Source organism: Rosa chinensis, chromosome 1, assembly GCF_002994745.2.
Source record: "Rosa chinensis cultivar Old Blush chromosome 1, RchiOBHm-V2, whole genome shotgun sequence".
NCBI lineage: Eukaryota > Viridiplantae > Streptophyta > Magnoliopsida > Rosales > Rosaceae > Rosa > Rosa chinensis.
This window is the reverse complement of record NC_037088.1, coordinates 50546213-50665334: the sequence shown is the minus strand read 5'-3', so window position 1 is coordinate 50665334 and position 119122 is coordinate 50546213. Positions and strand designations below refer to the sequence as shown.

The 119122-nt window shown below is 38.0% G+C and overlaps 4 protein-coding genes and 3 long non-coding RNA genes across 9 annotated transcripts; all 7 read right to left on the bottom strand.

The window, feature by feature from the left end:
• Positions 1-13488: 13488 nt before the first annotated feature.
• LOC112169137 (uncharacterized protein At2g29880-like) lies at positions 13489-15592 on the bottom strand. Its single transcript, XM_040507362.1, has 6 exons — positions 15401-15592; positions 14763-15312; positions 14351-14577; positions 13920-13992; positions 13761-13835; positions 13489-13658 (listed from the first exon to the last, which is right to left on the bottom strand). Exons 1-6 carry the CDS (start codon positions 15590-15592, stop codon positions 13489-13491), a joined length of 1287 nt encoding a protein of 428 aa, XP_040363296.1.
• An 8477-nt stretch (positions 15593-24069) lies between these two features.
• On the bottom strand, positions 24070-25211 carry LOC121051050. Its single transcript, XR_005804938.1, has 2 exons — positions 24760-25211; positions 24070-24308 (listed from the first exon to the last, which is right to left on the bottom strand). It is a non-coding gene; the product is annotated as an uncharacterized LOC121051050 (long non-coding RNA).
• Positions 25212-40651: 15440 nt separating this feature from the next.
• Positions 40652-41498, bottom strand: LOC121051805. The gene is made up of 3 exons (XR_005807044.1): positions 41433-41498; positions 41127-41253; positions 40652-40956 (listed from the first exon to the last, which is right to left on the bottom strand). It is a non-coding gene; the product is annotated as an uncharacterized LOC121051805 (long non-coding RNA).
• Positions 41499-53592: 12094 nt separating this feature from the next.
• On the bottom strand, positions 53593-57292 carry LOC112182221 (uncharacterized protein At5g41620). The gene is made up of 3 exons (XM_024320668.2): positions 56749-57292; positions 55913-56038; positions 53593-55255 (listed from the first exon to the last, which is right to left on the bottom strand). Exons 1-3 carry the CDS (start codon positions 57109-57111, stop codon positions 53837-53839), a joined length of 1908 nt encoding a protein of 635 aa, XP_024176436.1. The 5' UTR covers positions 57112-57292; the 3' UTR covers positions 53593-53836.
• Positions 57293-60349: 3057 nt separating this feature from the next.
• Positions 60350-73239, bottom strand: LOC112169131 (phosphatidylinositol 4-phosphate 5-kinase 10). Of its 3 annotated transcripts, none has more exons than XM_040509086.1 (9): positions 73042-73239; positions 64837-65002; positions 64180-64345; positions 63696-63806; positions 63142-63329; positions 62523-62614; positions 61779-61896; positions 61073-61399; positions 60350-60741 (listed from the first exon to the last, which is right to left on the bottom strand). In XM_040509086.1, exons 2-9 carry the CDS (start codon positions 64980-64982, stop codon positions 60675-60677), a joined length of 1215 nt encoding a protein of 404 aa, XP_040365020.1. In that variant the 5' UTR covers positions 64983-65002; positions 73042-73239; the 3' UTR covers positions 60350-60674. The 3 variants fall into 3 exon arrangements, with proteins under 3 accessions (XP_040365020.1, XP_040364780.1, XP_040365205.1); XM_040508846.1 differs by having other exon boundaries at positions 64837-64991; XM_040509271.1 differs by having other exon boundaries at positions 61779-61890; positions 64837-64991.
• Positions 73240-84581: 11342 nt separating this feature from the next.
• LOC121051075 lies at positions 84582-86568 on the bottom strand. Its single transcript, XR_005805047.1, has 3 exons — positions 86290-86568; positions 85794-85859; positions 84582-84853 (listed from the first exon to the last, which is right to left on the bottom strand). It is a non-coding gene; the product is annotated as an uncharacterized LOC121051075 (long non-coding RNA).
• Positions 86569-96830: 10262 nt separating this feature from the next.
• Positions 96831-99970, bottom strand: LOC112181863 (F-box/kelch-repeat protein At3g61590). The gene is made up of 2 exons (XM_040512850.1): positions 99536-99970; positions 96831-98356 (listed from the first exon to the last, which is right to left on the bottom strand). The coding sequence occupies exon 2, from the start codon at positions 98329-98331 to the stop codon at positions 97114-97116; it is 1218 nt and encodes a 405-aa protein (XP_040368784.1). The 5' UTR covers positions 98332-98356; positions 99536-99970; the 3' UTR covers positions 96831-97113.
• Between the last annotated feature and the right edge of the window lie 19152 nt (positions 99971-119122).

Sequence of the window (119122 nt, the reverse complement as noted above, 5' to 3'; positions counted from 1 at the left end):
TCTCTCATCCAAGAGGGTATCAAAAACGTTTTTCTTGTTGGATCCTTCAGAGAAATTGCCAATGAACTGTTGTTACTATAATAAGGGCTTACTAGAGGTAAGAAAATAAAAAGATGATACAGATTTATATAACAGAAGATCCGTTGAGTCAGTTAAATCACCCCTGTCAATTAAACATAGAGCACCATTTCTAGAAGGAACAAGTAAATTATTACTGTAATGAGGTTCTCTTCCAATTTCTAAAACAGGGTACTTTAACTCATCTTTCCACCCAGAAATGGCTAGATACTACTCTTTTCTATCATTGCAAGGATTCGATCAAATAGGGTTCTATAATATGAGACAGCAATATTTGAAGCCCAGTCTTGGTACATATAATATTTGAAGCTTTGAAGGGTCCAAGGGAGCCTTCCTGAAATGCAAATGGAGACTTTAAAATGAAACACGACCAAAAAAAGAATTAATAAAACTAAGGATTGATTTGATGCATCTTTTTTTAGTTTAAAGGCTAGGTTCAAATCCTCATTCCCTAATTTGAATTAACAATGCAATTTGGGCGGTCGGAACCGGTCGTTACACTTCTCCCGGGTCAAGTCTACCGAATCCGGCTGAGATATTGGCCTGGTCTACTTCCTGACCAAGAGAATGCTTCCATAGTAGATGCATGCAAAGGATTCTCTTTCTTTTTTCTTCTCCATCTTTGATTGTGGAAGAACATACCGACTTGTGTCACGGGTTTTGGGGACTTTCCATGCCACTTACTAGTCAATGTCCTATAGCTAACTTGTTAAGTGATAGTTAGGTACGTACCATCCATATATAAGACTCCGAATCCAAACCCGTATTTGTATTCCCGATCGGTGCCGTTCTCGGCTATCAAATCCCTAGCTCGAAGCCTAAATTAGTAAGTCAGTTGCTTAAGGAATGAAACATGTTCAATACCATACTGGCAGGTGCACATACGGAAGGGTTGGCGAAAAACTAAATTTTACGTCTTCATAACTCTTTGTTCAGACTTCTGATTTGAATCTATGATATACTGTCTTGAAGCTTATGAAGAGAATTACAAGCTTGTTTCCACCAATGTTGAGTATCGGCTATCAACATCTTGAATTCCCATTATTCTTTAAACTGGCCGGTCTTCTGACTTCTATGGAACATAGTAAATAGAAACAAAACAGGGTAATAGAATCAAACTCACATATATTTAATTTCAATACAATTTTGATACGAGAAATTTTTAAGAACAGTACATGCAGTATGGACCACTGAGAATTAAGGTGAATTTACTTTACAAAACATCACAATGGTGTCTGGATTGAAAATCCGACACACTTTGGTACCTGTCATCAATAACATCATTAACCCTTCTGCCATTATTCATTTTTCAAAAGGTAATTTAGTATTCTCTCTCTTCCCTTCCCTCCCCCCCCCCGTCCGACCCACAACCCAATCTCTCTCTCAATTTTTTGTGCCCGCTACCTCTTTTTCTCTCAAATCTTCCCCAATTCTTTTCTCAAATTTACACAAAAGTAAAACTCGACTGGATCCGAACAGATATTTCCAGCCACAGTAACAATGGAGCAAAATTGAAATGCCCAGATGAGATTTTGGGTTAAAATGCTTGAAGAATCAACTTTTAATCACCATTGCTCGCGATCTCGTCCTTCACCACTACTGAGAATCACGGTTTGGTCAATGGCAATGGCTGAGTAGTCTGCAAATGCACAGCAAGAGGAGCTTCTGATTCAGACAACAAAAGCATCCCAATTTCCAAAACGTTTCGAGAAATTCTCTCTTAAAAAAGGGCCTTGAGCACTTGCCGGAAAAAGTACTAGCCACCTTGTTTCCCCCCCCCCCCCAATTCAAACTCACACTTCAATCAAAACCCAAAATCATCAACCTCACCGCGCCATTTCTTCATACCAGAACCCTAGAAGTCCCTAAAACCTTCATAAAAAATCTTAACACCTAAAAACCCAGTCTTAGGAGACGAGATTATATTTATTTTTGATGCAAAACCCTAACAATTTTTATGTGTTTCAAAAAGAAAGATTGTTAGCCAAATAGCCACCCTCAAGTATAAGAGGCAAGTTATAGTGTAGGGATTATGAGTAGGGGATATCGTACACTTCAATCAAAACCCAAAATCATCAACCTCACCGCGCCATTTCTTCATACCAGAACCCTAGAAGTCCCTAAAACCTTCATAAAAAATCTTAACACCTAAAAACCCAGTCTTAGGAGACGAGATTATATTTATTTTTGATGCAAAACCCTAACAATTTTTATGTGTTTCAAAAAGAAAGATTGTTAGCCAAATAGCCACCCTCAAGTATAAGAGGCAAGTTATAGTGTAGGGATTATGAGTAGGGGATATCGTACCTAAGGGATTGGAAAACCCACTCTAGCTAGGGAAAACCTAAAGGGTGCTAAATGAATATGCAAATGTACAAATCATAAACAAGGGCTCATAAGTGAACCAAAGTTCATGGTGAATATATGCAAAATGGTGTAGTGATTTGATTTTGGCTTTGGAGATGGTTTCAACTCAAATTAACACAAAATAAAAACTTGAAATGTAAACTAGGCTATGTTAAACTAGATGTGATAAAATGGATGTAAGTTAGAGCTTTAGATTGTTCATCATAGCCTCCTTTGCATGCATTGATGTTCAAACTATAAGTAACGCAATCCCAAGTATCCAATTAAATGGATGGAAGTTAGAGCTTTAGGTTGTTCGTCATAGCCTCCCTTGCATGCATTGATGTTCAACCTAAAAGTAATGCAATCTCAAGTATCCAATTACCCTCTTAGCATCCAGATAAGACTACTAAGGCCTAAACTCCTCTGATTTTATCAATTTTCACTAGATAAGTTTGAAACTAGCTACCCAAGAATAAGTTATATTATCGGATAAGTATAATTCCTTGCTCCTAGATGCATAAAGATTTGAATTTAGATAATCAAGCAAGCAACCAAACTAATCTTAGGTCTAGGTGATTTTGACTCACTACCCTCACATACACACCTAGTGTGCTATCATGCTATTAATGTTCAAAGCTAGCTACTCTCTAAACAATGTTCATGTAATGGAAAATGCAAAGTATTCAAATTAGCTAGATTCAAATACAAGCATTCATTTCTTGATTTAGCATGTGAAGATGATTATGGAAATTGCATCAAATAAGATTCAAACATCAACTCATTACAAGTTTGGTTAGAGCTTTCAACTCTAGCCCCAACAATAGATTACTCATGCACACATATCTACATAAACTAGCATCAACATAATGAAAAATATTAAGCTATCAAAGAAAAGAGTTTAGAAATGACTAGGGATGATCACAAGTGAGGGATGATGAAGTGGTTGATCATGGAAACTTTGTCATGGAGATGATGTGTGGATCCTCTTATGCTCTAGCTTCTTCATTGAACTCCTTCTTCAAGACTTGAGATGATAATGCTTGATATATGTAAGATGTAATGAGTAGGGATGTAGTTGGAAAATGAAGTGGTGGAGATAGAGATTTTGTGGAGGAGATGGTAGTGGATTGTGTAGAGAAAAGAGATAGAAAAAGATGTAGTGGCTAAGTGTAGGTGATGCCTCTTCCTTGTGAAGAATAGGTGCTTAAATAGATGGAGAGAGATGTGAAAATGGTGTTGAGAAGTCAAGATAGCAGCTAGGCTCTTGAATTGAGCAAAGTGGTGGAGTATGAGAGTAGTAATAGATTCCAAAAACAAAAGAAAAGAGTATGAGAGTGATGATGTAGGTTAGAGTAGGAAATGATGAGTGAAGGATGATGATTAAGCCTAAAACATGATAGATATTGAAGTGATGATGATGTCCAGGGAGTGTATGGTTGAATTGGAACAAAAAAGTTTAGAATTTGGTTAAGATAGAATGATGCTGAATAAATGTAATGGAATAGATGTTATGGTACTCATCCTCTTTGCTCCTCCATGAATATGGCCAGAAAATACATGACACCACCATGAGTGGTGGTGCATGAAAAATTTGCCGAAATTTCACTTGTTTCTCCTCATGTCAAGATTTTCTATAAAACATGGAATATTTAGATTAATCAACATTAAATTAGACTTTAGAACAAGTAATTTTCATGCTTGAGGGCATAAATGTGTATATGAATTATGCTCCAACAAAGATGAAGATTGAATTTATATGTGATGGGTTTCCAATTTGATTGGTGGTCGGATAAGATGATTGAAGAATGGAATTGGAGAGGGTTTGGTGGTAGAGGAATAGAGAAAGCCGTGGGATTGGGCAGGTCTCCATTCTCAATTTTTTTTTCCTCTCCATTATAGTTGAAGAGACGGATTTGTCCTATAAATTGACGGAAGTCAAGTAGACTAATAGTCAAATTGACGGTATGTATTTATGTTGGGTGATCAGGTTTTGAACCCAAGGCACCATTCTGCAGTTTTGTAAAGTATACTAACCTTAATTCTCAATGGCCCATATTTCATGTAATGTTCTTAAAAGTTTCCCTTTTGATACAAATACCACAAAGTGGTCATATATATATTTGATTGAATTTAAGATTTCGATTCGAAGTAGAAGGCGTGGTCTGAATTCTTGACAACTCCTTAATCTTGTCTCTAGCAACCTTCACATTATATCCAAATTTAAATCTTGGGCAGATATTTTTTTTTTTTTTTTTTGAGTAAATGAAGATTTCATTGATAATCGCAAGCCAAAACAGCACTTACAAATTTCTCATAAACGAGAATCATACACCATTCACTTAAGACATCGAAGCTCACTTAATCAAGGAGCCTAACAAACTACAACATTACCCTACAAAGAGATAATTTTGTGTGAAAAATTTCTTTACCAATGCGCTCAATTGCGGCACTTTAGAAGCTTCCATTATTAAGATGTAAAAAGAAACATCATAATTTACAGGCTAAAAAACCACCTAACTACATCCGTTAGCTCTTGTTAAGGAACTAACAAGCATAGCTCCCCAAAAAAAAGGGAATTATTGGAAATAAATAGCAAAAAAATATTTAAAACCCTAGAAGCCAAAAGTAGCCCAAAAGCTACCCAAGGCCCCATAAAAACCCAGTGGCCCAAGCCCAAGTCTCAGGTTGCCCAGTCTATGACACCACCACCCTGCTTGCTCCTCCTGTGCCGTCTCACCACCATCAGCAGGGCCTCCTCCACCTACCTCACGCCGGCTAGACTCGCTGCTCTTCCCCAGAGAGAAACCAGACCACCCAAACCCACTCGGATCAATCAGAGCCGTCTCAAAAGTTTTGAAGGCCCTGTGCTAGATAGAAAATATGGCCCTCTTTACGAGATTATACATGAATATATCATTGAAAATTTTTGTTATATACAAACTAATATAATTAATTACTTTATGTTTTAGGGAAACTATATTTGAGAGAGAATTGCTGTGTGTTCTCATTGATAATAGAGGTCTCTTTATATAGAGGATTACAATGCATAGAATATGAATTGTACAAGGAAAAGTAATCATACAATGAATGGATATCTCTAAGATATTCTCCGAGATTCTCTTTAATTAAAACTCTATTACCACTAGGTCAAGTAACCTAGAGTTTGGGCCAGACACACAAATAGGGATTTACTTGAACACTCCCTCTTATGTCGCCCAAACGTGGTGCTCCTCTCGTTGCCTCATTAAAAACCTTGTAGAGTAACAAAAACCCAGTGGGACAAAAATAACCTCGGTCGAAGGGGAAAAAGAGCACAACACACCCTTCATGTTTCGAGACCATACATGTAGACACCTCCCCTTAATGTCTACATCTCCCCCTGACGACTACGGTTATTGGAGTTCGGATAACTTTCGCAAACGATGCTTCCAACATGTTTCTCGAAAGTGGAATTTAGGCAATGACTTAGTGAGCAAGTCTACCATACTGTCCTCAGATCGAACCTAGTTCACTTTGATCTTGAAGAGAGTTTGTTATTGATGATTATACTTGGTGTGGTCGTTTTTGATGTAGCCTTGCTTAAAAACAAGTAGCATTATCCTACATGCTCGTAGGCTCATCTGTGGTAGACTTCAAACCATAATTGTTAAAACATGCGTAACTATGGATCCAATCCATATACATTTACGAATCACTCCGTGAGGAGCAACATTCTATGCATTGTTCGAAAATATAGCAACTAGGGTCTATTTCTGTAGATCTCCAAGATATCACGGTCTTTACCCATGGTGAACACTTAACCAATTTGGGAATGACCTTTGTATGGGTAAGAGAGATACCCAATATCAGCAAAACCTTCAAAAACACATGTCGTTTTGGGATGGGGATGTTGGACGCAGGCCAGTGTTGGCGGCGGTCCTAGTGTATGATGGGTCCGAATCCATCATCTCTCTATACGGATAGAACAAGCCCACATCAATCGTACATCTCAAATACCGAAAGATATCTTTTACATCAATCCAATGACGTCGCGTTGATGCAAAACTATATTTAGCTAACAAGTTCATTGCAAATGAGATGTCCGGTCTTGTGCATTTAGCTAAGTATAATAATGCGCCTATTGTATTTAAGTAAGGCACTCTTGCCTCTAGCACATCTTTGTCATCATCCTTTGAACGAAGAAAATCCTTTTCAGGATCAAGACTACGGACGATCATGGGGGTGCTTGAAGATTTGACCTTGTCAAAATGCCTAAGCATCTATCAACACAATGCTCAAGTTCCAAACTGAGATATATCGTGTTCTCCCAAAATCCTTCATCTCAAACTCGGATTTCAAGTGTTCAGCGGTTTCTCTTAACTCTTTAAGGGCTTCTAATAAAGATCATGTCCAACCTGAACCGCGATAGAATCCGAAACTTGTTATGGAAACGCGTGGGCATATCTCTTCCCAATCAAGTAGTCATCTTAGTGAGCGTTTCAAACTTATTGCAAACGCGCTCCGTGGTTTAGAGCCACTTGACTTGGGTAAATGAAGTTCATCATGAACCTTCATGTATATTCCATATCTAGATCCCCATAGAGATACGTAGTGACCATATTTGTAAGCTGCATGATCAATTATTCGGAAACTACCAAACTGACAGGGTAGTGGAGTGCAATGACATTCATTACGAGAGAATATGTCTCATCGTAGTCGATTCCAGGGCGTTTTATGAGAAGCCTTGCTCCATAAGGCTAGATTACCATCTCTTTTTCTCACTACGCTTTCTAACGAAGACCCATTAGTCAACATGTTTTATGTTAGAAGGTGTTGGCATCATTGGCTCAAAAACCCTCCTCTTCGTTAGAGAATCCAACTTAACCTGAATCGCATCTTTCCATTTAGGCCAAATTTCTCTACGTTGGCATTCATTCATCAACGGAGCGTGGTTCGATATCATCAGACTTAACAAACTCATGCGCAACGAAATGCGCGACTACATCATCAATTATGATGGAGTTTCTATCCCACGTCTCATGTACACTAGTGTAATTTTCATAGAGCTCTATATTCTCAGGAATAGGTTCTGACGTTGAGGCGTCCCTCAACGGTAAGCTTAATCCGGAAGATACTCATGAGACGGATTTTGAGTGTCGATGATCAAATGATTGAAATGTGCCAAGTATCCTTCGAACCCACGGGCCTCCCACGCATCCTACCTGGGGCCATGGCCTATAACACCAGAGTGCCACTCTCTTTGGCGTTGGCGTCATGCCTATCTCCGTGTAGGGTGGCGCTACGTCCTCTAGTAGGGATGTCCTTCCTTGCAGGCTTGTTTGCAGCATATTTGTGTGATCTCGTCACTTTAATGGGGATCGAGATGAGACATAGTGGGGACAGACTATGACAATTCCTGTCGTTCCTGTTGAACATTCGTGTTCTTATCTTCCCCTAACGACGGGAATACTGTCTCATCAAAGTGACATCTGCAAATTTAGAGGTAAGAAGATCACCATCCAAGGGCATTAAGTGGCGAACGATTGTTGGAGTCTCAAATCCAACTGAGTTGCCCATTCGTCTATAAGGACCCATTATAGAGCGCTGTGGAGGCGCAATGGGCACATAAAGGGCTCACTCAAATGTGCGTAAGTGCAAAATACTTGTACCCAGTCACTAGCTGTAACGCAGATATACATTGAGTGGCGGTAGGTCGTAGATGAATTAGCATAGCTGCATGCGATATTGCATCACCCCAAGCGGATATAAGGAGATTCGTGCGCATTACTAATGTTCGGACTACCATCGTAGTCGTTTCCGCGAAACCATTTGGGTGTGTTCATGGGAATATGATGTCCAATATCAGTCCCAATGCAATAATCATTGAAAGTCTTCGATATAAACTCTCTAGCAATGCCAAATCCAATTGACTGAATAGGATGATCCGGGGGGTGAGCCTGTTGTCATATGGTATATGCTAGGAGTGTAGCATAAGCAACATTACAAGTGGACAATGGCATAACACGTGACCAACGTGTTTGCGTGTCAACCAACATTATGAGATATTTAAACGTCCGTAAGTTGGTTGAACTAGTCCACAGAATCCCTATGGATTCTATGTAAGAACAGAATGAGTATTGTCATATCCTTTGCATAGGACGGTCTCAATCTTAATTTCCCCAAGGAACGGGCTTTGTAAATCAAGTCATAAGCCTTAGAAGCAACCAATGAAGATTGTGGTGGGCCCTGAGCGTCTGAAACGTTATTTGAAGCCAGTTGGTGATTGCAACATCACCTGGGGCGCCATCACCATGATGTACGCCATCCATGTCATTTATGGATAGGGGCTGTGCCAGCCCTAGGCTGGTGGTGGACGGAGGCAGAGCCCTAGGCAGCAGCGTCAGTCACACATAGTCCATGAATCAACTTTTGATTCATGCTTCGTTTCGCTCGAAAGAAAAAATGTCCATGTGAAGTCTTTAGTAGACGGATCATAATATCATGACTAGGATGACCTATCCTGTCGTGAGAAAGCCAATATGTGTTTAAATCCAAGAGATATTCTCTCATAACTTCATTGGATTAATAGCTCGAATAGTGATATAGAGTCCACTAGAGAGACACATAAACTTTTCTAAGAGGCACTTTTGTTCGCAATCGTTAGAGATATCACAAAGGAACTCATTTCCGTTCTCTACATGCGTTTTCGCACGGAATCCGTTGGCTATTCATAGGTGCAATTTTCCCTAGGAGCATAGAGAGTTTCTGTGACAGTAATCAAGGTGCCATTTGGCAAGTAGAACTTTGGCTATTCCATGTCCTTGAATTAATATTGATGACCCAGCCATCGTAGTCACAAAGTAATATGCTCAGAAATAAAATGGAGTCATAATGAAAAGAACTCGAAATTTTATTCATAAACCAACGGAGTTACATCATCGTCTCTTTGACTAAAGAAAATCTAATCCAAAATGCTGGCTAATGCAAAACAATGGTAGTCGTCTAACTTCTTTAGGTAATTCTAAAATAAATGTGACCAGGTGAGTAGAGAGATGTCGGTGGAACAAAGCTCGCTTAAGTACTACTAATCTCAGAACATTCCTAGACATCACACTCACTTTGGGTGAGCCTACTTTGAAGAGAAACTAAATCATTGGCATTTACTATAAAAATATATGGTAATTGCCTATTACATATCTTGGAAAACTAAAGACTTAAATAGAATTGGCGATCTATTTATCCCAGCCAGATTTGTAGTCTTCAACCCTTCACGCTAGATCATCTTCTTGATCTTCTTGTTTCACATAGTGAGCTTCTCTTGGTTCACAATATGATTTGTAGGCAGTGACTAGTTCTTCACGAGCTCTACAAATGTGTGCCCAATGATCAGACACTCCACATCGAGAACATATATCTCTTTGCTCAAACTCCATTGATTGAGGCGCTTTGAAAGTGTCATTTAGATGGCTCTTAGTGTTGGTGGCGCCACCAACATGGCCAGAGGCGTTGCCTCCCTCTCTCTTTCCACATTGACCTCTTCGGTTCCATGTTCGCCTATTTTGGCGGTTACCTTCCCAAGTAGAGCGATTATATGGACCAGAACGTCGAAATGTATCCTTAAGATTAAGGTTTCGCTCTTGGCGCCCTCTCTTTGGGACACGACTATAATTGGATTCCGGAATATACTATGTTCCCACAGATCTTGAATTATAGTTCTTCACAAGGATGTTGTCATGTTTTTCAGTGACATTCATAACTCCAATTAGCTCATGAAACCTTGTGATCCGTCTTGCAGTAACATTGATTCGATAGTTCTTAGCAACCATCAATGCAGAGACGGGGAAGGTAGAGAGAGTTTTCTCAATCAACATCGCATTTGTGATCTCTTTACCACAGAATTTTATTAAGGATTTAATGCGAAGTGCTTCCGAATTGTAGTCAAGAACTGACTTGAAATCACAGAAGTAAAGGCTATGCCATCTCACTTCTAGGTCAGGAAGCAGGGAGTCACGGACGTTGCCAAATCTTTCTTCGAGTGAGACCCATAGTCTTCTGGGGTCTTCTTCATTCATACACTCGTACTGGAGCGAACCAACCATATGACGAGTCATTAGGATGATGGATCTCGCCTTATTTGCCTCTAAGGCTGCTCTATTTTCTTCCAAAGCTTGAGCTTGCTCAACAGTTAGCATGTCCTGGCTAGGCTCGAGAATCGTATCTAGAATTCTATCGGCCTTAAGATGCTGACGGATATCACGAACCCACCTGTGATATCCATAGCCATTTGTTCCCAATGGAGCAAAGTCCAATTTGTTCAGGTTACTCATCCTGAGAGAGAACTAGAAAAAATGGTTAGTTTCGGAGCGTAAAAGGCTACCACGAAAACATATAAAATTCCTGAGCGTAATCGCTTCCAAGAAATTAAATTCCAAGAGGTATTGGATTAGATAGAAACAATAACGTAAGTGGTCGATCATAAATTCTCTACAAACTTTAAGTTTAGAGATCGCAACAAGCTCTAAGCTTGGAGTGAGCATGAACCCCCACAGTTTGGCTTAATTTGGTCTCTCCTATGATGAAGAAAGGGGGGTAGAAGAAGGGAGGTTGCAAGTCCCCGAAAAAGAAGAGAAATTGAATTAAAAAAACTCTAAAAAAAGGGGAACGTTTAGTAAAAAATACCTCGAAATAGGTCGCCGAAAAATTTGACAGGAAAAACTTGCGGGAAAACTTGCAGGAAGTTGGCCGGAAAAAGTCGCCGGAAGTTGGCATGAAAGTGTCGCCGGCGGTGTTGACCGGATGCTGATGTGGCAGATATGCTGACGTGGCTGCTGACTCTGTTGCTAACGTAGCTGCTGATGGTGGTGTGGAGTCCGCTGCTGACGTGGTGTGGGATCAGCTACTGACGTGGTTGCATTAGTGGGCCGCGGCTTGGGTCGGCTTGGGCTGCGGCTTGGTCTCCTCCTTCCTCCTTTTTTTTTTCTTCCTTCTGCCAGTTTAGCTAGTTTTTTGGCAGGTTTTTGTGAGATTTCTTTTGGTTCTTGAATCGTCAGATTGAGATGTATCTACTGACAAAATTTGGTTGAAATTGGATGTCCGGAAGATGGTGAACCGGTGGAATATTTGCTGCGGGTTGTACCAAGCTTCCGGTGGCCGGTTCAGTAGGTTTTCGGCCGGTTCTTGGGGTGGTGCCGCCTGTTCTAGACTCCTGGGATTGAGTGTTTCAAGGTGTGAGGTGGAGGCAGAAAAGGCTTGAAGGTTTTGTATTTGGATTCAAGGTTTTTAGGGTGTGTCCTGTAACGTTTTGCAAAACAATTTTTTAAAAACTGTTTTATAAAATAAAAATGGGAAATTAAATTATGTATTTTCTGAATTTGAAAATGCGTTCGGTGGCTAAATTTCAAAATAGTTTTTTGAAAATGAAAAATAGAAAACGCGTCTGGTATATAAATTTTAGGGCTAAATACTGTTTAGTCCCTGAACTTTTGCTTAAAAAACACTTCAGTCCCTCACTTTTTAATTTGACAAGTTTACTCCTTGTTCTTTCAGTTTTACACCCAATAGGTCAATTCCGTTAAATTGTGCCATTAACTTCCTATTTTAAGGATAAAATTACTATCATAGCCCTGACTTTCTCTTTCTTTAATTTTTTTAATTGTTTTTATTCTTCTCTTTTATTTATTTTTTTGTTTCTTTAATTTTTTAATTATTTTTGTTCTTCTCTTTTATTTTTTTAATTATTTTTATTTTTCACTTTAATTGGACACTTTTACTTCTTATTTCTTCTATTATGACTAATTTTATGGGGTGTTTGGGTGAGCCGTAGAAGAAATTAATTTGCTGCTTGAGACCAATAAAATTAGTCATAACTTTTAATACGACTTTTATTAATTTTTTAAATTTTTTTTATTCTTCTCTTTTATTTTTTCTTCTGATTAGAACCAATAAAATTACAATTTTTTTTAATTGTTTTTATTCTTCTCTTTAATTTTTTCTTTTTGTTGGCACCAATAAAAGAGAAGAATAAAAACAACTAAAAAAAATTAGTAATTTTATTGATGCGAATCACAAGAATAAATAAAAGAGAAGAATAAAAACAATTTAAAAAATTAATAAAAGTCGTATTAAAAGTTATGAATAATTTTATTGGTGTCCAGCAACAAATTAATCTCTTCTCCGGCTCACCCAAACACCCAATAAAATTAGTTATAACAGAAGAAACAAGGGAGGGACTATAATAGTAATTTTTAATTTTTTATCCTTAAAAGAGAAGAAAAATAAAAGAGAAGAATAAAAACAATTAAAAAAATAAAAGAGAAGAATAAAAAAAATTAAAAAATTAGTAATTTTATTGGAATGAATCAGAAGAAAAAAAATAAAAGGGAAGAATAAAAAAATTAAAATATTAAAGAAAGAAAAAATAAAAGAGAAGAATAAAAACAATTAAAAAAATTAAAGAAATAGAAAGTCAGGGTTATAATAGTAATTTTATCCTTAAAATAGGAAGTTAACGGCACAATTTAATGTAGTGTAATGGGATGGACCTATTGGATGTAAAACTGAAAGAATAAGGAGTAAACGTGTCAAATTAGAGGACGAGGGACGGAAGTGTTTTTTCAGCAAAAGTTCAGGGACTAAACAGTATTTAGCCCAAAAAATGTGACAAATTTACTTTAAGAAATAAATGTAACTGATAAATTTAAAATTATTTCCTCAAAATCTTCAAAACAAAGTTGTCATATCACCATATCATCCCAACAAAAATTGCATTAAAAATCTACTATCACCAAACTTCTAAGGGTGAGGGATAAAGTCTTACCACAAGTCTTCTGCAATTTCATTTCTAACATTAGTCATTTGTGCAAGGTTCTCTTGTGACATATCTAAGTTCGTTGGTGTACTGTTTTCCTCCTCAAAAATCATATCTTCTACATCAAAAACTTCAAACAATCTGTCGCGACGAGCTTCCTTTCGAATAAAATTGTGTAAAACACAACATGCAATAGGGATACGTCATTGTCTTCTTGGAGGATAATTAGGCATATATTTTAAAATTGGAAAACATGCTTTCAGTACACCAAAACATCACTCAATCACATTTCGCAATGAAGAATGTCTGTAATTGAACAACTCCCTAGGGCCTCTTGGTGTACAACGAGGTCCTCTGTAATCACGCAAATGATACCTCTCACCTCGATAAGGAGCTAAGAATCCTGGCATGTTTGTATATCCAGCATCCACCACATAATAATATCCTGTTTTTTTTATAATTAATTTGTGCATGTCAAAATCAAAGTAAAGCATATGTATTTTCATTTAATTAGAAAGCTATAAAAAAAAGTAACGTAGTTTTATACCTTCATTTGGAAATTGAAAATTATTCTCTGGCCTGGTCACTGCATCTGCAAAGACCCTAGAATCATTCGCAGTCCCTTCCCATCCAGTATAAACAAAGGTGAACATCATGTCAAAGGAGCATGCACACATGACATTTTGGGTAACCAGGACCTACCTACCACGATATGAAGTTTGTTTCTGAGCCGGGGCCCATGCAGCGACATGTGTTCCATCAATTGCCCCAATACATTTCTGTCATAAGATAAATAAATATTAGAGAGAAATTTAAAGAAAAAAAAATTCATTCATAATAATTCCTTACCTCAAAATATGGATAAAACTTTGGATTGTTCAAAATTTCTGGAGGTGTTTCTCCTTGACTTTGAGGACGTATGATCTGTGGCAATAACTTACACAAGGCTGCTAACACACGCTTAAATTGTCGATGAATAGTATCTTTTAACCGTTGAAAGTGCTCAGCAGCCATTCTCATGCGCTTACTATGAGATACTATATATAAGAAAATAGCCACCGCCTCTTGAATGCCTACATGCTGATCATCTTTTAATAAATTTAAACTCTCAAGCGTGCAACACAACCTTTAAAATACATGTTTATCCATGCGCAATGAGTTATAAATTCTATCTGGATGTCCATTCAGCAACTCTTGCACATATTCAGCTCCAGTTAATATCGATGTATGGCAAGGAACCTTGTCTATGTATGAAGACCAATAATCATAGATGTTCATACATATTATCATATGTTGTGCCATTTCATCTAGTTCTGAAGAACTATTTGAGTCACCATCTTCCATGTCTATAATCATCTTATTACCTACTGAAAAAGATTCAAAAACATAGTTAATTCAGAATATCGCAATATATAACACAAAAGTTGTAAAATCAATGAATAACATCGATCATTTATTTGATATCAAATAAACATAAAACAAGAACCAAAAGTTTACCAAAGTAACAAAAATGAATAGGAAATAATATGATAGTTCATGCAACTAAGACAAGCAACAAGCAAGAGATTAGCTAGCCAAGCTCTCCTTCTTTCATTTGACATGGTAAGGAAAAGCCTCCTCCATTCAACAACTATAAGCTTATCCATCATTTTAATAAATGTGGCATGATCAATGTCTCCCAATGTTTCCACAATTTGCACACACTCTTCAATGGAGTACTTCTCCTTATTCTCTTCATCATTTTTTTCTTTTCTTTGTTGTAGCTTTTCTTTCATCACTTCACCACAAATTTCTAAGTAGGCTTCCATTTTGTCCCTTTTTTTTGTTCGACGCTCTGAAGGTGGAGCCTCTGTCATAGCTTTTCTTTTCCCTCTGATCTCATTTTGAGTATTATTAACATCGAAATCCTCATCAAGATTGATGTGAACTCCATTGTTAAGAAAGTTATTCTCTAACTCACGCTCATCATCTGAATTAGGAGGGAGCTGGCTAGAGGCATAATGTAGTTGACCCGTTGCAGTAGTAGTATTGAATATTTCCCCTAGAGTTTCATAATGTTCCAAGCCTTTCTTACGATAGGGCTTCACTCCCGGTACTCTCTGTAATGAAAAATGCCATATTACATATAGCAAAAAAATTATATATTGAAAGCTCAATAAACAAAAATTGGGTTGACACTAAATAAACCTTAATATAAGTAGCCCATACTTCCTCTGATGCAGTAACCGTGTTTGCAATAGGGTCCCATCCAAATCCGGTATGCTCAATCAAATCAGAAAATTCATGGTGTTTTTTGCGTAGTCTATTGAACTTAGACTTGAATTGTGCCACAGTGTATCTTTTCATAGTTTCAGCAAACAACTCATCACTTATTTCCATCCAAATTTTCTTTTTGAAAGTGGATGTTTGCATATCTCCTTTTTTCACATGCTCATGCAAAATATGAATAAATTTTCCTTCATTCTTAGCAGACCATTCAGCTTTATCATCAATCTCCACTTCATTAGAGGCCATTTTCCTTAAATGAAAATGAGATGAAAATAAACTGTAATGCTAACACTAATACTATTACTATTATTATTCTATATCAATATATATGATGCATCAGTTTGATTAAACGAATGAACAACCAATAAAGATTTTTCAATGAACAGAGTGTAATCTTATACAATCAATATGATGCATCTCCTTAGCTATATGATACAACCAATAAAGTGATAAGATATATCCTACTTAATATATAAACTGCAATTAGCCAAATCAGTGCTAAAATCTATTAGTTGGCACTAATGAGATAATATATAAACATCAAAAGGATGCCAAAGATATATATGCACCAGTAGCCAACAACAAATCAAATGTATCAAATGTACTTCAAAGTTCCAAGTTCCAACGAATCAAATGTACTTCCAAAGTTCCAGTAACCAACATATACATATATATGCACCATCAGTTTAAAGGATGCCAAAGATATATATGCACCAGTAGCCAACAGCAAATCAAATGAATCAAATGTACTTCAAAGTTCCAAGTTCCAACGAATCAAATGTACTTCCAAAGTTCCAGTAACCAACATATACATATATATGCACCATCAGTTTAAAGGATGCCAAAGATATCTTCTCCTATATCAACTCACCCATAAAAAAAAACTCAAATACAGACAGATATTAAGAGAATGTCATGCATAAGAAGAACAAAAGAGTACACATGTTGATTCTTAAACGGAAGCTATAAATAAATGAAGTTGCAGGTGCAATGAGAACATTGATTCCATCAACAATATCTAGTTGTTATCTATTCACAACACCTCTAATACGTCAACAGAACAAAAGAAACAGCCAAGAAAACTCTAGATTATGTTTCAAGCTATATAATAAAAAATAAAAAATAAAAGAAACCTAAACAAAAAGAAAAAGCATACCAGGAGCAGTAGTGTCAGAACCGATGCGGGCAGGAGAAGCCGCCTTTGCTTCTGTCTTGCTACCTAATTTTTGGTATTAACACAGGAGTAAATTCCAAGCAGTGACATAAAATCTAACATAAATCGACATGTTTTCTGACAGCAAAAGTATGAATCGATCATGGCCAGTTATTATGAAACAAGAATAGCAAAGAACAATTCAATATTTAGGGGAAAAATATCATACCTAGAGCAATAGATTCCAGATGAAGCTCTGTTTCCTGAAGAAGATGAACACGACTTAGATGGATTGGCAAAGAACAATGAATCAATAAATATATAGTCTTTGAGCCAAAAATTGCCGCGCTCTCATCCCGCGCCCGCTGCATTCTTTTATGGAAAAAAGATCCCGTTCTTCTCTTCCTCGCATCAGTATCCTGCGTTTCACAAATTTAGGATTATGTTTTCAGAAAAAGAAGGAAACGCTGATATATCGTTTTGGAAAAGATAGACTAAAATTGATTATGTATTTAAGATAGAGTTTTTATTGAATTAGGAATCTAATGCACCAAATGCAATCTTGGGCTTTTTTGAATTTGCAAAATAGAAAACAGTATTTAAAAACGATACAGAACGCACCCTTAGCTTCTTGAATCAGAGTTTGGCTATTTGTTTCTAGGTTAGGGCTTCATGCTGATAACGTGTTTTAGGGAAACGATATTTGAGAGAGAATTGTTGTGTGTTCTCATTGATAATATGGGTCTATTTATATAGAAGATTACAATGCATAGAATCTGAATTGTACAAGGAAATGTAATCATACAATGAATGGATATCTCTAAGATATTCTCCGAGATTCTCTCTAATTAAAACCCTATTACCACTAGGTCAAGTAACCTAGAGTTTGGGCCAGACACACAAATAGGGATTTACTTGAACACTTTATTCTTTTTTTTTTGGCCCTCTTATCTTATATTATTATTCCACTTCTTTAAAAACAAAAAGATTTAGAGAGAAACAGGACTAAACCTTGTTAACAAAAATCCATTTACAGACAAAATTACAATTGAATTATGAATTATTAACGAAGATAAATACAATACTATCCAAAAGACATTTAAGGATTAAGGATAAATGTACTATAAAAAGAAAATCACTTACAATGAGGAAAAGAGGCCCAAAAGAACAAGAAAATGGAGGCAGAAAAATGGGCCTAAAAAAAGAAGAAATAAAAAGCAAATCACCCGCAATGAGGAAAAGAGGCCCAAAAGAACGAGAAAATGGGGGTAGGAAAAGGGGCCCAAAAAAGAAATAAAAAGCAAATCAGCTACAATGAGAATCAAACTTATACTAAGTTGGAAAGAGAGCTAATTGCCAACTGAACTACAAAACTTTCAAGTGGTGAGGGCCCTTTCATAAATAATATAGTTGTACAAAGAAGTATATATGGCCCCAAAATTTGGGGGCCTTGTTCCATCGCACACTTTGAACAGCCTCAAAGTCGGCTTTGGGATCGATCTGAGCACAGTAAACCCCGATGTTGCCACTCCAAGCGAGCTCCGCTTCCAAGAGCCAGCAATCAGGTTGTTCATGCTTCTCTCTAGGTCCAGGCAGCACCAACCCATGCCATCATGCCATCTCGCTACTGCTCTTTCCCGTCAAAAACTCCAAGCTCCCAGGACGATGACGTCTTCAACCTGCAACCTTTACTCTGGCCAGACCACCCAATTCCAGACACACGGTCTCATCTGGCCAGTCTAACGCAGCCGCCGCAAGGGCGTGCTGTCGGACCGGGCATGCACCCTTGATAGAAAACTTTTGCCGCCGCTAGGGTTTTTTAAGAGAGAAGAAGTTTTCTCTCAGTATCTTGGGCGGAATATGGCTAGTATATATCCAAATATATCCAAAGTGTCCGGCTTTGAGCAAAATGTAGATTGTATTTTTCGATTTCGGAGAATAGATTATGCAAATATTTTGGGGTGTACAGTCAGAAAAGAGATGCAAGTACAAGAAAGCTGGCAAGTACCTCATACTATTCTTCACAACATTATCAATTGAAAGCATACATCCAACAAAGATCAAGTTATGGATAAAATTATTTCGAAGGCCACACACACACACATATAGTGGAGTTGCCTACATTTCAAGGGTAATTAAGAAATAAATTTTTACTTATTAAAAGATAACGTTCCCATTCAAGAATTTTTAATTTCGCCTCTGTGACTATATGACAGAATATGTGAGATTGAATGATGTATAGAGCAAGTCCATTTTGTTTAGCTCCTGAAATTCTATGAAGGCTAATCATATGGGGGACATATCACATATGATGGAGTTCTGATCAAATCTGGGTATTTCCTTTCATTGTGGAGCACTCCCTTTACGACACTCGTTTGTCTGAAATACACAGATGAGCCGAGGAAGAAGCATGTCCCAGCCAGAGAGTATGATCGAGGATGTAGCTGTTGCAGGGGCATGCTTCTTTCTCAGCTCATCACTTCCAAGTACACAAGTTCTTCCTTGTAAGCGTGATCCACAACGTACGTGACTGGGAAGAGCGCTACATCCATCGTCATCACGACCTCTACCAGAGTAAACTGGACTACTACTACATCATCATTGTTGGCCTGGAAGCTTTTGAATTTGGCCTATTCAATCTCTTTGCCAGGCGGAAGGTGTCGACTAGTAACAGCACTTCCGGGAGTGGCAGAGGGAGAGACAACTAGTCTACTAGAGAACCAGAATCTCCTGAATTAGAATCTTATTGTGCTACTAATTTGTAAAAATATGTGATTAGGATTCTGGGTATGAAATATCTAAATTGGAAATATCTAATTTGTAATCTACCATATTTGTTTTCTTCTTCTTTTGAGCTATAACTTTGTGCTTGTCTCTTAATTACAACAAACTCAAAACCGGTTGGAAATTTCTTCATATTGGCAATAATATCCATTCACAAATTTTCCACCCAAACAACCGCTGATGCGTACGTCTTAAATTTCCAAATTTTGGGAAGGCTCGTATGAAGGATAGAGCTAGATATGTACAGGTACAGCCACCAACGTAGGATCGGATAAGAAACCGTATATGAGTTATGAGTACTTGATCTACACACACGTACATAATACGTATTTTCACGTTCAAAGTTGGAGCTAGCTACTGTCTTTGAAATTCGCGTGAAGCTCAAATGGTAGATGTAGAAACACCCTTTGGATTTGCTTACATGCCTCTAAAAGTAAACTTTTCAGGTCATTCCCGCATCAATTAGTTTCCCATATATCCTGCAACTGCCAAACTCACAAAAACACATCACAGATTCGGAGGGTAAATAGATATTGACAAATTAAAAGTAAAGCAAAGACGCCCAGATAGTTAATCTCAAAACAGACAATCCAGATCCAAATAGTATACATATCAAGTGAGAGAGGTCAATAATAATGAGAGCTCCCTTCAATCCAATCAAGGAAAGGAGGAGGAAACCTCTGCTCCTATGTCATGCAAACCCCTAAGCTGCGCATTAGGTCTTCTTTATCCTGCGCAACCCAGAGGTATTCATGAATTAGGAGCAGTGTACGCCATCTCTACTCCTGCATTTGGATCGAAGGAAGCTCTCATCTCTCCATACCCCACATGACCTAAATAAAAGAGGGAAGAAGAAAGTGGGTTTTGCCCGAATGTGGTTGAGCAATGGGTCTGAAGGGAGGTACTTAAATAGGAAAAGAGCACCGAGTAGAAGAGGAAACCCTAGCTAGTAGGTGAGAAAGGATAAATGGGCTGGATTGAGAAATAAATATAGACATCAATGGGCAATGGCCATAATGCGAAGGGAAATCTGTTGGTTAGATTTTTCTCATAAAATTTTCTGACAAAAGCGTGAAGCATGGGGTTGGTTTTGGAAAGAGAGAACGATAATGGTAAACAATCTGACAGGGTAGCTAGGGCATCTCTCTTTTTGATAAAGGGTGAGAAATTGAGACAATTTTCTGGAAAAGCTAGATTTTCCTTTGGATTTGTCTGGATCATGGAGGCCATGTAAAAGAGAATCAACGGGTTCATAATTAAAGGAAATCCATTGTAACAAACCTCATAAAATTAGGGGGTGAAATTTGCACACCCCTTTTTACATTCTACACACTCTTTCTCTATTTTTAATATTTTTTATCAATCCACTATATTTCTCTTCCAAAACTACCCTTCTCTCTCTCCCTCTGATCCAAATCTCAGACTCTCCACCCTCCCTCCTGGTTTCCACTCGGGCAATCCACTCTTGGTTCCGGATGTCTCGCTTTCTCTCCCTACTCTCTCCCCCACCATTCCCAGATCAAACTGCGTCGTTCAGTCCGCGCTGCCTCTCACTCCGTCCAAGCCAATCAATCTCCGCTTCTGCGGTCTCTGGCGAGAGGCCTTCGGGTTCTCCTCGCTCAGCCAGTCCGACTCGCACCGCATCCGGCTCGTGGCGGCGTCGTCGTCCAAGAAGGTTTGGGCGCCTTGTCTGGTAATGGAAGCGCTCCGAAGTTGTTCAACTACAATTTGCTCATCATCGGCGCCGGCGTCGGCGGCCACGACGCTGCTCAAATTTCGTGGCTTTTTTTTGTTGGGTTTGAGTTTCGTGCAATTGGGTTTCATCGAAAATGGTTCTGACTTTATAGGGTTTTTGATCGAATTTTTTTTGGGTTTTCAATCTGTTTGGTTTCAATTCAGCTTGCGTTTTGTGAGTTTTGGGGTTTTGATTATAGGGTTTATTTCGCATGTGGGTTTTGGTTTAGGGGGGAATGGTGACTAATGGAGTTGTTTGGTTCTGGAGAATAATAAAGATTCAAAATTTCCTTATGCTTTTTGTGGCTTTGAGTCAATCGATTATTAGCTTAAACCTGATTGTAGTAGCTTGGATCTCTGTGATTTTGCTTGAGTAGACTGTGTTAGCAAGAAATGGTTAATTTCTGTCTGCTTCTGGTTCTGTGAGCTTTGTGTTCGATCAAATACATTTGTAGTTCATTGTCGCCGATCAGTCCAAGTTATTTGGCCTTCACCATTCGTTTTGATGATGAAAATTCAAGTAGTAAGCTTGAAGTGTGGGTTGCCCAAGTGGAAACCGGGAGGGAGGGAGAGGGGGGAGAGAGAAGGGTTGGATCAGAGAGAGAATGGTAGTTTTGGAAGAGGAATATAATGGATTGATAAGAAATATTAAAAAAAGGCAAAGGGTGTGTAGAATGTAAAAATGGGTGTGCAAATTTCACCCCCCTAAAATTAACAGTTTAGGAAAAGAGCGAACGATAATGGTAAACAATCTGACAGGGTAGCTAGGGCATCTCTCTTTTTGATAAAGGGGTGAGAAATTGAGACAATTTTCTGGAAAAAGCTAGATTTTCCTTTGGATTTGTCTGGATCATGGAGGCCATGTAAAAGAGAATCAACGGATTCATAATTAAAGGAAATCCATTGTAACAAACCTCATAAAATTAACAGTTTAGGAAATTGTAAAAGCACTTGTACGTTTGGTAATATTCTCGTTTTAGCGACCTTTCTTTCTTTCGGTTTTATTTCTTGAGCTGAAGTTTGCTGAGTTCTCTGTTCATCATTTCCTATCATATATGGCGTGATAGAGGAAAAACAAATTCTAAAATAGAAAACATGTTATTGAGTATATAATTTAGAGTTTTCTTAATTCTTTTTTCGAGACGAAATTTATCATGAGTTATAATTTTGTGCAACGACCCAAAAGATGGTATGAGATATGCCATTTACATTTTATAGTGTACCGGCAGGAATTAGGTGAGTGATAGCCCTTTGTTAACATATGGCTCTTTCTAATTTAACGATTTTTTTGAAGGAGTGTTTATATCAGTTTCTCCGAAATAAGTTTTTAATTAAAAGAGTGTTAATAAAAAAGAATAGAGAACCAGAGAAGTTGGTTTGAGAAAATTCAACAAAAACTTTGGTGTCACATTACCCTCATATATTAATTCATATGACGTACGTATCTAGGAACTAGGAAGAGTAAGCACATTATAAAAATTCCATAGAAATTGGGACAGATCTCTAAAATTCGTGTTTAATTACATTATGTAGTTCCACACGTCTTGGCTAGTACTATTTAGGTATTCAATTAACCTGGCAGGGAGGATGCAATTTCATTTATTTAGGTATCCAATCAATGAATGGCCCATTGCAAGGGACACATGCCATACACATGCATGTTCTAGTTTGATCTCGCATCCCTAAAAAGAAAAGGAAAGAAAAGAGAAAATGGCGTGTATACGTGTTTGGTGTGTAATGACTCGTGTTAATGTTTGTTTGGATTTTGGAATAATTGTGCCTTTGTCCAAAGATCACAAAGTAAAATCACACTAAGTGAAGTTATAATTCGATTAACGATAAACAAGAAGAAGAAATGACTCAACTCACAGCAAGAATATTGTTGACAAAATTCGATTACCTAGACTGACTAATTTTTTAAACCATTAGTCGATTATGATAACTCCACTAGTGAAAGCATTTAATCTCTCTAGCTGATCTCAATAGAACTTCTAATGTTGGAGTTGCATTCCTCACAATTTCTATCGCTTAGCTTAAACTTGAGAGAAAATTTCGAGCTCGTTCAAAGTTAAGTCATTACAGCAGTACAAAAGTAAGCTCTTTTTCACACCCAATCATCGTAGTACTTGAGTTAGCTAAGTAATTCATAAACTCTATAGCTTAACTCCTCTAGAAGTCATGAAATCGATCTCATTCCCACACTGCTAGTGTAACCTTCACTGTTATCCACCTAACTAGTGCACCAAGTTCCCCTTCATTTTGATCCGGCCTAGCCTCTTGATCTATCCCTTGATATTGCTCTTGAATTTTTTATTTATTTTTTTATTTTTAGAAGTGATAACTCTTATCTTTTGGCACATGTCTGTTTTCGAGCTGTGGTATTTACATTCACGAAGAATGTGCAAGTAAAATGGAATAACCCGAATAAAAAGTAAAGAAACTTTGGTGAATATTACTTGTCCTTTAAGATGCTCTAAAATTATATTTAAACATCTGCGACAGTCTCAATGCTTCATGAAGTGACAATTTCTACATTCTGAAATGAAAAATACGCAATTTCTACATTAGTGGTCAGAAAATGACAAGAAGTTCATTTTAAACGTAGGACATAGGGTAGCTAGAGAGCAGTAACATGGTGTTTTTAAATCTGAGCATCTGTATTAGTGGTACCTGTTAATTGATGTTTTATTTTTTTGGTTATTAGCTAGTGTTTGTACTACATATATATTCGAATCACATATATGTAGCTAGCTAAGTGGTTGGCTGTCCATCTTTATGGTCATGAGGCTCTGCCGTGCGTTTGGCAGAAAAGCTTGATTGGTGAATTTCTTATACTTACTCAGTGACTTGTAAAAAGAGAATATATGTTATAAAAGTGGAATGGTGACTCGAATAGATATTTTCTGCAGCCAGGACGTACGAATAAGATATCGACTATGATCATAATGAAAATGTTAACTTAAATCATAATGAAACTATTGGAGGATAGACCAGATCCAAGAATCTCAAATTTGCTACACTAAGTTTGAACTTAATTATCATCTACGAACTTGAGATTTTGGAGCTCGCAAATGAAGCCACCACAAAGGACCCGGTTATCTCGCTGAGTTTTTTTGAAGTTCGCACGTCTTACTTTTAGACCATATTTGTATCTTCCTGTATATGGAAAAGCAACGATCAAAATATCAGAATTCATGAAAATCTATATATATGAAAAAAAAATATTCGATGAAAATATCGAGAACAATCAGTACTTATAAAAACAGAAATTTTGAGAAAATATTGAAGATATTTTAGTGTTTTACTAAATCTGATAAGGCAAAAAAAAAAAATTAAAAGAAAGAGAAATGTTTAATTGCCCAAACAGAAAATTAATAGAGTTAAGGAAGACCAGTGGGAGCTCTCTTCACCACAATCCCAAAAGATCAAGGTATAGCCTTCGTCTCCTAGCTCATGCAAACCCTTAGAATGGCCACATGCCCATAGCTTTCGTGGGCACTCAAGGGTATTCATGAACCAGCAGCCGTGGTCTACCGTCACCTCCTTTTAGCGTTGCAGTGAAGAGGAGCCCCCAACTGGACCCGACTAATTGTTACCCCAAACCTACCATCGATCACCTGACCTCCTTTCAGATTTGGCTATGAGAAAATGTGCAGACTTTGGCTACGACAGATTGATACTCTCTTTAATGTGACGTATTAAAATGTGCTGTTATTTTGTTTATTAAAGTAACCAAACTGAAAATTAATAGAGTACGGAAGACCATTCAGAACTCACTTCACCACAAGGCAAAAAGATCAAGGTAGCTAGCCTCTGTTTCCTACCTCATGCAAACCCTTAGTATGCCGACATGGCCATAGCTGTCGTGTGCACCTAAGGGTATTCATGAACTAGCTGCCGTGGTCTACCATCACCTCCTTTTAGCCTTGCGGTGAAGACGAGCTCCGACTGGAACCGTGCTCATACTCTGAACCTACCATCACCGGCCTCCTTTCAGAGTTGGTTATGAGAGAATAGGCAGACTTGAGGGGTGTTTATATAGACCACGATTTGGGTTGAGATGATATCACGGTCTTTGCTTTTAACAGGCGTCATTAAAGAAAGAATCCAATTGTGATGGATTTTTCTTGTCCAATTTTAAAAGTTAAAAGTACAGCCAGGGAAATTAATGGATGCTGATACGCAACGGTTGCTTCTACTAGAAAATGAGAAGTGAGAGGGAGAGAGGTCAAGAAAAGGAAACTAACTGATCAAAAAAAAGAGAAGGAAACTAAATGTTGACAGTGGCTATTAAGAAGTTGCGGTTGGCTAATTTCTAATGAAGATGTTGGAAAACATAAATAATGGACTATACGGAGCTTAGGTCAGATCGAGAGAAGCTGTATCCCAAATATTTGTGGAAACAAGAAGGTAGTTCAAAGACCAATTTCCGTCCTGCAACAGAAAGATATAATAAATGTTTTGTAAACGAGATTCAAAGTTAGAATTTAGTATGGATAGTTGGACACGTATAAACAAGAAATCCCTACATAAATGGTTGTGGCCGGAAAACGTTTATTCATGGTCTGATCGGTCCATTTTTAGATTTTTTTTTTGGATATTAATAAAAGAATTATTGTACCTTTAAAAAAAATTATAAAATTTCAATCAAATCGAAAATTATTTAGTTATCTAATAAGTAACCGAATTGTTCCCAATAAGCATGCATATATGGCAATCTATTTTCTAGCTCTTTGTATGTGTTTGGTGAAAGGGTGGTTTCATCGGTATGTACTATTTCTGCCTCGATCGTGGGGACTAGATAGAAGTAAGATAGGGAGTAAGTGTTGGTGCAGACACATGAGAAGTATAGTAGTTCACTTTGTTAAGGATAATTGTTAGTACAATAGTAAAAATTTAGTATAGTCTTATTTGTTAGTTAGGAGACTTTTTTTACAGTTGTACTACATCTCTAGCTACAGGTATAAATAGATGCAACTGTACTCCTATTTCTGTAACAAGTTACAAAAATACTTGATACCAGTTTGTTGCTTCTTCAATTCTCTCTGCTTCTCTATTTCTTATGCTAAAGCTAACATGGTATCAAAGAGCCAGGTTCGATCAGGATTGAAATTTTTCACCGGCGACCTAGATTTCCTTCAAGAAATTCATCCTCTCTATTTCTGTTTGCTTATGATTAAAGCATTCAAGCTATTCAGATAAGTTCATCGTTCATTTTCGTAGATAGAGTTATGAAATTTCATCAAGATTGTTGACATTTGCTGTTGATTTCTTACATCGGAGCCTTGAAATTGTGTTCTATGCACTCTATTACTGATTGAAAAAGGTTATTCCTGGAGATTTGTTAAAAGATTGAAGAAAAGTGAAAACCCTAGATATGTTGAAGAAACGCATACTTTGATTCTATTACTTGTTGAACAATCTGATACTAGTTCATGTTCACTGCCTGAATCCTTACAAGATTATTGCTAGAATCGATTATATTTAAGGGAACTTTGATTGAAGCCCAGAACTTCCTTGAATTTTTGGGATAATTTTCTTTGGTTCTGTATATGGGTATTTCTGTATGAGAGGAGTATATGCTCATTTTGGGCTCCTATTGAAGAATGCTACTCAGTTATTACAAGTTTTCTGCCAATTATTGAAGTTTGTTGAGGTGTTCTCTCTGCCCTCAAATCGTGGCTGTATTGGTGTCTTGATAAGATTGGGTTGTGGTATAGCTTCGGGACTTCAAATCAAGATGTGAACCATTTGAGATAAGTTGGGTTTGCATTCAATGATTTCATACAAAGCTAAGAAGGGCTTCAGTACTAGTTAACAATTGGTCTTGGTTATCAGTTTTGTGAAGAAAATTTTAGTAGCTTTCATATTATTGTTACTCCAGGTTTTGGAGTAGGTTGTCTGCTGGTTATTCAAGATAGGAATTCCTGTTTTCTCTGCTTTTCTACATTAAAGGAATCATATTGTCAGACTTTCCCACTGAATCATGCATCAGAACAGTGGGCTCCAGCTTTCTTTACTCTCCAAATTCAGCAATGTAATCACAGTTCGCTTGGATGACACTAATTACGTAACTTGGAGATTTATGCTCGAGTCAATGTTGGTAGGGTGTGCTCTAATGGGATACATTGATGGGTCTATTCCGTGTCCCCCACAATACAAAACAACAAAAGAGGGTTGTATTAGCTCAGAGCTTACATAAGACTTTAAGGATTGGAGGAAGAATGACTTTGCTTTGATCACTTTACTAGCTACTACTTTGTCATCTGATGCACTTTCATTCATTGTTGGGAGTAAAAGATCTAAAGAAGTGTGGTTTTCACTCGAGTAGAGATATGGTAAACTTTCGAAATATAAAGCTTTTGAGCTCAAGACCTCGATGCATAAAATTCAAAAAGGTAATGATAGTATTGACAAGTATATGCAACGTTTTAAAACTGTGAGGGATCAACTTTCAGTAGCTGGAGTTTCTATTCTTGATCAAGATATAGTTATTTTGATTTTGAATGGATTGCCTTCTTAGTTTGCTACCATGAAAACTATAATAAGGATCAAAAAACAAAAATCTCTGTTTCAATTAGGGCTGGGACAATTCGGGTTTGCCGGAAAAAAAGCAAGAACCGAGACCGAACCGACGAGACAAAATTCGGGTCGGTTTGATGATTTCTAATCTCTGAAACCGAGCAAAATCCGAACCGACAAGAATCGGTTCTATTTCAGGATTCTTCGGTTCCATTTATGCTTGAATCCCGATCTAAATCTATCTGAAAATCTGGAGAAATCTTGATACCAGAAGAGAAGATCAGTTTAAATTGATAAAATATGCCTCTGGTAGTCTGGTAGTCTTGTACAACCACTATAAGACTGGAATAATTGATACGAAGAAGAAGTGAAGAAAGAGGAGGAGGAGGAGGAGGAGAGAAGAAGAAGAATGGTTACAGCGAAGAAGAAGAAGAAGAATGGTTACTGCGAAGAAGAAGTGAAGAAGGAGGAGGAGAGAAGAAGAAGAATGGATGCGGCTAAGAGGGAAGAGAAGGGGGAGTATGATTAAAAAGAAAAAGAGAATAGAGAAAGAGAAAGGGATGTAAGTGGGTGGCCGACAAAGACAAATGGGAGTCAGAGAGATAGAGATAGAGAGAGAGAGAGAGAGAGAGAGAGAGAGAGAGAGAGGGGATGAGTTTAATATTTTTTTTTGAAAGGAGGATGAGTTTAAATTTTTAATACTTTAATCAAAGAAGAGGGAGGCTTGTAGCAACAAAAAGAAGAAGGAGGCCCACTTGCTGACAGTTTGACACCAAACAAATTAAAATTATACAATAATGTAATAAAATCACATCGGTTCGGGTAAAGATGAAAATTAATTATAGGAACCGGAACCGAACCGACTATTACTCTACGGAACCGAACCGCAGCAAAACAACTAAATTATGATAGAAAACCGACCCGAACAGACCCAAACTAGCCGGTTCGGACCGGTTCCTCGGTTTTTCGGGTCCAAAGTCCCAGCCCTAGTTTCAATGGAAGAATTAAAATCTCTCTTGTTAATTGCGGAAGATGAGATTAATCAATCTGTGAAGTCCATTTCTTTGTCTTTGGAGGCTGCTATGGCTGCATTTGATGATAATTTCAGAGGTACTTTAGCTTCTCATTCTTTGAATAATAATTTACCTAATTCCGAAATGGTTAGCTCATCTACTACACATGCTGCTACTCTTACAGGCAATTCTTCAAAACCTGTTACTCAATTTGGTTGTGTGCCTCAACCGACTGTTATATCTACTACACCTGGGTATGTTTCTGCATCAACTCATGCTACTAGTACTATACATGCCTCTAATACTATGATGCTTACGAGTAGTGTTGCTTCTCCTACTGGTTGCACTATGCAATACATGCCTAATTCTGAGTTTATGATGAGTGTTGCTCCTGCTGCATTAAATGGCTGCATCATTTATCCTTCTCCTTCACCATACATGTTCAATGTCCAAACTCAAGATGTTGGTTATTCTCCTTATAATAATGGTTTGGTTAAGTCACAAGTCAACTCAGAATTCATTCAACCCAATGGTAGAGTTCAATATAATGGAGGATTTATTGAACCACATGGTTCTTTTTCATGTCAAAATGATGGCTTTATGCAGCAAGATCCTAATAATTCTCAGAAAAGCAATGATTCTTGTGGTCAAGAAAAGAATAATGGCGTCTATGGACAGAGAAATAAGTCTAGTTCTGATGGTGGGAGGATTGATCCATTTGTGCACAATAATAAAGTTTCTCAAGCAAGATCTAATGACTCTCAAAGTGTGTGTTCTAGCAAAATTTGTCAAATATGTAAACGATTTGGACACTTTGTTGGAATTTGTCCTCAAAGATCTGCTCCTCGGCAAATTATTGCCTCTGGATCTTATATGCAGTGTCAGATTTGCATGAAGTCAGGTCACAGTGCAGCTAAATGCTTATACAAGCATAACTATACTTTTCAACCACCAAATTATGTCTCAGATGCTAGTCAAAGTCTTCCCTTGCATATTAACAATGCAACTCCAGCTTCCTCTGACCTCTCCAAATGGCAACAAGAACTGATCAAGGAAATTGAAGCTTTTCCGATGCAAGGCACTTGGCGGTTGTTATCTACTCTTTTGGATCAAACTACACTACATTGTAGGCAGGCAGCTTATCCTATGAAGCTATGCCAATCACTGCCACTCATTAATCCTGGTTGAAACCAATATCATGGGTTACTATATTGCTGAAGTCTTTGGCTCTTTGTTGATGCAATCTGATGGTACCTTCTCTCCCATCAGCTTGAGGGAGGGTGTTAAGGATAATTGTTAGTAAAATAGTAAAAATTTAGTATAGTCTTATTTGTTAGTTAGGAGAATTTTTTACAGCTGTACTACATCTCTAGCTACAAGTATAAATAGATGCAACTGTACTCCTATTTCTGTAACAAGTTACAAAAATACTTGATACCAGTTTGTTGCTTCTTCAATTCTCTATGCTTCTCTATTTCTTATGCTAATGCTAACACACTTCTCGTTTTGTGACCCAGTAAATTACAAGTGTGTGGGGATAATTTCTAAGTGGGAAGAGATGTCCCTTTTATAAGTAAGGGAGCCTCCCTCTCTAACATATTTTTCCATGTGAGATGCTAACATTGTTATTCAAGTGTATAAAAGCTTACTATGAAGCATATTATTGTTGTATAGAAGCTTACTCCTGGCGAGGTCTTGGTCAGCTTCCAACATGACGAGGCTAACTCAGGTTTCGGTTTATGAGATGCATATCTTGTTCCGGTTCCACTATGTCTTGTGGGTCCACTAAGAGGGTGTTACTATGCTTGGCATAGTAATACTAGATTTATGTACAAGTTTTCAAGTAAGAGGAATTTCTTGGTTGGGGTATTACAAACTTGATGTCCCAGGCATATATAAGTGACATCCAAGCGGCGCCCTACTCCTACATGTACATCGACATATTTGTCTCTAATGCATATATCATTCAATTTGAAACTCAATAAAAATTACATTTCTTTTTTTTTTTTGAAAGAAAAAAATTCTTTATTTCATCTAATTTAGTCAAAAGGTTTTTTGTTTTTTTTTTTGTTTTTTTGTTTTAAAGCAAACTGACAAGTCTTTATTAAATAAAAATATTACAACGGAGAGATGTAGAAGCTACATCGAAATGAGAAATACAAAAAACAGTATGAAAAGCAACAAAAAGAGATGCAATTAAGCATTTGATCCAATTTAGTCAAAAGGTTAGAAGCTCACATCCAAAAGAAAAACAAAGGTCAGAAGCTCAAACTTTTGATTGTCTAACTTGATTGTTTTTTTTTTTTGCTCATTCTCTGGTAGTGAAAGAAATTTTATTATCCAAGAGAAAGAAAATAAAAATCAAGAAATGGCTGCATAAAAAAAATTACTGAAAAGAAGAGGATAATGAGGCTGAAGTCAAGGGGAGCCTCATCTGCACATAGCTAGTAACTGTTACAATTTATACACTCTACAATTTAAAGCCTTGTCAAAAAAAAAAAGTGATACATGAGGCTAGAGTTTAGGCGTTCAGCCCCTATCGGCTTATGGTATCTGTAATCGTTAGTTTTACATTAGGGGCATGAGTAGGTCCTCTTCTCCAGTTGAGGGAGTTGAGATTTTATGGAGTCATCCATGTCATTGTAATCTCTTAACTTAATGAATTATCTTCTCCTTCTCTTAAAAAAAAAAAATCTACCGTCTTTACCATGTGCCACACTACATTAATTTAAAGTTTTTAATAATACTAGCCTTCTTCATACATGCAGGAGCATGTATAATACTTTAAAAAAAAAATTAAAAAAACAAATAAATGAGATAAAACAGTTATTGCAGAGAGAAAATAGTACGTGGCGTGGGAGAGAAAAGTGGGGGTTGTGTGATAATTTCTTTTTAATTTTTGTAATGAAAATTCATTTTGTAATTGTCATATTTACCCTTGAGATTTAATTTATTCTTAAAGTTCTTTAATATTTCAGGATTAAATCTGTCAAAAATTTTAATTTTGGCTAACAAAACCTCCTCTCTTAATAATAGTATAGATTAGAGGTTCACAGCAGGGGAAATGACGAATTTGATAAGTATGTTTTGAACTTACAATCATTGTCCTTTAACCTCCAGCGTTGGAATTGCAGTGTTTTTCTTACCACTATGTCAATAATATTTGGAAATGAAGTGCGCTAATTAGTGCTACTAGTTGTGAAGTGCTATAAATATACACACACACACACTAATTTTCTTCATACATGTTCTGAATGTATAATTTTTTTTTTTAAGAAAATGAAAAAAAATAGATGAAACACAATAGTTATTGCAGAGAGAAAATAGTGGGAGAGAAAAGTGAGGGTTGTGGGATCATTTTTTTAAAAAAAATTTCTTAATAAAAATCTATTTTATAATTATCATATTTACCCTTGTGATTTAATTTATTCTCACTCAGGGTTAAATTTGTCACTCAGGGTCAAATTTGTCAAATGTTTTTATTTTGGCTAATAAAACCTCTTCTCTTAATAATAGTACAGAAGACATATATATATATATGTATATATATATATATATTTTATGAATTCGGAAGTCGTTCCTAGAAATTAAAAAAAAATCCCAAAAAATATAAAAATATATCATGCATGAGAAATTTTAAATACACACCTCTAATCACTTAATACACATCCTTATTATTTTATATTTCAAATTAGATTTTGTAGGTAGGTTAAATGACCAAAACAGACATCTATGCATTAGAAGAATAAAAAAAAAGTCATATTTTCCTTATATTAAACTATTTATGTATAAATTGTTAGATAAACACAATAAATTTCTATACATGGCCTCCTAATTTAATACAAGAATAAAGTTAGAAATGTTTAAGGAAAACCTAATTTGTGTTTAGCCCAAACTCTAGGTTACTTGACCTATTGGTAATAAGATTTAATTAGAAGGATCTAGAATCTTAATCAATGTAGAATTACTTTCCTTGTATGATTGAGATTCTATGCATTGTAATCCTCTATATAAAGAGGCCCCCTATTATCAATGAGAATACACAGCGATTATCTCTTAATTTCTGATTTCCTAAAACACGTTATCAGCACGAAGCCCTAACCTTGAAACAAATAGCCAAACCCTGATTCAAGAAGATAAAAACCTTGAATCTGAATACAAAACCTTGAAGCATTTCTTCCTCCACCTCACACCTTGAAGAACTCAATCCCAGGAGTCCAGAACCGGTAGCCCCACCTCAAGAACCGGCCGGAAAACCACCGAACCGGCCATCGGAAGCTCTATACAACTAGCAGCAAATATTCCACTGGTTCACCATCTTCCAGACCTCCAATTTCCACCAAATTATGGTAGCAGAAGCCTCTCAAGTCAAAGATTCTGGAACCGGAAGAAAAAGTGAGAAAACCGGCCTAAAAGTGAGTGAACCGGCCGACTAAATCTCCTACAGAAAACCGGCAGAAAAGAGAAGAAAAGAAAAGAAAAGGAAAAAAAAAAAAAAAAGGGAAAGGAAGCCCAGAAGCCCAAGAAGCAGAAGCCCAAGCCCATGGTAGAGGCCCACTTCCACGTCAGCAAGAGGACCCACTGCCACGTCAGCACGGGGATCCACTGCCACGTCAGCGGTCAACGGTCAACTTCGGTAAACTATTTTCCGGCGACTTCCCGGCACATTTCCGGTGACTTTTCGGGCCATTTTCCGACCATTTTTCCTGTCAAATTTTCTGGCGACCTATTTCAAGATATTTTTTACTAAACGTTCCCCTTTTTTTTAGAGTTTTTAAATTCAATTTCTCTTCTTTTTCGGGGACTTGCAACCTTCCTTCTTCTACCCCCCTTTCTTCATTATAGGGGAGACCAAATTAAGCCGAGCTGTGGGGGTTCGTGCTCACTCCAAGCTTAGAGCTTGTTGAGATCTCCAAACTTAGAGTTTGTAGAGAATTTATGATCGACCACTTACATAATTGTTTCGATCTAATCCAATATCTCTTGGAATCAAATTTCTTGGAAGCGACTACGCTCGGAAATTCCTAATTTCTTGGAAGCGATTACGCTTAGAAATTTCATATGTTTTCGTGGTAGCCTATTTCGCTCCGAAACTAACCCTAATTTTCTTGTTCTCTTTCGGGATGAGTAACCTGAACAAATTGGACTTTGCTCCATTGGGAACAACTGGCTCTGGATATCACAGGTGGGTTCGTGATATCCGCCAGCATCTCAAGGCTGTAGGAATCTTGGATATGATTCTCGAGCCTAGCCAGGACGTGATAACTGTTGAGCAAGCTCAAGCTTTGGAAGCAAATAGAGCAGCCTTAGAGGTAAATAAGGCGAAAGCCATCATCCTAATGACTCGTCATATGGATGATTCGCTCCAGTACGAGTATATGAATGTAAAAGACCCCAGAAGGCTGTGGGTCTCACTAGAAGAAAGATTTGGCAACGTCCGTGACTCCTTACTTCCTGACCTAGAAGTGAGATGGCATAGCCTCCGTTTTTGTGATTTCAAGTCAGTTCTTGACTATAACTCGGAAGCACTTCGCATTAAATCCTTAATGGAATTCTGTGGTAAACAGATCACAGATGCGATGTTGATTGAGAAGACTCTCTCTACCTTCCCGGTCTCTGCATTGATGGTTGCTAAGAACCATCGAATCAATGTTAATACAAGACGGATCACAAGGTTTCATGAGCTCATTGGAGCTATGAATGTCGTTGAAAAGCATGACAATATCCTTGTGAAGAACTATAATTCAAGATCCGTGGAAACAGAGCATATTCCGGAATCCAATTATAGTCGCACCTCTAAAAGAGGGCGCCAAGAGCGAAACCCTAATCTTAGGGATACTTCTGGACATTCAGGTCCATATAATCGCTCTACTTGGGAAGGTAACCGCCAAAATAGGCGAACACGGAACCGAAGAGGTAAACGTGGAAAGAGAGAGGGAGGCAAAGCCTCTGGCCATGTTGGTGGCGCCACCAACACTAAGAGCCATCTAAATGACGCTTTCAAAGCAACTCAATCAATGGAGTTCGAGCAAAGAGATGTATGTTCTCGATGTGGAGTGTCTGAGCATTGGGCACACATTTGTAGAGCTCGTTAAGAACTTGTCACCGCCTACAAAGCATATTGTGAAGCAAGAGAAGCTCACTATGTGGAACAAGAAGATCAAGAAGATGATCTAGGGTGAAGGGTTGAAGACTACAAATCTGGCTAGGATCAATAGATCGCCAATTCTGTTTAAGTCTTTATTTTTCCAAGAGATGTAGTAGGCGATTGCCGTATTACTTTTTATTAGATTAGATTTTCTTTGATCAAAGAAACAATGATGTACTCCGTTGGCTTATGAATAAAATTTCGAGTTCTTTTCATTATGACTCAATTTTGATTCTGAGCATATTACTTTGTGACTACGATGGCTGGGCCATCAATATTAATTCAAGGACATGGAATAGCCCAAGTTCCACTTGCCAAATGGCACCTTGATTACAGTTATCACAAAAACTGTCTACGCTCTTAGGGCAAATCGTATCCTATGAATAGCCAACGAATTCCATGAGAAAATGCATGTCGAGAACCGAAATGAGTTCCTTTGCAATACCTTTAATGATTGCGAACAAAGACGCATCTTAGAGAAGTTTATGTGTCTCTCTAGTGGATTCTATGTCACTATTCGAGCTATTAATCCAATAAAGTTATGAGAGAAGATTTCTTGGATTTAGACACATATTGGCTTTGTCACGACAGGATAGATCATCCTAGTTCTGATATGATGATCCGTCTACAAAAGACTTCACATGGACATCATTTCTTTCGAGCGAAACGAAGAATGAATCAAAAGTTGATTTCTAGACTAAGTGTGACCGACACAGCTGCCTAGGGCACCGCCTCTGTCCACCACCAGCCTAGGGCTGGCGCAGTCTATATCCATCACGCCATGGATAGCGTTCATCATGGTGATGGCGCCCCAGGTGATGCTGCAATCACCAACTTGCTTCAAATAGCGTTTTAGACGCTCAGGCCTAACCAAAATACTCAATGGTTGCTTCTAAGGCCTCTCGCTCATTTTACAAAACCCGTTCCTTAGGGAAATTAGGACTGAGACCGTCCTATACAAAGGATATGACAATACTCATTCTGTTCTTACAAAGAATCCGTAGGGATTTTGTGGATTGATTCAACCAACTTGCGGACGCTTAAATATTTCATGATGTTGGTTGGCACGCAAACACGCCGGTCACGTGTTGTGCCATTGTCCACCTATAAATGCTGCTTATGCTACACTCCTAGCACATATCATATGACAACGGGCACACTCCCCAGATCATCCTATTCAGTCAATTGGATTTGACTATGCTAGAGAGTTTACATCGAAAGACTTTCAATGGATATTGCAATGGGCTTGATGTTGGACATCACATTCCCATGTACACACCCAATTGGTCTCGCGGAAACGCCTACGATGGTAGTCCGAATATTGGTAATGCGCACCAATCTTCTTACATCTGCTTGGGATGATGCAATATCGCATGCAGCTAGCTAATTTGTCTACGATCTACCGCCACTCAATGTATCTATGCGTTACAGCTAGTGACTGGGTACACGTATTTTGTACTTACGCACATTTGAGTGAGCCATTTATGTGCCGATTGCACCGCCACAGCGCTCTATGATGGGTCCTTACAGACGAATGGGCAACTACAATGGATTTGAGACTCCAACAAATGTCCGACACTTAATGCCTTTGCAAGGCGATCTCTTTACCGCTAGATTTGCGGGTTGTCACTTTGATGAGACAGTCTTCCCGTCGTTCGGGGGAGATAAGAACACATATGTTCAACAGGAATGACAAGAATTGTCGTGGTCTGTCCCCACTATGTCTCATCTCGATCCCTGTTAAAGTGACGAGATCACACAAATATGCTGCAAACATGCCTGCAAGGAAGGACGTCCCTACAAGAGGACGTAGCGCCACCCTACATGGAGGTAGGCATGGCGCCAATGCCAAAGAGAGTGGCACTCTGGCGTTACAGGCCATGGCCCCAGCTAGGATGCGTGGGAGGCCCGTGGGTTCGAAGGATACATTGGCACAAACCAATCCTTGAATCATCGACACTCAAAATCCGCCTCATGAGAATCTTCCAGGTTATAGTTATCGTTGGGGGACGCCTCAACGTTAGAACCTATTCCTGAGAATATAGAGCTCTATGAAACTTACACTAGTGTACATAAGACGTGGGATAGAAACTCCATCATAATTGATGATGTAGTTGCGTATTTCGTTGCGCATGAGTTCGTTGAGTCAGATGATATCGAACCACACTCCGTTGATTAATGAATGCCAACGTAGAGAAATTTGGCCTAAATGGAAAGATGCGATCCAGGTTAAGATGGATTCTCTAACGAAGAGGAAGGTTTTCTGAGCCAGTTATGCCAACACCTCCTGACATAAAACCTATTGACTAATGGGTCTTCGTTAGAAAGCGTGATGAGAAAAAGAGATGTCAATCTCGCCTTATGGCGCAAGGCTTCTCACAAAACGCCCTGGAATCGACTACGATGAGACATGTTCTCTCGTAATGGATGTCATTGCACTCCACTACCTTGTCAGTTTGGTAGTTTCCGAATAACTGAACATGCAGCTTACAAATGTGGTCACTACGTATCTCTATAGGGATCTAGATACGGAATATACATGAAGGTTCTTGGCGAACTTCATTTACCCAAGTCAAGAGGTTCTAGACCACGGAGCGCGTTTACAATAAGGTTGAAACGCTCACTAATGTGACTACTTGATTGGGAAGGGATATGCCCACGCGTTTCTATGACAAGTTTCGGATTCTATCGCGGTTCATGTTGGACATGATCTTTATTAGAAGCCCTTAAAGAGTTAAGGGAAACCGCTGAACACTTGAAATCCGTAGTTTGAGATGAAGGATTCTGGGAGAACACGATTATGTCTCGGTTTAGAACTTGAGCATCGTGTCGATAGATGCTTAGGCATTTTGACAAGGTCAAGCCTTCAAGCACCCCCATGATCGTCCATAGTCTTGATCCTGAAAATGATCATCTTCGTCGAAAGGATGATGACGAAGATGTGCTACAGGCAGAAGTGCCTTACTTAGTACAATAGGCGCATTATTGTACTTATCCCAATGCACAAGACCGGACATCTCATATATTATGAACTTGTTAGCTAGATATAGCTCTGTGCCAACGCGACGCTATTGGATTGGTGTAAAAGATATCTTTCGATATTTGAGGTGTATGATTGATATGAGCTTGTTTTATCCCTACAAAGAGATGATGGATTTGGACCCATCACACACCAGGTACGCCACCAACACTGGCCTGCGTCCACTATCCCTATCCCAAAACGACATGTGTTTTGGAAGGTTTTGCTGATGTTGGGTATCTCTCTGACCCACACAAAGGTCATTCCCAATCCGGTCAAGTGTTCACCATGGGAAAAGACCGTGACATCTTGGAGGTCTACAGAATAGACTCTCTAATCGCTATATCTTCGAACAATGCAGAGATCATTGCTCTTCACGAAGTGGTTCGTGAATGTATATGGATTGGATCCATCATTACGCATGTTCGAAGCAATTGTGGTTTGAAGTCTACCACAGATGAGCCTACGAGCATTTAGGATAATGTTGCTTGTTTTGAAAAAATGAGGCAAGGCTACATCAAAAGCGACAAAACCAAGCTTAATCAGCAACAACAGGCTCTCCTTGAGATCAAAGTGAATTAGGTTCGATCTGAAGACAGTGAGGCAGACTTGTTTACTAAGTCATTGCTCAAATCTACGTTCGAGAAACATGTGGCAAGAATTGACTTGCGGAAATTATCTGAACTCCCATGATCGTAGTCATCAGGGGGAGGCGCAGACATCAGGGGGAGATGTCTACATGTTCGTCTCGAATCGTGAAGGGTGTGTTGTGCTCTTTTTCCCCTTCGACCGAGGTTATTTTTGTCCCACTGGGTTTTTGTTACTCGGCAAGGTTTTTAACGAGGCAACGAGAGAAGCACCGCGTTTGGGCAACACAAGGGGGAGTGTTCAAGGAAAACCTAATTTGTGTTTAGCCCAAACTCTAGGTTACTTGACCTAGTGGTAATAAGATTTAATTAGAAGGATCTAGAATCCTAATCAATGTAGAATTACTTTCCTTGTATGATTGAGATTCTATGCATTGTAATCCTCTATATAAAGAGGCCCCTATTATCAATGAGAATACACAGCGATTATCTCTCAATTTCTGATTTCCTAAAACAAGAAACTATCTAATTTAATTTTTCCTTATATAAATTGTAATTAAATGAGGTTAGAAACCATAATATTTAGAATTTCAAAATTAATGACATTAAATGTTGGGAAAAAAATTCAAACAGTACCTAACATTTGGCCCATTAGTAACTTTAGTACCTGACAAAAAAAAATATCACTTTGGTACCTGAAGTTTGGACCCCGACCCAACTTTAGTACCTAAAACACTGTTGGCCGTTTTTTTTTTTTTGAGAAATAGATAACGTCATTAACTTATCCATGACCAGAAGGCACATACATCACAAGCTGTCTCATACCAACAGTTCTATATGGCACAAGCTGCCAAGCAAATGACAAGTGACCCTCACTGTAAACAAATGCGCGCACTTATTGAGCCTGACTACAAAAAAATCAATCCTCACTACTAACCTCTCTTTGAAAAGTAGACCTAGTCGCCTAAAGACCTCAATTGGTGTACAACTAGAGAAAACTAAGATGAAAGTAATAGAACACCAACTTCCTAGTAGTAGGCAAGAAGACCAGAAAAACCAAAAGCTTTCCTTGGCCATGTTCTCGAACCTCCAGCTACTGGGTAATGCTCCTCCAGGATCCCAAATACGAAACCCTGAAGAGACAGGGTCAAATCGCAGGGTCCGCCAAAGAGCCCCAATCCAACAGAAAAACACTCCAAGCCCATCTGATTGTAGCCTTAAGATTGATTTGGACCACCACAACCTTTTGGGCTTCCAAAATGATTTGGGCACCCAACCTGATTTGAGCCACCCAAACCCTTTGGGCCCCCAAAATGTTCTGGGCACCTCACTTGCCGCTCCTCTGCCGCGTACGCCAGACGCTTCCGTGACCACTTCTCTGCCAACCCCGGCATCAGATGCAACCACCATCCTCGAGGCAGACACCCCACCTGCATACTCTGCATACTCCAAATTCTGGAGCGCTGCACGGTGCACAACTGCGATCTCCGCCACATCCACGGGTAGGTATGCAAACGCCCTCGCCGCCATCAACCTGAACGTGACTGGTTTGATCTGGGTCCAGAGGTCGCACGTCCGCCACATAGGGCCACTCTTCCCTTGGCCTCCAACCTGTAATCGCCGATCAATCCCGACTGCGTATAACCTAGCCTTGAGCCGGCCTCGTCGAGGCCTGATCCGCCACGGCCACTCGTCCATCCAATCACCGTTGAGTCTGATCGGACTGGAGCATAGATCCAAATCCCTCACATCCCCTATTTCCTTCCGGCCAGAGATGATGGCCAACCTAGGACTAGGTTGGGTGGTCACCGCACAAGATCGACTGCTGAGTGTCATCCACAGATGACGTAGAAGGGAGACCGGTACCAGCCGCCATGGCTGGAGGCTAGGGTTTGGGTTTCACCAGAGCCCCATACGAGGAAGTTTTCTCTATAAGACCCCAATGTATATTAAATAGTAGCCTTAATATAGTCAAATAATAGGATATTTCATGATTTTTTTAGATTAAGGATATTTTAGGTACTTTGGGTTGTGTATTTAATAAAATATTAGAACGAGAAATTAAAAGGGTGGTGTATTAAGTATAGAGTATGTATTAAGTAATTAGAGGTGTGTATTTAAAACTTCTCATCATGCACAAAACAAAAATATCAGATAGATTTTTTTATGAATTATATAACACGCTTACATCAACAAATACACAACTAAACTTCGTTTAAACTGGTAATGTATCAAAGCCTTCAAGTATTTTGTTCTCTGGCGGAGAAGTTCAGACGGAATGGGTGCATTGGGAAGCTGATATTGGTCGACGGATGGTGGCATGGTGCTTAATTCAATGTAATCCTTTTTTTTTTTTTTTTTTTTTGAAGATTGCTTCGATGCAATCACCATGACTATAATTAGGAGTCGCTTCAAGGTTTCTTGGTGAAGGGTTCTCCGATCCAACTTCATTGAAGAAAGAGCCACTATTACCAACACGAGCTCGGTCACCATAGCTGCAACAGTCACTGCCAATCTGCCATCACAACCATAACTATCAACCACTTTTCATTTGTCTCAGAAAATATCGACCAAATCCGATTCACTTTCTCAAATTTATTACACCCCTTTTTCTACAATTTTTTTATTCTTTTTCTCCAAGTTTTGAATAGAATTAAGATCGCCTACAAAATATTTAACCCTTACTTAAATATGAAGATGTGCGCCTCATTGTGATGAGAAAACCATCTGATTGCTCGAATATGTATAACAAAATTCACTTTCGGGCGTCATGGTCTCACTTCATCTTGGAAAATTCTTCTGCAGCCAACATCTGCACAGTCAGAATCTCTTAAGTGCTTCATGATCAGTGTCCCAAAAGTGCTTTCATGATAATGGATTCATGGTGTCCTTAGATTCTGTATCCTAATAGACCAAAACATGAGCATACCAGTTCAAACAAAAAGAAAAAGGTATTATGTACATACTTTTCTAGCAAATCCTATATATTACCTCTTTGGCGAACCTCGACGGCATGAGGAAAAAAAAAAAACAGAGATTAAGAGAGGGAAGGGCACGAACCCTACCCCATACAACAACAAAAAAAAAAAAAAAAAAATGCAGAAAGCTAGTGTGTGGCAGAGAAAGTAAAGCCGATAAATTAGTCAATTATTAACCTTAAGTTTCAAGATTACCAGCATGCTTTAGTTGTGGTCATGTAAGCTATCTCAACCTCTATATATATATATATATATATATATATATATAACCACTAACTTTAGAAATATTTCTAATACCAATTTGGAGCTCCCTTCACTCCAATACCAAAAAGATCGAGGCAACCTCGTCTCCTAACTCATGCAAACCCTTAGAATGCGCACTCATTGGTATCATACGCACCCCCAGAGGTATTCATGAACTAGCAGCCGTGGTAAACCATCACCTCCTTTCAAGATTGAAGTGAAGAAGAGCTCCAAAGTGAAGCCGTAACAACAACAACAAAAAAGTAAAGAAAGGAAGGATATGCTACCCATATATGAGAACAGAAGGCAAGCAAAGTTTTCTATGAGAATAGGCAGGACTCGGGAGTGTTTATATAGGGTCTAGGACTTCATTGCTGGGGTTTTGATGGAATCAGGGACATTAATTTAAAACGATTTAGTATTAAAGAAAGAATCTGGTAATGGGATTTTCTTGTGAAAGGATTGGTGATTGCATTAGTAGCTAATTAAGAGAGAAATCATATCACTTAATTGATGCGTTTTGAGCATCTTTCATTGTAACTTTCCAACTATATGGTTATTATTGGCTGTCTATAGTATACAATCATATATTGCTAAGTGGGTGATCAGTTGCTTCTAACTTTCCAAGGGTGCGTATGTGGCTTGACCGTCTGATTGCTGGACTTTATTTTTTCTTTTGAAATAGGTGACAAATCAAAAGAGAATATCAAGTGTAGTTGGCCACGCAATTAGATATTTTAGGTCTGGAAAATTGAATATATAGTTCTTAGGTTAACTAATGTAGAACAGATGGCGGTCCAATTTCAAGAACAATTGGATCGTGCTAAAGGTGGAAACCGAAAAGTGACTAGTAGACGTGAAATGGGCCTCCGGAGTCCGATTGGGACGCACTTTAGCTTTCCGGAAAGGGAATCACGCCAGAAATCAAACTCGTTGCTTTGCCACGACGTGTGACCTTTTTCGGGCTTTCGGGATCGTTTAGGGCCTCAAAACGGCATTTTTCTATTTTACCCGTTTTTGGTTTTCTTAGTTATTTTGGGATTGTTTTCGTTTTTATCCATGGGCCTTAGGGTTTCGTTGTTAGTCGCCCTAGGGTACTTTTCTCTTATTTATGCAGCCGCAAGTGGCTGCAAAAGGGATCTTTCATCTTTTATCAATAAAATTGAGATTATTCTCTTTTATCTCTGGTGGACTCCAGAATCTTTTGCTTAGGTTTATTGCTGGTAAACCTAGTTATCAATCCGACTGCGTCAGGTGGTATCAGAGCAGGTCTTCCCTGTCTCTTTTATTTGCCTTCGTAGCAATGGGTGAAGTCACGAAATCAGATATTGAAGCTCTTACAGCAGCGTTTACCGCTGCCATCAATTCCATGAATAATCAGATCGGAGAAATTCGTGGATTGTTGGGTGAGAGGAACAACAACAACCACAACAACAATAATCAGCGTAGAGATGGGGAAGGAGGCCAGCGAGTTAGGGCTCCACGTGGTGAAGTTGTTGATAATACATCAGAATCTGAACCTGAAGAAGAAATTTTACAACATGAACAACATGGACAAGCTGACCAAGATTATAAAGTCAAGGCCGAAATTCCTTTCTTTTCAGGCAACTTGGGTGTAGAAGATTATCTAGATTGGCAGCTTCAGGTGGACAGGTTCTTTGAGATCATGGAAGTTCCTGAGCACAAGCAGGTTAAGCATGTTGCCTGGAGATTGAAGAGTACTGCTGCAGTTTGGTGGGATAAATTGCAGAACACTCGAAAGAAGCAGAGGAAGCAGGGTGTTAAAACATGGCGAAGAATGAAGCAGTTGATGATGGAGAGGTTCTTGCCAGATGATTATGAGCAGATTTTATACAGGCTGTACATAGAATGTGTCCAAGGAACTAGGACGGTGGGTGATTATACAGCTGAGTTCTTACGCTACTCGGAGCGTAATGAATTAGGGGAAACTGAAGGCCAGAAGGTGGCTCACTATATCAGTGGACTGAAGCCTTCCATTCAAGAGAGAATTGGGTTACAAATTGTTCATACTATGGCCGAAGTTACGAACCTAGCATTGAAGGCAGAGTTGATGGAGAAGCCTTCACGAGCTTCCTCCTTCCAAAGGTATAACTACCAATGGAGTACAGATTTGGTTAACGCCTCAACTGCCAAGGGTACAACCACGCTGCAGAGAGCAGAAAACGCTTTTAAAACTTCTAATCCTCCTTTTAAAGGCGCGGGCAGTTCTAGTGGTGCTCAAAATAGGGCCCCGAATCAGAGGTTTAATAATCCCTATGCTAAGCCTACAACAGATATCTGTTATCTATGCAACAAGCCGGGGCATAGGTCTAATGTGTGTCCTGAGAGGAGACAAACTGCCCTTATAGATGATTATGATGAGGATGAAGAAGAAGTTGGAAGAGATGGCGATTATGATGGGGCTGAGTTTGCGGAGGAGGAATCTCCTGAGAAGATTAATATTGTGTTGCAGTGGGTTCTACTATGTCCTAAAGATGAAGGGCAGCGGCGCAATATTTTCAGGTCACTTTGTTCCATTAATAACAAAGTGTGCAATTTAATTGTGGATAATGGAAGCTGCGAAAATTTTGTGGCCAAGAAACTGGTGGAATATTTGCAGTTACCTACGCAACCTCATGAGACACCTTATTCCCTCGGGTGGGTCAAGAAAGGTCCACAAGTTCGAGTTGTTGAATCCTGCAAAGTACCGGTAACCATTGGTAAGCATTATAAAGATGAAGTTTTATGCGACATTATTGATATGGATGCTTGTCATATTTTGTTTGGACGACCTTGGCAATTTGATGTGGATGTGACTTATAAAGGCAGGGACAATGAGATGTTGTTTATGTGGAATAACCATAAAATTGCTATGGCTCCTGTGTGTCAATTTGAGAAATCTGGTGTGAAGAAAGTGGAGAGTTTCCTGACCTTGTCTAGCAGTGAACTTGAGATGGAGAGGGCCTTTAAAGAATCTGAGGTTTTCTGTCCAGTGGTGATAAAGGGGTTGTTGTCTGCAGAAAAGGAAGAAGTGGTAATCCCCAAGGAAGTACAGGACATGTTGGGAGAATTTGAAGAGTTGATCTCGGATGAGTTACCCAACGAGCTGCCACCTATGAGAGACATTCAACATCAGATTGATTTGGTGCCTGGAGCTAGCTTGCCCAATCTGCCACATTACCGAATGAGTCCCAAGGAGAATGAGATTTTGAGAGAGCAGATTGAAGATTTGTTGAAAAAGGGGTTCATTCGAGAAAGTATGAGTCCTTGTGCAGTTCCAGTCCTCCTTGTTCCTAAGAAGGGCAATCAATGGCGGATGTGTGTTGATAGCAGGGCCATTAATAAGATAACTGTGAAGTACAGGTTCCCTATTCCTCGTTTGGAAGACATGCTTGATGAGCTAGAGGGTTCCAAAGTGTTTACCAAGATAGACCTTCGAAGTGGATATCACCAGATTCGAATCAAGCCAGGAGATGAATGGAAGACAGCTTTTAAGAGCAAGGATGGCTTGTACGAGTGGATGGTTATGCCATTCGGATTGTCTAATGCACCCAGCACTTTTATGAGGCTTATGAACCAGGTTCTTCGCCCTTTTATAGGTTCCTTTGTAGTAGTGTATTTTGATGATATACTGATATATAGCAGGACCAAAGAAGAACATCTGGTGCACTTGAAGCAGGTTTTGGTAGCTTTACAGGAGAATAAACTGTACATCAACCTAAAAAAATGTACATTCTGCACCAGCAAGTTATTATTTCTGGGATTTGTGGTTGGAGAAGAAGGCATTCAGGTTGATGAAGAGAAGGTACGGGCTATAAGAGAATGGCCAGCTCCAAAGACAGCTTCTGAGGTGCGGAGCTTTCATGGTTTAGCTACCTTCTATAGGAGGTTTGTGAAGAATTTCAGTACCATTACTGCCCCTATTACTGAATGTTTGAAGAAAGGCAAATTCCAGTGGGGAGAGGAACAAGAGAAGAGTTTTGCCTTGATCAAAGAAAAGCTTTGTACTGCACCAGTTCTCGCTCTTCCTAATTTTGATAAGGTTTTTGAGGTTGAATGTGATGCTAGTGGCGTGGGAGTAGGTGCTGTGTTGTCACAAGATAAGAAACCAGTAGCATTCTTTAGTGAAAAGCTGAGTGAAGCTCGCCAGAAGTGGAGTACTTACGATCAAGAATTTTATGCAGTGTTCCGAGCATTGAGACAATGGGAGCACTACCTGATTCAGAGAGAATTTGTACTGTTCACGGATCATCAAGCCTTGAAGTACCTTAATAGTCAGAAAACTGTGAATAAGATGCATGCCAGGTGGGTGAGTTTTCTGCAGAAATTTCCTTTTGTGATTCAACATAAATCTGGTACTCTTAATAGGGTGGCAGATGCTTTGAGTAGGAGGGCTTCCTTGCTGGTCACCTTAGCTCAGGAGATTGTGGGGTTTGAGCTCTTGAAGGAGTTGTATGAGGAAGATACTGATTTTAAGGAGATCTGGACCAAATGCAGTAGCAATAATGCAGTTGCAGATTTTTATGTGAATGAAGGGTATTTATTCAAAGGCAATCGGTTATGTATCCCTAGTTCTTCATTGCGAGAAAAGCTGATTAGAGATCTGCATGGAGGGGGTTTGAGTGGGCACTTGGGCCGAGACAAAACTATTGCTAGCCTTGAGGAGAGGTATTTCTGGCCACAGTTGAAGAAGGACGCAGGAACTATCGTAAGGAAGTGCTACACCTGCCAGGTCTCTAAGGGTCAGTCTCAAAACACAGGTCTTTATCTACCTTTACCTGTTCCTGATGATATTTGGCAGGACCTTGCTATGGATTTTGTGTTGGGACTACCCCGTACCCAAAGGGGAGTGGATTCAGTGTTTGTGGTAGTTGACAGGTTCTCTAAGATGGTGCATTTCATCGCATGTAAGAAGACTGCTGATGCTTCTAATATAGCTAAACTGTTCTTCAGAGAAGTGGTTCGTTTGCATGGAGCACCCAAGTCCATTACATCTGACAGAGACACCAAGTTCCTTAGCCATTTCTGGATTACCTTGTGGAGGATGTTTGGAACAACTTTGAACCGTAGCAGCACAGCTCATCCTCAAACTGATGGACAGACAGAGGTTACTAATAGAACCTTGGGTAACATGGTTCGGAGTGTTTGTGGAGATAGGCCCAAACAATGGGATTATGCTTTACCACAGGTGGAGTTTGCTTATAACAGTGCTGTGCATAGTGCAACAGGGAAGTCCCCATTCTCCTTAGTTTATACTGCTGTTCCTCGACATGTGGTGGATTTGGTAAAGCTTCCTAAAGTTCCTGGTGTTAGTGTTGCTGCTGAAAGCATGGCCAAGGATGTGCAGTTTGTTCGAGAATCAACTAAGGCCAAATTGGAACAAATTAATGCCAAGTATAAAGCTGCAGCTAACAAGCATCGGCGAGTTAAAGTGTTCCAGGAAGGTGATGACGTGATGGTGTTCCTGAGGAAGGAGAGATTCCCTGTTGGTACCTATAACAAGTTGAAGCCCAGAAAATATGGTCCTTTTAAGGTGGTGAAGAAGATCAATGATAATGCTTATGTTGTTGCACTTCCAGATTCAATGGGCATTTCTAACACTTTCAATGTTGCTGATCTGCATGAGTTTCGTGAAGATGAGGCTCTTTATCCTGAAGAGAACTCGGGTTGAGTTCTTCGGAGGTGGAGGAGACTGATGTAGAACAGATGGCGGTCCAATTTCAAGAACAATTGGATCGTGCTAAAGGTGGAAACCGAAAAGTGACTAGTAGACGTGAAATGGGCCTCCGGAGTCCGATTGGGACGCACTTTAGCTTTCCGGAAAGGGAATCGTGCCAGAAATCAAACTCGTTGTTATGCCACGACATGTGACCTTTTTCGGGCTTTCGGGATCGTTTAGGGCCTCAAAACGGCATTTTTCTATTTTACCCGTTTTTGGTTTTCTTAGTTATTTTGGGATTGTTTTCGTTTTTATCCATGGGCCTTAGGGTTTCGTTGTTAGTCGCCCTAGGGTACTTTTCTCTTATTTATGCAGCCGCAAGCGGCTGCAGAAGGGATCTTTCATCTTTTATCAATAAAATTGAGATTATTCTCTTTTATCTCTGGTGGACTCCAGAATCTTTTGCTTAGGTTTATTGCTGGTAAACCTAGTTATCAATCCGACTGCGTCATTAACTCATAAGCTGAACTTTGATCGTCCACCTTAAATGTAATCAAAGAATCCTCAATTTATATTTTCATGTTTGAAGCTATTCGTTTGACGAATCACCTTTCAAAGATCAACGCTACAAATAAGTGAATTGTGTGTATTGGAATTTGTTTGGTTGGTGTAGGATATTTTTCATGGAGCTTGAGGCTAGAGTCTCTATTTACTAACCTTAATATAGGGAATTTGTTGGAGCAAAAGAGGCTTATTTTTCTCTAAAGTAGAGAAAAATCAAAATACTATATCTGTTGGAGTTGCTTTAAAATCTAAATGAATTGAAAAGGAAACTACTACTCGTTCAAACCAAACCTTAAATTCCATTGCTAATGTTGGCAGTGACGAGCTGTGATTGAGGTGGTTCTGCGTTGGATCTGCCCCTTTAGCTTCTTTACTCTATGGACTTCACCGGTGATCGAGCTGGGGTCATTATCACAACGCAATCGATTCCATAAATAAATAAGAACAAAAGATTAACTTCAATTTATTCTTTTAGATCATATGAACGAGTCTCTTTGTGTGAAATGCCAATCTCATTCAGCTTCCGACACTTGGTGTAGTTTTTAAATAGTGAACTCCTTCCAAATGTGACCTCACTTTTCTACAAAATTTGATTTTGCTGGCCGTTGGTATTTGACCGAATTGTGCCGAAATACCTTATTATAGCACACGTCTTGGTCTTTTTTGTAAAATGAAGGGAACTGGGAGGGAAACCTGTAGATCGAATTCACGAGGTTGTGGGTGGGAAATTATATCTGTAGAATTGTAATGTCTTGTAATATTGTTTTCGTGAAATGAAGAATCCCAAGTCGGGTTCATCCCTGGATTGTTAGTTGCAAGTTTGCTTCAATGAAAATGACTTGTTGATTTCTTGACCGCTTTATACATATGGCTGGTAAATATGAGAAGACAGTGTGGTAAAAACTGGCATGGTATTTGCTAGTTATATATATTATTGTTTATCCTGGTCTTCTCCAAGGTTATTAGTGTGAGATGTCAATGAGAGTTTATAAACTCTTGAAATAGATTATGAATCCCACATTGCATCCCTTTATTAAATTGATCAATGTTACATACATTTATATATGATACCCTTTCTTTTAAGGGTCATCAGTGATTAAAATCGCTTTCAGGCTTCATTTGAACTTGAAACATTTCTTCTTAATGCCATCAAATAATTAATACAAACGTTTAATACTAACACACCCTTTAATCAATATATGCACTCCCAGCTTTAAATTAAACATAGCCGGCCTCTCCATCGGCAGATCAGAATGTTCCAAATCACTGCACCATCGGAGTCTCTGATAGTCGCAGCTTCGTGTAGACGTGCACCAACTGGCTTTGCTGTGTTGTAATTAATCAAGATCTCACAATTAACTCTTAGTGGAGAATAAAAAAATTAAATACAGAAAAGGAGGCCCTATATATATACGTCATGCAACTATATATAAATGTAAAAGGAGGCATTCTAGATTGACGAAGCAGAAAGATAAAGATAAGAACGTAGTTGACTGGGAAGCCAATACGGTAGTGGAGCCATTTACAGAATTACAGATTTAGGGCATTGATAAATTTGATCAGAGTGTGTAGTTTTGCAGTTTTCCTTCGTTTAGTACAAATTTTGATCACAATGGGACAACTTCAGAAATTAGAGAATGCAGACCATTTGAAGCTCCCTTCACTCCAATACCAAAAAGATCAAGGCAACCTCGTCTCCTACCTCATGCAAACCCTTAGTATGCGCACACTCATTGGTATCGTGCGCACCCCCAGAGGTATTCATGAGGAAGCAGCCGTCGTCAGCCATCACCTCCTTTCAGAGTTGGAGAGAAGAGGAGCCCCATTTGGATCCAAAACCTAATACCCTAATTAAGGAACACTCATATATACACAGAACAAGTACCAGAAACATGCATATGAAGGAAGAAGGAAATAATTGTTGTGAGAATGAGCAGAGTTGAGGGATTCTTATATAGGCTAGCCTGGTTATGACTTGGGTTTGATGAAATCAGAGCCATTAAGTTTCCAAGATATAATAATAATGAAAAAAATCTGATTATGGGTTTTTTTTTTCCTTTCCAAGAATTGGTGATACGTTGCACTATATCGAGCAACTCCAACAGCTTCCCCATATTTTGATTTTTCTCCACTTTAGGGAAAAAAATATCCTCTTTTGCTCCAACAGATTCACTAGAATTTTCTCTATTTTAGGGAAAATGAGGAAAGAGAAAACCAAATTCCCTATATTTACAGCAATCTCTAAAATTTTAAGGAAGAATATGGACATTTTAGAGATTGTTGTAAAATAGGGAATCTATTGGAGTTCGAGAAGATAAAGATGCTAAAGATTTAATTTTGCTTCCCTATTATACAGATTCCCTACTTTGGGGAAAAATGAGTCTATTTTGCTCCAACAGATTCCCTATAACTTTCTCTATTTTAGGGAAAGTGAGGAAAGAGAAAACCAAATTCCCTATATTTACAGCAATCTCTAAAATTTTAAGGAAGAATATGAAGATTTTAGAGATTTCTGTAAAATAGGGAATCTGTTAGAGTTGGAGAAGAAAAAAATGCTAAAACTTAAGACTTGTGCTTCCCTATTATACAGAAATTATAGGGAAGCTGTTGGAGTTGCTCTATATAGGCCTGCTCACCTAAGGGATAGTTTTTAAGGAACTGTGAGGGACAAGTGAATCCGATGGCTGAAAATAAATGCACAGTTTTAAGTTGTTATAATTTCTGCTTTTATATATTAATGTATGTGGTTGAGATGCATTTGTCTCTCACAGTCCTTTGTGCTCAATATATCATTATTAATTGCTGATTGAGAATCTTTAATTCCGTTAATCAGTAACTGTTGAGCATCTTTATTGTAACTTTTCAAACTAGGTTAACATTAGTTGTTATAACTAATATATAATCATACATAGCCAAGTGGTGCATTATGTGGCGCCTTTATTATCAGAGGCTCTAAAATTTGAAGTGTGCTTTATGTGCCGCCTTGATCATTGGTAGATATTTTTCATAATCAACTATAATATTGCTTTTCTGAAAGAAATGATTTTTGCTATTTTGAGGAATGCTAGCAATATTTCTTTTTATTACAAGTTGAAAGAAATTTTCTTATCAACTTTGTTGAAGAATCAGTTCTACACTAAACGGTGTTTAGCTTCTAACAATTAGTAGTTGGCCGGTAGTGCGTTGCTGCAATTTTGAGAGATGGAGTAATATAGAACACTGCCCATAAGCATAGTCTTTAATATATAAAATCGCCTAAATCAGAGGAGTTTGGCCGGTGGTGCGCTGCTGCAATTTTGAGAGATGGAAATGGATCAATTTGTGGATTCAAAAGCCCTCGCTTTTTCTTGATTGGTTTCTTTCTCCTAAAGCATACGTATGTCGAATTAAACCAAGTTACATTTCGATGTTGGTTTGTACTTCTATAATATGGGCAATGTTTTAAAAAACGGCCTAGGCGCTAGGCGGCAAGGAACCGCTCCGATTTTGGCATAGGCGTTTCCCTTAGGCTCTGGGCTACTAGGCGGGCTAGACGGTTCTAGGCGGAGCCTAAGTAGTCGGAAACCCTAATTTATTCTATATTTTGACTATTTTTATATTTATAATTAATTTTTAGACTTTAAATATTGTTATTTATATTATTATATGTCATAAAAATAATTTATTTATTTATTTTTTTTTTAAACCGCCTAGTCCCCTAGGCGCTAGTCCCTGGATCACCGCCCGACTAATGCCTAGCGTTTTTTAGAACCTTGAGTATGGGATCTCCTTTTTTTTTGGCAATGACAATTGTAGCTCAAGTTGGCAAGTTGCAATGTCTGCCTTGCATAGAGAGAAGGATAGCTTTGCATTGGACGAACATCTTTTGGATGAGGCGAATTACTATTTCACTTATTTGTTTGGTGTAGTGGCAAATCATGCATGGTTTTTCCATGTGAGGCGACGTAATCCGCTGGAGGCTGAGGTGCATCCCGGCAGCAATGGTGGGGGAATTCCGATCTGAGCGGCAAATTGGCTGAGTTTGTGGGCTTTTTGGGCTTGCCCTATTCTATTGGGCCTCTTATAGTGGGCTGAATTTTTATTTTCTATATGGATTAAGTATTTTACTTTTTATTTATGTTGTTTTGTCATTTTAATTAGACGTGACTTTATACTAGCAATAAGTCCCTATCGTGTCACGGTAGGGCAACGTGGGCTCTGTCACGGTAGGCACACCTTGTGTGTCTTGTCTGCTCTAGTTAGGCGGCGAGTTACTAAATGGTCGCAACCTCTTAGTGGCAGGATGAAATTAAGTGTCACCGGACGCGTATTCCGGTGGCAACATAATAGGAAAGTTGATCTTATTAGTATATTATGGCTTCAAGTAAGCTTTTACTTTCTGATATGTCACCACCTCTGTAAAGCGAATAGAGTAGCCAGAAGTGCACTCTTCGCTAATTGGTGTATGATAGAATACATACTTTTTGTTGAGACTCTTGTTATTATCTCGAGTAGTTCTCTATATAGCTTATTGTAATTTGGGGTTCAGGTTTCATGTCCCCCCCCAATGTATTCTGCAGTTTCATTAATGATCAAGGCTTAAGGGCAGCCGTACTGGTCCTCTTTCGAAAAAAAAAAAAAAAAAGCTAGATAATGCTATAATATTGTAAATTGTTTAGCTAATTAAGCATCTTCTAGCTAAGTTGTATTCGATTTTCCAAATTAATTGATTCTCTACCTTTAGTTGGACGCTAACTTAGCATCATGGGAGCAATGGAGGCCATCGAGTGGTTCTATTATTGGCTTATTGCAATTTACATGCATGCTCTAATTTCTATCATAAGCATCTCTTAATTACTGAGAAAGGGAAAAAAAAAATTTGAGACGAAATTAGCTTCATGCTTCGATCCATCAAAACAAAGATTCCTATGTAGTTGCTTTTTCCATAGTGGTCCACTACATTTGATATAAGAAAGACCATATACTTCGTTAAACTTTGCGTTGAACATCATCCCGCAGTCCCGCACAATTATTGTGTTCTTTATATGCACAGTTTGCCTACTGGGTAATGAAAAAGAGATAATTTCATCAGCAATCACCAACTTTTAACAGACAAAACATAGTAGGCAACATAATTATAGTTTTATAAGCCACAATCAATTTAACTTTGTTATTGTTGGCAATATAAGCCAGTCATATGGGAGAAGAAATTCTGCTTACAGGTAGTCCTGTCACACTCACCAGTCACCACCAAGTATACCAGAAAATTTTGGGTCACATATTTAATAACTTGAACACCATTTTTTAATCTGATGGTGGGTAATGGGACATTTCCCATGTGAATGGCAATAATCTAATAAATCTTTTCAATGTATGGTTTATTTAGGTAACAGTCTTTAACACTTCAAATCTTCAATGAACTTAATTGGGAATGGGAGGCTAATGTTGATAGTCAGAAACTCGTCAGAATCTGGTATTGCTTTTGAGTTTTAAATTCTCAGAGATCAAGTCCCATTTGGTGAATTAAAGTATAGTTCTTTAGCTATATGCCTATATGGTCAAAAGTAATTGAGCAAACCTAAATTTTTTTAATTTTTTTTTCATTTGAAGAGATTAGAAAATGAAATGTGTCATTGAGAGTGCAACAAGGAACAGTACAGAATTAGGCTCCACCTCGTTCCAAACTTCCAACATCCATGGCTGAAAACCTCGTTCCAATATCCATGGCTGAAAAATTGAACCCTTCTAAAAGAACCATTTTTTCGAAGCTAAGGTAATATGAACAAGGTAAATACAAAACAATTCTCATGTACAAGTGTAACTCTAAAATTACTAGGGAAAACAAAATTGTTCTGCATTTTGTTTTAGACATTGAACTAGAATCGGAGTTTACAAAGATCCAGACCTCAAGCCAAGGATCAGCTGTTCTCGATGAGAAGCTTACTATGAGCAGATCTACAAGTCTCATCAGACTACAAAGGCCCTTTTGAACTTCTGGTGCGCGATTGTTTTGCTTCTAACCTTGCTTCAAGTAATTTTGCCATCAAGGTATTTTCATCAAGGTCTGGGGGCCAATCCAAAGAAGATTCAGATTTTCCAAAATCTGGGGCTGTTAAATTAGACTTCCATCCCTGAACTGGACTAGCATTACCTGTAAACACAGATTGGATACAAGTTTTCACCCTGCAGTTACTGTCAGGATGATTGGATTTTAATCCATGAGCCTCAACCCTTTTGCTTTGTATTTCGTGAAGACCTTCTCTGATTGCATCAGAGTATACAGAATCTTCAAGATTGTCAACCATAGCGGGATTCTCTTCTCCCAGCTTGCCATCTTCCCTATCTGCAGCCAGGGTCCTGTTTCCATGACAGGACATGGTTCTCGCCATGTGTTGTTTAAACTGGCCTTGCAAACCAGACAAGATATTTCCCTTAATGTGCTCCTCTGCCTTTTTCTTCATGGAATTCGATTTCTCTATTCCTCCATATTGTCTTTCTGCATCATTATTTTTCTGTTGTCTGGAGCTTCGTGTGATTTGTTTTCCACTAGCACTCCTGACTGCCGGTGAATAGTGTGAATCACTATCAGTAGATTCTTCAGCAGCATTTCCTGGTGCGCTTACAGCCTCATTCAATGGAAAGGACTCTAATGAATGTCGGCGTGAGCAGTTTCCCTTGAGCTGCTTTTGGGATAACTCAATATTTATCTTCGAGTCAACAGATCGTTTAGCTTGAAGAAAAGTCTCTATATCAAAACCTAACTTGTCCACAATTGTATTCTTCTCTCCAAGATTATTCTGAGCTTCAGCTATCTTCATTTGCATCCGTTCATCAAGCCATGCTTCTGAAATATGGAGAATTAATCTTTCAGAGCTGGCCAAACCACTCTGATCCTTCTCAGGATTGTGCTTCAGAGATCGCACCTCTTGCTCATACTCTCTTATTCCCTTGGAAAACTCATCGCACAAGTTTTCCAATAGGATACGTGCTTTGCTCTCCCTTTCAAGCTCTCTCAAAGCATTGGAGAAAGCGGATTTCACTTCAGAAAGCTCTCGAGCTAGCTTGCGATGCAGGCTTTCTGAATGCTTTCTCAACTTCCTTTCACCTTCTAGCTCATCGCTGACCAACTGAACAGCAGCTTTGTTTCGACTTTGGTCTGAAACTTGCTTCATCAAGTCATCCATTTCTTGCCTATCCCATTGCTTTTCATGCACCAACTCTTTAATTATAGCTTGAGAATGATGCAGTTCCATTTTCAGTGCTTTTACCAATGATATATTAGATGCATGTTGTTCTTCAAGACTCCAGATACGATTGAGTACTTTAAGTAATTCTGTGGATGTTTTAAGACCGCAACTTGACTCACCCTTCCTTCCCTTATATGGTGCGACCTACAAAGATGAAAGGGTATCTGAGATTTCAATCCACCAAACGCAGATATTGGGTAAATTAGCTTCTGAGTCTATGTAAGTTCAAACAGAAATCTTTGTCACGCATTGCAATTTTCTTCCTTTATTAGCTATCCTTACAACATGTCAATATCACCAAAGTGATGTTCTTTTCTTCTCATTCTCAAAGTATCAAATAAGCACTTCAATCGTACTAAGATGGCATTATGTTTTAATCTTATACTTCAACATTCTGTCATATGACTCCTATCTATAATTCTAGATCTGAAACACTCCTATACTTTTCCCTGAATTCTTTTAGCACACAGTTACATTCTAACTAGAGCTCTGTATCTTTATAATAGTTATCTACATATCCATTGCTCTCAACTGCTTGATGGCAAACACTTGTGGACTTTACAAGACAAACCCTCCTGAATTTTGACTACATTCGAGGAGTTTGAAACTCAGCTATCAATCCTCATTGCTATTTCTTTAGTTATTATATTACTGAACTCATATCCTCATTGTCTTGCTTTGTTCAGTTATAATATTCAGTGAGCTCATATTATATTACCTTTCTAGTTATATATAACATCTTCAAGCAAAAACAAAAAATAAAAATAACTTTCAGATGAATAAAGAGACATAATTACTCACCTCCATTGAGCTACCACAACTAGAAGGAGATAGGGGCTGTAGAGCATAACCATTGCTCTCAACTGCTTGATGGTGCTGTATCAGCGATGTGGATACAAGCTTCCTCAAACTGCTTGCACTTGCTGGCTGGAATGAGACAAAGGGGAAAGAATCAACAACTAAATAAATACACACAAACACAGATAGCCAGCTTGAAGTTTCGAAACTTCAAAGCAGCGAAAATCACAGCACAACTCTCATGTCCTACACAAAGCCTACTCATTCTTCTGAACATTACAACATTCCTCTATTGCTAATGCTGCTTCATCGTTCCATCAAGATAGTTCTATGCTTAACATATTAACCATGACGGTTAAACTAAACAAAGCAACCACTTGAAAAAAAAAAAAAAAATCTAGTTGCACCAAGAAGAAAAATTTAATTTCCTCATCCAAACACCAGGTAGTATCATGATAAGCCCCGGAAAACAAATATACAACCAAAAATTGCTGAAGGTAATAACTGATACAAACCTTGATGGTTCAAGAAGTTCAGAACTTACAGAATCAAAAGTAAACTACAAGTAGTGAAAGTAATTTAGGTAATTGACCAAAGTACAGCGAATGTAGCAACCTGACTGACAGTATATAGCAAGTAATTCTAAACAAGCTAAACTTTGAAGACACATGCCATTTCTATATCAGGGTTCATAACAATTATCACAAAACAAGTATAACCCAACAAAAGCCAAACACTTTACATGTAACAAACGCACTACTACATACTAGACAAACCCCAAATAAAGAAAAACACCCACAAACTCAAAATCAAACACTCACATTACAAATTTGGTATACCTGATCATGAGGGTCCCTAGTGGGAGTGTCAAGCTCAACCCCATTGTTCTTCCTGTGCTTGTGGGCAAGTCTAGCTCCTGCTCTGCTCATTTGGGGAAGTGGGTTCTGGTAAGACTCAATTTCCCAGAGACTAGCACAGAGGTTTCTAGCAGAGATTGATGGGGTTGAGGTTTTAAGGTTGAGAAATTCTGAGTTGGGTTTGTTGGTGTGAGGCTCAGAATAGAACTCGAGCCTCCAAATGGGCGGTGGCGTAGTACAAAGCCCTCCTCTCTTGCCTACTAATACACCGCGTTTCACCTTTTTCACCATCAACCCTCGCTTTTTTCTTTCACTTTTCGCACCGCCCTTTTCTTCTCTCTCCATCTCTCTCTCTCTCTCTCTGAAATTTCAATTCAATATGTGGGTGCTACTCTCCCTCAAACTCAAACTCAAAACCCATGTTTTGTTTCTTCATTTTCTTGAAAAAGCTACAGTCTTGGGGGTGGTCTCTTCTTTCTCTCTCTCAGTCTCAGCTTTGTCCTACAATTTGTGAATCTCTCTATTCTCTATGTGAGATTTTTTGTTTTTTGTTTCATTGTCCCCTTTCCCCCTATTTACCCAGGTTTTGCCACCTCAGCGCTAGCAATGAGATTGGGACATCAAATAGGGACAGTTTTTTTTTACCTTCTTTCTCTGCTGGAGTGAAACTGTAAAAGCAAAACTGGATTTGATGCTTTTCTTCCTTAAATTTAACAATGTTAAAAGTTCATGTGATGGTGAACATTACTAAATGTCATGGTGAAGAACAATATATGTTGAGAAGAAAATGAGGTCAAATTTTCTTCCTTTAAAATGTTACCATTTACATAAGCACTGCCCTAGTTTAATTATAAATTAACAACTTTATGTAATTCTAGAGTAACCATGTATTTTCTTTGATTTGAGTTTTATAGAATTGACTGTCTGGAAATTAGAGCTTGGTCGATCAGTTGCAACTTGCAACAAAAGAGAAATGCAGATGAGAGATAAATAGATAGAACCATATTCTTTCTTTTGGAAAGTTTGATGTTGTCAAAACATCACAGAATCTCAATGTTACCACACTAATTTCTTTATGCATATGATATTTTTGTGGACCTTATTCTGAAGCTAAAACCAAAGGACAAAGGCTAGAAAGGTTACAATGATATGCTAGTCCCATGTTTCAATTTTCACTTTTTCACTCACATGGTAAGATGAAATGATAGATTATATTGGATTCTTAGAGAGAGAAATGACAAGATGTGCATTCAATAATTCAACACAATGGCCCTCCTCTTGCTTTGCTGGTGTGCCTATGCCCTGCATCCTAGCTAGCTTAGAATATATATAGTCGACAAAGAAATCCAAGTAGCATAACACCTCATCGGCAGAGTAGGAAAACTATTCGTGTGGTTTTTGGTCCCTGTGTTGCATGATATTGTTTATCACATGAGCATCTTGTATATAGCGAGTGAGTTTCATCTCCAAAAACTTTGTTCGACTTACTAGAAATTCCCGCTAAATGCTCTTAATGTTGTTGTATTTGATCTGCTCGATTCTGTAGAAAATATCACCTTGTTGTTCTAATCCATTCTAAACCACTCAAAACACTTCCAATGATATCATTGGATGCTTTTTGTCCAAAACATCGCAATCTGGGGCTAACTTTCTTTTGGTCCCCAATGTTTGCACAATTATATTCTCGACTTAACCATCTTGAATGTGTTTCCGACATGAATTTTGATCACCAAATTCTCAAAAAAAAAAAAAACTTGGTAAGATGAGCATAATGGTCTCCCAGAACATTAACCGAACAACATAATCACAATCAATTCCCATGCACAATTCGGAGTGAGGTTGGCATCATAGGTCAACTTGGTTGTTGAAGCTCACTTAATTCAGTCTGGAGCTGAGCAAATCCACAGTTGAAGCCAAAACTTGGCAGTGTTGGTCCACCAGGACAGTAAGAACAAGATCCATTATTGTGGTCCTCAGCCTATCATGCATTTTATAAACATAGCTAGCTAGGTTCATATTTTTCTTTATGCCATGTAGTTGTCTCTCTGCTTTTTGTGTGCAGCTGGCAATAAGTAATATTTGTCATCTCAGATGTGGTTTGCTTTAGGATTAAAAGATCTTCTATGTTCTTTTCATCCAGTATCCAGATTTCAAATCTAGTTGCAAAAAGACCAATCTAGAGTAGGTTTCCCAATTAACTTGGAAATTGACCCAACTGCAAGAAGTCATTGTGGAGAGTTTAATGGAGCAAATTTGAGACTTAGCCATCACCTACTGTTGACGGGGAGCCCTACTAAACCGAGGTTTTTTAGGGTGTGATTAGCATTACATTTCCGAAATGAACAAACCAAGATCACCGCAGCAGCTGGCGTACCTAGTTTTCACTCATATTAATAATGTTAGTCACAAAACCATGCTGCAAGAGTAGCAGGAAATGAAGCAAGTTCCCAACATTGAATACAAGATGTTTACTTCTCCTTTACATGAACAACTTGCCATATGAATTTCATGAAAGAATGAAGGACCACATAAATCATAACTGGACCACTGGTGTGGTTTAGTTTTTGACAGAAAACATGGTCCAGGTCTTTCTTTTGATGAACATCTAGAACACCCCATTGTTTTTCTTATTCAACATGGGCAATGATTAGGGAGCCTAACATAGTAACATGGTACTTTCATTCCAAGTCTTTGTAAATTGTGCCTTGCCCTTTCATCAGCCCTCTTCTGGTACAAGTTTCATGTTAGCTACTCAATTCCCCAGTAACAAGGCAAATGTGAATCATGAGATAAAGAAGAGTTGCCAGATATCAGATAAAGCAAAGTAGTCCCAGTCTTAGTTTAGGGTTTTATTCGTATAACGATATTTAACTTGAAATGTTCTGCTCACATGTAAATCAAACACCTCTAAGTATAAACATTCAGATAAGATGAAGGAAAATCAACAAGTCTGGTTACCCTACTTTCCGTGAGAATTTATTATCAGTATGAAATCTATAGCAAGAATCTCTGGCATACGAGCAATTAGCTTTTTCTATGGCATGCCTGTATATCTTGATTAAAATGGAACGTGATCTGATAAAAACCATGTAATAAGTGGCTACCCCTCAATTCTTGATGCCTAATCTAGTTTCTATACCTCATTTAAGAGCATGAGAGGGTCGACCAGGACTTGGAAATAGAACCTCTTTGATTTCAACACAAGAAATCAAAAGAACTAAATGCAACACCTTTGTCAAATGCAACTAGTAGGGGTATGCTTTATCTTCTGGTCCAGAACTAGAATCTTCAGAGTTGAGAGGAGTACTAGAATTATTAGCCCTCGGTAGTTGATTATGTTTTGTATGAAACTTCAGCACCAACAAGAATTAAATTACAAGGGGAGTTGAAATATTGAAATGTGCTAGTGTGATTCCAAAATTATTGTACAGAAAGGTTGTGAACTACTGAAGACGTTGGATACAAGGTTTTGCCCCATGCATGGTTAGAACTATAAATATTAATTCTCCTGTAAATCAAACAGATCATTTATTTATCATTATAAATATATTCACCTTTCAAAAAAAAAAAAAAAACTATAAATATATTCACAGAAGACTGGAAGTCGAAAATTCTGATTTCCGTACTTCAGAACTCTACAACAAACAACATTACATGCAGATTTTCATGAGAGTTTATGATCATAGTGAAATTGACAGCAGCAGCAATAGTCTAGCATATGAACTTGCCATTTCATGGCATGTCCATACCTCTTGGTACCTGTCTTGATTTCTTTTCTTTACAAATATTACAGTCACTACTCAATCGTAATAATGCAGCAAGCTCTACTATAGTCCAATCATGAGATAGCGTCACATGATTGTACGAGTATTTGGTCTTAATCCACTTCACCAAATTGTCTAAAACGGTCATCTAACAGAAATCTTCGATGATGATGCGGCTGAGACCCTGTTAGATGATGATGCGCCTGAGACCCTGTCAAAATTCATATTAAGAGTTCAAACAAAATGCATTTAGAAACCCTTCATAGCTACACAGTTGAATTCATGTGAAGATCATAACCAATGTGAAGCTCAAAATGAAGTAGGCTCCCCAAAATTACTCACCAAATAATGTGTTTAATACATGTGAGTATCTACTCTTGTGAAAATAAATAAATCAGGACCATAGCAGGTCCAAACTTAAATAAATGAAATACTTGCCTACCATTAGATGAACTTGGTGACTAAATTTGGTAATGTAGCAGTTGTAATCCCCTAATTGAAGCAATTACAGATAAAAACTAATAGGTAGAGCAAGAATGTACCGGCTATCAGAAAAGTCGTCCGACACTTCTGGTAGAAACACTTCGCTCATAAACTCTTGAAAGCGAGAAGAATAAGCTTTGGGGTTCACAGTTGCAATGGACTTTGAGTCATATTTAATGGACTTGCAAGCATGCTCAAGGCGTTTTCTCATATTGTAATTCTGACAAATATCTACTATTCCAAAGAATAAAAGAACATTGAAGCATTCCTGTGCTGATGACTGTGCTCTGGAATTTCTGGACCTATTTGATCTCGAACTTCCCATTTCTTTCTTGAAGGCCCGGACAGCACGTGCTGGCAGGCTTGCACCAAATCTAAAACCAGGCCTGCAATAAAAGGATAATGAGCTGTTGATGATTTTCGTTAAACATCTATTTGTGTAATTTTATTTTATTTTTGGACTAAATCTATCTATGAATTTGTTATTACAAGTCTCTTCATTGTTCCTATAAAATATGTAAGATGGTATGAATTTCGCTCTAGAAATGTTGAAATCACTACTGATTATCAGCAAAACTATCCCAAACTCAGCATAGGTTTGTCATGTGTAAAGGTGACAAGTAAGGGCATATCAGCAACTGAGTTAGGAAGAAAATATACTTCATTTATGACAGCTTCAAATTACTAACCATGTGTTCATTTAAACCATGGAAGACAAAGAGTTCCCAAGTGCCTTGAGGAAGAAAGACAATACAGACAATCTACCTGTCAAGTAGGTCGCAAATATCAGCAAGAGTTAACTCTGAGCTTTCATCACTTCCCTCTGAAGTATCATCTATTATCTCTTTATCAGTCCTTCTGGAAGTTCTTTTATCAACTGAAACTACCAAGAAAATAAATGGAGGTTTATATATTTCCTAGTATAACTGGGAAGACCTGAGAGAGAGAGAGAGAGTTGCATATGGAAATTCGAAACAGCATGAAATCTAAACATTCTTTCGTATTGAACTTAGCAATCAAGGCCACAAGGAAGGAAGAAAAAGACTTACAAAAGAAATACAGTAATTGAATTAAATGAAAATTTTGACAGCTGGATACCTTCGAACAAATTGTACGAGACAAATACCTGATTTATGAACAATATAAGATATCTAGCAGTAGATTATTGTTGCTTATTATGTACCATATGTTGAAAACAGGAGAACCAACAAGGAGAATTATCTATATGTTCAACTGAGAAAGTCCACATTTCTTTCCTAACACTGTTCTTGACACAACAAAAAGAACAGGAAGAGAAAAATACACTTCTAATAAAAAATTACTAGTTTATCTACACAAATGATGAAATGTACGGGTACTGTATTCTTTATATGGATTTTCCTTTATCTGTATAAATTTTTGTGCTAGAAAAGACTATGAATTGCATGAAGGTTATTAGGTTAACACTCAGGAAGTGTGTCCAAAAAAAAATAAAACACCCAGGAAGTGAAAAGGGATCTTGAGAACCACCTTGATGTGGAGATTCCATTTGTATAGCAAGAAACAAACTATAATCCATGACGCCTTCAGATTCCAAAAACTCACAGTCAGTCTTGATTTGCCTATAAAACGAAAAACAAGAAAGAAGCTGATGAGGAATGAAAAAGGGATTCATATATCAGGAACAAAAAGCATTTATGCACCTTTTTGAATATCGTCTTCTAAGATTAATCAGCCACTTTTTACATGATAAGCTATTCGATCGAATTTCTCTAGACGATACCACTGATGAAGTCCATCAAATCAGTCATGTATAGGTATTTACTTCGAAACAGTACTTTTTTATTTAGTGAATTCACTCTTCAAACACATGTAGTTTCCCTTTTTATCCATTAGAAATTACCTTGGCAAGAACATTTTTGTGGTCCACTGCTAAATAAAAATCATAGTATGGTTTCTTAAAAAAAAAAAAAAGAACTGAGGTTTTGGAGCAACAGAAGTGCATACAGAGAGCCAAAGTATCATAATTCAGCTACTGAAAGTAAGTGATCACATTATTTACTAACATGTATGAAATTCGAACTAAATTTCTAAAAGTTTCCTTACAGGAAGATGTTCAGAGAAATGATAAACAGAGCAAGGAACTTACGCTAAGAGCCGGTCTCGAACCAATGGATCCAGGTAAAAGCTAAAATCAAAATCCATATCCTTATGTACGGGTCTCTCCTGAATAATGACTTTGTTCTCTGCTCGACCTTTTGAAGAGCCTTTGAGGTCATAATGCTCAAATATGCAAATATCTGACGGGATTACGTTTCCAAAAACAACAAAGTAAACCTGCTCATTGAAAGTAACTATTGATGATCAGAGGAGCATGAAAATGTTGATGCTAATTATAGAAATATTCTGTAAGGATAATGTGTCTTTGGAGGTAGACAGTTTCAGAGTATAGCTCCTTCAGAACACCCATATTAATGTAGCTAAACTACTTGAATGATACGTCCACCCTTCTAAGCTACCTTGCATGCTATGAAATCCCTACATTGGATTAACAATAATAAACCCAAGACCCTCATAGACAACAATACACATAGAATTTCCACATGTATTAGTTGGTTGTATAATCTTTTCGCTATGTTGATCCACTGCTATTGTATTTATAAGAAAACTTCAATGTTAAAGTACTGAGAATTAACATCATACCTTAACACCTCCTGCTGGCCTGACAACATGAAGTCCATACAGTTTGGCTAGTAGTGAGGATCCATACTTCATAAGATGATCGTAGTAGTTGGGAAGCATCTCTAGGTAGATCTATATGAAATGTTAAACAGTGAATTTCTCAGAATAGTGATCAAGATATAGATGCAAAGGGAAAATATCTGTGTTGATTAACTTTATATTAGAACTTCAAAAACCAGTATTCAATCTCCTAGAAGACAAAAATATTGGACAGTGTATGAGTTCAGGTGGCATCCAATGAAACAAGAAGAAAAATATGGGAGAGAAAGCAAAGTAGAGAAAAAGGACCCTTTCAGGAATAAAGTAGCAGAAACAATTTCTCAACTTACACGAATCATTTATAGAAAAACACATTGGTATCCATAAAAGTGAGAATAATCAATATTATGGACAGTAACTTCTCAGCCATTAAAGAGTAAAATGTCACTCGAGATTCATATATTACCTTCACCTCAGATTTGCGCAGGGTTTTGAGAATAAACCGTTTGTCGTTGGACAATAAAAACACCATACCAAGTTTCCCCGAAAGCGTAACCTCCTTTAGAGTCTCATCTCCACATACTGACAACTGGTAATCGGAATATTCAATACTGTCAAGCTCCAGTATACGTCTGTCAAAAATCTGCTCGTTACAGCTTTTGCAATTTTGAAAGATAGCAACACACACAAATATGGATGTATACATAAATGAAGCATTATAACTGTATATAATAATGCACTAACCATGATTAGCTTTTGTTTCAATTAGTTATTCAATATGCATCTCTATTGACCCAACAACTATCAAATTTAAACCCAAAAATGACTTTCTGTACCCTGTCTGGTTTAACTATTCTATTTGATCAATTCTTTCTCCAATGGGCCAGAAATAAGCTATTCGTCAGCGTTGAACTTAGCAACATCTAAGGTTGAATTCATACATATATCCACCCTAGTTTGGGACTTGAGTAACTTCCCTAAGCTTCAATTCATTAAAATATCATTACTCTTGCATATTCATAATCAGAAGTACACTCAATCATTTGCCCAAAATGACAACGAAACATAACACATGAAATCAAATTTGACATGCAAATACATTTCAAAGAAATTAAGCAGAAACCTGAAAACTGCAGGGCTATAATCTTTCCATTCAAAGTCAGTTGCGAAATAAGGAAGCTGTCTAAAGTCATTTCTAGAATATCTGATTCGGTTACTTTTAGTAGCCTTAAAGTCAGCCGGTGAAAGCTCCTCCTTCAGAATCTCCATGTAATTTCCCTGCAAAATGTCTATATTGGATCAGCATTGCATAGTAGGCAGTGCAGCCCTTTTGTTAGCTACAAGTTTCACATGTTACAACAAAACTGATTATTTTACTTATGCGTACATCATGCAATTGTTCCTTTGATATGTTGTTCTTTCACATTAAATGTACTGCAGTAAACATCGTATACTTCATTCATTACATTTCTGCAATGAACATGATTTGATTTTGTTTCATATAGATCTTATCCGTGACCGTGATGTTTATTTAAATGACATACGATATGAGGGTTAACGATCAGGCCCTCAGAGGTCGCTAGTTCTGTTGGTCCACAAAGACTAATCAAGATCCTAACCTTTCAATTCAATTGCTAACCCTGCAGGAACAAATTGAGCCTTATCCACATTGACAAAGAGTACCATATATGATCAAGCAGCTGACTTGCCTGTTAAAATAACCATATACATGCTCACAACATATGCACACAATCATAAAAGGGATTAAGGCTTACCTTCAGCAATTACTGGCATGGATTCCATCTTATGCAACTGCAAACACGAACACTGAATATAGCCTTCTGTTACTTACCAACTTGCTTCTCAATGGACAGAACAATATGCAAAACGTCGGTAGTAATCAGGGACCAATTCATCTGTATATATAGGAGACTTAACCCTCAAGAAGCTTCCCATTAAAGCTATCCATATCGGTTTAGGTTTCCTAGTTAGATTCTTAATGTAACACTTCATTGTAATCTTTCTTGCAGACTAAGAATAGAATTACTTACCTTAATGAATAGATACACTGCTTCATTAAGTTACAAGTATTGATTTACTGTTTGTATCCATGTTAAACTAGGATTGATATTAAGCTAATCATCAATTACTTTATGATGATATGTGTTATGTCCATATTTGATCTTACAATCTCCCCCTTGGACTCACACATATCATGCTCGATGATTTGCACCAGAGAACATCAAAACCTACTTAACTTACTGAAGTGCGCGCCAGATAACAAACTTAAATCGAAAATCCATTCCAACATGGTCAGATCACAGTTACTTATGCAGAGCAAGAAACAGTATACATTTTAACAAAAATGCAGAGTTTCAAAACCACAAACACAAGCTCCTGCAATCCACATATGTCAAACCAGAAGTGATACAATATATGTTAATGTGTATCAACAAGTAAACATATATTAGGTCCTACTTTATGTTTCTAAAACCAGAAACTCAAGCAAATTTACTGAACACTGATGGCTTAAAATTATTGCTTGAACCTTAGCATCATGCTATACATGATTTAAGCCATCTGATAGCAAGTATGATATTCAAAACAAGATGATAAATTCCAAAACAAAACAATAAAGCTGCAGCAAAATCATAACTGGAAATACCTCAAAATTTTATTGATAATCAAAACTGTCATTACAAATAAGTTGTGATAAACAAAAATAAAAAGATCACAACTAAAACACAAGAACTCAAAAAACCTTAGAATTTTAAATGCTCCAACTGGACTAACTCTCTACTGATCTAAGCATCTAAATTAGCTAAAATTCCAATGCTTGCTGTATGTTTCTGGAATGCTGCTACTGACAATGCCTTGGTGAAAGGATCTGCTAGCTGTGAATTTGTGTCAATACTCAAAACAGCTATTTCACCATGCTTTACTCTTTCTCTAACACTGTAATACTTTAGATCAATATGCTTGGAATTATTTGACCTTTTACTGTTCTTGCTAAAGAAAACTGCAGCCTCATTGTCACAATAAATCACAAGTGTTCCAGCCACAATGTGACTCAATACTTTGGTCTGCATGAGAAAATTCCTAATCCAAAGTCCTTCACACACAGTTTCATATACTGCAATAAATTCGGCTTGCATAGTAGAAGTTGAAACAAGTGTTTGTTTCATGGTTTTCCAAGCAATAGCACCTCCTGCAAGCATGAACACATATCCACAAGTGGACTTCTTGGAGTCTGGATAATTCCCTGCAAAATCCGAGTCTGAGAATCCAATGAGTTTCAGATCCTCCACTTGCCTATAAACTAGCATGTGGCTTTTAGTTCTCTGCAGGTATCTCAACACTTTCTTCCCAGCTACCCAATGTTCATGGCCTGGATTAGATTGGAATCTAGACAAAATCCCTACTGCAAAAGACAAATCCGGCCTAGTGCAGACTTGTGCATACATGAGACTTCCTACAAGTCTGGCATAAGGCTTTGACTCCATATTTTCTTTCTCAACATCACTATTGGGACTTTGCTTCTTGGTTAACTTATCTCCTTTGGACATGGGAACTTCTCCAGCTGCACACTTCTCCATACCAAATCTCTTTAAAATTTTGGTAACATAATTCTGTTGAGACAAACCAAGTAGTCTCTGTGCCCTATCTCTTTTAATCTCAATACCTAGTACATAGGATGCTTCTCCTAAGTCTTTCATGTCAAAATTCCTTGACAGAAAACTCTTGGTATCTTTAAGCAATTTAATGTTACTGCTAGCCAAAAGTATATCATCCACATAGAGTACCAGAAAAATAAAATTGTTCCCAACAGTCTTCAAATAAACACACTCATCAACAAGATTTTCTGTAAATCCAAAAGTAGAAATCACAGAATCAAATTTCTTGTACCACTGTCTAGAAGCTTGTTTTAGGCCATAAATTGATTTTCTTAACTTACACACTAAGTTTTCACTTCCAGCTTGTACAAACCCTTCTGGCTGCCTCATATAAATCACTTCATCTAGTTCGCCATTCAAGAAAGCTGTTTTAACATCCATCTGGTGCAGCTCCATATCAAAATGAGCCACTAAAGCCATGATTATCCTAAACGAGTCTTTTGTAGAAACTGGAGAAAAAGTCTCAGTAAAATCAATGCCCTCCTTCTGTGTAAAACCTTTGGCAACTAATCTTGCTTTATGTCTCTCTACATTGCCATTTGCATCTCTTTTGATTTTGAAAACCCATTTACAACCTATAGGCTTCTGGTTGGGGTCAGGTTCAACTAATTCCCAAACTGCATTTTGACTCATGGAATTAATTTCTGCTTCCATTGCTTGCTGCCATTGATGAGATTCATTACTTTCAATGGCCTGATTAAATGTAGTTGGATCATTGTCCTCTGCACAGTCCATTTCAATTTCTGCTTCTTGTAGATAAACAATGTAGTCACTCTCTTCCCCCCCATAAGTTGGTTTTCTTGCTCTCTGTGATCTTCTAGGTTGAGCTACTGGAGGATTTTGAGGTTCAGTTACTTGACCAGTTACGTGGTCAGTTACTTGGTCAGTGACATGGGCAGTGACTTGACCAGGTACAGTTACTTGGGTAGTTACATGGTCAGTGACATGGGCAGTGACATGGGCAGTGACTTGATCAGGTACAGTTACATGGTCAGTGACCTGGGCAGTGACATGGGCAGTGACTTGATCAGGTACAGTTACATGGTCAGTGACTTGGTCAGTTACTCGACCAGGGACAGTTACTTGGTCAGTGACATGGTCAGTCACTTGACCAGTTACTCGACCAGGGACAGTTACTTGGTCAGTGACATAGTCAGTTACGTGACCAGTGACATGATCAGTTACATCTTGTTCTAAAGGCAATGCTACACTTAAATTCTCATCTGACACAATTTCCTCAAAAACTGAGGTTAAATCCTCAAGGTTTGTATTGTGAACTTTTTCACTTAGAAACTTTACTTGATGTGTTTCAAAAATTCTAGGTGAATGATGAGCAGAATATAACTTATAGCCTTTAGATTTATCTGGATAACCTACAAAATAGCAACTAACAGTTTTGGGGTCAAGTTTATTCAAGCTTGGATTATAAATCCTAGCTTCTGCATGACATCCCCAAACATGACAGTGATGAAGACTAGGTTTCCTGCCACACCAAAGCTCAAAAGCAGTATTTTCTATGGCTTTGCTAGGTGTTCTATTGCAAATATAATTTGCAGTTTTTAAAGCCTCACCCCACAGAAATTTAGGCAAACCAGTTGTACACATCATGCATCTAACCATGTTCAAAAGAGTCCTATTCTTTCTCTCTGCGACACCATTCTGTTGTGGATTATAGGGTGTTGTGTATTGAGCTTTAATTCCATTGTCTTGCAAAAACAAGGCAAATGGACCCTTTTGTTGGCCGGATTCAGTGTACTTTCCATAGAACTCTCCCCCTCTATCTGACCTTACTGTTTTGATTTTCTTTTCTAGTTGATTTTCTACCTCAGACTTAAAGATTTGAAAGGCTTTCAATGCTTGTGCCTTTTCTGAAAGTAGATAAATATAACTGTATCTAGAAAAGTCATCAATGAATGTGATAAAATACACATTCCCACAGATAGTTTGATGCCTAAATGGTCCACATATATCAGTGTGTATGAGTTCTAATAAATTTTGGCTTCTATATGCAGTCTTCTTTCTAGTATTAGTTATTTTTCCCTTAAAGCATTCAACACAGTCTGTTAGATCAGAAAAATCAAGTTCATTTAGGATGTTGTTTTTCACCAAAATTTTCAGTCTCTCTTTTGAAACATGGCCGAGTCTTCTATGCCATAAAAATGCAGACTTTTCATTTAGTTTGGTTCTTTTAACACCTATTAAAGTGTTAGTACTGTTTGTGTTATTTTCAACAAGTAAAATTTCTTGTTGAGCCATTGAACAATTTAACTGTAAATAATCATTCATAATAACACCAGAACCAATTTGAACAGAATTTTTAGAAATAAGAATTCCATTACTATCCATAACAAGTCTACAACCAGATTTTACTAAAAGAGAAACCGAAACCAAATTCCTTCTCATGGAAGGTACATAAAAAACATTGTCCAAAACTAACAATTTTCCTAATCCTAAATCGAGCTTTAAGGTTCCAATAGCCTTGACTGCCACTCTCATGCCATTGCCTACACACAGGTTCACTTCATCACTTTTTGGGATTCTCCTCCTTATGAATCCCTGCAAAGAATTAGTAATATGAATAGGTGAGCCTGAATCTATCCACCAAGACTGTGGTTCAACATTTATAAGATTAATTTCTAAAGAAAAAACTGTATTAGAAAAAATCTTACCCTTTTTGGCTAACCAATTTTTATAGCCAGTGCAGTCCTTTTTCATGTGTCCTACTCTTTTGCAAAAGTAGCACTTGAACCTAAATGGCCTATTTTCCTTGGCCACTGCAGCTGTTGAACTCTTAGTTATGGCTTTGATAGGCTTGAGCTTATTTTGGGGCTTTTTCCTTTTAGGCTTCTCAATGAGGTTAATGGTTGTAGCAGGTTCCTTTTCTTCCTTGATCCTAGATTCTTCATCCACACAGATGGATATAAGTTCATCTAGAGTCCAGTTTCCCTTTTGAGAGTTGTAACTGGTCCTAAGATGACTAAAACTGTTAGGCAAGGAATGTAGTGCATAATGCACTACCTGCTCATCCCTAACCCCCATCAAGAGCTCCCTGAGTCTGCCATTTATATTGATCATCTTCATAATATGCTCTCTAACTCCCCCTGAACCCATGTACTTCAAATCATGAAACTCCTTGGTTAGCCTAGCAGCTTCTGCCTTTTCACTTTCTTTAAACTTAGCACCTATGAGTTCCAAAAAATCTGATGCTAGCTCAGGTTCTTCTATACTTCCTCTGACAGTCTTGGACATAGAGGTACGAATGAGGTTCTTAGCCATTCTATTGGATCTATGCCACTTCTTGTAAAGATCAGTTTCCTTCTTAGTGCTCTTTTCAGTTAACTCTTCAGGTTTATCCTCAGTGAAGCAATAGTCTATGTTCTCATGCATTCCCATATAGTTCTCTACAGAATCTAGCCAAGCTCTATAGTTGGTTCCAGTTAGCATCAAGACACTGTTCAAGTTCATGTAAGAGTTACCTAAGGAGCAAAACAAAAATTCGTGTGAGTTCTCAATTTGTAAAGAAAATAACTTTAAGTTTTCTGTGTTTTATTTAGCTTTAAGCAACCAAAACAAGAACATACAGAAAACCTAAACAATCCATACTTGCATTCATATCAGTCCATAACCAAAAATAATGTTAAGCAACACTTTTGAGCAGAAGCATAACATCCTGGAGTTCTTTATCAATATACCATGTTCAATGAAAACAAGTTATCCAAAGAAATTTATCCACATCTTTAGACAGAAGAAAAATTTCTAAGTATCCGTATTTATTTTCATCAAGCACGCATATTGCTGTTTTGTATTCTAAAACCATACTTGACCACTTCTTTGGAAGATAAAACTGAAGCATAGTTTTAAAACACAAAACACAATTTCAGTTTTGTTATTCGATCAGTTACTTGATTAGTTACCTGACCAGTTACTTGGTCAGTGACTTGGCCAGTTACATGGTCAGTGACCTGGCCAGTTACATGGTCAGTGACCTGGCCAGTTACATGGTCAGTGACCTGGCCAGTTACATGGTCAGTGACCTGGCCAGTTACATGGTCAGTGACCTGGCCAGTTACATGGTCAGTGACCTGACCAGTTACTTGGTCAGTGACCCGACCAGTTACTTGGTCAGTGACCTGACTAGTTGGTCAGTTACCTGATCATCGTTTTCTGCCAACATCAATGAAGAATGCTTTGTGCATCATAATCACTTATGCCAACAGAAAACCACAAAACCCATGAGCTTTTAACTTTATATTCTACCCAGATTCATCCTTGTAAGAAAATTAAGCTCTCGTATCTGTCAATTTTAATAATGTGTAAACAAAATCTGGGAGATTTTTGTTCTTCATGCAATTTTTACACAATCACAGATACAATACCATATCATCAATCAATTCATCATGCATATTCAAGCACAATCAAAATTGTTTCGATTCCAAGAAACCACAGAACAATCAAGAAATTGTAAATTTCATCCGGTCACCATCTACTCTAACCTAACGCACGCCGGGAATGCAACTAGTGTTCTTGAGCACAATCAAAATTCAATTATCATGCTATGAATCGAAATCAATTTCACAGAAAAAACCTGTTTTTTGCTTTTTCCCCAATTTGCTGCTAAAAATCACAGCGGAAGCGTGAACTTGATATTTAACCAGATGCAGCAATTGACTTAAGTAACTTACCTTGATCAGTTACATGACCAGTTACATGGTCAGTTACCTGATCAGTGACTTGGTTCGTAAAGCAAAAACCCCTTTTTTTTTTTTTTTTTTTTTTTGTGTTTGTTTTGCAAAACCCTAAAACGATTTTGATACTTGTGAGCCTGGCTCTGATACCAATTGTTAAAATAACCATATACATGCTCACAACATATGCACACAATCATAAAAGGGATTAAGGCTTACCTTCAGCAATTACTGGCATGGATTCCATCTTATGCAACTGCAAACACGAACACTGAATATAGCCTTCTGTTACTTACCAACTTGCTTCTCAATGGACAGAACAATATGCAAAACGTCGGTAGTAATCAGGGACCAATTCATCTGTATATATAGGAGACTTAACCCTCAAGAAGCTTCCCATTAAAGCTATCCATATCGGTTTAGGTTTCCTAGTTAGATTCTTAATGTAACACTTCATTGTAATCTTTCTTGCAGACTAAGAATAGAATTACTTACCTTAATGAATAGATACACTGCTTCATTAAGTTACAAGTATTGATTTACTGTTTGTATCCATGTTAAACTAGGATTGATATTAAGCTAATCATCAATTACTTTATGATGATATGTGTTATGTCCATATTTGATCTTACATTGCCCCCTCCTATTTCTTTTTGTATTATTCGGAAACCTCCTAGATCATATATCACTTTCTTAATTCCATTGTCATCTTGTAAGACCCTATTCCAATTCCTCTTCTACACATTAATCCAAACAAATCAAAATATATCACCACACAAATTCAACCCAAATTCAGAGAAAGAAAATTAAAACTTTTTGCAAAATCCCAAATGGGGTATCCCTATTTCTGACATTATCAAACCAACCACCACCAATCAACCAAACACCAAAACCAAAAGCGCCCCTTGACAAAAAAATCCCAGAAATGAAACAAAACCATCAAAAGCAACATCAATTCTGTAACATTACCTTTGTAAAAAAGGCCCTGTTGATGCGTCCAAGAATTTTCCAGGGAATTTAGAGAAGAAGGGCCTTGCCTTTTATTGTTCCTTCTTCTAAGTTTTTTGCTTGTGCATCATCCCAGTTTTAAGAATTGAGCTTTAGTTATTGTCATGGTTGTTATGAGGGACAGACAGAGAGGATTGGGGCATTGAGACTGAATACTGAAACCAATTGCACCTTTTACCCGCGCGCCTAAGATCTTCCTTAACTGAAACGCTGTTTTTGGAATGCCATGCTAACCAAGTTTCGCGTCTGGTAATAGAAAAACCTATTGCCCAACGGTCTAATTTTTTATTTGACCATATTGGCCTTCGATTAGATTTGTGGAAAAGGCTCATTGGATGGCCATTGTGGTCTAATCATTGATTGGATGAGAAGGTATAGATTTTTTTTTTTTTTAATGGTTTAATTGTTAGCAAATTAGTTAATCTTTTAAAAATTGTAAAAGACTTCAGTTTCAGTGAGAAGATAACGTATTCCTACATTTACGGTAGTGAGAGTTCGATTTTTTTGTTCCTTAATTTTTATGAATGAATAAAAAAATTTGAGATATTGCGTTTTTATACCCTTCTTAAAATTAACGATTTTTCTTTATTTGAAAAGACTCTAGAAGTAACTGGCTCCTCTTTCTAGTAAGGCCTCGTTTGGTTCACAGAACGGAAATCAATTCCCTTGTCTTTCCTATGGAGATGGGAAATTAAAATTCCTATCAAGTTTACTTTCTGGTGTTTGGTAAAGTAAGGAAAACATTCAAGAAAGACAATTTGATTTCCCTTCCAGTGTTTGGTTGGTTCAGGAAAGGAAATAAAACAAAGAGCAATGTTTCAATAATACCCTTATATTTTAAAATGGACAAAATACTGTTTACTCCCTATACTTAGAAGGTTTCGACGTTTCAGTCCCTGACATTTCAATTTCACCTAAAAACTCCCTGAACTCTTCAATTTCACCTAATTGGTCCTTGCAGTCAACTTTCCGTTAAAAACTCCGTTATCTTGCTGAAGTGGCAGTCCTTCTACAATAAAATGACTATTTTACCCTCATTGACCAAAAAAAATAAAATTCTCTATTTTTTTTAGGGAAAAAGATACAAACAGTACCCAACCTATGGGCCACTAGTAACTTTCGTACCTCAACTTCAAAAACTATCACTTTAGTACCCAGGTTATCTAGCCCGACCCAACTTTAGTACCTAAAACACTGTTGGCCGTTACGGAGTTAGTAAATTGTCAAATTTTGAGGGGTATTCTCGTCATTTCACTAGATTTCTTCTTCTTCTTCTTCCTCAAGCTCTCTTCATTTTCTGCTGGGCGGGCTGCACAGGCGCGGGGCGCGGGTGGGCTGCGCAGGCGTGGGACACGGGGAGCGGGGCTGCTGATGTGGGGGCAGTAGGTGTTGTGAGTGCAGGCGGGGAGCTAGGTGATGCGCTGGGCGAGGTTGGGCACCGACTTGGCCTGGTGTGCTGATCTGGCCGGCTATGGGGCTGCTGCACGGCAGGTGGGGCTGGAGAGGAGGAGGCGCGGGGCTGTTATCAACTAAAACCTCAAACACCACAGCCGCATCTCTTCAGACTTCAGTTCTCTCTTTCTCTCTTCGCGTCTCTGCTGTTGTTTTGCTTCTTCGCGGCTTCCTCAACGAACGAACGACCAAGACTTGAAGGCTTGAACTCCAGATTGAAGGCTTGAAGCTTGAACTCCAGATTGAAGAGAAGGCTTGAACTCCGATCCAGATTGAAGGCTTGATCCAACTGTACCATGGTGTGAAGGAGAAGGCTTGAACTCCGATCCAGATTGAAGGCGTGCAGCAACTGTAGCATGAAGGAGGAGAGAGAGAGAGAGTACCCATGTGAGGGTCGGTTTGCAGGAGGAGAGAGAGAAGGAAAAAAAAAAAAAAAAAAGAACAGTACCATGGTGTGAAGGAGAAGAGAGATGAACTGTGGAAGGTGGGGTCGGTTTGCAGGAGAGAAAAAAATGAACAGTACCATGTGAGGGTCGGTTTGCAGGAGGAGAGAGAGAAGGAAAAAAATTGAACAGTACCAGGGTGTGAAGGAGAAGAGAGATGAACAGTAGAATGACAGATTTACCCTTGCAAAGTTAACACCGTTAATGGCGAAGTGGACGGCATGTATGAATGTTGGGTCGGGCTAGATAACCTGGGTACTAAAGTGATAGTTTTTGAAGTTGAGGTACGAAAGTTACTAGTGGCCCATAGGTTGTGTACTGTTTGTATCTTTTTCCCTTTTTTTTACTTTCTTTTCTCTGTTTTTTTTTAACTCTCTTTTCGCTATTTTTAATTTGTTCTTTTTTTTTTAACTCTCTTTTCTCTTTTTTTAACTCATTTGTTTTTAACTTTTTTTTCTCCTTTTTTTTTTAACTCTATTTTCTCTTTTCTTTTCTTTTTTGTTCTCTCTGTTTTTTTTAACTCTCTTTTCTCTATTTTTTTAAATTTGTTCTTTTTTTTTTAACTCTTTTTTTTTAATTTGTTCTCTCTCTCTCTCTTTTTTATATATTTCTTTCTCTTTTCTTTTTACCTCTTCTTCCTCTTCCTCTTCTCTGCTCTTCGGCCATCTCTTCCCCCTCTCTGATTGCAGCTCCAGTTTCTGGCCACGCCTGGACACCGGAATGGTCGGGTTCTCTTTCCTTCAGATTCCGGCTGCTTCGTGATATCGGAGGTATATCAGAAGCTTTCTCTCGACGTCAATAACATTTCTATGGTGTTGGTTTGCTGAGATAATGAGCCAAGAGAGAATCCAAGAGGATAAGATGTTTGAGTTTTCCTGCGCAAGGCAATGATTTGGTCTTTTTAGCGGTTTCTGATGTTAACTTGAGAGAGAAATGTTTGAACAGTTTTGGCGCCAAAGAAAGGGAGGTAGAAAAAAAAGAGAAAAAAAAAATAGAGAAAAAAGAGTTTTAAAAAAAAAGTAGGAAAAAAAAAGAACAAATTAAAAAAGTAAAGAAAAGAGAGTTAAAAAAAAAGAGTTTAAAAAAAGAAGAACAAATTAAAAAATAGAGAAGAAAGAGTTAAAAAAAAAAGAGAGAAAAGAGAGTTGAAAAAAAAGAGTAGGAAGAAAAAAGAGAACAAATAAAAAAATAGAGAAAAGAGAATTAAAAAAAAAACAGAAAAGAGATTTAAAAAAAAGAGAGAGAGAGAGAAAAGAGTTAAAAAAAAACAGAGAGAAAAGAGTTAAAAAAAGATTAGGAAAAAAAGAACAAATTAAAAAAATAGAGAAGAAAGAGTTAAAAAAAAAAAGAGTAGGAAGAAAAAAGAGAACAAATAAAAAAATAGAATTAAAAAAAAACAGAAAAGAGAGTTTAAAAAAAAAAAGAGAACAAATAAAAAAAAAAGGAGAAAAGAGAGTTAAAAAAAGAAGAAGAACAAATTAAAAAATCGAGAAAAGAGAGTTAAAAAAAAAACCGAGAAAAGAAAGTAAAAAAAATAGAGAATTTTATTTTTTTTGGGTCAGTGAGGGTAAAATAGTCATTTTACTGTAGAAGGACTGCCACGTCAGCAAGATAACAGAATTTTTCATGGAAAGTTGACGGTAATGACCAATTAGGTGAAATTGAAGAGTTCAGGGAGTTTTTAGGTGAAATTGAAACGTCAGGGACTAAAACGTCGAAACCTTATAATTATAGGGAGTAAACAGTATTTTGTTCTTTTAAAATTTATCATCATGGGTGAAATTGGCAATATCACATTTGAGTAGGGATATTGTAGTCTTAAATTTTATAATAAATGCTGGGAAAGAATAAGGGAAAATCAACCTCATGGGTTCTGAAAAGAACCATCTTCCATTCTATTTTCTCCTCTGTTAGGAATTGGGAACTATCGTGTGTGCCTATCAAACAAAAGAAATAACAATTTTCCTTTCTGATTCTTCAAATCCGTGAACCAGACATGGCCTAAGAGTATGTTTAGCACTTTCCTTTCCTGTCAAAATGGTTGAAGATATTCTTGTTCATCTGGCTATTATCTCTAACAAAGTTGTTAACTTTGGTCATTAGTGCTGCCTCGATCACCCAAAACAGACATTTTGGATGCATGACTCCCAATGCTCAAGAAGATGCACCCAAAAGTCTTTATAGATACTGATATCACAGATTTAGTAGAAGTTATTTATCAATCCACAAACAATAAGATCCAAAGTCTAACACAAATATCGCATTTTCTATAAGCTATTGAAGAGGAACAATCCCAGGAGTCGCTATAAAACTGACTTCTACATGTAAGCTCTCTAGTTGCCCTAATTTAAAGAATTCCTTGTGACAAAGAACTACACAAAACTACATACAAGTCTCATGTAACGACCCAGCCCAAAATTTAAACAAAAGTAAGAACTTGGCCCAAACTGAACTAAAGCATCTTTATTGGCTGTAATTCAAAATTGAATTTCAAAAAGAAAAACACCATATAAGAAAATAGTTGTAAATGTTTAAGGAAAAACGATATTTAGGAGACACAGAAAATTCTTTCTCATTGATAATAGAGACCTCTTTATATAGAGGATTACAAGCATAGAATCAAAGTTGTACATGGAAACATAATCGTACAATGATTGGATATCTACGAAGATATCTCTGAGAATATCTCTAAGATTACACCTATTACAACTTCGACAAATAATCTAGAGTTTGGGTCAGACACATCTTCTGGATATACTTGAATATTCCCCCTTGTGTCGCCCAAACATGGTGCTCATCTCGTTGTCTTATTAAAAACACTGTTGAGTAACAAAAGCCCTATGGGACAAAAATAACCTTGGTCGAAGGGGAAAAGGAGCACAACACACCCTTCACGTTTCGAGATCAACATGTAGACATCTCCCCCAGATGTCTGCGTCTCCCCCTGATGATCATGGAAGCTCGGATAACTTTCGCAAACCAATGCTTGCAACATGTTTCTCGAAAGTGGATTTGGGCAATGACTTAGTAAACAAGTCTGCCACATTGTCCTCAGATCAAACCTGGTTTACTTTGATCTTAAGGAGCTTCTATTGTTGCTTATTGTAGAAAAAATTTGGGCAATATGTGCTTGTTGTTGTCGCCTTTGAATTAGCCTTGCTTCATTTGTTCAGTGCAAGCAGCATTATCCTTATAAATGCTAGTAGGCTTATCTGCGGTAGACTTCAAACCATAATTGCTTAGAACATGGGTAATTCTGGATCTCAGCCATGTACATTCACGAACCGCTTCGTGAAGAGCAATAATCTCTGCATGGTTCAAAGAAGTAGCGACTAGGGTCTATTTTGTAGACATCCAAGATATCGCGGTCTCACCTATGGTGAACACATAACCAGTTTGGGAATAACCTTTGTATGGGTCAGAAAGGTAACCAACATCAGCAAAACCTTCCAAAACACTTGTGTCATTTTGGGATGGGGAGAGGAAACGCATACCACTATTAGTGGTGTTTCTGACATGTGATGGGTCTGAATCCATCGTCTCTCTGTATGGATAGAACAAGCTCATATCAATTGTACAACTTAGGTATCGAAAGATCTCTTTAACACCAGCCCAGTGGTGTCATGTTGGAGCAGAGCTATATCTAGCTAACAAGTTCACGGCAAATGAGATGTCCAGTCTTGTTCATTGAGTTAAGTACAAAAATGCACCTATTGCATTTAGGTAGGGGACTTCTGCCTTTAGCATAACTCCGTGTCATCCTTTGGACGGAATGGATCATTCTTTGGATCAAGACTACAGACGACCATTGGGGTGTTTGAAGGCTTAACTTTGTCAATATTGAAACACCTAAGCATCTTTTGGGTATAAGTTGATTGATAAATCAGGATACCATCTTCACGGTGCTCAAGTTCCAAACCGAGGCAAAAACGTGTTCTCCCAAGATTCTTCATCTCCAACTCAGATTTCAAGTGTTCAGCTGTTTCCCTTAACTCTTCAAGGGTGCCAATTATGTTCATGTCATCAACATAAACCGCTACTATTGCAAATCCAAAACTTGTTCTCTTTATGAAAACACATGGGCATAGTTTATTTTTCACATATCTCTTCCCAATCAAGTAGTCACTTAGACGGTTATACCACATCCGTCCTGATTGCTTCAATCCATGTAGTGAGCATTTCAACCTTATTGCAAACACGCTCCGTGGTCTAGAGCCACTTGACTTAGGTAACTAAAGTTCATCCGGGACCTTCATGTATATCTCTATATCTAGATCCCCATATAGATACGCAGTAACCACATCTATGAGCTTGCATGTTCAATTTTTCAAAAACTACCACACTGACAAGGTAGCAGAATGGAATGACTTCCATTACGGGAGAATAGGTGACAGGGTCCGCCCCGGATTCCACCCTGGAATCCGAAGTGGCCCTGCGGGACCCACCTTTAAAGAAGGTTTACCAAAGATTTCGGCATAACCTTCCTTAAAAATGGGTAACCCAAAACCTAAAGAATTTCAATTTCACTTCTAAACAACCCTCCCAAAACTCCTGGAGCCACCCTGCTCCCAAAACCGCACAACTTCACAATTTAGAGTACCAAATTATCCAATTAACTCAAAATTACAACCAAGTCAAAGGTTACAATAATAATACACAGAATCTCAAGGTTATCAGAGCAGTCTAGAACCAAAAGAATAACGATACACATAGTAGGTTAGCAAGTAACCTACGAGGGATAGGTGACAGCGGTGGTGCTAAGCCTCAACTCCTAAAGCCGAACAGCTACACTGCGAACTGGGCATTTGAAACCGAAGGGCCCAGGGAAAAGTATATAAAAACGTTAGCGTGAGTGGACAAAAATAAATAATTGAAAGAAAAAGGGTTTTATACTTTTCCACATTTATCTCAATAAAACTCCTGATGCATGCAATAATTAAGAAAATACCGACTAGCCCCGCTAGTCAAGAACAACAACAAAAGAACATGGGGAAAATGGGTTCACCATACGGGAATGGAGCCCCTCAGGCTCAACCTACCCTCGACTGCCACTCACACATAGATTGTGCGAGGAGGAGAACTAATAACCTCAACTTCCATTCACACATAGATTGTGTGAGGAGGAGAATATCACCTCTACTACCACCCACGTGAGGAGGAGAAAGCTACCTCACTGCCACTCACAAACACAAAGTAAGTGAGGAGGAGACCTATTCACATGACCCGCGTATGGTGAGGAAGAAGATCGTAGAAAGCCAATAAATCTGTATAGTTTCCCCACATATCTCACGAAATAAGAATCCAAGTGTATAAAGACGTGACCCCGCACGCCAAGATCATCTCAAATTCAAAGTAAATAGGCAGAAATAATATTATTCGTAAACCGGAACAAAATCCATTTCCAAAATCAACAACAAGGCATTCTCAATGCCAAAACCGAAGTCGATAAAAAAAAGAGGAAATACAACTCCATCGAAATCCCATTTTGAAACTCCTTTAAAAGTCTCAAATCGAAATAAAATATAATTAGAGAATAATTCCGGAAATCACCTCGGAAATAAGATAATTTCACCATTAAGATTATAACTCAAAAGCAATTTCGGAAACGAATCAATAAACAAAGTATTAATATGAGATAATACGAAATCAATTTATAATCTCATACTCGAAATGTAAATTGATGAATAAATAGAGCATAATTTATTTTATTTTTTTTAAAATAATGCATGCATCAATTACTTAAAAACAAAAGTCCACTCACAGTGTACGGCTAATCCTGCCGTCGATCCGAACCCTCCTCGAGGGAATCCTCCTCACGTCCTGTAAGATAACAATCATAAATATATATATAATCCACAGGACGGAATTTTAATTTCACGATACTTAATTGGAAATTCAAAACATCCCCCTTCCTAACATCCGACTCCTCAACCCTCTACAATATCCATCCTTAATGCTCCAACATTAATCTGTCATTGATGCAATACCTAGAGTGAATTCGAAAGGAATCCGGCGATCGAATTCACGATAATCAATAATTAATCATTTAAACTCAATTTGTAAATCCTCCAATTTCCACCAAACTTCAAGCATTACATTCTACAATCATTATAGGGTATAAAGGATTTAAAACGACAATTAAAACACAAGTCTACGCGCCACCACACGCTACCTACAGTGACGGCGCGTGGGGACCACGCGCCGGCGGCGACCTTCTCCGATGACCACCAAATTCCGGCAACAACATCATCTCAATAGACCCAATCAACTTCTCAACTACAACATTGATCAATTTTACCTCTAAGTGGCCGAATCGAGCCGGTGAAGGAAAGCCCCGAAGCTCCAAGAACCCTAGAATGGAAAATTGTCAATTCGGCTTCTACAATGCAAATTGGAACGAACCACCTTAGGGAAAATAATCACCATCAAAAACCGTACCTTCGATGGGAATATGGCGACCGGAGGTGGCCGGAATGGCCGGAAATCGGCAAAATCCCAAAACTGCAACCGGGGAGGAATTTCCTTCGATCCGAGCTTTTCCGGCCAAATCGTCCAAAGATACCTCCACAGACGTGACCGGGGGAAGAAACCGAGCTTGGGGATGGCCGGATTACGTCCGGAGTCGGCCGGAAGAGGAAGAAATCGAAGGGGAAGGAATTCGGCCGAGAGGGGAGGAAGAGTCGGGGAGAGAGAGAGAAAGGAGAGTTACCCGGTTGGGTAGGTTTCCAAAAATAGAAATCTACCAACAGTAATTTCCATATATATATAACTTACCATGAACAGTAAATTCTACATTTTTAGCCATAACTCTCACATACTAAGTCCAATTTTTACGTACTACATATGCACGCGCTCGGTTTAACGTCCCCTACAACTTTCATGAAGAACATTTTCTCAAATTTTGACCCGAACAAAAAGTCGACTTTTAGGGCCACTAAACGTACTGGAACGATAGTAAAAGTGAAAATAAAAGTCGTTTACCGTCCAAATGACTAGTAAACGGGTAATTGAGATACGGGACGTTACAATAGGTCTCCTCGTAGTCGATTCCAAGGCGTTGTGAGAAGCCTTGCGCCACAAGGCGAGCTTTGTACCTTACAATCTCGTTTCTCTCATTACGCTTTCTAACGAATACCCATTTGTGACCAACCGGTTTGGTGTTGGGCAGTATTGGCACACTTGCCCAAATACCTTTCTTTTTGCTAGAAAATCTAGTTCTGCTTAGATCGCATCATTCCATTTTTGCCAATCAGCTCTACGTTGGCATTCATCAACAGAGCGTAGTTCGATGTCATCAGTCTCAATAATCTCACACATTATAGAATACGCGAATACATCATCAATGATGATGAAGTTTCTTTCCCACGTCTCATGTACACTAGTGTAATTCACATAGATATCTACGTTCTCAGGGATAGGTTCTGACATTGAGGTGTCCCCCAAAGATGTCTCTTAGACATAACCATAATCCGGAACATTCTTATAGGACCAATTTTGAGTATCGATGATCAAAAGATTTGTATGTGCCTCATTCGCTCGCTTTCTAGGGCAAGTATCCTTCTAACCAACTGGTCTACCGAGATTCCTTGCAAGATCTGCGACCATAGACTCCACATCACTGCCAATATGAGCAATGGCGCCATTTCCTGGTACCTCAGGAGTGGCATTATGTCCAGTATTTGGGACGTCAATGCTTGCAAGCACATTTGCAGCAAGTATATATAGGGCTGGGCATTTAGCCCGAAAACCCTAAAATTGGTCTGGAAACGGCCCGAACGGTTCAGGATTTAAAAAATAATTTCACAGTTTTGCAAGGCCCTGCCCGAAGGCAATATAAAACGGTCAGGGCCCGGGCCTAAGAAATCAAAAAAAAAAAAACCCAAAAGCCCGTTTTCTGACTTTTTCTATTAACTATATAATACTTAAGCTATTTACCCTACTCTCTCTCTCTCTCTCTCTCTTCCTCTTTTCACTGCCGCACACTCTCTTCTTCTTCTTCTTCTCTCATCTCCTCTCTTATTCTCAGTTCATACCTTCTTTTTCTTCTTCTAGCTATGATTTTCATCATCTTAGATATCCAAGATTTTCATTTCTATTTCTTCGTACCTCAAATTTTGGTTCATGTATTGATATAAACAGAGTTGCAGATCGGAAAGTTTCAAATTCTAGATCCATGCCATGTTGAGGAGAAGGCCAAGAGAATTAAGGGTGAGATGGGTCAATTACTTCATGTCTTCAAGCAATTTAGGATGTTTTCTTCATCTATGTAAAGGGGATTTACCGATTTAGGGGTTAATTAGTGCATGGGATTTTGGTGTTTTTTAGGGATTTTGGATTTTGATCAATAGCCTTAAAGACTTGTATATTTCGATTTCGATTGCAAGTTTCTTTCAATATCTTATGTTGATCTTCTATTTTCTTCTCTGCATTTTGTTTAATTCGTGAGAAGTAAAACATTACGAATTGTACGAAATATGTTGATATGAAAGTCTGAGAAAAACTAGAGCATAAAGTATATCGTCGCCTTCTGATATTGAGGCTTGAGCATTTGTACAGATTAGGGCCCGAAAACCCGAAAAAAAAAAAAAAAAAAAAAAAAAAAAAAAAAAAAAAGGGCCGGTCCTAACTCAGTCCCATAACTTGAAACACACAATTTGAGCCCGGCCCAAAAATTGCAGTTCGGGGCCTTCCAAATTTTGCACGGGCCGGACTCGAGCCCAGCCCTAGGTATATGTGATCTCGTCATTGTAGCAGTATCAGAAAACGCATCAGGCAGAGTATATGCTATGCTCTGAAGCTCGATAATTCTTCACATTTCAAGTTCAGACTATGCGGTACGGGGATCGAGATGAGACATAATGGGGACAAATCACGACAATTCCTGTCGTTCCTGCTGAACATTCATGTTCTTATCTCTCCCTAACGATGGGAAGACTGTCTCATTAAAGTGACAATCCATAAATCTAGCGGTAAAGAGATCACCTGTCAAGGGTTCCAAATAGCGGACAATAGTTGGAGTCTCATATCCAACATATATGCCCATTCGTCTCTATGGACCCATCTTGGTATGCTGTGGCGGTGTAATAGGCATATATATGGCACACCCAAAATGCATAAGTGCGAGATATCAGACTTGTACCCAGTCACTAGCTGTAACGCTGAATAAGGTTGGGTGGCAGTGGGTCGTAGAAGAATTAGTGTCGCTGCATGCAATATTGTATATCTCCAAGCGGAAACAGAGAGATTGGTGCGCATAACCAATGTCCATGCAATCATTTGTGGGAGCTTAATGGCAGCTTCCGCGATACCATTTTGGGTATGAACATGAGGAATTGGATGCTCTACATCAATCCCCAGTGACATACAATAGTCATCGAACGTTTTTGATGTAAACTCCCCAGTATTATCAAGTCGAATAGACTTAATGGGATGGCCTGGGTAGTGAGCCCGTAGACAGATTGACAAACTCACTCCCGGATTTCAAAGTGGAATCTGAGGTGGATATGTATATACCAAGTTAGAGGAAGATTTTTATCAGAAATTTGACATAGCCTCCCTTAAAAATGGACTACCCAAGAACTTGTAAATCCAATAATACACTTCCCAAAATCATAAATCTCCAATAACTTTCAATTAGGACCTCTTGTCCTTCACAAAAGCATCCACCACCAACCAAATACGAGGGTTCTAACCCAACAACTACAACTTAGGGATCCAATACTCAATTTATGGTTACATCAGAGCATAAGTTACATGGTCTAATTAAGTAAGAAATATAAAAGTATGAAAGGGAACAAATCCTACAAGTTGAGATGAATGATGGTGGATAAGGAGAATGCCTCAACGTGGTGCAGTCCGACCTCAGCAAAATCTACTACCTGGGCAAAACAGAAATCCAAAGAGCCCCGAGAAAACATAGAAAATGTGAGACGAGCTCTGTGAGAGGACAAAAATAATTTAATATTTAAAACCACTTTGATAAATCTTATTTTCTTAAAGCCATTTCTCTTTCGTAAACCTTTGGCATGTAATTAACCATTTACAATAAAAAGACAAGTTCAAATCACAAATACTTTCACATACCAAATTATAAGGTAAACTTGTAACAAAATAAACACTTTGCTTTAAAAATGTTCCATAAGAAAAACTAAAGATATAGCTGGAGAATAAACTCGATACTTGCTTGCGAAGGTGACTCAGTCCAAAAACATTTTGCATAACTTTCAAAACTAAAAAGCATCACCAAACTTGTACCAAAAAACTGGTCATACACCTACAATGATCTAAATCAAAATAGGCAGAGCGTGGCGGACAACTAGTCATGCACCCATGTTGAGCGAACTCAACATGAGCAAGGCGGGGGAGGGGGAAGAACTGGTAGTACACCTGTGCGCATCAGGCAGAGCAGGGGGAACTGGTCATACACTTGTGCATCCGCCGATACACAAGCAGAGCGTGAGGGTATACGTGCACGTAACTGGAAAACTAATGAAGTATCGCAGTATCTTGCTGGGGTTAGGTACTCGTAAGGTAAGTTGAAATCCAATTTATTTTGCCAAAATAGAAGGTTCTTTCTTTTTGTACACGTAACAACATTTAAAACTTCATATCTAATAGATCATTTGGAAAATTTCTTTCTTTCCCAAAAATAAGCAATTTACTTCAAAACATAAATTATAAAATTGCATAATGACCACAACAATTAATTTATGAGAAATCACAATAAACTTGTTGGATAATAAATAGGTAATTAAGGAAATCAAATATCAAAGAATCGAAGTAATTGCATGCATTTCTTTAAAACAAAGTCCAACTCACAATGAAGGGTGACTAGGAGAGTCTCGTCTCGGGAATGTCCTCGGAAGCTTTGCTCAACTGGATTACCTAGCCAATAATAATTTATAAATAAATTAAGCTCAACCCCGATATACTAAGTAAAGAAACGTGAATGCATCCTAGGAAATCGTATCCTCTTCTCGATGTAAAGTCACCCAAGTCTTCCTATCATCAAATAATCATCTTAAGTCTCTTCTAGTAGCTTCCCCCCAACTCCAACTCCTCCAAAAATAATTTTTCCCAATTTAATCCCAACACCAAATTCTAATTCCTCATCAAAAATTCAACAATTTTACTTAAGCTAGTACTAACACATCCTAGGAAGCACAATAACACTCAAAATGACCATGAAAAACCGCCGGAGGCGGCGGAGCCATGGTGGCTCATGGTGGCCGGAATTTCAATTTCCAAAATCCTCAAATATATATGCAATACTATTCTCAAAAGAAAGCCCATGAGGTAATGAACAACTTTATACCTTGGGGTTTCTCCAAAATGTCGACGGTTTGGTCGGAATTTGAAAAATAGCCGGAAAATCACTCAATCTTCTCTCCTTCGATTCATCGCGCACACTTTACGATAGGTCTTGAAACATATATCAATAGAAAGCTCATGAAGAGAGGAAGAGACTGGTGTAAAAATTATCACCAGATTTGGCCAGAATTGGCGCCGGTGACGGAAGTTTGGTGGTGGCAAGGCTAAGGCGCTCTCTCTCTCTCTCTCCCCTTCTGTTTTCAACGTGAAAATGGTTTTTTTTTTTTTTTGGGGGGGGGGGAGAGGGAGAGAGAGAGAGGATCTGATCTAATTAAGCTACGGGTAAGGTGAAATGATCAAAATGCCCCTCACACGAAAATATTCGTAACTTTCTCGTTACAAATCCGTTTAACTAACCGTTTGCACCTACACTCTCGTATTGTCGTGCTCTATTATTCCATGCTAAGAAAATAATTTTTAAAACTCCATAAAAATAATTTCCTATTAGGAAGGCTAATTTAATAATATGATGACTTGAAATATCTAAATGCAATGCAAATAGGTTAAGGGATAGTATTTTCAGGTACGGGGTGTTACACTTATGTTCTGGGCTAAGATTTTAGCATAAGCAGTATTTCGAGTGGATAACAGTGCGATATGTGACCAGCGTGTCAGCGCATCAACCAACACCATAAAGTATTTAAAAGGTCCTTAAAACTGTTGAATTGGTCCACAGATATCCCCTTGGATTCTCTGTAAGAATGGAATGTATTTTTGGATCCTTTGTGTAGGATGGTCTCTGTCCTAATTTTCCTACGGAAAAGGCTTTGCAAAATGAGCGAGGGTTCGTGAAAGCAACCAATGAGGATTTTGGTTGGGCTTGAGCATTTGTAACGCTATTTGAAGTAAAATTGGTGACTACATCATCCTTCATGGCGTCATGATCATGGGAATGTGCATCCATGGCGTCATGGCCATGGGAATTGGCATCATGGCCATGAGAGACACCTACCATGGTGTCAGGAAGAGGGATGACAGCGGTGCCAGAGGCGGCGGTCACACTTAGTCTCGGAATCAATCTTGCTTCGTTTCGCTCAAAAGAATGGATGTCCATGTGAAGTTTTTAGTATATGGATCATCATATCACGACCAGGATGTCCTAGTCGGTCATGCGAAAGCCAATATGTGTCAGAATCCAAGAGATCTTCTCTTATCACATTATTGGATTCGATAGGTCAAATTGTAGTGACATAAAGTCCACTAGATTGACACATAAGCTTCTTTAAGATGTGTTTTCATCCACAATCATTAGAGGTAATGCAAATGAACTCTTTTTTGTTCTTAGTATGCGTTTCCACATGGAATCTGTTGGCTCTGATATCTTTAAAACTCAATAAGGTTCGATTTGCCTTAGGAACCTAGAGAGCTCCTGCGACATTTATCAAGGTGTCATTTGGCAAGAGGAATTAGGTCATTCCATGTCCTTGAACTAATCCTGATGGCCTAGCCATCGTAGTCACAGAGGAATATGTAGGCAACATCTCCAAGAATAATTACCTATGGTAGAGACTAGTGTGCGTATTCGCACTATCCACAAGACATTGCAGTTCTCCAGAATCCATTCTTAAAGAAAAAGCTCATAATTAGAAAGGAGTCATAATGAAAAGAACTCAACTTTTATTAATAAGACAATGGAATTACATCATTGTCTCTTTAACCAAAGAAAATCTAATCCAATGAACTAGCTAATGCAAAACAATGGTAGTCATCTAACTTATTTCGGTAACTCCAAAATAAATGTGACCAGGTCAGTAGAGAGATTTTGGTGGAGCAAGACTCGCTTAAGTACCACTTATCTCAAAACCTTCTTAGACATCACACTTACTTTGGATGAGCCTAGTTTGAAGAAGGACCAAACCATTGGCATTTACTATAAAAATAATATGGCAATTGCCTACATCTCTTGGAAAATATAAAAGACTTAAACAAAATCGCCAGTCTCTTGATCTTGGCCTTTGAAGTCTTCCACCCTTAGATCGAGATCGCCATCTTTATGTTCTTGCTCCATGTAATTTGCTTCCCTTGCTTCACGATACATCTTGTATGAGTTTGCAACATTCTGGGATGCTTTACAAGCTTTGGCCCAATGTCCAGACGCTCCACACCGAAGACAAACATCTTTATGGTCAGGCTCCCTTGATCAAGGCACTTTTGGAGCATGATTAGGATGGCTATTAACCTTGGTGGCGTCACCACCATAGTCGGACGCTCGGCCTCCCTCTCTCTTCACACGTTGACCTCCATGGTTCGGTGCACACCTATCTTGGCGGTCTCCTTTCTCTTTTGTGTGAGAATATGGATCAGAACGTCTAGAATTATCCCTTTCTTTAAGGTCTTGCTCCTTGCGCCAGCCCTTAGCTGCGCGACTATAATTAGACTCTGAAATAGACTTGGTTCCCACAGATCTAGAGTTATAGTTCCTCACAAAGATATTGTCGTGCATTTTAGAAACATTCATGGCTCCAATAATCTCATAAAACCTTTTGATGCGTCCAACATTGACATTCGATAATTCTTAGCAATCATCAATGCAAAGACAGGGGAGTAGAGAGAGTCTTCTCGATCAATATCGTATCAATGATGTTCTTTCCACGGAACTCCATCAAAGACTTGATACGAAGGATTTCCGAGTTGTAGTCAAGTACAGACTTGCAATCACAGAAGCAGAGGTTGTGCCATCTCACTTCTAAATCAAGAAGCAGGGAGTCACGAACGTTGCCAAATCGCTCTTCAAGTTCTACTCATAGCTTTCTAGGGTCTTCTTCATTAAGGTACTCATTTAGGAGCACGCCATTCATGTGACGTGTCATGAGAATAATGGCTTTTGCTTGGTTTGCTTGCAAATTAGCTCTATTCATTTCCAAAACAGCAACTTGTTGAGGAGTATGCACGTTCTGACTTGGCTCAAGGATCGTACTCAGAATCCCTTCAGCCTTAAGATGCTGGCGCACATCCCGAACCCATTTGTGATATCCTGCACCTGTTGTCTCCAGTGGAGCAAAGTCCAACTTGTTCAGGTATCCTGAAATATAACAAGAAAAAAGGGTTAGTTTCAGAGCGAAAATGCTACCACGAAAACAATACAATAAAAATTTCTGAGCATAGTCACTCCCAAGAAATTAGGAATTTCTAAGCGTAGTCGCTTCCAAGAAATTTGATTCCAAGAGGGGTTGGAGTAGATCGAAACAATGATGTTTATAGTAGATCGTTTCTTCTCAGCAAACTTTATGTTTGGAGGACTCTACCAAGTCCAAGCTTGGAGTGAGCACGAACCCCCACAGTTTAGTTTAATTATGTCTCCCTATGAAGAAGAAAGGGGAGTAGAAAAAGGAAGGTTGCAAGTCCCCGAGAAAAAGAATAAAAACTTCAAAAAAGGAAACATTTAGTAAAAAGTACCTTGAAATAGGTCGCCAGAAAAATTGGCAGGAAAAAGTCACCGGAAAAAGTCGTCGGTCGCCGGAAAAATAGTCAGTGGCCGGAAGAGAGGCTAACCGTGTAGGTAGGGGCTGCAGGTGCGCTGGTGCTTGGCTGCGTGGGGCTGCTGCTCATGTGTGTGCGTGGGCTTGCGGGGTTAGCGTGCAAGCTGTCGGCAGGAGGTCAGCAGGTGCGCGCAAGCTCTCGGCAGATGCTCAGCAGGTGTGCGCAGGCTCTCAGTAGATGCTCAACAGGTGCACGTAAGCTCTCGGCAAATGCTTGGCAAGCTAAACAAGTCTCGGCATGGGTAGGCGAGGCTAACCCTGCCGATTCAAGGACTTCCGACGGCTAGTTCACTGAGATTCCGACCGATTCTGGTGGTTCCGCCACCGGTTCTGGGCTTCTGGGATCGAGGGCTTCGAAATGTGTGGTGATGGTTTTTAACAATTTTAGGGCTTAGTGCTAATAACGTGTTTAAGGAAAATGATATTTTGGAGAGAATTTGCTATGTCTTTCATTGATAATAGGGGCTTCTTTATATAGAGGATTATAAGCATAGGATTAGAGTTGTATGGAAACATAATTGTATAATGATTGGAAAATATCTCTAAGATTAAACCTATTACAACTTCGACAAGTAACCTAAAGTTTGGGCCAGACACATCTTTTGGATCTACTTGAACAGTAAATCAATTCATAACAGTACAACAATCACAAAATGTTTTCTTTTACAAGAGACAACAAAATAAGATAAACTTCTATTCTCCACTATACTCAACCCAAACTCTCCAACTCCCTCCTCTTCCTCTCTCTCTCTCTCTTGCTCTTGCTCTGATTCTTCTTTCTCTCTTTTTCTTTTTTTTCCTTCCTCTGGAATTCTTCTTCCTTTTTCCCTGTCACACTCTTTCTTTCCTCTATCTCCTTTCCTCTCGCGTCCTTCTTCTTCCCCCTTCTCCTCTGTACGTTGTCTTATACTTTTCTCTTCCTTTCCCCCAAAAACCCCGTCAACCACCCCTTCAAAACAAACCCCACCAATTCCCATCTTATCTCTTAACAAAAACATAAATAAATAAAAACTAACAACATATAAAAGAAAATATCAAAATATATATATATATATATATATATAACATAAAATTTAATTAGCAATAGAACACCACAAAAATTTAAGGAACCAAACATTTAAAAAGTCAAACTCAAAGACAATAATCCAAGTAAACTTTAAAGTCGGGGGCGGGATATCACATCTCAAGTCATTGGTTGAGAGCGGAAATTGATACCCCTCTAGGTTATGGCATAATCAAACTGGTGATAGTACAAGCATTGTAGTGTTTAACCATTCTATAGTTAGGATCAAACAGTTAATATATTTGCTATGCTCCAAAGTCCAAAATATTCAACAATTGTAGGGTTATAACAAGCCTGCAGACCATCATTGGCAAGCACGCAAACCTTCCACTCATGCATTATCCTATCTCACATGCATTGATGGAGGAAAATATAGAACACGAGGGAAAGAAGTGCAGGTGGGACTAGGGCTAGGGATGGTCCTAGACCGACACTACATTTACAGGGACCAGCAGAGGAAGTTCGGGCCTGGCTTGGACATGTAGAACACCAGAACAGGCCTAAACCCAAACCGAGAATAACTTGGCCGGTTTCTCCGGGCTTTCAGTTCGTGACAGAGTTAGCAGAAGTACTGCATTTTGGAACCAAAATTGTCATGCATTCATGCTTGGCTACTGCCTGCTGCTGCTGTTTAGGCAATCAAAACTGCAAGACTAAACAGCAAAGCTATACAAGTATAAATACTACAAATCTGCAATGAGAACACAATGAGAAGTTGAGAACTACATCCTGCAAGACTAGCAGCAAATAAAGATTAAAGACTATAAATTTATAAAACCATTCTGCATTTCAGCATTTCCATTATGCATTTCTGCAATGCTGCAGCCTGCAAATAAAAGTATAAAACCATTCTTCATTTCTCATTCTCAATCCACATGTGCAGCAAGCCATCAAGATATTCAAAAAATAAAATGAAACAATCAACAACATAATTACAAGTTACAACAGTATAAAACTGAAAGTCATTAACTAAATAAGACAATGACTCATTAACTCAATAAGCCACCAAGTTCAAAAACTCAAAGTTCAAATATCAAAATCATTAATCAACTTCCATGTTTGTAATCTTGAATTCGTAAAATGTAGACTCCAAGTACAAAATTGAAAATCAATCCGATAGCAGACACAGAAAACTCGAAGAAGTAGAGAGAACTCAGAGGAGATTACAATCCAATAGCAGATTGCTCAAGACTCAAGACTCAAGACAAGGCGAGCAGACTACGAAGAGTACCTACACTGGTGGTTGGAAGATTGGTGGCTGGAAGATTTGAGTTCGATCGAGGGCTCGAGGTTGAGAGGTGAGAGATGAGAGACTGAGAAGTGAGAGGCGGAGAGTCAAGACAAGGCGAGAAGACTCCGAAGAGTACCTACACTAGTAGCAGGAAGACTAGAGTTCGATCGAGGGCTCGAGGCGGAGATGTGAGAGGTGAGAGACTGAGATGTAAGAGGCGGAGAAGTGAGAAGAGTTCGATACTTCGATTTGGTGTCATAATACCTAGTTGACTTCATCAATCACATGTGGTCATGTCTATACTAGTAGTATAGACTTCAAAAACTAACCTTTAAATGGAGGACACATACACATTTTCGGGTTTTCCGGTCCACGAAGTCAACAAAAGTCAAGGATCGAAACCGGACTGGCACCTCTGAGTACTGGGACCGAACCGGACCTAAAGCAGTAATTTTAAGTGTAAAACCCAGCCCGAACCTGCCCTATCTGAATCCGTTCCCATCAATTTTTCGGTCTTTCGGTCTTTCGGTCATTTATGCCCAGCCCTAGGTGGGACATGGCCTTTTCTTCCTGGGAACCTCGCATTAGTAAATTGCATTTACTAGTGTTGAGAGTGTACATACATGGTATTTACCATGATGATGCAATCAATGAGGCAGTCCTAATTACTTAGTTTCCTCGAATATCTTAGAGAAATTAGCTAAACTCATTCGAGGTGTGTATATATATTCCAACGAGCAAAACAAAAATGAGAAAATACTAGGGCTGGCAAATCCTCCTGAGACAAACCAGCCAACCGAGTACCAACCGAACCGAAAATGTTGGTTACCGAAAATGTCGGCTACCGAAGTATTGGTACGGTAGTGCCGAACCGAGAGGAACATATTGGTACGGTACCGGTACTGATTTGAAGATAAATACGGTATACAGTACCGTACCGTATATTGTATATATTATTTATATATTTAAATATATTTTATATCTATCGATCTAAACCGTTGATTATTAATAGTTTTATTTCATATTAAATTATAACCGTTGATTAGACTCAAACTCTCCAAACCCTAAAGGGGTAATACGACTACTACCCACCACTCCACCTAGAGACCAGAGTCCCAGACTGCTCAGCCACTCTTTCCCTCAGCCCCTCGAGGACTCGAAGGCTTGAAGCTCGAACCGAGCCCTTTCTCTCAGACTTAATCACTCAAACCCTCTCCGCCTCTCGATTCGATTCAAACCCAGAACTCTTCGATTTCATTCGAGGCCTCGAAGGCTTGAAGTTCGATTCGATTCAAAGCTTCAAACCCAGAACTCTTCGATTCGATTCGAGGCATCGACGGCTTGAAGTTCGATTCGATTCAAAGCTTCAAACCCAGAAAATCTCGTATCTAATCAGATATTCATGGCCTACGGCCGAAGTTCGATTCGATTCTAACCCAGAACTCTTCGCCTCTCGACCTCTTCTTTGAAGTTCGATTCGATTCAAATCTTCAAACCCAGAAATCTCGTATCAATTCATTCGATTCATGGCCTACGACAGGTGAGTTTTCTCTCTCGTATCAATTTTTGGTAGATTTGAGTTTTCTCTTTGGTTAATCTTTGGATTCTAGACTGAGTAATCTCTAAAATTGTAATGGTTTTACTTTTTTGCATCTTGCTGCAGTTAATCACTTAATCTCAAGTGGAATCAGTCTCTTTGAAGTGGAATCTTGATTTTTTACTTGTATATGTGAGTTCTAAACCTGTGAGTTGGGACTCTTTCTTAGTTTCTTTACCAATTTATTCTGGGTTTCATGGTTTCCCTTTTGTGCTTGTAGGAACAGGAGGACCGAGGACTAAGAAAGCAAAGTGACTGCACAACTGAAGGTACAATTCATATTATGCAAAGTGACTGTATGAATGTATAATTCACTTGTATTTGACTTGAGAGTTTCTTACTGTAATTACTAATTTTCAGGTGTTGCTCCAATCTCAACAATTCAAGAGGTTTAGGAGCACAACAGTTGGTTGGTTTGGAGAAAGAGGCTAGGTCAGTTTTTTATTGCAAATTTAGATGATGAAAATGTTATATGTTATATGATGAAAATGGTTTGAAGTTTCAATTGTTATAAGCTTTCTGAATTTTTGTTTGTAAGAATTGTGAACTAAGAAGACATGTTTAATGTTTTTGTGAACTGTTTTATTGTGTTATTGTTTTCTGTTTTCTGTTTAGGGTATGGTTTGTTGCTATGTGGACTGTTATATATATGTTTGATGTTTGTTTGTTTCATTTCTTTCTTCTTCTTTTTTGTAGCTATGGGTACTCAAAGTGCTAACCTCAGTCAAGCTAGTAGCTCTAGCCCTTCGATCAGTTCTGCAGCTAATATGACGAGTGGCCTCGGAGAATGCATTTAGTTTGGGATCAAGAGTGGTGGATCCTTTTAGAGCTTCATTGACACCAAAAATGGTGGAAGCCCTTGTTTGCACTTCAGATTGGTTAAAATCTGACCCCCCAAATTTGTACAAAGATCCCACTGAAGATGACCTTGAAATGTACCACACTTTAGAGGAACTTGAGAGGGGTAAGCTACTCATACTTTCTGCTTATTTATTTTATGAATCATGATATTGTTTTTAACCTCCTCTTTGTTATTTTGCAGAGAATGCTTTTAATCAAGGAGTGGCGGGAACAATGACCAATACCAGCTCTACACAGTCACAAACTACTGCCTCGCTGCCCTCGCAGCCTACATCTTGAGCTTTCAGCTTTCTTGTTCATTGATTGAAATTGCAGAAACTACCTAAATTCTTCTTCATTGACTGAAGTGATGAATGATTGATGAGATGAACTTTGAATTATTGAACTGTGAATTGATGAGATGAACTGTGAATTGATGAGATGAATTATTGAACTGTGAATTGATGAGATGAACTGTGAATTATTGAATTATAATTTGTATGAACTATGAAGTGATGAATGATTGATGAGATGAACTGAACTGATGAACTGAAGTTATGTATGACAGTTTTTTTGCTTATTTTTCATTTGCTTATGGTTGGGCCTTTGTTTGGAAATTGCTGACAGGTTTGAGCCTTTACAATTTCAGATTGGACCATAGCTGAAAGCTGGCCCAATCTTAAACTTGGTTGGAGGCCCAACCAACCGATACCAACCGATACCGAGAAGTTGGTATACCGACTTTTGTGGCCGGTAATGATAGCCTATTTTGTGTACCAAGAGTGTCTGGTACGGTAGATGGTATTGGTCTTGAATGTCCGGTACCGAACCGAACCCACCCCTAGAAAATACTACTACTCTGCACCTCTCACATTGATCCTTCCTAATGGATAATATATAAATATATTAAAATCACAAAATTGTTATTAACACACACTTTGTATGTGTGTTGACTACTATGTTATTGTGATTCTTATATTCATTCAAAATATAAGGCTATAATCATATAAATCTCTCACAATTTTTTCTTAATGGAAAAAATATTAGAATTACAAATATTGTTACATGCATACAATCCATGTGTTTGGCAAGTGGCAACTATATATTGTGATGCTCATATTCTGTCAAAATACAAGTGTACGTAGAACCATACATTTGTTTTTGTTAACCACACAGCTTGTTTGCTATAATATTACGAATGCAAAGCTGCAAATATAAAACAAGCCAAAAGACAATACTAGTGTTGGAGACTGGAGTCATCCCCTACAAGGCTATAACCATGCATTGATGGAGCCAGCCTTCATCTAAACAAGAATATTTGATTAAATATTTGAATTGTTCCCTTGCACTGCCCGACAAAAGGGGCAAGAAAATTCAAGCCAACAAAATATTGGGAAAACTATCTCAATTATGTGCATAGATATATATTCTTACAACAGGACAGTCTTTTAATTTGTTTTTCTTATTGATGTTAGAGGATTGTTGTTCTTTACTTTTTATAGTTTAATAAAAGTGAAAGAGGTTTGCCATCACCTGAATGGACCATTGAACTTATTATATCAAAGGAAATAGACTTTACATCAGAGGTGCCACCCACCCTCTGGTTTCATGGATTATTGATTGTAATCATCTCATTGGCTGTTTTGATCATAATGTTTAAGAACTGACATCAATTCTATAGGAACAAATCACCATCAGTCAAGGAACTATACATTGTCATTTTCATTGGATAGAAAATTGTAATTGTTTTGTTTGTGAAGGATGAAGTGAGAATTTAATGGTTGATGATAGAACATGTGATATAGTAGCAATGCAAAATTCAAGCTACTAAATTCCAAATCTCAAACTCGGATTCACCATAAACCCTAAAACAGAATGAACTGAGGGGAACGTGCAATTAGAATAAGTTAATACAGGTTTTATAATATTTGGTAGTGCACACAAGCCTTTAGGCCACAAGGCAATGTCCATTTGGAAAAGCAGCATCACCCAATTTCAATTTCAATTTCAATTTCATATAAATCATAATCTTTCCATCGTCACATCTCCACCAAGCAAAGTCCACCACCATTTTTAAAGCAAAGTGTGGATCTTTGTCACTTCTCAACCAACCCACACAAGGCAAGCTGGCAAAGTTGAATACCCCACTTTCAAAATGCATAATGCCACATCAAATTCTTGATCATTTTCACGTAAAATACACGTGAGTATGGAAAATGGTACTAGATTAAAACTTGGGTTACTGGCTGATTTGGCTCATTGCCAGATTCATATATTGTAGCAGAAAGGAACACAGGCAAATAAATTTCATTTCATAATAGACAGAACTCAGGATTGGATATTTCCAATACAAAGAATAATATGCCCATATGACCATGAATGAGCAGTTTTATCTGCAGGTACATTATAGTTATGTATACAGCTTTTAGAACACGGATGGGGTTGAAAGGGACGCTAACAGGGAACAAAAAAGAAAACAAGTGCAGAAACAAAGGAAAAATCTCAGGAAAAAAAATGGTCTATACCACCACCAGATCAATTATCAATCGACAGACATCTCAGGGATTTACTTCAAGCCGAGGTTCGAAACAAAAACCAGAAAAGAGCTGGAGAGGAAACTTCTTTGTTACCGGGCACTTCTGTGACCATCTCCAATGTTTCAAGTGCATGTCAAACGCAAGAAGAGCTGGAGCTCCATAGCTCTGGATGTATATGAGATCATCTATACCACTGCTGGCAAAAACATCATCCAATTCTCCAAATCCTTGGAAAAACTTGTGAGGCATACGGGCAATCTCTTGCCACACCTTCCCATTTAGAATCCAGATACCAATCCCCTTAATTATGTCAGGGCGATCTGGTTTCCCAATTCCTCCCACCATAACCAGCTTCTCCCTCAAGTTCATTAGACGGCCACATGTAAGAGCACAAGGTACAGGAATGAAACTACGGATCAACTGCCCATGGGAAGAGCGAGCAGAGAGATTGTAGGAGATTAGGCCATGACGATTCTCTGGTGTCCCACCCCCAGTAGAGTAAATCAAGAAGTACAAAACCCCATCACAGACCACACTCTCATCCCCACCTCTCCATCCTGTCAGAACTTCTGTCACAGGGGACAGCCACATTGTTGTTTCTGAATCATAAATGTGAACAGAAACATCCCATTGGAAAAAATTTCCAGGAACTTGCTTAGATTTCACCACTGTAATAGTATAACTTCTTGAGATCCTGTTAGCCGAAATTGCAAGTGCACCGTAATCAGAAAATCTCAAGCCAGGAGGCTCCTCAAGCTTCTTGTATATTTTCGTAAGAGGGTTGCAGACGTATAACTCACTTCTACCATCATTGTCCATAAAGCAAACCAAACCGCATGAGGAAGCAATTGACCAATTTGATGTTTGAATGCAGGGGAGCTCAATGCCATACCACTTTCTAAGTACAGGATCGTATGCATAACCAATTGGTTCATTGCAGCTTGTAAACATAAAGTACCAAGGTTTTTGCGGTGGCAAGGGTGAATTGGTTGATATATATTTTTTTGAACTAACAATGCCATTCCACCTTTTGCACACAGACTGTGCTCTGAAAATGCTCGCAATTGGTAGATATGCTATTATCCGCTCCAACAGTTCATCAGGAAGGAAAGATTCAACTGACACTACAGTAACTTCTTGATTCCCTTCATCACTCAGCTCTGCAAATGACTCATACTCCCCAATCTCTCTTGGCCTGTCATCAAGGTAATGGCTAAACCATGACGTTTCCTCTGCCATGATCAAGAGGTGTAAACAGAAAAAACCTGATCATACAAAGAATACACAAAATTATGTTACAGCAGTACACTAGATAAGGATTGTGAGATATACTTTACATATGGAACCAGTGATCTAAACCAATACAAGTCAGATGAGAATTGAGGAATCAATTAGACCGTCAGATACAATAAGTCTGTTATCAAATTTTTCACTGTTACTAATCCCTCCACCTTACAAACATATATATATTTGCATAACAGAGAAAAAGCATGACTCAACATGCAGATCTCAGATTTAAGCCTGTCACTGAGTAGTTATAAGCCAAAAACAAATAACAAAACAAAATTCTGGCAAGCACATTAAAAACAAACCAACTTCCAAGATTCATATTCCTTATTCCCCTGACAGAGATTCATATCAGAATATCCAAACCAATCCCATCCCATAAACCTTCAAGCATTCCATTTGAAAAGTAAAAAAGAAAAATTAAAATATAAAGATGCAGCCACAGAAGAAATATATTTCTAAGCCTAGATACTCACCATAACTGAACACTTTACAGATACAATAAATGCAGCATAACAAAGTTCAATCTTGGAACTGTCAGAGAATCAATTACATTCCAAAGAAAAGAAAAAAAATCAAACCCAGACAAAAAACCAATCACATATGAGAATGCATGCAATGATACCATCCCAGAACCCAGAACACCAGAAGGTGAACATCAGAAAATGAAAACTTCCCAACAGGCCAATACTTTTTCTAAAGTTTTGTAATCCACATCCCAAGTACTGTTGAACAAAAATTAAACTAAGATAAAAGAAAAGCAAATTGACCATTAACAAAGAGGAAATTATACCAAAAATGAAAAAAAAAAAATGAATGAAACTTTTTTTTTACCAGATTTCTTACTGCAATGGAGACCGGACTAAAACAAAGACTCCTGTTTTGCCAAAGAGAAAACCTTTTCTGGACCTCAAAATCTAAGAGTGATTTGTGACATGAGCAAATAAATAATGTTAGATGAAAAGTGATTGGTTCATGGATACCTATCATTCAAACATCACAACCTTCACAAATCCAGAAACCAACACCATCAACAAAACCAAATCCACACCTAACATTGATGACACAAACAAAGCACAAAACTGAAATTCACACAAGAAAAAAAAGCAAAAGCAGATAAAACCAATTCCGTAAACGAAACCCATCAAGAAAATTTACCTGTGTGGCCAAATGGGTCTGCTTAGATTTGTTCAGAGACTCCAAAGAACTGAACTTTCATACAAAACATAGGTAATACGACATGGGTTATGCCCAAAGTCACAAGCTTTCTCATTCAAATGGTTAGTCAGAACTGGGTTGCTCTAGAATTGGCTTATGAGTTGTGACCCATATATGCCTCAGCAAAACCCAAGTTTAAAGAGAAAGAGATTCAGAGAGAGAGAGAGAGTTTCTCACTGTTTCCGTTTCTTTTTCGATGCAACAAAAACGACAGGCAGGTAATGAAGTAGGGAGGCGTTTTGTTTCTCCTATAGGGGTCTCTGTTTGTGTGAGAGAGAGAGAGAGGGAGAGAGAGGAGCGTGAGGGCGCGTGGGGATGGAGTTGTGCTTGTCTGCATACAACACAGAGTGAGCACGAGACATGGGTCTGTGGTTTTTATGGAGGGTATTTGATGGGTTTTGAAGAAGAAAGGGATTTTGGCCACAACACAAACACAAACACAACCAAAAGGGAAAAGTATAATGCTGTCTTCCTCATCCCCCTTAATATTTTTAACCTTTTCTTTTCCTTTATTTGTTGTTGTTCTCTTCATAATTTCCTATTGCAATTTGCAATTTGCAATTTTTGCACCCAAAATTTTTCACCTACTTCATTTTTTCCCCTTTAATTGCTCTTCTGTGAAGTCGGCATATACTTTTCCCACCATAAAACTATGCATATACTTTACCAACTATAACAAGGCAGTCCATTATACCAAACCACATGGGGTAACCTTCTTTTCCTCTTTCCATGTTGTTTAAAAACAGTAAAAGAGGGTGATGGGGTTAGAGCCTTTTGGGTGGTTAGCACAATGACCCTTCTTTACCTAACTAAAATGTCATGCACCATGCTTCATGCTTCTATTTCAAATCATATTGAATCTTTGATGTTAAAGTTTTGGTAAGGTGTGAGTGTGTGACAATTCACAAAACTATACTTTCAACAAAAAGAAAATTCGATATTCTCTACACAACTTTTTTAAAATTTAAAAATAATTAAAAAATAGTAAAAAGATACATTATTTTAAATTTATAAAATCTTCTTTAAATTATAAATGAAATAAATAAAGAAACACAAATAGCTTTTATAGAGGCTATACTAGGTTGCCAAATGGCTTTGACCAGAGCGAACTTCTTGATAAATTCTTGCTTACGTCAGCCGTACCACCGTACCACATGGCGGTGCGGCTAACCAATCAAAAGCTAGAAATTTGTATCCTTATTCTGAAACTATTCATGCTTTTTAAAAGTGAAATGCCTAAAATACTCCCTGCTAGGGCACTGATTGGTCAGCCATACCAGACATGTGGTACGGCTGACGTATGCAAGAATCTCTTGAACTTCCTTTAGAGGTAAGTAGGTTGTCGATTGACAATTGAGGCGAGCACCACTAGAGGCCTACCATAGATGTTGGACGCCAATTGGCAGCTAACTTTACTGCATATGAGGTAAGACATGGTTGCCAATCAGCCTCCATAGGCATAACGTGAATGCCAGGTGAAAAACCAATTTCGTAGGGTTGGGAGAAAATGACCAAAAGATCAATCCTAATTGGCCAGTTTGGTTATGTTTTTGTTCTAAAATTTCGATATTCGATGGGGTTTACGTCTTACTAGGCCTCATCAAAAAGCCTAAAGCCCGCGGATCAAGTGGGCCGATGGAGGCCCGCCGGACCGAGGGCCAAAAGCCCGACCCGGCCCGTCAAAAAGCCCGCCATAGGCCCAGCCCTATGGGTAGAGGGCCGGGCTTGGTTTAGGGGTTTGAAATCAGGCCCAGCCCACCAAAAGCCAGTTAGGCCGGCCAGTCAAAGCCCGCAAACAAAAAATATTATATAAATAACACATAAACTATTGTGCAGAATACCTAGCTTTGCTGAATTACTGGGAACTTCTCAGATGGAATTAAGAGATGTATCCTATATGCACGGAAAGCCCCATGTGTCTAGTTTCTGAAAAATTTTACGGTTTGCGATTCTGACTTTTCTAGAAGGAGTTATGGTAATTTAAGTGAAGGCAGTTCAGCTTGAATGAGAATCTGCAACACAGAAACTGTTGTGCAGAACACCTAACTTCCCTGAATTACTGGGAACTTCTCGGGTGAAATAAAGAGTTGTACCCTATATGCATGGAAATCCCCATGTATCTAGTTTCTGAAGAATTTTATGGTTTGCTATTCTGACTTTTCTAGAATGAGTTATGGCAATTTAAGTGAAGGCATGCAGTTCTGCTTGGACGGGAATCTGCAATATCTTTTATAAGTTCGTGTCTAGAACCGAACTTCGCTGAATTATTGGGAACTTCTCGGATAGAATTAGGAGTTGTACCCTATATTCACGGAAAGCCCCATGTGTCTAGTTTTTGAAGAATTTTACGGTTTGAGATTCTGACTTTTCTAGAAGGAGTTATGGCAATTTAAGTGAAGACAGTTCAGCTTGGACGGGAATCTGCAACATTTTTTACAAGTTTATGTCTAGAAGGCCCAGCACATATATTTGGAAATCTTCAGTGTGCCACATCATCATTATATGTGTGTGTGTCTCTCTCTCTCTCTCTCTTTGTGTGAGTGTGAATTTGTTGTAATTAATTTGGCTTATGGTGAAATTGGACGTTCTCATACTTCTATATAGAATATGTGTATATATATTCTACATGTCATGACTACGGTTGACCGATTCAATCGGATTCAAAAATATGGTGAAATTAGCTAAATTTTTCACCACATTGATAATTTATTATAATAATCTCATCAAACGGTCGGTTTTTCTATTTTATTTGAATTGATAGAGGTTTCCCTTTGGAGTGTATGATATATAAATATAGGTTTATAAGAGTAACTAAGTTTGACCTATCTAATCGAATTCGAAATGAGAACCAAATTGGCTGGATTTTCTACAAGCACCATAAAACATTACAATCTCTCCATCGAGCAGTTGGTTTCCCCGAATTCATTTTCCATTTCATGGTTATTTTAGAATGAACCTCAACAATTTAAATGCAATGTACAAGTCAATACAATTTTAGGAGGCAAATTGGTATAGGCCAACGTCTTTGTAATTAAAATTAAAGTTTTTATCTTATGTTCACCCACATCCATCGATGAGATATTTACAGACGGGATGTGAAAAAATAAGCACGTTTCACGGTCGTCATGTCAGCGGTCAACTAAGAAGACATACAAGTGACGACGGTTGACCAATTCGATCGGATTGGAAAATATGGTGAAATTGGTTAAATTTTTTACCACTCATAATTTATTGTAATAATCATATCTAACGGTTGGTTTTTCCATTTTCTTTGAATTGATATAGGTTGCTCTTTAGAGTGTATGATATATAAATATAGGTTTATAAGAGTAACTAAGTTTGACCTAGTTGATCGAATTTGAAACGAGAACCAAATTGACTGAAATTTTTACAACCACCATAAAACATTACAATCTCTCCATCGAGCTGTTGGTTTCTCCAAATTCATTTTCCACTTCATGTTTGCTTTAGAATGAACCTCAACAATTTAAATGTAATATATAAGTTATACAATTTTAGGAAGCAAATTGGTATAGACCAAAGTATCTGTAATTAAAATTGAAATTTTTATCTTATGTCCACGCACATCCATCGATGAAATATTTACAAACGTGATGTAAAAAAATAAGCACGTTTCGCGGTCGTCACGCCATTGGTCAACCAAGAAAACATACAAATGTCTACGATTGACCAATCCGATCGGGTTCGAAACTATGGTGAAATTGACTAAATTTATAACCGCACATCAAACGGTCGGTTTTCCATTTTCTTTGAATTGATGGAGGTTGCTCTTTAGAATGTATGATATATAAATATAGATTTATAAAAAAATTAGTGTCTTTAAATATTTATTATAAATAAAGCACACAAAGCCCGTCCTGAAAAAGCCCGCAAGACCCGCTTATATGGACGGGCTTGGATCCTTCGATTTACAATAAAACCCGACCCGGCCCGCTATTATGTAAAAATATAGTAAGGCCCGGCCCGTTGACGAGGCCTAGGTCTTACAGTCTAGAACTAGGTTGGTTCTCGTTTTTGAATAGGGTTTAAGGCCTTACAATGTGTGATCGATCGATGTTTTCTAGGTTTGTGTAGGTTCATGGTTTCTGAATATGTGATAGATCCACTGGCGGATCTACATACTAACTGGGGCGGGCTTAAGCCCATCTGAAAATTTTGGGCCTAAAAAAAAATTAGATGTATACTTGGTTTTTTTAATTTTTATTGGGTATTGTCCAGCTTAAGCCCGTCCTAAACCCACTCCCAACTCCAGTCGTCCAGTTCACTCGACTTCGACTAAGATCGTATTCGATTCTCCAGTTCGTCGCCTCCTCCAGTCCTCCTCCTCTAAACTCTGGCAGAGCTCGGCTTCTCCACTTCAAGTCTCAGAGATCAAGACATCAACATCAAGTCGTATCTACTTCTCTTACTCTCCCTCTTCAATTTGGGGCAATGAATTCAATGTAAGATTTTGTTTAATTGAATCAATCCAATTTGGGGCAATTTATAGGGTTAAGGATTGATGTGAAATTCAATTTCGTAAGTTGTATTGGACTGAAGATTTCATGGATTGAAGAATGAAGGTTATCTCTTGATCTGGAAATCTGGTATGCAGCATTCTCTTCGTCTTCTTGGTTCTGCAATTTATTGTTTAATTGATGTGGGTTAAATGTGATGTGGGTTTAAATGTTTAATTGATGTGGGTAAGTGGGTTTGAATGTTTGATTAATTGATTGTTTTCAAAATTTATCAAGGTCCATTAGTGGCCGGTGGGTCTTCTTTGAGTTCTTTATGAGTTTCTGCTGTGCAAATGTGCAATTGTTGTGGGTTTAATTGATTATTTGATTTCAATACTTATCAAGGTCAGTGGGTTCTACTTAAAGTATAACGGGATTAAGTGAATGGCAAAGGGATTCTGTCAGTGGGTTACTTATGAATTGGAACTACGAACTGGAACACAAAGGGATTAAGTGAATGGCAAAAGCTTGAGTCTACTGCTTTCTGAGGTACTTTTTTCTTTTCTTTTCATTGTGCATCAGTGCATATAAAATTGTGGCTTATATTGTAGTTTTTTATAGATATGTATTTGAGGAATAAGGCTCACTACGTCCCCCCCCCCCCCCCCCCCCCCCCCCCCCCGCCCGACTAGGTGTACATTTTTTTTTAAATTAATAAAATTCTCTCGCATCATCGAGATTCTCCATAATACATATATATAATTTATTTTTTTGTTTAAGAAATTCAGCCCGCCCAAGATTCCAACCCTGGATCCGCCATTGGATAGATAAATGGATTTCTGGTTGGAAAATTGGCTTATGATCTCTCTTTTAGACGGTTTTGAAGTGATCGTACTCATTAAAGTTAGATATACTTTCTGCAAAATCGAATTTGTTGTTTGCGAAATCAATCATTGATTCCATCATGAAGAATCGAGCCCCGAGCCGAACTGAATTGGTTCGGCCATGTTCAGTTTCAAATCCTAAAGACGTTAAACCTGAACCAAACATGAATTGTTGGTTCGAATCTCGATTCCACTAGTTTCTGGGATTGGATCGAGTATCGACCCGCGCTCAACCCTACAATTTCGCTATATACAATGCACTTATGCTAATGTGTCACCATTAATACCAACTCATTAGAGGCCTAGCATGAATGTCAATTAGAAGCTAACTTCAGTGGATACAGGGCATTGCTGCTGATTGGACATACCATTGAGGCCAACATCACTAGAGGGTAGCATGGATGCCAATTAGAAGCAAACTTCATTAGATCAGGGCATGGTTTTCAATTGGCTGACATTAAGGCTAGCCTTACTTAGATATGGCAAAATATTATGTCATGTTGTGTTCGTGTCGTATTAAGTACGTTTCATATATTGATCGTGGAATACGATAACAAACTGTTAAACTAAAGTTTGGAGGATGCTAAAACCAAAACCGAAGCATTAAGTTTCATGTTAACCGTTAAAATCCATTAATTAAGACCCATTAACTTACAAAATCTTATAGGCCTAAATTAATATAAAACACACACATAAATATTTAACAAACAGTTACCTTTTTATATTTAAAATTTGAGAGTTGAAGTTATTATTCTAATCGAAAACTGAGAAAGGGGCTACTCTGATCGAAAATTGAGAAAGGGGCTACGATGATTAGAGAGATGCAGAGAAACTCAAGCTTACAACAATACCCATTTGTTAATGGTTCTTATCATGTTAACAAATTAACACTAAACCAAACTATTAAAATTCGTGTTCTTATCTTTGTGATCCTATATGGAATCAAACTAATAAACCTTAAACCAAATTCATATAATTTCTCCGTGTTCGTGTGGTGTGTAATTTTGTAGCTAACCTCACTAGTGGCCTTATATGGATGCTAGTTGGAAGCCAACTTGTTGTATACAAGTCATGGTTGCCAATTGCTCACCAGCAAGGCCAACTTCAGTAGAGGCGAAGCATGACTACCAGTAGGAGGCCAATTTTATTGAAGATTAGCATTACTAACCCAACTTTGGGATGCTTGTAGTTTTCATTCATTTTGTGTTTTTAGATGTAATTTGCTTCATTCAAAAAAAAAGAAAAAAGAAAAAAGAAAAAAAAAATATATATATATATATATATATGTAATTTGTTTATCGTTTTCAATAATTTCCGACCATCATATGATTCGGATATGGGGGCTTTGTTCCTGCCTACGTACTCTGTGTGTCTTGTTTGGCCAATCAAGGCAGCAAGTCTGTCGTATGGTAAAGTGGACGCAGCCTCTTAGTGACGGGATGAAATAAAGTGCAGCCGGTTTGAATCATGATCGTCAACATAGTGGGAAAGTTGCTTTAATTTTATTATAGCATTGGTTTAACATTCCGGTATGCCACCATTTTAAACTAAATGAAGTTACGCAGATTGTTGGTACTAGTTGGTGATAGTTGAATACACAGGATTAATAGAAGTTCATGTTATTATCATGATGCTATCTCGTACGCATACATATCATTTTAGGAATGTCATTAATTAATGCATTTAAGCATGGGTACGAGATAAAGGCCAACTTTTGCTGGAGTTTAAGTCAACCTAGTCCAAAGTAAGCACAGAGTGACCTTTTCATTTAAAATATGTCTCGAAGTTTAAAGAAATAAAATCATTAGTATTTTTAGAACATTGTAAGAGTTTGGTCACCAAGCTTAAGCAAAGCATGGAAACCAGTTAGAGGTTAACTTCGTTAATAGTTAAGCATGATTATATCGATGAGCCGTGACCTATTGGTTAGATGAATTCTGTAGAGTTCATAGGTTTAAATCTCACTGACATCAAAGATTGGGTGAGGTGGGGAATTATAAAATATAAAAAAATAAAAATAAAAAACTAAGCATGATTTTCAATTTGTTGTCGTTGAGTATATTCTTAAAGATTTATGTAGTATTTGTGAATTACCGCTTATTTTCTCAACATTGTTGTGTCTCTTTTCCGAAGTATAAATTTTTCTCTTCACATTTTCTAAAATTCAAATAAGTTTTTCCATAAATGAAACATAAACAAGAATTAAGTTGAGGCAGAAGCAAGTCATACAAGAAACTGAGGCAGATCTAGAGTGCCAATTAAATTTGCTCATTACAAAAGGGTTATTGACCACATGATGTATAGTGTCTAACAAAAAGTAGAGAGGCAAACTTTTACAGTTTCTAGCAACTGAAACTCAACTCTAAATTAGCAAAGAGAGATGAAGGAACTGCGCGCCATAAGAAAAAACAAGTAGAGAGAATAGAACATGCTATAGTATATACGATCGCAAAGTTCATTTTATAAACTAAAATACTTATTGAAATGGGAATATTTTTAGTGCAGTTTCTGCATAATACCAACAAAAATTGCTCAAATTATATAATCGTAAAATAACCCAGCTCATCTAAATAATGCTTAATTGCATAGTGCGTGGAGCCTCATCAACTTTTCTTGAATCCAAATAAAAAAGAAAATTGGCTAGCTCAATGGGCAAACCAAAGATCAAAGAATTGACCTTTGGATTTACAGAGTTTTGATTCTGTGCAAGTTTAAGAAGAAATGTAACAAATTGTAGTGGCAGTGGCTGCGCCACTATATATATATATATATGAGCAAATCTCCTTTCCGGTAAAAGCCACTTTGTGCACATTAAGTCAGGCCTCACTTGTAATAGTCTATTGACAATCTTTGCAATAGTAATATGCACGTCTTGTTATGTATAGGTTTTGTCAAGGAAAAGCGACCAAATTCATTTGAAGTTTTCAGACATGGATTTGAAAAGAGAGATCTACTGCCAACCAATCAATGAAAGTGATGTTTGAGAACTAAGCATGTTACACCTATAGTTCAAGTTAGAATAATGAAATTAGGTCATGTTAGCCGCTTTTTCAATCAGATTTGTTGGAATGTTCATCGAACCCCATGCTATGGCCTTTTAGTAATGTTGCACTATTTAAGCCGTGAATCTTGAAATTAACTTGTATGACTCATTGTCTCATGAGGTATATATGAGATCTGAAGATAAATTTCAAGTATATGTTGTGACTTTTTCATTGCACCTATTCATAAGTTTCTACGAACTTAACAAAAATTTCGGCTACGTAGTTAAGATTATAGGGCGTATTATTTTCCTGCTTTTAGAATAATGTTTTATGTCAAGTTCAACTTTATTCTAAATGAAGAACGATATTGAATCAAAATATGTCAAACTTTGTTAACACTTTTTTCCATTAAATTTCTCGAATGTCATATTCTCATTATTGGTACGGCATGATTTTTACAAAATGTTCCAAATGACGGTGCTTGAGGAGACACTATTAGCTTGTTTGTAATGGGCACTGTTAGCCTCACTGAAGGCATGGCCATTACCACTTCCCACAAATTTGACACTCAACTAGCTCAAATTGATTCAACTTACGGTGCATCAATTCAGTTGAAGGTTCAAAATTTCTGTTATAGGCTTTACCTCAGTCTATATTGTTGAAGTTTTGAATCATCAAATTGGCTGATACGGCTGACTGTCTCATCAAGTATAAGATTTTAAGACAAATTTTGTCAAATGATATTTGACATTTGTGTGCCTTATCAAACTAGGAGTACTTTCTATAGTTCTAATAGGAGATAATGTTCTATATTCCTATTTCTAATTAGAATAGGATTCCTTGTACTAAAAGATTATATACTTGTACTCCCTATATATAGGGGCTCCTATTATCAATGAAAGACAACTATTCTCCCAATTATCACTACAATTCTCTTTTACTTAAACACGTTATCAGCACGAGCTCTAACCCTGAATCAAAAGCCAAAAAAATCTCTTCTTCTCTCTTCTTGCCATGAAACCCTAGGACCACCTCCTACGTGCCACCATCTCTACGCATGGCTTTGGGAAGAACACCACAAGGCTACAAGGAAAAGAACAAGAAATTCAAATATCAAGAAAGCACCAAGTAAGTTTTAAATTAAAGTTCCTGCTTTCTGAATTTTAATTTTCTTTTCTTTTTCTCGGGGACTTCCAAAATCCTTTCTCCTACATCCTCACTTTTCTTGTAACGTTGGTTTGATTAAGCAAAACTGTGGGGAGTTCACGTTAAATTACGAACTAAAAGTTTTCGTAAGCTATGAACTAAGAGCGTTCATGTTTTGGTCTAATCCAAATTTCTTGGAAAAACAATTTCTTGGTAGTAAAGAGGCTCAGAAATCCTTAATTAGTTGTCATGGAAGTATTATACTCCGAAACTAATTTATTTTTCAAGAATATATGTAATGGCATTTTGACTTAAACTATTATCAATAAAAACATTGGTTATAATTCTTTCCCAACTAGGCTTATCCAATTAATTGTAATGTCTAGGAAAATAGTTGAAATAATTAGTACTTAAGCGAGTTTTGCTCCACCGACATCTCCTCTTACTTTCCTGGTTATGATTAATTGGAGTTACCGAAAGAATTGAGTAATGATCATTAGTCGAAAATTGATTATAATTATTTTGAATTAGAAACTTTAATGTAATTGTTGGTTATTATTAATAAAGTGTCGATTCTTTTAATTCGAGCTTTATTTACCTAGGTATGTTTTCGGAAGAGCAAGAATGCCTCGCGGATAGTGCTACTACGCACACTATATCTTGGCATATGCAATTATTCTTTGAGATGATGCCTAGTCCATCTTCTGTAACTACGATGATAGGGCCATCTAAATTGATTCATGGTCAAGGACTAGCTCAATTTCTGTTGCCAAATGGCACATTGATTAATGTCACTGAAGCTCTCGATGCTCTGGGGCCTGAAGAACCCTTTTGAGCTTTAGAGATGTTAGAGACAATGGTTTTCATGTGGAAACACATGGTGAGAATGGACATGAGTTTCTTTCCATTACCTCTAATGACTGCGGATGAAAACGAGTATTAGAGAAGCTTATGTGTCGTTCTAGTGGGTTATATATAATCATTATTCGAGTAACTAAGTCCAACAACATCATAAGAGATGACATTTGGAACACCGACAAATATAGGCTTTGGCATGACCAATTGGGACATTCAGGTCGTGATATGATGATCCGTTTTTTAAAGACTTCACACAGACACCCATTCTTTCGAGCAAAAAGAAGTATGAATCAAAAGTTGATTCGTGGAGACACCCGGACCGCCAACGAGCCTCACGGTGCTGCTTCCGTTCATCGCTAGCAGAAAAAAGGCGATGCCGTCACCCCTACTGCATAAACTTGGCATTGACGCTAAGAGTGGCACGTTGCCACCTCTCCTTACTTCTCAAGTCAATTGTGACTTTGTGGCTCAACCAAAATCCTCATTGCTTCTACGGCCCATCGCTCGTTTTGCAAAGCATGTTCCTTAGGAAATTAGGACCGATACCGTCCTATGTAAAAGATACAACTGTTCTCATTATGTTTTTACATAGAATCCAAGGGGATTATGTGGACAAATTCAATTAACTTGCGGACCACTTAGATGTTTTATGGTGTTGGTTGATATGGGAACACGCTGGTCATGTGTCGCGCTATCGTCCACTTGTAATGCTGCTTATGTTAAAACTCTTGGCCCATATCATATGGCTACAGGCTCACTACCCGGATCATCCATTTAGTCAATTCGACTTGATAATGCTGGAGAGTTTTACATCGAAGATTTTCGATGACTATTGCATATCATTAGGGATTGATATTGGGCATCATATTTCCATGTATACACCCAAATGGTCTAGCGGAAAAACCACCATTAAATGATTACGATGGTAGCCCAAATATTGGTAATGTGCACTAATATTTCCGCTTGGGGTTATGCAATATCACATGCAACTATGCTAATTCGTTTACGACCCACCACCACTCACCTTTCTTTGCGTCATAGCTAGTGACTGGGTACGGATCTGCTATCTCGTATTTAAGCATATTTAAGTGCGTGGTTTATGTGCTAATCGCGCCGCCATAATGCATCAAAATGGGTCATTAGCAACGAATGCATACATATTTGTGTTGGATATAAATCTTCAACTATAAGTCCGCTATGTAGAACCGTTTACAGAAGATCTCTTTACCACTAGATTTGCGGATTGTCATTTTGATGAGACATTCTTCCTGTCATTAGGGGGAGATTAGAACGTCAACGTTTAATAGGAATGACAGGAATTGTCGTAGTTTGTCCCCATTATGTCTCATCTCGATCCCCTAAAAGTGACGAGATCACATATACCAGTTGCAAACATGTCTACAAGGATTAATGTCCCTTTAAGAGGGCATGACGCCACCAAGAGGAGATGGCCGGGTACGACACCGCCACCATGGATGGTGGCATGGTGGCGCCACAAGGTGGCATAATGTTGTCACAAGCCGTGGGTTCCGCTAGAGAGTTTAGGAGACCCAGCCCATAGGTTCGATAGATTCTCTCCCTAGGAAGAGAGCGAGTTTGGCACAATATTATCCATTGATCATTGATACTCAAAATCCGTCTCATGAGAATATTCTGAATTGTTATGTCCAAGAGGCATCGTTGGGGGATGCCTCAATGTTAGAACCAATTTCTAAGAATATAGAGATCTCTACAAACTACACTAGTATACATAAGGACATGGGATTATTGAGACCAATGACATCGAACTTGCTCCGTTGAAAAATGTCAACGTAGAGAAAATTGACCTAAATAGAAAGATGTGATCCAAGTTGAATTAGATTTACTAACGAAAAGGAAGGATTTCGAGCCTGAAACGCTAACACCTCCTAACATAAAACATGTTGACATTAATAGGTCTTCGTTAGAAAGCGTGATGAGAAAAAAGATATTATAGACTCGCCTCATGGCTCAAGACTTCTCACAACGCCCTGAAATCGACTACGAGGAGACGTATTCTATCATAATGGATGTCATTGCACTCCACTACCTTTTCAGTTTGGTAGTTTCCGAATAATTGAACATGCAACTTAAGAATGTGGTCATTATGTATCTTTATGGGGATCTAAATACAAAAATATACATGAAGTTCCCTAATGGACTTCATTTACCCAAATCAAGTGGCTTTAGACTACGGAGCGTGTTTACAATGAAAATGAAACGCTCACTAAGTGACTACTTAATTTGGAAGGGATATGATGAACTATGCCCATGCATTTCCATGACAAGTTCCGGATTTGCAATTGTCGCGGTTTATGTTGATGAACATAATTAGAACCCTTGATGAGTTAAGGGAAACTGCTGAATGCCTTAAATTCGAGTTTGAGATGAAGGTCCTCAGGAGAACACAATATTATCTAGATTTAGAACTTGAATACCGTGTCAAATAAATGCTTAGACATTTTGATAAAGTCAAGAAGCACTCCCATAGTCGTCCGTTGTCTTAACCCTAAGAGGGATCAGTTTCGTCCCAGGGATGATGATGAAGATGTGTAATTGGCAGAAGTGCCCTACCTAAGTACAATATGTGCATTATTGTACTTAACATAATACAAGACCAGACACCTCATTTGTTGTGAACTTATTGGCTAGATGTAGCCATGCGCCAACGTAACGTCATTGGATTGGTGTAAAGACAATCTTTTGATACTTAAATGGTACGACAGATATGAGCTTGTCCTATCCCTATAGAGAGAAAATAATGGACAACAAGATGGAATTAGACTCCATAGGCCCGAAGGCCGTCGTCACCGCCGTTGCCACCAAACGTAGCTGGTATCCTCCCTCCTTCCGTCAAAACGATGGTGATGTTTTGATGGATTTTGCTGATGTAGGGTACCTCTCTGACCCGCACAAAGATTGTTCCCAAACTGGTTATGTCTTTACCATGGGATGCATTGTGATAGCTTAGAGGTCTACGAAGTAGATTATTATTGCTACTTATTTGGATCATGCAGAGATTATTGCTCTTCATGAAGCAGTTCATGAATGCACATGGTTTAAGTCCATAGTTGTACATATTCGAAGAACTTGTGGTTTAAAGTCTACCATAAATGAACCTACGTGCATTTATGAGGATAATGCAGTTTGAATTAAACAAATGAAGCAAGGCTTCATCAAGGGCGACAACACCAATCATATATCTCCTAAGTTCTTTTATCAGCAACAACACACACACTTCTAAAGAATGAAGTGAATCAAATCTGATTAGATGATAATGTAGCAGACTTATTTACTAAGTCATTACCTAAATCCACCTTCAAGAAGCATGTGAAGAGTATCAGAATGAGGAAATTACCCGAACTCCCATGATTGTAGCAATCATGGGGAGATCTTGACATCAAGGGGAGGCATGATGTCTACATGTTTGATCTTGAAAAGTGAAGGGCGTGTTGTATTCTTTTTCTCCTCCTCGAGGTTGTTTTTGTCCCATAAGGTTTTTGTTACTCGAGCAAGGTTTTCAACGAGGCAACGTTTGAAGCGCCATGGTGCCATGAGGACATTAAGTTTGAGCGGCACATAGGGAGTGTTGAAGGATATTTGACTTTTGTGTGCCTTATCAAACTAGGAGTATTTTTTATAGTTATAATAGGAGAGAATGTTCTAGATTCCTATTTCTAATTATAATAGGATTTATTGTACTCAAAGATTATGTACTTGTACTCCCTATATGTAGGGGCTCCTATAATCAATGAAAGACACAACTATTTTCCCAATTCTCTCTACAATTCTCTTTTCCTTAAACAAATTTAAAATTTTTAAATATAAAAGCAAAATATTTTAAAGCAAATATATCCCAGAATACAAAACTTTCTTGGCTGATATATGCTTGAATTTGGCTTAACAGCATGCCTGAAATGGAGAGTTGACTTAATGTGGCCTACAGTTTTCCAGTTGAGCACGCCTTCAAAATAGACCTAATGCATGATAGGAAAAGGTAGAAGTAAAGGAAAGATAGTGGAGCAAGTACTCAAGGACAAGAGACAACACACATGGTTGATTGGCCAAAAGAGAAATTATTACAAACTCATGAAGTCTTGCAAATTTGGTGATAGAAAATGAGTGGGGGTTATAATGTTTTTCTGAAGCCAAAGTACCACACAAGTGCTCGTAGTCTCGTACAAAATTGTGGGTGAGAAATGAAATGTGGAAAATGTGCTTCTGTTTTGTGCTCTGGCATTGCAATTAGTAGTTCCATTTTTGCATTTTGTGGGGCCTTGAAAATCCATGAATGGGGCTTGGTGACAGAGAACTTTTCCTATTTGAGGCACAAAGAAGAAAGAAATGAATTGTTTTGTTGAAAAAAAAAAAAAAAAGATGGTAATTTCTTTTCTTCCCGAAACACGATAATTTGAATATTACAAATGATGGGACAAAGATCACTTTGGAAAAGAAAACCAAATTGATTTAACAGACACTCAGATAAATAAGCCGTTGATCTTTGTAAAGCCGGTCCTTTATTGTAAATTAAGGAAAAGTGGAAGAGAAATAGGTCGCCACTCTCCAAAATGTACATATTATTTTACAAATTTATGACTTTCACAACCTTTAATTAATTTAAAACTAGAACAAATGCTTACAATATGATTTAATTAACGATAATGACGAAAGAATCAAGTGCATTTTGATTGTTTCATGATTAAGTCTTGAGTTTGGTAGTTAATCACATCTCCGGCACGAGTCCATTAAATAAGAGACAAATTTTTTTTTTAATATTAAGAAAATTTATAGCAAGATGCCAATTAATCCAGCGGAGAGATAGTTTTGATCAAAACTGCATGGTGACTAGGGTTGTCAATTCCAACACGACCTGATAACACGACTCGAAACCTGCAAGAAATAAAACTTGTTGAATCTACACGATTAAAAAGCGGGTTGGCTGCGAGTCAATCTGCCATGACCCATTTAAAAAAATGGTCGGCCACAGGTTAACTCGCCAACACGAAGTGAACCTGTATAACTCGATTATAATATACTTCTTCTTGAAATTTTAGTCATTGGGAGTATTTGATTCTAGGATTGGACAATTTGATATATTCTTCTTCATCATTATTGGATTATTTTTTTTTAGAGAATTGTCAACTCATTGCATTGATCAACGAAATTACACATAATGACTCATCCCTGTGAGACTGTCAAAAGAGTCACTACCTAAGTAATTCAACATTTTTAAAGATCATGAAGGTCAGCCAAAATCTACCCTAAAATATCCAAGAAAATCAAAAGGCCAAGACATTCTGAGTATTTTTGGCGAGAAATCTTAGAGAGCAACTACGAGTTCATTCCCCATAGGAAAATGAATTCTTACATGAAAATAATTAAAAGTAAAATAAACTAGCCCAGCAACCCAACTAACCCATGCCAGGCAAAGGCCCAAAAGAAGGGGAAACCCTAGCACTAGGCCCAGAAGGGTTCATAGGACCCCTAAATTTCACCCTAAAATAAGAGGTGGGCCAACTTAAGAATAACTCTACCAAAAATTCAACAGAGTTACCTTAAAAATGGACTACCCAAAATCCTGTAGAAAACACATTCACACTTCTAATAAACCATCCTTATTCTTTTAGAGTCACCTTGCTCTCCAAATCACAACAATTCCACAATAAACAACTAAAATCCGATAAAATCCAAATACACAAGTGTAACCCCCATACTTTACAATATTTGTCCCACATGTTATCAGAGCAATCTTAAAGACAAAAGAGAAATCAAGATACAAGTAGATTCAATAAATAACCTACAATAAGGAAAACAACAGCAGCATATGCTATGCCTCGAATCCTATTAAGTCGAACCAACTACTTTGGAGATTGAGCATCTGAATCTGAAAGGGCCCAGGAGAAAGTAGATAAAAACGTTAGCGTGAATGGATAAAAATAAGTAATTGTAAAGAAAAGGGATTCTAAACTTTCCCACTTTTATTTCTTTAAAAGTCCAATGCATGCAATATTTATAAAACACATTTCCTTAAGCTCAAAAACTCGTGAAAATATACCAATCCCTCTGGTTAAGAGATATCGAATTAGCCCCACTAGTCAAGTAACTGTAGAACATGGGAAGGAGTTATCACCATACAAGTAAGGGAGCCTTCCAGGCTTGAGTCGGAGCCTCCCAGGCTTTAGAACTTCCCGGGCTCTGCTCAACTCAGCCGCAAACACATAGTAAGTGGGGATGAGTACTAATAGGCTAGCTAGCAATAAAATAAAACGATCCAGTTATGGTGGGTTAAAATCCATACGAAAATCGTAAATTAGTAAGGCTTCCCCAAAATCTCAAGATACACACACACACACACACACACCCACCCACCAATGACGTGACCCCGCATGCCAAAATAATCTCAAATTCATAAACCAATAAATATAATTTCCTCGAAAATCTCATTTTCGAAAACCTTTCAAAGATCTCAAAATCGACGAATAAAATATAATTTTTAATTTTGGAAATCACCTCGGAAAATAATTCGTCGAAAATCAATATAAATTAATAAATCCAAATCTGAGCATAATAAACTCATATCCAAAATTCATGATGGAAATTCAATCAATAAACCAAATTATAATTCAGAAGTAATTCATTTATGAAATCAATTTATAATCCGAGATCAAAATATATGTTCGATAATTGAAATGATAAATGAATAAATCAATAATTTAGAAAAATATTTGCCTGCATCATTTAAATCAAAGTCCACTCACAGTAGGAAAGTTCTATAGTACATACAAGTATATCATACTCACATTTACAAATGTGACAACAAACTTGTTGCCATTGTGGTAACTTGAGTCATATTTTGTGTAATCTTAGTTCTATTAATAGTAAATACACCACCTACGACCTTATTACAAATTTTTGAACAAATTTGTTGTCAATATTGTAATTTTGATTTAGCTACATGTAAATATAGTGTAAACGAATGTAGTAACTTTGTTCTCAATATTATAATTTTGATTTATATAAATTGTAATTTTTGTTCAAATGGATGTAAAATCAATGTATGATAAACATCACAGTATCATACCTTGTCTCCTCACAGTATACGACTAACGTGGTACCCAAGTATAAGGATCCTCGTCAAACGATGAGTTAATATCTCGTTCTGTACACAATTATATTCCATAAACAACAATTTGACAATTAAACAAATCTAAAACGAAACCCGAAAACCCCTTGTAAACCAATATATCCATTCCTTTCTGGATTCAACCCAAAATTCACCACTAATATCAATCTGTCGATTACAGTATTCCATAGAGGAAAATAAGGGAAACCCGAAGGTCGAATTCCCATAAATTGGCATCCGAAACTCCAAACTTCGGAAATTCACAATCGATAACAAACTTCTCCAATTTCCACCAAAATCACAGTTACAAGTTCTACAACTCACAAGTAATTTATCTAGCTAAAAACAGAAGCCAAAATCCTACCTTACAAGCCTCCAAGCGCCATCCACAGTGGCAGTGCGTGGGCCCCACTCGCCGCAGGCCAACACCACCTCCGACCACCAAATTTTACTAGCAGCTTCCTCTCAACAATCCAAACATCTTTCTCAACTACAACAAATTCAGAAAATACCTTGAGCTGGCGGGAAACCAAGCAAACCCAAAAGGACCCGACGGGTAATAGTGCAGAAAATCTTCTGTCGTGATTTCTCCTTCCACGCTTTGATATGGGTTATGAAACTTGGAGGGATTCAAGTACACTCCAATGCGCTTCTAAAGGACCTGGTTCATTGCAGGAGGTGGTCAGAGTTGGAAGAAAACGACGTTGACCTTGAACTGCTATAGTGAACTTCCACGGCTTGTATCTTCCTTTTCTGGTCACGACGCGATGATCCACCACCACAGACGTGTTGAGGAGGAGGAGACAAGTCAAATGATACATGTGCCATGCTCTCAGGTGGCCGGACGGGGAAGTTGCGATGGTGAACAATGTTATAGAGAAAGAGAGCTTGGGAGAGGAGAGAGGGAGTTACTGGGTGTGTAGGTTCTGATCTACCCACAGTAATTTTTCAAATTTATAGATTTTACTCTAAACATTAACTTTAGTACTTCGCTTATATCGCATACAAATTCCGATTTGAGCGTACCACATGTCCATGGACTCGTTTTAACGTCCTCTACAACTTTTGTGAAGAAAATTTTTCCAAAAACTAACCCAAATAAAAAGTTAACTTTTTAGGCCACTAAAAGTATCAAAACGAAGTAAAAAGTGAAAGTGATTGTCATTTACTGTCCATATGACTAGTAAACAGGTAAGTTGAGATAAGGGACGTAACAGTTCAAAGCCCAACTGGACTTGCTAAGGCCACCCAAACCCATGGACACATAAACTCAGCAAGACAGAGTACCAGTCCACCTTCGTTCGATGACACCGGCCGATGAAGTCTTCCACCACCTCCCACTGCCATCTTCGTCTCTCCCAACTCAGCCCTCTCCATTCTGGCATAGATCGGTGGCGCCATTACTAGCCTAACACTGCCATCATCATCAATGTCACCATCCGCCGACAGCCCCCAGCCACTCGGTAAAGCATGAACACTTAAAGAAGATCGTCGCCCGACGCTCCATTGCGTAGCCCATTGAACAGCATTGGTCACTGGTTACATTCCTGTCCAACCATTCTCGATCCAGAGTGACCCGGATCCATCATATCTGCCATGAGAAATTCCCCGCAACGCAGGCACACCACCGCCCCCAATTTTGAGAAGCTGACTACAGGGATCCCTGCAGCCCTCAATCTCCCAGCGACTAGACGAGAGGGAAATTCCATCTCCTCTAGCCCAATTTGTAGATCCGTCGCCATGAGGCCACTACCTCCACCTACCTCTCAGAGAGAGTAACCTAAGCATTTTTTTTAACTAAGAGCATCTTTAACAGACTCGCTATTTTGGTTCCTTACTGTACATCTTTTCATTATTGGATTTAATTATTTATGAATTATATACAATTATTTATATTCTTCTTCTTGTGGGATTTTTAGTCAATTTAATCAATTTATGCACTTTTTTTTTTAGTTAAATGGGTCGCAGTATTAACCTTTAAATGAGTCATTTTGTCCAGCACGGTACGACCTATTTGGTCAATGGGTTAAACGGGTAACTTGTTTAATAAATGGG

What these genes read in the sequence shown, in the direction of transcription:
- LOC112181863 (XM_040512850.1), bottom strand. Translation starts at nt 98,331, where the DNA reads ATGGCAGAGGAAACGTCATGGTTTAGCCATTACCTTGATGACAGGCCA.
- LOC112169137 (XM_040507362.1), bottom strand. Translation starts at nt 15,592, where the DNA reads ATGGAAATAAGTGATGAGTTGTTTGCTGAAACTATGAAAAGATACACT. An exon ending in CATTGCGCATGGATAAACAT is followed by an intron (nt 13,993 to 14,350) that starts GTATTTTAAAGG and finishes ATCTTATGACAG; the next exon opens with AAATGTATTGGGGCAATTGA. An exon ending in GAAACAAACTTCATATCGTG is followed by an intron (nt 13,836 to 13,919) that starts GTAGGTAGGTCC and finishes CTGGATGGGAAG; the next exon opens with GGACTGCGAATGATTCTAGG.
- LOC112182221 (XM_024320668.2), bottom strand. Translation starts at nt 57,111, where the DNA reads ATGGAGAGAGAAGAAAAGGGCGGTGCGAAAAGTGAAAGAAAAAAGCGA. An exon ending in CTAGGGACCCTCATGATCAG is followed by an intron (nt 56,039 to 56,748) that starts GTATACCAAATT and finishes GTCTCATTCCAG; the next exon opens with CCAGCAAGTGCAAGCAGTTT. An exon ending in GTTGTGGTAGCTCAATGGAG is followed by an intron (nt 55,256 to 55,912) that starts GTGAGTAATTAT and finishes TCATCTTTGTAG; the next exon opens with GTCGCACCATATAAGGGAAG.
- LOC112169131 (XM_040509086.1), bottom strand. Translation starts at nt 64,982, where the DNA reads ATGGAGATTCTGAAGGAGGAGCTTTCACCGGCTGACTTTAAGGCTACT. An exon ending in TGCGCAAATCTGAGGTGAAG is followed by an intron (nt 63,807 to 64,179) that starts GTAATATATGAA and finishes CATTTCATATAG; the next exon opens with ATCTACCTAGAGATGCTTCC. An exon ending in GTTCGAGACCGGCTCTTAGC is followed by an intron (nt 62,615 to 63,141) that starts GTAAGTTCCTTG and finishes TTCGTTTTATAG; the next exon opens with GCAAATCAAGACTGACTGTG.